The sequence below is a fragment of the Rhopalosiphum padi genome, chromosome 2, assembly GCF_020882245.1.
Source record: "Rhopalosiphum padi isolate XX-2018 chromosome 2, ASM2088224v1, whole genome shotgun sequence".
Taxonomy (NCBI): domain Eukaryota; kingdom Metazoa; phylum Arthropoda; class Insecta; order Hemiptera; family Aphididae; genus Rhopalosiphum; species Rhopalosiphum padi.
In genome coordinates, this window is record NC_083598.1 from 57,230,175 (window position 1) to 57,369,895 (window position 139,721).

Below are 139,721 nucleotides of genomic sequence, written 5' to 3' on the forward strand. Positions count from 1 at the left end.
AAATCTATATCTAGCTGGTCCTCGTCTAAAATTAAACAAGTAAAATTTAAAAATTCTATTGTAGTACATGCTATGAACTATAATTACTAGTTACCTGCTAGACAACCAACTGGTAACAATACAAATATCAGTAAATAGATAACAATGAATTCTTTGGACTGGTGTATTTTCAATAGGATCCAATTCTAATAAATCTCCCTCATGCAAATATTTACGGTCAGGAACATCAACTAAATTCTAGAAGCAAACTCATTATATATACTATTACTAGTATAACTACATGAAAGCTACATCATAAGTAGGTAATACTAACATTGCAATTTTCTACTCTTTCCATAATATTTAACAATTTTTGAACTCTTTTTTCTTCAACTACATTATCTACTTCAGCATTTTTAACACCATTCACTTCTTTGCTAGAATTAGAAATTTGTTCACTAACAATTGAAGAACTAGCCAATGAATTAAGTAATGATGCTTGTTCAGTTAGTAAATGAGACAATTGATACATTTCACCCTCTAAATCTAGAATATAAAAAATATGATTATGATTTAGATACTGATCAAATAAGACAATTTTTTTTTTAGAACTTACTAGCTATTTCTTTAGCAGTATCAATAAATTGAATATAATTATAGAACACATTTTTCTTGAGCATCGTGTTAATTTGCTCACCCAAAGATTGTACATTTGTCTTCTGTTGTAACAATTCTTCAGGACCCATGCACCTCTGAGATAACTCTTTGACATCTAAATTAATACATGAACCATAATGAATATTTTTTGTTGACCGAAAATTTTACATTGTACATACATTTTTCGGGTTGATAATCATTCTCACCGACACTTTTTATTAATGAATCCATATTGATAAATTATTATTTAAAAATTAATGTGAAGTTATTTATTCAAAATACAATAATAAGTGGATACTGAATGAAAATAATTATACAATAGTGACAATAATGTTTTGTTATACTGTAGTCTGTAATTCCATAATCTGATAATATTATAATAATAAACTCTTAAGTCAAAATACTATTTTATAAAGTTTTATTTATAAATTGTACTCAATTTAGCATAAATCATAATCAATCAGATCTACAACATATATGTTAAGAACTTAAAATTGCATTAATATGAATATTAAAAGCATTAAGTAATGTGATGTACATGAAGATTAGAGATAATATCTCTAATCTTCATGGTGATGTATATTGTGTATTTATAAAATGATAAGAGTTAACAATATAACAAATTGATACTACATATCAAGGTCAGAACATTAACATTTTGCGGGGTTACCCCGTACCACACAACTCCGACAATAAAACTTAAATACTTTTATATCATAAATTACTCGCCCTAAATTCGATTTTTATGTATCAAAATACTCAGAAAAATATTCTGCTTTGGAATATGAAATTAAAACTCTGTTGTCATTCAAAAAAGTAAAAAACTTAAAAAAATATATAATTTTTTAATAAAAGCGTTGTTTTTTTAACAACTTGAAACTATAAAAAAAAAAATGTTTTTAAAAACATGAATACTTTTTGAAGTAATAAGTGGTTCATGATAAAAGAATCACTTTGTATTGTATAAAGAAAAGTAGAAATATACTGAAAATGTACGGCGACCCCGAAAGATGTTGCGCCCTAGGCACGTGCCTAGGTTGCCTATACGTAAATCCGCCCATACTAATAACTAATAAATTAATCATTTATCTCCAACAAATGATTGTGTTTACAGACATTTTGTCCTAAGCATAATCTAAAGGTAAGACATTTGAATCAAATATGTTGATTCCCAGTTTTTAAATTTGGAAATCAATTCAATATATAATTTTTTTTTTATTTTATGAAAATGATTAAAAAAATATAATTAGGTAAAATAATTCAAAGTTTAATAACTCATCATTTGGATTTCTATACTTAATTTTTATAGTTGTAAATTTAAAATGTCTAATAATGACTTAAAATCAGTAATTGTATACAGAAAATGATAATTTAAGTACCTAATAGTGGATTATTATTAATTTATATGATTAATATTTTTAGAATTTTAAAAAAACAACTATCATCATTTAATGAATAATGATTAAATCCAATTATCCAAACATAGCTAGTTTTTGAAATTATCATAAAAAAATTTATATGAACTAAAATATTTTTTTTTAAACTTCAGTAAGAATAAATCTTTAGAAATTATTATAACGTACAAATTAAGATTATGAACTTAAAAATAATTATAAATCCATCAATGTTAATCCAAAAAAGTAAAAAAATTAAATGTTATCATCCCCTGTTGACATTCTTGATTTCAGATTGAACTCAAAACAAATAATAACTATTAAAACTGTAATCAAATAGGTATGGAAACTCTTTATTAAAAAAATAACAGATATTTAAAATATATATTCATATAAACATGTGATGACAATTTAAATTTGAATAATAAAAATAATATTATGTATACTTCTAGTTGGTATTTTGGTAATACAGTTATTCATCATTAACTTTGTCTGATACTTCAGGGTTATTTTTATATATGTTATAAGTCAATGCTGTTGCTAATGACAACCAACCCAAGTATGGAATCATAAAATAACTAGCCACCTTGTTTATTTTATAAAATGTTACAATGCAACCAGCTACATTTGTCCACAAAACACAAATTTCAACTAAACTCTGAAATAAAAATAATAATTTGTTAAAATTAATTAAAATTTTATAACATAGTTATTAATTTTAAAATGTTATCAGTATACCCATTTTAACTGATGAAACTCAAAGAATAAAGGTGACCATGCCCAATTCAAAACCATTTGTGATGCATACAATGACAAAGGAATTTTTGCTGCACCTATAATTTAAAAATTGTCAATGATACATCTTAAGCTTTTATATTATCGTAAATCATAAGGTATAATCTTACCAAAAAATCCACCACCACTACGGTATACCATGTATGATGCATATCCCATTCCTAAATACAAAGTAGTCCAAACTGGCGCAAACATATAATTTGGAGGCCTCCAGGATGGTCGATTCAATGTCTATCAACAGAAATATAAATTATACTAAATCATTTTGTGTTAAATAAAATGATCAATAAACTGAAAATATAATTTATGATTACCTCATACCATCCTTTGATGTTTTTGCGAACAAAAATACCTCCAATGAAACCACCTATCATAGGTGTTAATGTGAATGTTATAGGAATCCAGGGTATTGTGATTTTGCACATGATTTAGTAAAGTTAATTTAATAGTATCTTAAGTAATATGGAACTATTATTTAAGTTGATTAAACTTGTAAAAATACAATTTTATTTATCCACTGATTTATCCAATGACACGTCCTCATAATAAAAAAATGAACATGTTGAATTATATTATTAAATTATTAAGATAAACGGCATATTATGTATTTAGAAGCTCTTGAAACCACAGAGAAATATTCACAGGACACAGATAATATTATAATAATAATATTTATAATTATATAATTATAGTATTATACCAGATATGAGATAGCTGTCTTATCATTATCATTATCAAGTGAAAATTCAAAATAGTGCGCACTGATGGTAATTATAGAATAATTTATTTATTCTGTTATAGTTTATACTTTATTCTATATATCTGTGGCACTGGTACTGTCACAGTCGTGACATAAATTATTCTGTAGGTACTGTGCCCGAGTGTGAAATGTATAGTGATAATCTTAGTAAACAAACAATAAACCTTATCCGTTTTTAAACTGCATTCTGACAGAATAAATGAAATTATTTCGTTTATTCTGTGATTCTGAATTATGATCAGTCCATCAAGATTTTCAAGAAGATAATTGTGGAAAATACTAAGTAGGTAATGGCTCTGCTGTACAATAAGAGTCAGGTGTGACTCGTCATTAAGTCATTAAGGTCACTGTAATGAGTAGGTAATGATTAATGGATTTGTTAAATTTGAATTAAATTATACATTTCTGGGACCTGTAAAATAAAACTTAGAAAACTTTATTTGTACATCGTTCCAATAACCCGGTTCGTGTAGTGAAAATAGCTAACTACTACAATATTAAATAGGTATAAATTCCGACAGCCACTAGCTTAGAACGAATGAGATGAGTTGCAATATCGAATATCGTTCAAATTCTTAAATGCTTATAAAAAAAAAAGGTTTTACATTTTTACATTTTTTTAAATTTCTGTATGAATTACTTTTGAGAGACTTAATATTATAATTTCAAACATTAGCAACACTTTTTATTACATAATAATTTAGAATTGTTTACGATTTTCACGAATTTCTTCAATATTACAACTTCAAATAGGTACATATAAAAACAATTGTGTCTATGTACATATTTGTAATATTGTTGTACAGGTATAAGAACGAATAATATTTTTATCCACATTTATAGAAAAAAAATTGAAAATTGATCATATTTATACCGCTATACCTAGCTTAAAAAGAGTTAAAATAGGTATTTTAAAAATGTTATCATGTATTGAAAATGATAATTTCAAATGCTCATAAAAAATTAATATTACTTCCCGAAAGAATTTTATTTTATATAGGTTAAACAATTTATAAAGAACTTAATATAAATTTACAAATTTTAGGTTTAGTAACAAAATACAAAATAATTTGTACATTTTTAAGTAAATTCTTTGTTAAATGTTTACTATAAAAGCTTATAAAGAAATATTATTAATATAGATTTACGATACTTTTTAATTAATATCTACTGTTACTCGTTTTCAAAAATTGAAATTGTATAAAAAATCGAGTATTTCTTTATTTTTTGTTTTTTCTAATTGTTTTGGAAAAATTGAGAATTTTTAATTTTGTCCTCTTTTTAAAGTATAAACTACCAATTTTCTATCCAAAACCAATTTCAATGTTGCAAATGAAAGCATTTTATGGAATACGTCTTATTGTGTACAAATAAACACACACACACACAAAACACATCATTGTAAAATCAATACATTCATTACTCCAATCAGAATCTAAAACTGTCATAAAAAATTGGAAATACACTGTGAATATTATAAAATGTGGAATAAATGTATTTTACTTCTTAGTTTCTTACTTTTCAGTTTTCCCACCACGATTTTAAATCGAAAAGTTATATTATTTATTATTTTCATTTATTATACATAAGACTTGTAAACACTTATTATAATTTACTAGTCTAACCAAAGGGCTAAGGGTATAGGTATGTATATAATTAGTAATCACCCAACGAGGCAACGATCCAACTATAGTGTTTTTCATCCTCCTGACCTCTTCTCATATGATGGCTTATTTCCATCAACGGCGTGTTAAAGGGCTATGGGTACTATACAACGAGAGATCCAGAGATTTTTTTTATTTATGAAAAGCGTGACTTCGCTTTTAATGTTCGCCTTGAATAAAGTAAACTTGTTATAATTCCTTTAATAATAATATCAGAAAAATTGTTTACAAACACGTCTGAAAAAATGATGAAATTGGAATGTATAATATGGGTGCTGGGTGTGTTCGTATATACATTGTATGAACAACTAAAATATAACTAAGGGCTATGGCGAAGACATTTTAGATTATTAATATTTTATTTAGGTTATTTAGTTTAGGAGTGATTTTTTTCAATCACGTAAATTGTATCTAATGTATAAGCAATATGTATGTATAATGGATTTTATTTTCATTTTCATTTAGTGAGATAGATCTCTAAAACTGGAGAGCGGATATTGTTGTTTGGGGTCTTGTTAGATTCACATTGGCTAGGAGAAGTGCAGTGAAGATTTTCAGAACTTTATATTTTATATTTCACTACACTATTAATTCACTACAGAGCTTCAAAAAAAAAATTAAAACACATTTTATTGGGAGTTTTTTTTATGTTTTTCAGCTTTATAGCTTTGTAGTGAGTCGTTATTTAAGATAAAGTTCTGAAAATCTTTACAGCACTTCTCCTAGACTAATTAAATCTAACAAGACCCCAAATAACAAAACCCGTTCTCCAGTTTCGGTAATCTACCACTCTAAATGAAAATTTAGCAAAAAATAACAATTTTTTTAACTGTGAAAAATTAAATTTCTTTTATTGTAAAACACTCATTATTTCAAAAAGTATTCATGTTTTTAAAAACATTTTTTTATATAGTTTCAAATTGTTAAAAAAAACGTTTTTATTAAAAAATTATATTTTTAAATATTTTTTATCCTTATAATTTTTTTAAATTTTTACTTTTTTGAATGACAACAGAGTTTTATTTTCACATTCCAAAGCAGAATAATTTTCTGAGTATTTTGATACATACAAATCGAATTTAGGGCGAGTAGTTTATGAGTTATAAGTATTTAAAATGTATATTCGTGGAGTGGAGTGGTACGGAGTTATCCCGCAAAATGTTGGTTAACTACTCTGCTTGTCTAAACTTTAAATACGTATAACTCGCTCTAAATTCGATTTTTATGTATCAAAATATTCAGAAAATTATTCTGCTTTGGATTATGAAAATTGAAATTAAAACTATGTTGTCATTCAAAAAAGTGAATAACTTAAAAAAATATAAGGATAAAAAATATTAAAAATATAATTTTTTAATAAAAACGTTGTCTTTTTAATAACTTGAAACTATGTAAAAATACGTTTTTTAAAACATGAATACTTTTTGGAATAATGAGTATTTTATGATAAAAAAATCACTCTGTATATTGTATTTCCAAATTAATATAATTTTATATATTTTATTGTTATATTCGACAGACGATAAAACAAATCACTATAGGACAGTTGTTCAAACTTATAATTTTAATTTTCGTATAAAATATTATACAAACAAATTTATAATATAAAAATTATTATGTGTTATATTTCTTGTTTTTTAAGAATATAATATATGAAAATGAAACTACAAAATTTTTATGTTTGCAAGAATGTTTGAGGGGGCTTGGTGGGCTTTTTGGGGGGATAAGCCCCCTCAAGTCCCCCCCCCCCGATTTCCGCCAATGCTATCTACATTATTATTTCCGAGAGAATTTAAGTTTATTAAAAAAAATAAAATTGTAACGTTCTAACAAGGATTTTTATCTACTCGAATATTATTATCGTTATTTTTCGAACGAGTCTTTATGACATACAAATCGAGATTACGAGTGACTAAGGAAAATTAAATGAGACTGATTTCTTATTCAGATTAAATCTCCACGTAGATGACTTAAAATTGTGCAGTTTTACAAACAATTTTTTGTATTGAATAAAAAATAGTTTTTGATTTAAGACTTGTTAAAAAAAAAATTAAACGCATTATTTTGAATTATTAGGAAACTAATGCACTATTTTAGGCCTCTTTTAAATTTTTAGGTCATTACATCTCAGCTCTAGCCATAAACAAACTTATCACTCATGATTACTCACAGACAATAAATAGAAATAAATCATCACCCAAATTAAAAATCCACAATATAAATATTTGGATAAAACAAATATTGTTTCTATTGAATATTACTACGATCATAAAATTTATTTTAGTGAAAAAAGTTCGTTTATTACCATCTGTTAATCAACCAAACGAAAATCATAATCGAAAATTTTAATTTAAAAACTTTTTACGAGTTTTTTTTATGTCAAAACATGCAGTCATAGATAGGGCAACATACAGTGAAGATATAATTTGTCCTCATAATGACGCACAAGTACCTAATAATAATAATAATAATATAATAATATTGATGATTTATCAGAAACACAAAATTTTTTGATTTTTTGATTTTTTAAGTATAATTTCCGAATCTTATGGATATGTTACGCAATACACATTAATTTGGGTTTTAAAATAAGCTAGTATACAAGCTGTAAAATTAATGTTAACACCAGGCGAGGATCCAAAGGGGGACCCAGGTCTCTGGATATACTAATGTAATAGATGAATATAACCGATTGATCGCATTTAACAATACCAAATGTAGGTAGTGAGAATAAACCGAATGAAAAATACAATAATAAATAGAATAAACGTGAGGTTAGGTTAAATTATTGGAACACACAAGCAGATGAGACAAATTGTTATAAAAATTATCCGTAATTCGGAAGTCGGAACTCAGATTTTCGAGTTATCTATAGTTTTTCTTTCGAGTATATAATCGAGGTTTTCACATGCATAGGAATGGCATTTATTTTGACTTATCAGGTTTTCGACTTATCGGAGTTCCACTATAGTCTCATATAATTTGTTTTTATAAATATTTATTATCAAATGCAATTTCCATTATCCTGTTAACTCATTCTTCTTCTTCTTCTTGTGGTTATTAGGTCATTAAGGACCATTATATTTTTCATTATAGCCGACATCCTTCTTTATCTGAAAATTTTTCTTTCCAATCTGAATTTCCACCAAGTAATTCCGCGTCTTGATCAAATCTTTCCATCTTCTTGTTTTAGGTCTTCTCAACGGACTTCATCTCTACAGATTATGTTTCATTACTGCTTTTATTAGTTCGTGTTTGCTTCTCCAAGCATGTACCCGCTCATTGTAGTATTTGCAGCTTTTTTATTAAATACGTCTATTATATATTTGTGCTCTAAAAATTAAGTCTCTAGTTCAGAATTTTCCCTCCATTTCCATAACTTATATATTTAAGTGATATCTATGGTATACTTTTTTAATATTTTTATATAGTTTTATATGAAAAAGGTGTTAGCTATATATAATTAATAACATACATAAAATTTTTAAGACCCACAAATAATATTTTTGAATTATAACAAGCAAACCAAAATCGTTTTTTTTTTAAATTTAAATATCAAATTTCTTACAATTTTAAATTATTTTGATTTTAGTATCAATTACATGATGTCTATACATAATATGATCACAGATACAAGCAACTTTATATTAAGTGTCAAGGTATAAAATTGAACTGTTCAATTTATCATGAATTTTTAACTAAAAATAATTTTAAAATTTTCATGATTTTATGAAAATTTGAACTTCAAATGCTTATAAAAATGAATTGTGTCTATGTATTTTTAATATTTATAGACAGTTGTCATAAAAACGTATGAGGAACTTCGTACCTATCAATTTTTTAATTTATAGTCAATGTGAATATTTTTCATCATAAATGTCTGTAAATAACTCAAAAAGAATTAAAATATTTTGAAAATGATAGAATGTTGCATATACCGATAAAAAATGTTAATATATAAACATTTGGAGAACATTTCTATTATCTAAAGTTATTCAGTTTTAAATTACAAAATACAAAAAAATAAGAAATTTTTTTAAAAATTGCCTTTATGTAAATGTGAATATATTCTCATTTTACTTTATTTTTGAAGGGGTTTAACGGTTATTCTGAAAAATACTGGAAATTTTTAATTTTGACTTCCTATAAAAGTATTAATTAGATCCCTACAAAGATTCTATCAAAAATCAATTTTCAAAGTTAAATGTCGTAGCATTTTTTCTACTAAAATTATTTTTACTTATTGTGTTTTACACATGTGTTATACGCACACTTAAAATAAAAAATATATACATAATACAACTTTATTGTGAAATAAAAACATTCAATGCTTCGCTCAGAATCTAAAAGTAGGTCAAAAAATAATAGTTGATACGCAAACAAACAAAATCCAACCAGAAATTGTTATTCTTATTAAGTCATAATCTTTAATAGGTATAAGTGTAATGTATGAATAATGAATAATCAGTTTACTCAGTTGTACAGTGTACATATTCACAACATATAATATAAAGTGTCACACTTAAAAAGAAAAAGTAATAAGAATTAAGTTTCCTTTACTATTCAAACTTTATATTATGACCACAATGTCTTTAAAAATTAATTCTTTAATAATTCCTATAGTAATTTTCACAATAGTTTCCGTTGTTGGTAAATATTCTTTTTTTAAATAATTGTTTATAATTATTAATTTTTTAACAATTTCAAACACTTTAATTGAGCACTTGAACTTTAACATAAATAATTTAAGTAAGTAGGTGGGTATGATTAGTAAAAATGTAGGAATATTAATATTCTTTAGAAATCTAGAAGGTATTAGTAGGTATGAGTGGTATGACATACTTTTTCCGTTGAGAATTGTTTTTCGTATAGAATTATAGAATACTTGTTATTTATTATTAAATTAAAATTGAACTTGTCCAATCAGACTCAGGAAGAAAATACTCAATAATTTCATTTAAAACTAAAATTCACGTTTATAATCTCTTGATTAAACCTTTATGAATCTATGGTATTTTAACAATGGGATTACAAAAACTCCTATTCTTTAAAATCAAACATATTGAAATATTGTTACTGGATATTAAATTGTATGCATATTTTAATATTTTTATGAATGTTATACACAATTGTGTAGTAATACAGATATGTAGTTACGAGGGCTGGATCGATCTGGCGAGCTATCGAGTAAAACTCAGTTGACCGCTCAAAATATTGGGTCGGTTTTGAGTGTTTAGTCGTATTTTTTTTTTTATATTTGTGATAAATTAGTACAAACATTGGTAGAAAATATTATAATTGATTTGAATTATTTAAACTGTACAGTAGCTGTGGCTGTAATCAAACGTTAGAAATTCTAAAACTAGGTTAGGTTAGCCAATCTGGCGCTGGCTTTCGTAATATTTAAAATGTTCATATAGAATTGAAAATTAAACTATATGATGTATGTTTTTAACTTATTATTAATTTTATTTTACCTATTATAGAAAATAATATTTATTCTAACCTTTAAAATAATAACCTACATTTAGATTATTTTCTAAGTAAAAGTACTTATTATTTTATAATAATTGCTAATTTAGATGCGTTTATTTTTTATATAAAAAAATTTATATTTAAGATGACGCCATATCCGCATGTGTTATCACGGTCTTACTAACGTACATCATAACAAATTTGCGTTCAGCAGAACACATTTTATGATGTTAGCTTTAATATTACAGTAAATTTACCTATTATCAAATTTAAAGGTAAGGACATTATATAGAAAATGACATATGCTTTTATTAATATTATCATTTTAAAATGAGTTATGAACATTTTAATGTTGTAATATTTTACATAGCTATAACTCACTTTAAAAAAATAATATCAATAATGTAAAAAATAATAAAAATCAAAAAAATGACATTTTCTAGATAATATTCAAACCTTTAAATTTGATAAAAGGTAAATTTATTTTAATATTAAAGCTAACATCACAAAATGTGTTCTGCTGAACGCATATTTATTTTGTTATGATGTACGTTGGTAAGAAAGAGACCACACATGCGGATATGGCGTCCTCTTAAAACGTTTTCTGTATTAATTTTTAAATACAGAAAAGTAAATTAAACTTAAAAGTAAAATCTATAATATTCTTTTAATATTTATACATAATATTTATTTTTTAAATAGATAATACAACTGGTCCATTAAAAATCGAAGATTTCACAAGAGGTATAATACATAATTATTTTATTATTTATTAATATTAAATAAGAATTACTATTATACATATAGTATAATTCGTTAGTTTTCTTTAAAAAATGAGAAACTAACGCAGAATATTCGTATTTATTTAAATTTAATGAATTAGGTACCTATATATTTATTTTATGTATTTAACTTCATTCCAGTATATTATATTTAATACAATTTGACAAACATACAAATTAAGGAAAATGGGAATTTGTATGTAAAATCACTTAATGACAAAAACTATTTTGTTTAGTTGGTACAATTTAATAAAAAATAACCATGTATACTTGAAATTTTCAAAAAATATTTATATGATCATTTTCTATGTATAATATAATTTTCAAAGTATATAAATTATTATAGACATTTGATATTTTTGATTTTTTTTATAAATACCAATATACCTTTATAAAGTTTAAATTTTGATAAATTTCGTCAAATTTATGAAAAATTAACAATAATATAAAAAATATTCAATTTTTATTACTTAAGTTAGAAAATTTAATGTTATTTAAAGTTTCTCATATGTAGTTAACTAAAATATAACCAAAATATACGGTAAAAGTATATTGCACCCAAGAACAATACTTTTAAATTACAAAAATATAACTAAAATTGTTTTTTATTGTTCAAATATATAATTTCGTCTAAATTTAAACATAAAATGTCTATATAAAACCGTTTATATATTTTTTAGATGACACAGCTTCCGAAAATTATACTACTGATTTAATTGATGATACATATGATAGTTTAAGTATGATAAAGTATTTAGTATTATTATTTATTTCATTTATTGGTTATTAATTTTTAATAATTTTAAATATTATTTTTTATTTAAACCTCTTATAGGTGAACACTGTATAACAGTGTTTATTTCAGACCTTCAATCCCGGGCGAGTGGGGATAGTATCGTAAATTTTCAAAGGGGTATGCCATAGGAGTAAATAATAAAGAGAAATAAAAACGTATACATTTCCATCCCTGAAATAAACACTGCTGTGAATAATTTTTTATATATATATATAGTATAATCTCTTCAATTTACCACATTTAAATGTTATTGATCTAATATTTATAATACATTTAGTGTATGTTATAGATATTATTACTGTGACATATATTTTTTAAGTAAAATGATTTCTGGTAAACAATTATAATAACTTACATTATACATTTTACTTAGATGATGGAGATGATCTGGAAAACCGTAATTTTTTTTATCATTTATTACTATTTCAAATTGCTATATATTTTTCAAATAAAAATTTACGTACAATTTACGTACGTTTTTAAAAATAATTAATCCTTTTGTACCTAGTTGCCACGTATGAAATGATGTCAAGAAAAAAATCATCTGAAAAGGATACTAGTAAGTTAAATAATTTAAAATTATAAAAGGCTTATTATCAATTTAAAATAAGTTTATTGTTTTATTATAAGCACGATCGAAACATTAATCATTACTTATCTAATATTTTAATGTACTTAAAATAATAATAGTGGGGAATTTAACGATGTTTGTTAATTGTTTGACTAATAAATAAGTGAAGGATGTTTGTTGAATATTATTATAATTAATTAATTTTCAGTATCACGTGAAGATTTAATAAAATTTAAGGAAGTATATAATAAAGGTAATAATAATAATTTTATTTAAATTATTTATAACTTAATGAGGTTTACATAACGATTGAAAATGCAGACATAATTATTATTATTTGTTACGCTACATAGTATGGAACTATGGAATGCTGGGTAAGCTAGGGCTGAGAAAAACTAAATGTGGCTTAATAAAACGATTTGTTTTATCTTCATTATAAATATAAAAAGAAATTAACTTTATAATTTCAATTTCTTAAATGATAATAATTAGGTAATTCTGATTTGTAAATTGAAATCAGAATAAAATCGTTGGTATCTTAGAATTTTTTTTCCCTTTTCGTCTTGTCTTTGAAGCTAAAACTTTGTTATTTTTAAAACAAAAAGTTTAATTAAGTACCTATTTTTATTTTTCGTTATTATCAGTGTCTAATAGTTTCTAAGTGCCAATAATTTATTCAATTCATTGTATATTATTCTGTATTGCTTTGTTAAAGAACTTTGATTTTTGTGGTTAGTTCCTTTAACTGGTGTTAATTATTTGAACTATTGTATTGGTTGTTTAATCAATTTTTTTTTTAGAAATTCTCCAATACTGCAAAACAAATAATATAAATAATAGTAAGTATTTTAAAGATATATATAAAGAGCCGTGCCGTAGGGGGGGGGGGGGTAAGGAGACCAGTGCTCCAGGCGCAAATTTTAAGGGACGCCAAAAAGTTAGGTTAGACATGTCAGTTAATGTAGGAGAGCAAATATTTTTAATTTTGCTCCGGGCGCCAAATCATAACGGCACGACTCTATATATATATATATATATATATATCACATATACCTATTTGTATATTTATAAAATCTCCACAATCATACATTTTCACTTCTTTTTATCTACCATATTATATTACAACTACAACGTATTATTAAAATACTATAATCATATATTTTTATATTTTATAATTAGATGAAGAAGATCCAGTTACGTCAGCTGTTCTATTGTGTATGTTATAATTTGATAAAAATATCTTAATTATTCGGTTATAATTATATTTTAAATGTATTTTTTTTAGAATTAAATAGTAAAAAAAAAAAAAAAAAAAATGAATATAATTTACACTATTTAAAATCTTAAAGTTATCATAAATAGGAAAATATGAGATATTGAGAATCTTATAAACAGTATAAACTATTCTATCAGTATTCTGCAATTTAAAATTGATACAACTCTTTAAATGTTTAGGGCAGAGATAGCAAACTTATGGCATGCATACGTTTTTTTTAGTGACACGCACTGTCCAAAAAAGATAATTCTTAGGAATTTTTTAGGTTTAACAAAAAAAAAAAAATCAAATTAGCTGACAAGCTACAGGGAAAATAAAATCCAATTAAAATACTTCATTTGATACGCAGATACATTAAGGTTCGTTAATCGTTATCCTTGATTTAAGATATTATTGTGTTACATGAAATGATAAATGAATAATATATAAAATGTTATTGAATGTATTTCTGTATTACTTTCATTAAAATGTTATCTAAAAATAATTTTAGGGAATTTTGTTAAACTTTATACTATGTAATAAAATTAAATAATTGTTATAACTTTTATACTCAGATTTCAAGGATATTTTTAACGAATATCATCGATATAGTAAGTAATTATATCATATCCTAAAAAGACTTCACCTACTATTTACAATTAATGTTAATTGATGAATCGATGCTAAATATATCAAAGTTACATGTACATGAAGTTGCCCCCTCCACTTTGTCTGATCGATTTCAAAATACCACCAAATAATTCGTGTATCCCTAATTGCAAATCATCCAGTTTTGAGTAAAATCAAATTAAATATTGGGGGGGGGGACAAATTCATGTAGTCCCCCACTGTGTCAGATCGATTTCAAAATACCACCAAACAATTGTAAATTAATTGCAAATAATCGCAAATCGAGTTTCCCTGATTGCAAATCTTTTTTATATTTTTTATGAATTTTTCAATTGATTTGCAATTAGGGAAATACAATTTGCAATTTTTGGGTGATATTTTGAAATTTATCGGACTAAGTGGAGGGGAGGGATAACTTCATGTACATCAAAGTTACAAGCAATAAAGGATAAATAAAATATTATTTTAAAATATACCAAAAACAGAAATATTCTGTATAATTCTAGATACTTATATAAATCGATAAATCAACACTATTTTTAACTTGAATTATTGTTTTAAATTATTTATCTGTACTAGAATAAATGGAATTTCTTAAGAATTTAATAAATAATTTTTAATTTTTTCAATAATTATTACTGATCAACATTTATAGATAATTCTTTAATATAAATACAATTACAAAAGTAATACATAGGTAATAACTAATATTATCCCATTATGTATTTATTTTGCAATGCTTAAATGATTATCCATTACAATTAAATTGCATGTCGGTTTATTTACTACTAAATCGTTTTTTTGTTATAGATCCAACTTTTATGCTTGGTTCAAATGTGTTTATACATTTCTGTAAGTAGTTTTTAATAAATATCATTATATCTATTAGTATACACCACAAATATCTATAAGACTAGAGTTTAAGTAGATAAAGATACATAGATATCTGTATTTTAAAATTACCATAGACTTTTTAAAGTTACCCGTAAGCGCCTCGTCAGCGCATACCAATTTTTAATACCTGTGGTAAAATTACCCAAACATATAACTTGTTTGCGTAAACAAAAACTTATTAAACATTCTTTTTTGTTAATTTCATTTAAATTAAATTTGTCATGTTATTTATTATTTTTTTTTATTCGTAACCATTGATAGTATATTCTAAAATCAATATTCGTAACCTATAAATCTAATTTATTAGCATGATAATTTGTTTTAAATATTCTAAACGATTCTTTCCAACATTTATCTAAGCAATTTAATTTATTTATAGCTTTTTGCATTGAATATAAATAATATTTTTTTTTATTGAATTTAATTTTAAATCTGATTCTAATTTAATTTAGAGTATCGTTTTGTTAACTATGTTTGTATGTGGCAAGTGAAATTAGCTATTGTTATGTCAATTAAAAGTTTTACGCCAATTGTTGTCTTTGGATCATTATTCATTATTTGATACCTACACTTATACTTACATAACTGGAAGAATTAGACAGAATAAATTTTCCAGAATATTATTTAGTAACTCAGTATACATAACCGTAGATGCAATCAGTAAAGCAAAATAAAATAAAGTAAAATATTTTATTAGGCGGTAAATTACTTGGTCCGAAAAAACACTTAAGCCATGTGCCAATTTCTAATACATAATTTATTTAAATATTCTTTTAAAAGTAGTTTATTTTGTTGTATACGTCAAAATCAACTTTATCCAAGATGGAAATTACAACAAATTAATGAATATTTCGAAAACTTTTTTAGTATAGGCAATATAGAATTATGAAAGGTTCTTTCGAAATTAACACGGAAAACATTAATAAAAAGAAGCAGTGGCGTATTTAGGATTTTGCTGCCCCGGGTACACATTTTTTTAACGCGTTTTTCCTCTCGCCGGTTTTTTTTTTTATAGTGACAATTTTTCTTACCCTAAAAAAATTTACAATACATGTGATATGCTAATATTATCATGTAGTATAAAAATCTATTGAGTGTCCTAGAATTTTGAATATCGTAGGTTTACTCAGTAGTACTCATGATAACAAAATAATCAAAGCCTGCAATTGTAAAATTTATTAATTTATTTTCATATCATACTTATTTTCATAATATGTTTATAAAACAAACATCATTAAATTAATATTATAAAAAAAGTTTTCAGTTAAATTTGCTGCCCCCAAAAAAGGGCTGCCCGGAGAAATTGCCCCCCTTGCCCCCCTAAATTCGCCACTGAAAAGAGGTTTATTTTTCCATTGTAAATATAACTTTTCTACTATATCCCATAACATCAAATTACTTGAAGTTTGCTTTTTACTGAAAAACAATAAACAACAGGAATATTATATAATCTATTTGTTGTGAACATATAATGAATTATATACATTAAATTAAATTCTTAAAAGCGTAAGTTAAACGTTCTATCTTCAAAAATATGTTTTGCGTTTTGAAATAGTCTCTAAGACTTTAATTTATTTTTGCACTTAAATACAATTATATTTTTGACGTAATTTATGAAACAGAATTGCACTCTCTTCTGTTTAAGTTTTCATGTTTTCATGTTTTACATTGTATACGCAAACGAGTTATCCGTTTCAGGTAAAAACATGTGTAATGTACGCAAACGAGTATCAACTTAAAAGTTTAGGTTATTAGGCGATTATGCAGAGTTTAAAAAATATTTTGGTCTATAGATAATAAAATAATATATAGGGTAAGCCAATTTATTTCAACTACGTATGGTATCGTGGCATTTTTTAGGGAAAACAGATAAGAAGTTTTTGCCTTTTTCTAAAAACAGAATGCAACTGATATATTTTAAATTTTACTAATTTTAGTAAAGTTCGTTAAAACTAGATAGGCGGCTTTGTTGAAATTGATAAATTGTCTGACTTTTCTAATCAAAGAGGTCCATGTTTATAGTTTGTCCATTGAAATATGATACTTATGATTATAGTTAATAACTAAAATAAATAAGTCATAGGCCTACAGACAATTTTATAGCTATTCGGTTATTATCAATAATACAATTTTATTATTATATACCATATATAATTTATATAATAAATTATTTTAATTAGTATTTATGTTTTATTGATATTAGAATATTGTAATATATTTTTAGTGTTAATGAGAAAGATTGACAATTATAATGGTATGTATTAGATATAAATAAACTTATGTAGGTACTAGGTATATAGTTGACATTAGCTATTATAATATTTTGATTTTTAAGCAGTGAAGATCTAATTATTAAAAACAACACAATTTATTATTGTTTATCAATGTAATTATTAATCTTATTATTGGTAGATTTATATTGTATTTTCAACTGTTTTATTGTTAATATTTTCGAGTTAGCACTATTTAATTATCAACCTTTCATCAAAATTGTGCTCATTATTTTTTTATATTTTTTTATTTATTTCATTATGAACTACGTATTCATGAGAAATAAATAAAATTGTTTGTATTCAATTTTCAAGCTTTAGCTATAGAAATTCAACATTTTATAAATTGTATAGACTACTAACTATTTTGCAAAATGTCGGAAAATATTTGAACTTAAAATGCTTATAAAAATAATGTGTCTTTATGTATTTTTAATATTTTAAAATAGCTATAATAGCAACTTATCAGGAACTTTAATTAGTAGGTCAATGGGTTTATTGTACCTATTATAATTACATAATATATAATATATATATATTATTATATACATATTTTTAAAAGTGACATACATTATTTTAAGGACTAAAAAATTGAATATTTTAACAGAATTAAAGGAAGAGATCGAAAATTATAAACATTTGATGGAACAAGGTAATCAATAATTTAATTTACAGACGTATAGAAAATATATACAATCAAAGTTGAGTTTAAAATACACGCAGTTCATTGTGTAAACAACCATACTGATCTTATACATATTTTTTTTAGATTTGAGAAATAATTATCAACACTTAACTTCTTTTCCGCTACGTAAGAACTGATGATTTTAAAATTATGTAACTATGATTTTTTATTCAAAGAAATATAAATGAGTACCAATGTAAATAAAAAAGTTATCTAGGTTAAAATATAAAAGCTGATTTATGCTAATTTATGCTAATATATTTTCGTTTACATGTGATTATTTGAATATTAATTTAATATTTTATAAATAGCTGAAAATATTGAAAGTGAATATTTTATTGAGCGTAAGTAAATATAATTTAAACATTAAAAATATTAATTAAATTATTAACTACAAACGCACTTCTTAGTTTTAAAAACTCTGCTACATCTATGTGTTGTACACATTATAATTTCACATAATCATTAAATTCTACAATATTTATAATTACTATATCAAAAACCATTACATTGTTTTTAATAATGTAATAAATTAAAAAAAAATTTTTTAAAGAGTTTATATATTGAATTTGAGTAATACAAATTAGAAATATTGCTAATATTTTGTTATTGTCATATAACTTTATGGATTTTGTATTTTAAAATTTGTTTTTGCTTTTATAATAACAACTAAATATCATAAGTACTTAGTCCAATAATTGATTAATTATAATTAATTAAAGTAAATCATTACAAATTAATTTATCTATTTTCTCCAGTAAAAACTTAATAGTTTAACTTAAAAATCATACCATAACTGTAAAATTAATAACCCTTCATTATTTTTATACTATTATATAACAAATGCTGGAGCAGCCAAAATACTTTTATTTATCGATTCCTATGAGACCACGAAAACGCCGTCATAGAAATTGGTCAAAAAAAAAAAAAAAAATCGGTTAAAAAACCTGTAGAAAAAATATATCCATGTTAAAATATATATTATTATTATTAGGTATATATTATATCCAACTATGTTTTATACTAATTAAATTTCTCCACAAAAAACTAAAATTGTTTTATTTTATTTAGCTGTCCTAAAAATAAATGTTTTTCTCGTTATACATATAGTTATGCTTTTACTATGAATTTGAAAATTGTTTTTTTTATTATCTTTTATTTCAAGCTATTAGAAATATAATTTTTAGTTTTCATTATGCCTGTAAACTTTGGATTTTAAAGGTTTTTATCTGCGGTATTACATGTTATTTACATTCAGGGTTTTTGCTAAAATTAAAACTGTAATTTTAGAGCAAGAAAAATGAAATTAATATTTAATTGTACGAGTTTATTTTAATATTGTTCAAGTATATTATATAAAATAAATAAACAGATATATTATTTCAGAATTACGATTTACTTGTAATTTTAATAATGCAGTTGGTAAGTAAAATTATTTCTTAGAAAATTTCTCATGAATCGTTAAAACAGAATTACATACAAAAATCAAATATTCAAATATTATTTAAACATTAAGTTTTATGAAAACAATTATAATAATTGGAAAATAATAGGTAAATATAATATATAACCATAATGAATACATTTTTAATCATTACAAAAGAATCTAAAATATTCCTAGGTCAAATTATCTCATGTAAAATATTGATGAATTCTATTATGATAATGCATACAAAATTAAATACAATACAACTTATTTTAACAGTCTTCTTAATCATTTAAAAAAAACACAAAATGTTTTTAATTCTGACTTATTCAGAATTATTTATGTCAGGCTCAGACATATTTTCTATATGTATAGACTATAGATAAGACTAATTACATAACAAAGTGTAGTTCACTTTTGTACAAAAATGTTATTATTTTATTTATACTGGTTTTTTAAATTACCATGTTATTTACATAATTACATTCAAATAAAATTAATTATTTTCCTAGACATTTTTGATTCAATCCATTCGCTAAAATTTCCCGTCTTTGAAAATTTTAAATTAATTTTTTTATAAATAATTTTGTCCTCTATTGATAGTAATTATTATAAGTTATATTGACTGCATTGGTCATGGTATATCATATATAATTTAAATAAACACTGTACGTATCTTAAATAAGTACCTCATATGAAGTAACTTATTTATAATTGATAAATAAAAACATTTTCTTTTGATTTATATAGCATTAGTTTTTTATAAAACTGAATATTCTATTAAAGAGTTAATTGAAAAAAGTAAGTAATTTTTATTTTTATTTGTTAAAATTAATATTAAAATATATATTATATTATTAGCTTATTTACAGTAGTGGTTCTATAAAGTGATATTTTATCACCTTGTTCCCAATAAGCATACACACAATATAAATATTAAAATCATTCATCATGTATAAAATGGTTTATTTTGTTGTTTTTCGGTAGATTAAATCAACATATTACACTTTTCTGTGTAGTAGGTTTCAAGTGTCATAGCTAATAACTCATAAGGCACGACACTGTAACTGATGTGTTAAATTTGAATCAATGATAAAAAATTGTATATGATGAAAAACGGTTCTAAGCAGATATGGTCTAATTTGCTATGTCAATTTTGTATTAAATATTCTATTTATTCGTTTTTGAATAAAAATTTTTTTGAGAATATATAGTTATTTAACAACGGAATATGGGGTGGGGGAGGGGAATATAATAAGAAATATTGTAAGTATTTAAACTTTTAATTTGACTTTCCAATACACATTTTTAAAAATTTAAGTTGCAACATTTATTAAGAACCGTGTAGGTATTAAATTTTCAAATATTGGGTATAAATATTAAGAATTTTATGAATTTTTATCTACAAAGCAATTTGCTACATTTTAAGATTTTAATAAAATGTATTAAAATTCTAACATCAAACACTTAAAAAATGGTTTTTGAATTTACGTTAATTAAAAATAATTGCATTGTCTATACAAATAAATCAAAAAAAGTTATTATATTTTGATAATTATACCATGTTTAGAATATGTTAATATAAACATTAAACATAGTAGTTAAAATTAGAAGTATATTTTTAATTAATTAAGTAATAAAACACAATAACTAGCGGAAATACGATTCTTAACAAAAAGAAGTAGGTTACGACTGAATTTAAAAACCTTAAAATTATATACCTTAAGATTTCTTACTACAAAATGTTTAAAAAAAGTTAAAATATTTTGGTATTATAAGTATTAAATAATATAATTTTATGTTACATGTGAACTATTTAATATTCTAAATTTAAACCCTATTTTTCATATTTAAAAGATAAAGCTTTAGATAATCACAAGTTTAGAACCTACAAAATACGTCAGATTTAATAATTAGTATCATACGAAAAGATTAAATATATTTTAAGTATATTTAATCTATGTTAATATATTATACAATATGTATATTAAGTACCTAATATAAAGTACCTACATCCAAATATTTATTTTTTAAATAGCTAAAAAAAATTTAGATGAAATCAAAAATATCAAGGATACCGAAAAACCTAATGGTATGAAACAATTATTGTGATTAATAAGTTTTAAAATAATAGGTATTTTATTGATAGTTAAAAGTTCAACGTGAATTATAAAGCATAGTATATAGTCTTGATAGTCTAGACAAATTTTTAAGAGTACCTATACTCAAATGATAAGAAAATTGTAATATCATCGTAATATTATAATTTTGAATCACTGAATCGTGTAGATAAAAAATAAGATGAATTAAGTAAACTATACAAGTTGGTTATATTCATATTAAAAGATTAAAATTTAAAATTTTAGAAAAGCAGTGAAGTAAAAATGTATCATATCCCAACAAAATATTTACGTATCTTAAATTTTCTCGCAACAAAATATTTAAAACTTATTGTGATTAATTTTTGATTTTTATTTGAATTATATTAATATTTATAATAAGATACCAAATAGAAAACTTTCAAATAATCTTATTTATTTGACTTTAATAGATTATGAGCACACTTAATATATTATTTTATTAATAATCAAGAGTTCAATATGAATTAATACACATATACATTGAAACATTATAATTTTGACTTACTGAGACAATTAGACAAGTAAATGACAAATAAAATAAATTGAGTAAACTATGTAGGTTGATTATATTTATGTTAAAAGCTCAACATTTTACATTTTAAAAAAGCTGTTAAGTAGTACTATATCATATCCCAATAAAATATTTTTCGATTGAGTATTAAGAAAAAGTTCATTTAACCAAATAAGTAGCACACAGAATGCAATTTATCTCTACTAAAAGCTAAAATTCAATATCAATAACTTTAAAAATCTTAATTTACTACCTACCTAATAAATTATAATTGAGTCAAATTGTATGATATTATCTTTTATTATTTTTGTTGTTAGTTATTTTTGCTGTATACATTATTAAATTTTAACAATTTTGGATTTTGTTTTATTTAAATATATTGTCTTAATTTAATTAAATTATTATACAATAATTATATATTATATTAAAAATATGTGCAATAATATTTTAATATTGACTTTAATTATATTTAATTTTTTTTATAGAGAATTATTTTAATCTTACTGATATTAAACGTAAGAACCTAAAACTAATTGCAAACATTTTATTTCTTTAATTTTTTAGATTAAAACGTCTCGAAAATCTTGTTATCTTATTTTCATTATTACAAAATATTTAAGCACCTTAGAATATTTATTATTTGGGGTGATAAAAACCAATATAGTGGGTACCTATCTATATTATAATATTTATATTAAAAGAAGAATCTAGAACTTTTGGTATAGGACATCATAAGTTAATAATAAGGAAATGGACATAAAAGAAAAATTGTATTCAGTATTTTCAACTAGTAATTAGTAATTACAGAGTAAACTTAAAAAAATGTTATTCTAATATTCAGTTTATGAGCTTATTAATTATAAAGTCTTACACAAATAATCTAATAGTAGAAAAAATCTATAATAATAACAATAATATAATTAAATTACATGAGGTTTATAATTAAATATGACTCATAAGTAGGGAACAGATTTTATTGTAATAATTAATAAACAATAATAATAATTTATTTTGTTCCATCAAACAAATAAACAATAATAATTATTTATTTTGTTCCATCAAACAAATAAACATTAAAATGTAATTATATTTAACAAAATTTAAATAAAAGCGAAGAGATGGATCTCTTCAAAAGCTAAATAATGCTAATGGTTATGCAAGAGGAAGATAAAAAACCAAAATATGTACTTATTTTCTTTTGCTTACCTATTTTTTGAAACAATGTGAATGTATATAAGTATTTTTTGAGATTTTTTTAAAATTTCAAGTTGCAATGATTTGGTCGCAACATGTTTTTGTACTGATTGAATTACATAAAAAATGTAGGTTAAAGAGGAAATACTTTATATTATTTATATCATGAACGTCCAATACTTTATTTAGATTTTAACATATCTCTAATTATTTTATATTTTTAGTCCATATTTTTTCAGATACATTACACATTTTTCTTTAACTAAATTTTCTATGTAACTTTCTGTATCTTCAACAATGCATAAGGACATCTGACTGTCTTTGACTGGTTATTTAATATTCTCATTCCAATAAAAATATGTATTTACAATGAAATCTGTTCCCTGCTCATTAACTAATACCAAAAAAAAAATTGAACATTGAACGTACTAAGGTTAAAAATTATGACACTAATATCACTGTATTTGAAAATTAATATTTTTTTTTGTCGTAAACGTTTTCTGAATGAATATGATTTATAACATATATTGCTGTTTTGATTATGAAATATTGAATTTTAATGTATAATGTAATAATGTTCATAAAATAAAATAGATTATTATTATTATTTTTCAGTTACATCAACACATTATGAGGAGTTTATATTGGTATACATAAAAGGTATTTACAAAATACTCATGTACTCTAATTACTAAAAATAAAATATACCTTTTGGACAATTATTTTAGAAAACAAGTGTTAAATAACTTAACAAGTTGTTTATACCATGATAATTTTAGATTCTAAACAAAATTATTAAAAGATTATTTTTTTTAATGCAACTATCGTTTTTTATTTGTGTTGTATATTAATATGGTTATTCTAACAGCTCTTAGAAAGTTCTATATAAGGAATATAAATTATGAATTCACAAAGAGCAATTATTTTCTCTTTGTAATATAATTATTCAATAGGTACCAATAATGAGAATAACCTTAAAAAATTGAACAAAATACTTATTTATAGACATTTGTGTGTAATTAATTTGTTTAGAATTAAATATGTATGATCCCAAAGTATTTCCTAATCTGGAAATTTCATCAAAAGATATTGGTAAGTATAATATATCTACTTATTTATAGTATGTTAAAATTATGTATTAAAAAGATAAGTACTATATTAATATTATATTACCAAGGCAATATAATACAATAATAATGTAACATAATTATTCACTTTAAAAAAAAATATATATTGTTTTGAAAACTATTTATAACAATTTTAGACTAAGTAAGTGGGTACTCAGTACTTAAGCCATTATTAATATAGGTATTGTTGATATTCATTAAGGAATCAATCCTCAAAAATGCAAAGGCTATTTATTTTAAATTTTATTTGAGAAATCAAAGTGCTTACCTAATTCTTTCTTTCTTTTATTCTTTTTTTTATTTATTACAATATAACCCCTTATAGATTATATTATTATTACCTAGTTATTATTATTTTTTTAAATTAATAAGTAGTCACTCTAGAGACAAAGTTCACCCAGAAGCAAAAAATTGTGGTTAATTAACCATTTAACATTTAAATGTTATTTTATACAACATTTTTTCTTCACATACTCGACAATAATAAATAGTGATAAATTTAAAACTTAAAAGGTTGTAGTGTCTTATAATATTATTGGGCACATAATAAAATATAAAATTATGTTTGTTATTTTTCTTGTAATATATTAATTTTATATTCATGCATTCATTTATCAATCTAAAAAGAATCAATTTTTAGCATTATAAATTAAGTTTTGATTTTGTTTTTAAATAGAATAAAGTTAAAAATATTTTGAATTCAGAAGAAATTTCACCCAATATATTATTAAGTTATCACTATAGAAATAAAAATTTCAAATTAAAATTTATATTTTTGAATTTGTTATATATACCTATTTGTAATTATACACATGATAACATATTATTTTAGTCGTATTAATGTATTATGGTCTATGTATACTACTTTACTTTCACTGAACATAATGGACATAAACGTTAGATATCACTAGACAAATATCTAATATCAAAGTACCAACCATTTTATAGGGTCTAGGACATTTCAGCACGGGTGATTCGGTGCGAAGATATATCGGCGCTGGAAATTTCAGCGTGGTGTTTTTTTTAAATTAACTATTACTATTATGAAAAATAATCGTAATAAAATCGTCAATAGTGCAATCCTACCAAATATAGCTGTTATCGTGTAACGTAAAAACCTACTATATATCTATATAGGTAAGATAATAATTATAAAACCATTAGGTATCATAATATATATATTTTAACCATATAATCATGTATTATTAAACATATAAAACTTTATTGTTATATTATTTATTTTGTATTTTTAAAATTTATGTGGGTTAATAACCTACACCTTTATCTTACCTATAAAATCGGTTTTTACGTTACACAGTAACAGCTATATTTGGTAGGATTGCACCATTGACGATTTTATTACGATTATTTTTCATAATAGTAATTGTAAATTTAAAAAAAAAAAACACCGCGCCGAAATTTCCAGCGCCGATACTGAAACTCCCGTGTCGAAATGTCCAATTCCCCATTTTATAGGCTACAAAAAAAAAAAATGTTATATAAAAAATGTGTAGGCTTAGGTACTCAATTAATTAATTTACTTGTAACAAATGATGATTTTTAGTAATTATTGATAGTTTTATAGCTTTATATTTTATTCTTTTATATATTATATAATATAATAATGTTACATTAAATATGAATGATAATTAATTAAATAAATAATTCATTTTTAAGTTTTACTCTAGTAAAATATTAACAAATAAACTTTTGAATTATTTTCATTTTATATCTACAGATTTTGAAGCTGATGGGTAATTAAAATTATATGACAAGGGGTGGGTATTTTATAGCTTTAAATTCGAATCTAATACATCATTATTTTGTTTCATAGCAAAAGGGTTGATGGAAAACTTAGCAAAGTAGCTGTTGTAGAAAATTGTAAGTTAGCTTGGCAACTGTAGGTAATATTATATTAAATTTATAGTAAAGTCTAATATGCAAGCTTAGTAATACCATTGATTAAGTATAGAAATAATAGTCTATTGATAGTCTAATTAAGTCTTATACCTTAAACAATTATATTTGACTCAATTTAAACTTAAAATATATATTAGTTATAAATTACATGTCTCGGTTGTGTTGATTTCCTATTCGTGTATTTAAAAGTTTTATAATTTTATTAATTTTATATTATCTATAATTTTAATAATTTTATATTATGTTATAAACTATTAATGTTGTATGTTTCGTATGATTAAAAAACCGTAGTATTAACAAAAAATGAATAATAGTAATAGAACTAATAGTTCTAAATTTTTATAAATAAAATTCCTCTAAAAAATATTCTACTTCGAAATATGAAATTAAAAATTTGTTATGTTATAAAAGTCAAACTTTAAAAACGATAATGAAAAATATTAGATTTTTAAAAATATGTTTTTCTTTTGAACATTTTTTATTGTAATAGGATCGGCATTCACAAATTGTTCAGGAAAATTCCCAGAGGAGAACGGGAATGACATAATTTCAGAAACATAGATTAAAAAAATAAAATTAAAAAAAAAAAAATAATAATAGGTACTACATTATGAAGTAAAATAGCGTTTTACATTATAATTGTTTTATGTTTTTAAAGACTCACGGTAACATTGTCCATTGGGTGTAATAATGTACAGTTGACAATTACCAATTATAAGCTTTAAAAAAGATTATTCATTGAATGCATTGCGTGTTTTTTTGTAGATTTATTAATTTTATTATAGTATAGAATGTTTAGATTGAAGATCGGTGGTGGTTATAAATTTGATAATTTTTGAACTTGGCTGAGGATGATTTTAGAAAATGTCGTCTATTGATTCATAGTTGTAATTTATTATAATATAGCAACGATATCCTTGTCGAAATAAATATTAGTAAATTAATGCAATTTGAATCGTTCCAATATTTTAAATTTTAACTATTGTCTATTAATTATTGTTGATTTGAGTTGGTCTCTTATAGTTTCTTACACTAAATAATTAATTTTTATGATAGGCATTAATTATTACAAAACCATGACATTCAGGCTTTGTATTATCATAGAATAACTACTATTTCGATCTTTTTTAATTCATTTGACCCATGTAGTTTGAGGCATTGGGAGTCAAGAATTAGACAACAGTAAATCAGTAAACCCTGGTTAACATAAAGATTATTTAAAAGGAGAAAGCCGAGAGAGGCAGTAACTGCTTGTTTCGTCAAACGAACGGTTCACGGTATATTCATGGGTAGTCTTTACAAATATTTATCAATCAATTTGATTTCAATTTATATTACAAGTACCATTACAAACAACAACTAAAAAATATTTATGCATGGATGAGCTACAATACAATACAATACAATACATAAATTAATATATTATAGGTATGTAATATGTACCTATAGTACTTATATATGTATTATGTATATATATATTTAGCAACGGGGAATGGGGAACACCACTATGGTGAGCTCTCGGGGTAATTGTAGGATTCCTGGGCTGAGTTGCTGGCTGATGAATTGTGAACTGAGCTGCTAACTTCCAGATCTGAAATGTGAAACTACGAAATATGTGCTTGGCTGCGTGGGAAATGGCGAGCACTCACGTGTATAGCTTATAAATGAATAAGTCAAACTTTTACTGAATTTCTTTCGTAAATACTAAAACTAATTGAAATTTTTTTTATTAGAGATAACGTGATGATTAATAAATAACGATTGATTACTGTGCATTTTTCAATGTTCTAAGACGTACCCGAGTATTTTTTGGAATACCCAACATGTTATATTTCCGCAAATTGTCAACCTTACATTTTAATGAATTTAAATCTTGTAAAAAATGTTTTCAAAAACACAAGTTGGTTAATTTTACCGATAAATTAATCATTTAGTAAAAATAAAATAAAAATAAGTTAAAGCCATAGAGATATTGTTATTTTGGTTGCCTATAAGTAAAATATTATGATGAAACATTCTATTTGATTTTCAGTTATTTATCAACAATATGTTTCGAAAAGATGTAAGTAATTAATTTGACTTTAAAATATGTATTAGAGTTATAATAATTACTTACTAAGTAAGTATCACTAAATATAACATTCATGTACAGGGTCCGGAAAAACAAACCTCCCGTATTTAGAGATAGTGCTGTGCGAGTTGTGGTGGTGGTACAACAGTGGAGAGAGTATCGATGGATAGTGGTATACGTGCCATTTTTAGTAGATGTAATGGCAAGTAATTATAATTTATAAGCTATATAATGATGCGACTATATTATGGCTATAGATCAATATTCAAACATAGTGTTCAAACAACAAAAAATGTTTTTATTTATTTAAAGTTTTAATTAATTAACAAAAATATCAACTTTTAATACATTTTTTGACCGCATGCTAATTTAACTAAATTTTAAACTAAGTACTTAACTTAATTGTACTGCTATTTTTATTTGTGGATAAGTCAATTAAATGGACAAATTTTCATTAAAAAAAAAAAAAAATAAGATTATTAATTTTTATATATATTTTACGTATATTTTATACGAGTGACAGTATTTTCACATCTATATCGCCTGGTAACATATTAACATAGATAAAATTATCAATAAATTATTTTTAGAATTTGAGTGGAGTGATTAATGTATTGATTTTATTATGACGTGTTTTGTGCGTGTGAGTACAGTATGAGTTAACAATAAACTACTTCGATTTTCAAAATTGGGGGTGGTTTTTGATATAAAGTTAGATTTTAGAAAGGCTAAACTTAAAGATTGCCAGTACTTATTTTTATAATTGGGAAAAAACAAATAAACAATTAAGAAAAAACGGGAATTTTTACGTAAAGTCCAAATTTAAATACTCGACATTTTCATTAATTGTTTATGTTATAGTTTTCTATTTACAATAAAATGTTCAACATTTTTCAAGTATTTTTGATCTATTTATAGTCTTATAGACAATTGAAATTTTATTTTTTCTAATTGTTAAAACAATTTATTGTTTATAAAACTTTATCTTAGCCCTTAGGTTGATCGAGGTTAGACTGTCTTGGCTCGGAATATTTTATCGTATACATATATCAAATATATATATTATTATTGAATTCAAATTTAATACAACCCCACTCGATTGTCTACTATAGAGCAGAATTGCAGAATGGTACTCCCACCATTTTTATTAACATTTAACATAAGTCACATAACTTAAAATACTTAAGAGGACGCTATCCCCACATGTGTTGTCTTTGCCTTATACACGCGTAACATAGTTAAAAACTGTTTTGCGCGGGACAATTTTACTCCCTCGATATTGATATCAAAATTACCAAAATTTTAAATCGCATTGAGAAAAACTTTACCTGTGTCGTAGCGTTTTAATTTTTTTGATAACATGAATGCAATTGAAGTTATCGGTTTGAGAACTTTAGGTTTTTTTCATTTAATTATTAAAAATTATTGGTTACCACTATCAAAAAAATTAAAACGCTACAACAAGGTAAAGTTCTTCTCAATGCGATTTAAAATTTTAGTAATTTTGATATAAATATCGAGGGAGTAAAATTGTCCCGCGCAAAACAGTTTTTAACTATGTTACACGTGTATAAGACAGAGACAACACATGTGGGTATAGCGTCCTCTTAAATACGAAATCATAAAATTAAATACATAAAGGTATACAATGTTATATTTCAGGTAAATATTATCAACTTGAGAAAGTATTTACCCAGTATTGTAAGTTATATTTTTATTATATTTTTATGTAACAGTTCATATTAATAATATAAAATTAATAATACATCGCTGGCTAGCCGGTAAAATCGCTAAATCGCGAGCCGATCTTATCTGAATTCTATTTCTAACTCATTTATTTAACACAATCCTACGACTCTCATTTCTATAAAAAATTGTCAATATAATTTTCACTCCCAAACTTGACAAACCACTTGATTTTCCTTCATCGTGCAGGCTAATAAGTCTGTTGTCAGTTCTAGCAAGATTATTAGGAAGACTAATATTTAAAAGGCTCTTGTCCTACACTCTCACAAATAAGATTCTACTATTCTATTAACCTCTAAATATAATTTTCGTTCGACGCATAGTACAATACATAAAGTATACAAGTTAGTTAACGCAATTTCATTTTTATAAGAAAAAAAATATTTCTGCAGTCGTGTTTTTCTCAACATAAGCCAAGCGTTTGATAGAGTTTGGTATGAAAGGTCTACTTTTTAAATTAAAAAATTCTTCTCTCCTTCATTAATACTTGTTGCTTAAGTCTTATTTAATAGGTCGCCACTTCCAAATCCGGTAAGCCATAATATAAATGGACAACAACCCCAAACTATTTCAGTGAACCTTCAAACTTATCTAAATTTAATGTCAGAATGGTACACAAAATGGCGAATTAAACCAAATCCAAAATGTTAGTACGTACAATTTTCACTTTATGTCACTCCTTCTGTCCAAATGTCTCTTTACATAATGTTCCTATTCTAATGTCTAACATAGTTAGATACTTAGAACTTAACTTGGTTAAGCACCTTACTTGGAACGTCAAGTGTCCCTAATGGGTGATCTCTCATTAAAAAAAATTTTGTTGTTACTTAATAATATCACATATACTTTTTGTGCTGCATATTGTACATACAGATTGTGTGTACCTAATTATTGTAAAATAAAAAATAAAAAATATATTCTTTTTTATTTTATTTTTTGTACTGTAATAAATTTACAATATATTATTTTTATATCATAGTAAACACAAATATATATTAAATATAAAGTACAAATTAACATTAAAACTAAATATTTAATCCATTTTCAGTAATTCTTAAGAAAACGGTGATTCCTGGTATGTTTAACACATAAATTTAATATTATCTTATACAATGATATGTATGAATTGTACATTGTTTGTACTTATCTTATTTAAAATATATAAACTGTAAATCTAATATTAATTCTATGTATAATGTATAAATTATAATAATATGTAATATGTTTTTCATACAAGAAAAAGTTTTAAATTTCATAATCCTTGTTCTTATATGTCCCATTGGCCACCTAATATATTATACTGACGTTTAATCTTGCTAAAACTATAAGGTTATTATTTTACAATCTTAGAAAAATTTTATATGAGCTAAATCTATATTCTATACTATTAATTATTACTGATATATATATATATATAAAGTTAAATAATTTTTATGTACTTGTAGATATTAACACTGATGATAAAGTTACTGTTTTGGAAAATGGAGGTTAGTAAAATAAATTTAATATTTATTATATGAATCGATTATTACTTCTTTTTAGAACTATTTATTTATACATAATATATCTTATCAACTTCTAATCATATATATTCTAATATACTCCATTCACCTTTAGAAGCAACCCGGGGGTGACCAATTTTTGTCTGTGGCACAAATCTAATTGTTAATAATAATCAATTTTATACTCTATAATCTGTTGTTTTTAATATGAAAATTATCAGATAATAGAACATTATTTATTTAAGACCCCGCGTAGAATATTTTAATTTTAAACTAGTTATGTATTAAAAAGACGGTGATTACACATACGGGTACATCATCCTTTTAAAGTATATTTATTAAAAATGTATAAAAATTTAAAAAAAAATTAAAACTATGTAAATAGATTTTGATATTATACCCTTTGTTTACATCCCATTCCACCCTTAAATTTAATTATTAATTAATATTAAAAGGAAAATATTTTTTTGTGAATTATAATGTGTAAAAACTAAAAATCGAATTTTGAATCAGTAGATAGTTATAACTTTATAAGTATTCAAACTTAACTTCAAAGTATAGATGAGCGGAATGGAGCGTTAGAGCCGTTACAGGCGTATTCTGTAATTTGATGGTCAACTACCGTATACACTCATAAATATTTTAATAAATATAAGTTATAACTAATTTATTATTAATAATAACTTAAAATTATGAAAAACAATATTCAACTCTTATAATATAACTACTTTATATATGATATTCAGGTGGTATATTTACGGTGGAGGGTTCTGGGGGTTTTCCCATAGGGATTGATGATTTAGCAAATATGAATAGAGAGCTTAATTCAATTTTATAATTTGACTATATTTATACAAATAAATAATATATAATATAATAACCTCCCCTCCACACAAAAAATAATATTAATAAATTGTTAATACTTCACTGATGACATATTTAAAAATATATAAAAAAAGATGTAAGAAGTATATCATTATTTGTTAAGATTTTAAGAGTTATAAAATATAATTTAAATTATCCATAACAATTATTGGTATCGATATGGTATTCGTATATAACATGATTAATATTCAAAAATGCTTTTCAGAGAGTCAATCTATGGATGTATACACAGCATTTTTAAAATATTTCAAAGAAAGTATGTATTAATTATATTTTTGATCATTTTACTATAATTTATAACATATAATGTTATGTACATACTACATATATGTACGTATTAAATATCATTTTAAAATTTAATTCTAATTATAAATTACTGAATAGAACAATTTTGAAACTAACAAAACAATAATAAAATTAAACATGATATTAAAAACCAAAATGTATAGTTATTTTCATAGAAAAATGTAACTCTGTGACCTGTAAGGCTGTAACCTATTAAAATGAGTTTTGTAAAATTGATAATTCTTTGTATAATAAAAGTGTAATGTGAAATTTAATTGTTATACATACATTTATAATTTAAATCTAAAAAAAAATGGCTCATTATTAGATACTAAATGTATATAATTTAGATGAAAAGATGAGCTGTTGCTGACTTATTTTTTCTGGATAAAGTTGTAAATGGCTCATTTGATACACTTTCCCTCCTCTTATGTATTAACTTCCGAGTTCCCCAGCGTTTTACTCATTTTCTTGACACATATTATTGTGTTGTATCCAAAAATGCTACGAATTAATGCCAAATTGCCCACATTTATCCAATTGATCGCTTAGTGTCTCTACTCTCTAGCTAATACATTTTCTAACCATCACTCTGAATATACAATCATTGCTACTTTTATAACTTTTTTATTATATCTATTATTATTTTATTATTATTATTATTGTTATCTATTGCTGACTGTCCGTTATTAATTTTAATAAATAATTCACGTTTGATATACTATATACTATATCTTATATGTTATATTTTAACGTTGTATTGTACTCTGAATAATTAAAAACATTTGAAAATTGATTTAACAAATAATAAATAAATTATTCTTTGTTTCATTTTATATTTTAGGTTTGGATAACTATTACAATTTAAATATTTTCGTAGATATAAGTAAGTAAAAATCACAATATTAGTTTCTTAACCTTATAAAATAATAAATAATACACATATATACAGTACATAATCCACTTATAAATAATTATTCTTTGGTTACCATAACATGCATTATGACACAATTTAATGGGTTAGATATTGAATTATTTTTTAATATTTATGTAAAGGTTAATTCATTTTATTTTATTAACACTTAATGAATTTTTGTCAATTAAATTAGATATTAAAAATTATATCATAGATTGATATCAATTTTGAATTCTATGAAAAAAAAACAGATATATAAACACAGAATTACACTGCTAACGCTTAAAACTAATAGACTGAACATTTTGTCACACAGTATCCAATAAGAAGCGATGTTTGTGTAACTTAAGTTAGTGACTGTGTGAAAGTTTGTTAGTTGATTGAATCAGAATAAAAATAGCAGAATATGTTTATGTTTTGAAATTTTCAAGATATCATATGTGTGAATCATCATTGAGTTAATTTGTAATCTTTATTAACTTAGTTGATGATCGTTACTCTGGAAATTATCGTGAAAAATAATATACTATCTCTAATATATTGAATACAGACTAAAGTAGTAATTATAATATGGATTTAAGTTAGTCTATTAGACAAGCTTTTAGAAAATCGTATAATATTTTTCTGAATTTAAGTTTCGATTACATAAAACAAAAGTATTAAAGATATACAAATATTTTATTTTAATATTGATAGGTTAATATTTTCCGCAATGAGCCCGACATTTCATTCCTATGCATTTTCTGAGCATTATATAAAAACATAAAAAATTCTCAGGTTTTGTAATTCAACTGTAATATGCTTGTTCCGGCGGGCTCTTGAATCTGACTAGAGTTTAACAATTGTATGCTGTTGCGTTCATTAATATTCCATTGGTAGTAGATGTTAGTCCTTGTAGAACTACGAGTGTACTTACCAGGTTTGCGATTCGTACCCGTATTTATAAGCGTGGCCTAGCCTATCACGTCGGTGACGCAGTGGAAAAACAACCCAACATTGCACGAAAACGTCTAGCGGCGCTGGGGAAAGTCTAGTGTTGCTTTGATACCGCTATAGAGATGTCCATTGGTGTTAAGGACACCCAACGCCGCTTTTTAATAAAATATTAAAATTTTAAAGTACTCATTACTCACTTAAAAATTTAAATTTCGTGATATCAACGCAATAATTGTAAATATACTTATATTTTTAATTTTGATAATAACTCAATTAAATCTACTATTTAAGCTAAAGTTTAAACAAAAGCTTTAAGAAAGAGCAACAAAAACAGAATTAAAACAAAACATTCTTAGTTCCGTCTATGATGGAAAAGTTGAGTTTTTGTTAATTATTTTGCAATTGTGTAGACTGTGGACTCGTCATATCAACGCAAAATAGGATCTGTTGAATGCATATTTATGTTGAACAAGTTAAGCAAACTTAATTAATATTTTACGTATATATAATGACGCATGTCTAGTGTATAAACAGAGAACACTTTTTCACTCATTACCTTGTAAATATTTTTCAATTCTGTTTGCTGGACGTTAAAATTCACTAATGAATCATAAATTCCTATGAATTACAATTTTTTTAATTCATATCGCTCATGCGTAACACAACTTCATTTTTTTTTTAAATAGCAAGCCCTATTTTGAATATATATTAAAACGAATTAATCAATTTTTTCAAACAATTTTGATTTATCAACATGTATTCTAAACCCAAAATTTGCAAAATTAGAGGTATATATTATATTACTTTAAAAAAATGTATTACATTTTTATTTTTATTTTAGCTGACATATTTTTTCGATCTAAACACCATACATTATACATTTATTATTAGAGTAATAAATTATTTAATATCTATGAATTATTATTTTATTTTATTATTGCACATTATGAAATTACTGAAATTAAAGTCAAATGCTCATCATCGATATATACGATATATATGTGTGTAATACACTGGAACCTCAATAACTCGAATCAGTTGGGGGTGAAAATAAAATTCAAGTTATCGAAAATTCGACTTATAGAGGTTCCACTGTATATGCTAATTGCTAGTGTGTCCTCTTATACGAAAACTACTTATGTTATTATTTTTTTTTTTTAAATAGATAAAATAGAAGATGAAAATAAGACTTTATTTTATAAACATAGTAAGTTTATATAGTATCTAATACTTTAATATTATATTAAGTATAATAATTATAATAAAAATATAAACTTTGGATCTAAATAATGTTTAGAATAAAAATAGAATTTATTAAATTTGAATTAAATTATAAATTATTGGATACGAAAATGACTCTGAGTGGAGACTGTATATTTCAAAGGATATTTTATTCTATATTGAAATTAATACTAGACACTTAATATAGTAGACTGAACTAATTATTCCTAGCAAACATCAAAAATATTATCTAATAAATAATTATAATAATATAATTTTGTATATTGTTCGGACACATTGAATCATTATTCTACTGTAAAAATGTAAACAGACCAAAAAACAACAACATGTAAAACCAATGTAACATCCATCACTGTCATAAACTTTGCTCAGAATAATCTAAAAATGTATATTGTATATAAGAGTGTAAGGTGTATAAAATAAGTTCTTTGTAAATATTAAGTTATATATCTAACAAAATATATTACTGATAAACTATAACTTAAGAATTTAATTTAAAAGAGAGAGTTGTCGCGTTCAATTTTATAAGCTCAATTAACAATTTATTTTGTGTATCTAATGGTCTTAATACTTTTAAATTTAATTAGTTTTAATCATGGTGTATTATTTATAACTAATTTACATTTTAAAAAAGGTAATAACTAATCATTTTGTTTAAACTTTTTACATACAAATATAATATTTTCAGTGTTACGGACTATGATAAATACCTACAATTCATATAATGGTAAGATCATAACCAAAATAATTATAAATAAAAAAGTTAAAAAAAGAACGTTTGTAAAACATATTATTATACATACAATATAAACTCACAAAATATTCATTAATTTATTATATAACGATAAAGTATCAACTAAAAATTTAAATTAAAGTATGACTCTGTCAAGTTTTAGTATCAATAATAAAAAATATATTTTTTTTATTTATGAAAAATTATAATCCATTTACAATAAATTTATAATAGTGAAAAAGACACATTAGGAAGACACCTCATAATTTTAAATTATTTAATTTAAATGCTCAGATCACGGAACGTTATTTTGTGAAACTTTATAACATATGATTAGATAAATAATGATTATTTTGATTTATATTTGATTTTAACACGTTTTAGATAGGAAAAGATTAACATCAGTCATTTCAAAAATTCTCTTGGGGGAATAAAGCCCTAAATAAAATTTTATTTTATTTTAAACACTGTAAAAGAAAGAAAAGTACTGTTTTCCTATTTTTGATCCAATACTTAAAGTATTGATTTGCTCCTAGAAACTACCTACAAAGTTTAAAATTAAATCTTTTCTGTTCCAAAATATGCCGAGAGGTATTAAAATAATTTTAAGGTTAATAAAATACTTAACTAGCATTTTATTTTATAGTAATAACTACAACAAGACTTGATGTACCCAAATTTGTTAAACTAAGTAAGATACATTATTTTTAATAATATTTAATTTTGCTGTGTTATTATTATTCTATTTAAAAAAAAAATATAAAAATTACCCATTTACCCATTTACCCATTTTCATTGAAAGTATTATTCTTTCTATATGATTTAATTAATAGCTCACAAATAAGCTTCATGTAAATTTTCTAAAAAACAACTATTTAGGTATCTAATAGAATTTAGGTATTTTTGATTATGGTATCGACATCACCAGCATTTAAATATTTAGCGCTATATAATATGATGCATTTATAATGTTATTTCCATAAAATCTATTCAAATAAGAATATTTAAAACAATTAAAAAATATGTATTCCTGATATTATAAAAATAAATTTAAAATGAAATTTAATCTTATTCTATAAGATTAATTTTACGCTATTATTTATTCTCAAAAGCATATTAATAGGATTAATAATGGTATGTTGGTAACCTCAAACATTTAAATACTTTTCTATTTATTTCCAGTGATAGATTTAGCTGTGACTATACTAGAGTCAAATAAAAACAAAAAAGGTAAGTTTAATATTAAGTAAAATATATTGTTTGCTACTTTGAAATTTGAATACTTATATTTGATTTAAAGGAAATAAAGGAAAGTAAACTTCTATAGCTCTATAAAAAAAATAAGAAACACTCTAAATGAATAATAAATTAGTTTAAAAGTATTTGGTAGCTAATAGATTATACTCGTAAGTTCAATTTACAATGCTTAGACGAACAATTGATTTACGATTAGGCTAACCGACTAAGTATATTAGTCCAGTGTTCTACTTAGTGCTTGGGTAGTTCCTTTAAAAAAGGAACTAGTTCACATTCACGTTCCTCATGTTAAAAAGGAACTAAATCCTTTACCGCTCCTGTCTTAAAGAAAGGAACTAGTTCTTTTTCTGGTTCCTTTTTGATGTGAAGTAAAATAAAATAAAAAAAACATTGGTACATTTTTACTATAATTGTTTTAATTTTTTTTTTTTTTTTCTATTTTTTTTTTCTTTATTTTTAAAAACAATCTGTACAAACATGCACATTTAGTAATTTAGATATAAAACATAATATAATATTTAAAAAAAACAACAACTTTTAAGGAAGTCACCCATTGGTGAAACCTACTAACTTTTATTTGGATTTACGATCACTTAAGAAGATCTCGATTCCAATTACGTTTGAGCCTGCGAGGGGGGTTGCCTGGAATGTGCAATGAAGCCATGTCTTTAATGAGAGGATTAGTACTGGAGTTGAGTTTGGAGTGGAAACGGTGGTAGTGTATTTTGGCATAGTCTGAGACATTAATTACTTTGAGGTCATTGTGTAGTGCAAGGTTTGTCATGTACCATGGAGCACCAGTTATAGTGCGTAGGGCAATATTTTGGAAGGATTGGATGGGGCGAATGTTGGAGGGTTTGGCCGACCCCCATATTTGAATACCATATGACCAGACAGGTCTGATCATTGTATTATACAATAACATTTTGGTTTTAAGATTAAGTTTAGATTTAAGAAGGGGTCGGAAGAGATGAAGTCTACTGTTGGCAAGTTTTCTTTTGTTTTGGAGATGGGGTTTCCAAGTTAAACGTTTATCTAAAATTACACCTAGATACTTTGTCTTGTTCGAGATAGGTTTTAATTTTAAAACTTTAACATAACAAATTGTTATTCAGTAATAGTTTTAACTTTTGTAAACATTATCAATAATATCGTATACAGGTTTATTTGTATACCTCTTTATATTAGATACTAAATTTCAAGAGAAGCTATACATTTTTGTTGATTTAATTACTTTTATTTAAAAATTAATGAACAAAGAAAGGAACGAAAAAAATCGCTCATGTTCCTCTAAAAAGTAAACGAAATTCTAATACGTTCCTAAACATGAAAAAGGAACTACGTTCCCGATAAGTTCTTAAAAATGGAACGAAATCAAAGGAACGGATTCTTTTGAACGCGTTCCTTCCAAGCACTGGTTCTACCATTAGTCCACAGTATCCAACTAAGGCTAATATAATAATTTTATAGGGAATAGATTTTATATAGCATCATTTTAACTTAATGTGATGTGCACAATTAGAAAAAAGTATATAGAACTAGAAAATAAATACCTATATCCCACATTCTCACAATCTAAATGCTAGATATAGGACCTGATTAATAGTCCTTCAAGTTAGGGAGAGAGGGCTAGATTCTTAAAAATGTTTTTTAGCAAATTTTTTTTAACTAGATTATTATATTTTATTGTTTCTATTGGTATTTACAACTGACTTGAATGATAATTCGTTTATATGAAACATTAAATTTTTTTATATTGTAGGCGAAAATAATATTAATATGTTTATAAGCACATATTATATTTACCCAAAAATTCTGGGGGGCTGAAGCCCACCCAACCCCCCCCCCCCACTAGTTACGCCTATGTTGGTACTCGTTCTGTGTGCTATTTATTTATACGTTTAAAATGTCTTCACCTTCAATAATTTGTATATTACCTATCAGCACATTACTCATTGTGCTATATGCAAAAAATAATAAAATTCATCTTTTTAATTTTTATCATTATCTTTTGTTGGTGTATGCACAATGCACATTTATGAATAATATTTTGGACCATTTTATTATAAAATGATTATACCAGTATTGTTTCTCTTTCCAACATTTCATCAAGGCAGGATATTATTTTTTTTTTTAACATTTTACTATATAGTTATTAAATATTGATCAGTTCAAAAAACTTTAAATTTAATTATAGATTTATAAAAGTTGTACATGATTCTCCTTTAGCACTTGTATTGTACTGTATTGTAAATGCAAAACTAATAGGTACCTACATTGGATATATTTCATCATTTTTCATTCACCTAGAATTTAAAATACAGATAGTGAGCAGTGAGCACATAAACCAAATGTACATAATATTTGTGATGAAGAAAAATAATAATAATAATAATAATAATATTTTATTTTTGTTTAAAGACTTTTATTTGCCATCATAATTATTTATAAATAAATAAGAAGAAATTCAGCATATTACGAAAATATATATTATAATAAATTCAATTTATTTTCAGAACCTAATGAAGAAGAAAATCAATCAAAATCTGATGAAAAAAGTAAATTTCATATCATATCCTATTTTAATGTAAAAACCTTTTTCAATAATTTTAATATTTAATTTAATTTCTGAAGAAAATAATATGAAGTTATTAAGTATAAGAAAAATGTATTTAAGTTTATATATTTTATATTTAAAAAAATAATAATAAGGTACACCACATTATTATTTTTATTTATAATACATATTAAATTAGTTGAAACAATAAAATAACTATCTACCGTTGTATGCCCTATTCATTTTTCACTTCATTTAGAATTTAAAAGCTGGAAAGCATAAGGTCATAAATAATCTTTTTGAATACTTTTATTGTGCATATCTTGGCTGTGAATATTTTCTTAGTTCGTAAAATAATGACATAAACATAATATTAATTTAACTTTAAACTTCTTGCAAATGCGGAACATAATTAATATAAATATTATCATATATTTTTTATTTTTTTAATAAATCTAATTAATTTAATTATAAATTATTAGAGACTACCGATATCGTTGTTCAAGAAACAAAGTATCATTATAAAAAACCTGACTGTGGTAAGTTTAAATAAATAATTGAATATATAACCCACTAATAATTATAAACTAAAATATTTTTGCTAGTAATTTAAATGATTAATTGTATAAATATTGTAATAATTTTTTTCTATTAATTGAATATTTTAATAATTAATTTACCAAAAAAAAAAAAAAAATAGTTTTAATACGTCCTTACAAATAGAAAAAATAAATAAATTTAAATTAAAAAAAATAGTGCAATATGTGTGAGATCAGTAAAAAGAGCAAGGAAATCTATAAAGGTTATATTTATAGAAATACATTTCTTTTGCAAGTTAAAATAATAGTATCTTTTAATTTTTAAGTCATTCTTTTACTTTTAATTTACATAATATTATGTAATATCATTGATTATAAATCAATAATAAATAAATAGTATTTATAATCAATGATAATATGTACCTAATATATATACATACCTATTGGCTATCTTATTACTAAATGATATAGTATACTTTTTATTTTTTATTTCAGCCTTACCAAATAAAGTTGATTGGAAAGGTACTAATTATTACTATTGCATTTCGTCATACAAGCATAATATAAATTATATCCTGTATTATACTAATATATATTTCAAATAATTTTTACTATTATTATATTATTTAAATATTAGTAGATCTATAAAAATTCCATATTTTCATCAATAAATCAAACTTAAGTATACATATAAATAGTGTCATAATATTGTATTATTTCTTGATTTTTTTTAAAGATCTTTTAACAAAAACTTAGGTAGAAGACTTATATATACACATGGCTATTTACCATATATGTTCTGATGTTCATCCTCACATCTGTTTAAATTATAAACAAAACACCCTATGACCTATATCATGTATAGTATATATATATAAACTGTTAATAACGACATACTGTAGTACAGTAGACGTTGAATAATATACATTTTTATAATACTGTATTACTGTATGATATTTGTCCTATGTAATACTTGGTAGGAGTTAGTTGTTGATTTATATTATTATATTACGCCTCGTAACAAACACACTATTTTATATTATATCGTTGTATTCATTATTATTATATTTATATATGCGATTTTATTATTATTTTTCTAAGCTTCTGTATATCTGTTGTACTTCAATAATATCGTTTAATATTGCTTTTGATAAAATTCTGATTTTTTGAAATGTTATATATAATTGGAGATCATATTTTAAAATCATTTATTATAATTTGAGAAGTTTCCTGTGGTGGCACAAAGTTATTTTATTAAAATGAAAATTTTTTTTTTTCGCACTATGAATATTTTAGAAAATACTTGAAAGATTTTTGCCATTTAAATGACGGCATAAATTTTTAATTTTATTTTTTGAAGCAAAATATTATTTGAAGCATTTCAATCAATAAAAATCAAATTTTGGACAAGTAGCTACAAGTATTTAAAACAATTAGAACTAAGATGAGCGGAATAATGAACCCGTATTTCGTGGGTTATCTTACACCACTCTTCTCTGCTCATTTAAACTTTAAATACTTATAACTGAGTTATAAGTAGAAACCGAATTTATATGTGCTAAAAATAAAATTAAAATTAAAAATAAGATTATTTTATGCTTTATAATTTCATTAATACAATTTTACATGCATAGATATTCTATTTTTAAGATGGTTAAATTAATCCTAATCTTTAAATAATATTTCAAACAGTATAAGTTATAACTTATAAGCTACTCGTTAAAATTTTGATTTATATATTATTATATCTAATAGTATTCAAAATAATATTCTACTTTGAAATAAGGAATTAATAATGTATGTGGTCATTCTTACCTAGCTTATAATTATAATAAGTTTCTTATATTAAAATAATAAATGGAGCATATTAGGTATCAGGAATGAATAACGTTGACAATTATTTATTTTTAGATGTTTTAAATCACCGTAAGTTTTTAATATTTGTATACATTGTATTAAACATTAGGTACCTAAATACTTAGATATTAAATTAATCAACAAATAAATAATTCTTGGTAGAAATGTAAGCTTGAAAAAATTATTGGTTTTGAAATAATTTTACGTAAATTTAACAAATTTTGTATCATTGTCTAAATCGAGTAACCCCTCAATTTAATTGTTTTCACAAGTGTAATAAATGGAAAATGGTCGCTTTGTACGGTCCATTGTTTAAACCACTTAACGCAGACACTTAATTATAAATAATGTAAATTATTAAAATGTAAAAATTAAATAAAAAGTCAAATTACAAACGTTAAAAAATATAGTATATTAACAAGTCGAAATAATCAGTTTTTTCAATTTTTTTACTACTATATTAGTATTGACAAAAGTTAAAGAAAATTAAAAATGTATACAATATAAATATAAATAAATAATATTGAAAAAATCATTAAAAACTACATGTCATATATAATATAGCCAATATAGGCAGGAAATTTAAAAATTCAAAATTTGTTATTTTCTTTTTATGATTCTAAATTTAATAGTTTAAATTATTATCACCAGCAATGCATTTTTGTTTCTTTTAAATTTTTTAAGGATAGTTTCGCCTCTAACCGATGCTATAACGACTTGTTTATATTTTATATTATATACTTTATGTATACAATAGTACAAAGTGTCCGCGTTCTGTTATCTTAATTTTTACCAGACCATACAAAATGTACACGTTTTGCACTTTTAATGCTCGACCGTACAAAGTGACCTAGAAACAAATATTTTATTATTTTACATCTAAATTACCTATAGGTGATTGCAATAAGAACAATTAAATAGGAAATAATTAAAAATGTTTAATATTACAGTTAGTTAAAAATATTTAAATCTCATATTTAATTGTAATACTCGTATATTATCATAATATAATTTATTATATCATTAATTTAATTCCTCAAATATATTATATTTTTAGTTATTGCCAAATACAGTGAGTCAATTGTATTTATATTTTTATTATTGTAAATTAAAATCTGTTAGCTGTATAAGTTGATAGAGCTGAAGTTCTTTTAAAATTACAGTCTAAATTAAAGTTATTCCACTTAGTTAGTTTTTGGATTAAAAAAAAAAAATACACTATACTATTTATCCTGATCGATCTGGTTATAATATATTAATAATAAATCTAATTATGTATATATATAATATATATTTAATAATATCTATTTATCACATTAGGAATTGTGTAGTATAGTCATTGCAACATATAAATACATTATAAATAATATAATCTATTCGATACTCCTAAAATGTATTTAAACTTTAAAATTAAAATTAACCACTTCTTGATACGATTTATTACGCTATGACAAAGGTACGATATTACTAATATTAAAATACAACTATGTATTTTCAGTAAGAGAAAATAATGAGATTCCGGATTGAATCAATAATTAAAGGTAGGATTTATATTTATTTCTCATCATAAATATTTTTTTATTGCTAAAAAATTATATATTCTGTATCGCAAAAGGGACCGGATCGTATGCCAACGCCATTACTTTTTGCACTTCGACGCTCGACACACTGGCACCGATATCTATTACACCATGGCAGAATATCGCGTGGGTATGGGCAAAAGAACCGATTTTCGCCTGACTGTGATGAGTTCTCTCACTGGATAGAGTATTATACTCGTAGTTCTTATTCCACGCACGGAATAGTCAAATAAATAATTACTGATACACTACGCGATCGGTCGAGAGAGGTTTATACTCTAGAATATAAATACGTGTTAGCAATTATTCTTTAATACCAACCGTAACGATAATAAGTATTATTTTAATGAAATGCATTTCTGAACCATCGGTTGGATAATCGACAATTTTTGCCTCTACTGTAAACTTATTTGTGCCGAGTATATTGAAAGATAGGGTAATGCAACTATTATCACAACAAAAAATATATGAAAAAGAACTTTTTAAAACCCAAATATATTTTTTATAACAACATTTGATGATATTAATTGTTTATTATATGATTTTAGATTGATGATGATGGCGAAGAAGATTACGATTTAAGAAGACAAACATATTTAATAATCAATTATCATTTGTTAGTTTGATAATAAATTCGTATTTAGTAAAATATCAGTATATTTTTAACTTATTAAAATGTCATCACCTGTAAGAAAAAGTTTATAATTTTAGTGTTTACAACTACTCAAAAATAAACATAAAATATAAATGTTTAATAATTTAGGATAATTGATTTTTGTTATAAATTATTTATTCATTATAATTCAATTGCAATAAATAAATAGTATTATATTATATAAATATAATACTTAATTTAATAATTTATTTGTAAATTGGAATATAATCGTGGTGGTATGATTATAATTTTGATAATTTGTTTATGTAAATTACGTATATAATACAATTTACTACATTATCAGTATCAAATAAAAAATGTATAATAATAATTTATAAATATAAAGAAGTAGGCATCATTGTTAAATAAATATAAATATCCGCTGTAATACAGATGGTCTCGATCTTTTTCACTTTTAATAAATTCTATTTTATGATTTAAAATATTAAAAATTTTAATACAATAAATTGAATAGTGTATAAAACGAAAAGAGAATAGTGTTCAGTATGCTCATGTGAAAATATGACATCAACAAATAGTAAAGTTATCCAGCGATAAGAACCTACATCTACTGCTACGTTATCGTCGTTGGTATTGTAATCTAATAAAAACGATTTAATAACACCGTATCGATACGATACGAACAATGCGGAAAATAAGTACCTATAATAACATTATCATCAAACATAAAGATTAACTGACGGGTTTATAGGTATTCGCAGGCAGTGCGAATGAATTCATTTTTAATTTTGTCATTTCGTGTATAGCCAGGAATGGGCAAGATACTCACGAATCAGTATCGAGATACTAGATACTCGATACTTATATTTTAAGTATTTAGATACTCGATACTCAATACTTACATTTTAAAATAAATATTTAGATACTCGATACCCGATACTCGATACATTTGAAAAAATTAACCATAGCTTATATGACGCATAGAATTTTTTTAAAGTTTATTTATACACAATTAGGTAGGTTGTATAGGTATTTATATAATCCATAAATACTGATTATTATAATAGTCAATAATATAGTATAAATGTTTAATTATATAATATGTATAAATATATTGTATAGATGTATAATAATATTCAGTAGTCAAGGTTTAATTTAATTTATATTGCACGTAACGCCTTAAAAATTAATAATTTATTTATTTAATATAACTTCTTATTTCATTTTAAAAATACTAATTTTTCAAAAGTAATATCTGATAATTTATTCCTGGTAGGATTATGAATAAATTCTGCCAGGGAAAACATACGCTCAACTGATGTTTAAAACATAGTCAAACAGTCGTGGTTGGTAGATAGGCGAGTAAAAATAATCCTAAAAAATTAATTTTTCAAAGTATCGCGTTAATGTATCGAGTAGTTTTCAATAAAATTATTTTATACATTGACTAAAAATGTATCGTGATACAAGATACTCGATATCTCATATAATTGTATCGAGATAACAAGATACAAAATACAATTGTATCTAAAATACGTATCTTAGATACTGCCCAACCCTGTGTTTGCTGTGTACAGCAGTTCTGTACTTAATGCAGTGAACTTTTATGAACCTTTACTTTGTTTAGTATAATATTATAGCGTTAAATTGTCTGAGCGCTTAATTGTCGCAACGCAATAAAATACCAAAACAGTGGAGGTTTGTGGATTATGTATTTTTTTTACGAGTATGTAGGATAGTTTTTCAAATTGTATTTTCGCCTAAACTGTAACTAAATTATAATGATCCAAATGAACCATCGTGCCCGAGAAATCTAAATGAAAAAAATAATGATATAAAATATTATACCTACTCATGTCTTTATAATATGGTTTTTAAAAAATTTAAAATTTTTTAAAACGAATTAATTGAATCAAAACTATTCAATGATTGTATGATTAATTTGTGAATTTCACATTCCATTATCCTAGTATAGTTATTTGATCAATAGTTAATTTGTTACCTTTCATATGATTTATGCTGAGATACTTAAATAATCAGTAAACATTTAATGGATGAATAGTGAGCCAATAGTCATTAAACATGATTGGTTCATCAAATTAAAGTGAAACAATTTTGTATTATACAACTGCATAAATATGATTAATATCACATTAAATTTTAATATATATATACAATGATTCAAATTAATTAGGTTTAGTGATTATTGTTCGTGTAACTCGGTATTGAAAATTAGCTAGTGAAAATATTGTAGACTGTTGATAACAGTTAACTTATTAACAAGGCTTTGAATTTAGCTACTATTTATGAAGTGTAGTTTTAATAGATTACGCTGTATACTTATGTATAAATATTTGTATTCATTTAAAATACCAAACATAAAATGTCATGTTATGGTTTCTTTTTCTTACATTTTATATTTATAATTAGAGGCTGGGTGGGAATAATAATAATTTACTATACTACTACTATTTAACTAATAAATTATTAGTTACCTATATAGCATATATTTTATATTAATAATAATATCAAATATAATCTAATTTTTGTATTAATAATCAAACGATATAAAAATAAGGTTAAATTATCGATTTCAATCAACATCTAATATAGGTAGGTATATGCAATCAGTTTAATTTATTTAACAACAAAAAAAAATTTCGCGCTCAGAATTGTTTTTCGTTTACAATGATATAACATCACTAAATTCAAATTTAATACACTCATAGTAGTGACCCACTCGAGTATTCGATGTATGCTACACTTTATCATTGAATTCAAATATTACAAATATTTATAGAATATAGTGATCTACCATCAACTCCATGACAAAGAAAAATGTAGTACTTATAGTATAAATTTATTTATTTTAACAGAATAATGGACCGCAATGAGCATGCTCGTGCAGGGGTCCATGACAACTTGGAACATATAGGTCCTATACCATATTAAATTAATAATAAGTCTGTAATAGTTTTAATTTTCGTTCCAAATTTAAAGACCAATCATGGGGGCTGGATTCATTCATGGGTTTTATAGTTTTATTGAATGGTAATATGTGTCCGGATGGTATCTGCCCCTAGACATCCACTTCACCGACTATGTTGTTAATTTTCACCTGTTTCTCCAACGAACATCTAGTAAGAGACAAAGCACCTATATCCAGTTTCACACTATTCACACCTTTTAACAGCTGTCGATTTGACGCAAGTTCATTTTAGTTGTCTCTTACGACGGTTGTGAGAGTACCATTAAAACTAAGAACTGTCTAATCAGGTTCAGAGATAAATATTATAATAGATAAAACAATTTTTGTAATTAGTCTAATTTAAAACAAATGAAAATATGACCAAAGGATTAGGTAGTGAACTATATATAACTAATAATAATTGTATGTCCGTTTGATATTCAATAAAAATAAAAATATAGGAAATAATTTACTGAACTTAGTTTATAGGTACGGAATACATTAATCAAAGAGGCACAACCTAGATTATAAAATAAGTTAAACATATCAAAATAAATTATTGAAAATGATTTATATTAATCATATAATATCCTATTATATTATAGAAGGTAAGTTAAATATAAATAACTTAATAATTGATAAAATTAAGTTATAATATAGTGTTGAATTAAATAATTTTTAATTAAAAATTGTGAACATTTAGAAATAGTATTTTAGTTAATAATTATGTCATATGAGTATACAATTGAAAACAATTTAAATAAAATTGTTATGTAAATAATAACTCATTATCATTGACACAAATTAATGTTTTAAAAAATGCATTTAACTAGAATATAATAAATTAGTAAAATAACAATTTTTTTTTCTTATAAAAATTTTTAGTTTTCTATACAATAGCCAATAGGTCAAGTGGAGTTTACTTTTTAGTGAATATATATATATAAATGAAAATCACTTTATCAGATTGCATCTTACAATTAGATTACAGATAGTGAAAATTCATTATATTATAAACTATAAACTGCAATAAATGTATATTAAAATATTCAGCGTAATACCATCATACCAATTTCAGGTTTCAACATTAAGCAGCTGTAAAGAAGGTCGATGCTACAGAAAAACTTCTTAGATAATACTTATTTTTAAAATACGAGTAATAACAATTAACATAAATCACAATAATATAAATATATTACATCATAAAATATTTATATTATTATGATTTATGTTAATTGTTATTACTCGTATTTTAAAAATAAGTATTATCTAAGAAGTTTTTCTGTAGCATTAGTAATAAAACAAATACATTAACGAAATGCGAAGCAAAAATAAAATTCAGTTTACTCAGTTGTTCGTAACATAGTCAAATCTTATTGATTATGGTATAGCTATAGCTGAGTGGAACTGATACAATAACGAATGTTAAGTTCTTTTTATTATTCGAACTTTATCCATAAACTAATATTGGTACCTGTTAACAATTTTAACTATGTCTTTAAAAATGAATTATTTATTAATTTCCATGGTAATTTTAACAATTTTTGTCACATTGATTCCTGCTGTAGAAATTGGTAAGTATGTAATGATTTTTATTAATTTAACTTAATAATATAAAATTAAAAATTAAGGTAATAAAACGAGTATAATATATAGAAGTATTTTTCTGAAGTTATTAATCAATTTATTTGAACATAATATGTCATAGGTACAGATAAAATATCGACAAATTCAAATGATGAAAGTAAGTTATCTCAATATAGAAAATATAAAAGCGTATTTAATTATTTCGTATTACTATATTTCATGATTAGAAACAGTCAAATATTTTAAATTATATTTGTCTAGTAGTATAGTATTTTAAGTCATTATTAGTTGGTATTATTACACAAAAATAATAATCCTGGTAGATAGGTAGCTAATAATAATAATGTCATTAACTATTAACTTAATAATATAAAATTAAAGATTAAGGTAATAAAACGAGTATAATATATAGAAGTGTTTTTCTGAAGTTATTAATCAATTTATTTGAACATAATATGTCATAGGTACAGATAAAATATCGACAAATTCAAATGATGAAAGTAAGTTATCTCAATATAGAAAATATAAAAGCGTATTTAATTATTTCGTATTACTATATTTCATGATTAGAAACAGTCAAATATTTTAAATTATATTTGTCTAGTAGTATAGTATTTTAAGTCATTATTAGTTGGTATTATTACACAAAAATAATAATCCTGGTAGATAGGTAGCTAATAATAATAATGTCATTAACTATTAACTTAATAATATAAAATTAAAGATTAAGGTAATAAAACGAGTATAATATATAGAAGTGTTTTTCTGAAGTTATTAATCAATTTATTTGAACATAATATGTCATAGGTACAGATAAAATATCGACAAATTCAAATGATGAAAGTAAGTTATCTCAATATAGAAAATATAAAAGCGTATTTAATTATTTCGTATTACTATATTTCATGATTAGAAACAGTCAAATATTTTAAATTATATTTGTCTAGTAGTATAGTATTTTAAGTCATTATTAGTTGGTATTATTACACAAAAATAATAATCCTGGTAGATAGGTAGCTAATAATAATAATGTCATTAACTATTAACTTAATAATATAAAATTAAAGATTAAGGTAATAAAACGAGTATAATATATAGAAGTGTTTTTCTGAAGTTATTAATCAATTTATTTGAACATAATATGTCATAGGTACAGATAAAATATCGACAAATTCAAATGATGAAAGTAAGTTATCTCAATATAGAAAATATAAAAGCGTATTTAATTATTTCGTATTACTATATTTCATGATTAGAAACAGTCAAATATTTTAAATTATATTTGTCTAGTAGTATAGTATTTTAAGTCATTATTAGTTGGTATTATTACACAAAAATAATAATCCTGGTAGATAGGTAGCTAATAATAATAATGTCATTAACTATTAACTTAATAATATAAAATTAAAGATTAAGGTAATAAAACGAGTATAATATATAGAAGTGTTTTTCTGAAGTTATTAATCAATTTATTTGAACATAATATGTCATAGGTACAGATAAAATATCGACAAATTCAAATGATGAAAGTAAGTTATCTCAATATAGAAAATATAAAAGCGTATTTAATTATTTCGTATTACTATATTTCATGATTAGAAACAGTCAAATATTTTAAATTATAAATGCTTAAATGTGTGTGAGAAGTATTTATTCATTTTTTTTTTTTGTATTTAGATCGTGATACATCGCATATGGTTGATTTTGATTATGATGATGAGCTTGAGTATAATTATATGAAAAATACTGATCAAAGTAAGTTATCTAGATGTAAATTTTACAAAAATATATATACTTATAAATTATAATTCTGCTTTACTATAATAATTTTATGTTCAGAATTAGTGAATTTTTTTTAAATTTTTACTGTATATCTGTATTCAAAACAGAATGATTATTCTTTAACACTTTGAGGTCATTTAAAATTGATTGTTTTTACAATGATGCACGCTTTTATTCATAGTTTTGAGTTAATCATGAGTCATAGACTCATAGATATTAAAAATGTTTCGCTTTTTAAATTTTTTTTCCAATCTTTCTGTACCAAGTTAATGTACAGTATTGGTATTCAGACATTAATCTACATTTGGTACCCACACTTTTGGGCGTAGAAAATCTTTTAGAATTCAATTATTCTGGTTTAAAAAAAAAAAAAACTATCGACAGAATTATTTCAATTCATAAACTGGCATGTACATAAAATTTAAAAAAATACTTTGCAAAAAAAAAATGGTATAATAATCGAAATACAAATCTATTTATAAATATAATATTAGTATGCTTAAAATTAGGTGAAAATACAGATTTTTAATAAACCCTGTAACTATTGACATCTTATTCGTGATAGGTAGTGTTAATATTTCTATAAATACTCTTATGATTTAACAATCTAAATTTGAATGGTGATGTATTAATTTTATTAATAAAATATTATTTATAATGTATGATAAATATATTGGCTGCTATAACCTATAAATGTATCGTATTGTTTGATATCTGAGTTGAATACAAATATAAATCATCGTATAAATAATAAATTACGTTTAAATAAAAACACATCATTGGTTATTGACTTTTTGTACAAACATAAATTATGTTTGTATGCTTTTAAATGAATTTATTTATGATAAAAGACATTTTTTTTAAGTAAGTAACAAAAAAATCAAAATCTTTATAAAATATCGGGTCCCAAATAGTTAAGTGTCTAGCATGTTCTAGAGCAGCGTTTCTATACCGGGGGGTCGAGATTGCCTTGACTGGGGGTCGCGTAACTCTAAAATGACAAAACACTGATTTAAAAAATGAACCTTTTTTATTAAAAATTTGGCTTTCCCAACGATATGATACAAATTTATTCTTAATATAGATAGGAGATAATATAGATAGATATAACCTAACCTAGGGAGGGAAGTCGCAAAGTGATTGCCATATTTTATATCTTTTCTGTGGGCCGCGGGACTAAAAAGGTTGAGAAACGCTATCAAGAGTACTTACTAGGCCATATATTCTAGGTTTTTTAAGTAGGTAAAATTTAAAAAGTTCACTTAAAAGTTAAATTGCATGTTATTTATTTAGTATCACAACAAGCATCTTTATATTTACATACTCCTACTAAAAAACATACTGAGTAAATAAGAGAAAACAAATATATTGGTATTTTTAAGTTTTAGATAAATATGAAATTAAGCAATAACAGAAATCACTAGTATTGATTTTAAAATTTACGAACAACAATTAAACAGAAACACTGTTTAAAGTTTCATCAACAACTAATATTTGCATTGTTATAAATGTTATAATGTTATGAAAAATTTAATGATATACGGGGAATTTCGAAAAATATGAACTGACTTTGAATCTGTATACATTTTTATTGGTAATAATATTAATTATATTTTAAGAAAGATAAATTATTATTATTTTACATTTGGAGGAGCTTTGAATAATAAGCTAAGCCTCAAGCAACTCCCCTCTCCTAACCACCCGAAGGTTTTTATTACAACGATCAATGATCTTGAACAATATATTACAAAAGTGTATATAAATATTAAATGATTAAGTAATAAATAATTTAATATTTGATAGATATAATATACAAAATATGTTTGGGTAATCACTCCCAGCGAAGAGGCCCAAGTCTTAGTCTTACAATTCGTAAGAATTTATATGGTCTCCAGTATTAGAGACGCCTTATGTCTTGAGAATTATCGTGTAGCTGAATTTCTGCTGGATTGGTGTGTTGATCAAATCTTATCTGGTATTTGTGGACAAATTTAATGATCTGGATAATATGGTTTTGTTGTACCAGTATACCCCATTATTTACAAGCCAATTAATTCAGTTTCAGACAAGATAAAAAAACTTAATAGGTGTCCTCACCTCAAGGACAAACGTAAAAAGTTAGACAGTAGACTTAACCTACTAAGACTCCCTCTCACATCCCATATTTTTATTCAAAATAAATTTTTTATTTATAAAAATCGCTTCCATTTTAAATGAACCTACGGCATCATACTCTGAGGCCCAGCTAAACAATCAAATATCCAAACGATTCAATCATTTCAATCTATTTGTCTGCGTATATCATCGCAAAAGCACCATGTTACGTAACAAACAAACTACTCCACAACTAACTCCAAATAAAAACCATCTAAGGTACAACAAATATTTTCTACAAACGGTTACATGGGAAACTCCTTAGCATTACGAATCTCAACTACCTCATCTATTAAATGACCTCAAAGGCACTCTCAGAAAACCCCATAAGATGTCTCACGTGAAATTGGTACAGAGATCTACTTAGCTAATAAGACATACTGTGTACATAATCCATGTAAAATCATTGTAAAAGGTGACTCGATTGCCAATCCTTCCTGTCATTCACAGTCAATTTATTTTTTATTCATCATATTTACTTATTGTATATTATATACAAATATATATTTTAAATTTTCAATGAACGTCACTCGTTAAAAAAAGAATGTAAACGAATATACGAGTTCTTAGTTCTCATTACCTTTATAGATATATGTGAATAGACAGTAATAATTAGACTGAATTAATTAAGTATGTACTTCAAAAGACAAAATAATATAAATACGAACCAATTTAAATAATGGCGAAAGGTAATAGATTAGGATTATATACGTAGTAGCTGCTGACGCCTATTATTGAATTGGCTATTAAAACATTTAAAACAATAAAACTAATTGATAAATTGATTTTCAGTCAAATACGAAGATTTAGAAAATTTTAGACAAAAATACAATAAAGGTAATTATTATTATTGTAAATAAAAAAAATGCATAAGTAGGTACTTAGATACAACATTTCAATAAAAATTAAAAAATATTACTGGTAAATATCGTAACTTCCGTTACACGTGATTCATATGTGCCATGTAATGCTGGGAAAGGCGAAAAAAATTAAATAATGACTTAATAAAAATAATCCGTTTTGTCTACATTGAAAATACGAGTATACAAGCCTTATAATCAAACAACTTAATATTTATATTTAAAAACTTTATAAAATAATAATAGCGATAATTAAGAATAAATATATCACAAGCTCACAATAGTGATATTTATTTTTATAAATTCAAAATATAGTGTCTAAATCCAATTACAAAAAAGGTTTTGTATAAATTATTGTATTGACGGTTAAATAATCTTATTTTTAGAAATCATCCAATTTTGTGAAAAAAAACATATAGTTAATAGTAAGTTTTTAAGTACTATTTCAATATAATTATTCATTAAACAAATAATATAATTAATATAATTTTTATAAAATGTAGAAAAATTTAAAACATAATAATTATAAAAAAATAATATATAATATTGCTTAACAATTACCATATCATTTATAGAAAAAATTTAGTCATTCCATTATATTCCCAATACATATTTTATTTATAATAAAGACAGTATAACTATAATACTCTATTAATAGTATAAATTGGTTTTATCAAAGACAGAATATGGACAATTGATTTAATCACTGTTAACACGTCTTATTAGCTTAAAGTCGCATTTATACACTGAAAGTAAAACGCATATAATATGATATACTCGTATACATATTTATTTATACCCTCTTCATAGCTCAACTTAAAGGCTTAAATAAATATTATTTGAATCCATATTGAATACAACTTAATAATTAAATACAATTGTATTTTATTATAAATAAAACACAAATCATTTAGATAACTTTAATCTAAGAAATCACTAAAAAAATTATTTTAATTTGCTTACTAATTTTTACTTTAAATGTATCTTTAATTCAATGAATTATACATTTTTTAGAAGTTTAATTAGTTGTGAAACGTATAATTTTTACATGGATATACCTAAGTTTTATTTATTATTTATCTGTCATAATAAAATTATACTATTTTTATATTTTTAATTAGCTAATGAAGAGGACATTATGTCAGCTAGTCTACTATGTATGTGAAGTAAAAACATCTTTATTATACTGTTAAAAGTATATTTTAAATTAATTTTAAGTATATTAAATTCAATTAAATAACTGTTATATACATTTTATATTCAGATTTCAAGGAGATTTTTGATGACTATCTTTCATACGGTAAGGAATTATATATTACAAAAAGACTCAATTTACTATTAATAACTAAAAAGTATGGTATTTCAAAAGTTAAAATAATAAGTATCATAATATTATCTTAAAATATAAAAATAACTGATATATGCTAGTTAATTTTAGATTTTTTAATATACATTATACACCGTAATATTCAACATTAATAACGTCAATAGATAGTGGTCAATCTATAGCGTGACAATTGATCACGCGACAATAATTGATAGCACGGACTAAGATATATCTTAAATCATGTCAGTGATTGATAGTGTACGACAATTGATAGTGTCATGAGGTTTTAAATCCGATTTTTCACAAATAGACGATAACAAATTGTTCAATAATTAAAATAATAATTATAGGTTTTCACAATTAATAAACTAAGTCAATAATTATAATAATATTAATAATAGATTTTCAGAAATAAACTTTTACAAACATGTCAATAATTAAAATAATAGTACCTAATAAAAAAATCAAACTTGCAGTTGAAGATTATGCGTAACCCCCCGTGAATAATCTTCTTTACTTCTATTATTATAATCACTACATATATTTTTAAGTCTTTTTTCTCAATCATCATAATTTTTTTTTGATTGTGGTTGATTTCTCGCGATTAATTGTTCAAATGTCAACAGGTTGACACGTTCTTCTTTTTATAGTGCAGTAATACATTTCCATATTTATGGATGAATCGATGAATTTAACATTGACGATTGACAATTGACTATTTGTAGAAAATCAAAATTATGTTTGATTTTTTTCATTAGATAGGTACCTAATATACTTTTAATTATTGACAACTTTGTTAAAGTTTATTTGTGAAAAATCAGAATTATGTTTAATTTATTTTATTAGATAGGTACTATTATTTTAATTACTGAAAAATTAAACTAAATCGATATTTACTCTTAAATTACATTAGTAGATAAATCCTTAATAAAAATACAGTGCTCATGCACGTATACAGGGGGATTTGGGGTTCACCCCCAGTCACCACCAGAAATTTTATTTTGTTTACGTGCCTGACACTTATATGCACATGTGTCACACATATTATTCTATTTTACTTAGCTCTGTTTAAATTGTATAATTATTTAACTATAACTATTGAGTTTTTTCTTGTTATAGCCTCGTTTTTACAAAGTAAACCAGATAAGTATATACACACATGTAAGTGTTTTTTTTTTTTTTTTGATAAATAATATTAGTATATGATCAGGACAATATACTTAAACTAAAATGTAGATACATAATATAAAGACTTAGATGTACCATATATTATTGTGCATACTGTATTAGTGGACGGAGGGAGATACATGTATCTCTATATTTTCGATGCCAATAAGATAAATTGTACTTAGTTATAGTTTCTAATACGTTATATTTAACTATCATAATCCTTATACATATGAACGTACATATAATCGTGTTTAAAGAAATTCGAATTATAGAGATTCGTGAAAAAAAAATTCGAATTGTAGAGTGTGCCTCACCGACAGACATTTCGAATTATCGAGGGGACCGGAATACATGTATTTTTTTCTAATTATAGAGGTTTTCTCAGGGGACTTAGCGTTTAGTTCGATTTATGGAGTTTTTCGAATTATCGAGGTTCGAATTATCGAGTGACTACTGTAATAATAATATTTTATAGGTTATTATATTATTATTATGAATGAATTTGCAGAAAAATAAACCATCTCAATACCTTAAAATATATTATTAAATTACCTATTAGATTAATATTATTAATCTATAAAATGGTACCATTATATCATCCAGATATATTATACAATATTTTAACAAAATATTGAACTGATCCCAGTGTTCACTTTTATAAGTTGTGTATTCTTCATATATATCCGAAAGGTCTGCAAAGTGTATCGTATAAATTGCAATAAATTACCCGCCCTCTTGGTATTTTCAAATTAAATTATTTTTTTTTAATTGATGATAACCAACTTAAATTAATTTTTAGTAATATTAAGGAAAGATATTCAGATGAATAATGGTAAGTTATATATATATATATATATATAAATATTTAGTATTTAGATAACGCTTTTAAATCAATTTATAGTTTCTTTTATATTTAATACATACACATATGTATAAATTAATACATTTATATGTCTATGATTTAATATCATAATATTTTGTTTCTTATTTTATAAAAACCTAATTATAATTTTTATTTTTTATTTATTCAGTTATTAGTGTTTATAACATTGTCCATCGATTTATCTTTATCTAATTGTTAAAATATTGAATTAGTATATAATGATTATTAATATTGAGAATAATTAAATGGTTAATGATAATAATTATCACACTTACAATTATTGTCTTCCATAACTAAAGCGATATGTAAATATAAATATATATATAGGTACGATATGAGTGCTGACAACTTATCTCAATGTTTAAGCTTGGCTAAATCAGTGTTGTTTAATATTTCAAATTTTAAATTAAAAGAAAATTATCAATTTTGATATACGAGTCTAAAAATATCTTTAAAATGTTTATAAACCTCTCAATTTTGAAGAATTATAAAATCTGGTTTGTTTGCTTTTTTATATTTAATTCTTCGTTGATCTTATAAAGAATGGAAATTAAAAATTTAAAAAGAACGTCTTGATCAATATAAATTATCCAATAGGTATATAATTTTCCTCTCGAATTAAAATAATTGAATACTAATACGTTAAAATTCCGTAAAAAATAATATATATGGGATAAAAAAATAAAAATATATATTAGGTATAGAATAATATAAAATTGTTAATAACAATTTCGAGTAATAATTATAAAGTTCATAAACATATTCTACTAGATAAAAATAACTCAATAAAATATAAATTTAAATCATCTTTGTTCGATATTCAATTATCCATTATTTTATTTATCACATTATTATTAAACATTTTTTTAAATAGTTTCAAGTTGTTAAAAAAATCAACGTTTTTATTAAAAAATTATATTTTTAAATATTTTTTTAAGTTTTTACTTTTTTGAATGACAACATAGAGTTTTAATTTCATATTCCAAAGCAAAATAATTTTTTGAGTAAAAAGATAAAAATCGAATTTAGGGCGAGTAGTTTATGAGTTATACGTATTTAAAGTTTAGACAAGCGGGCCAGTGGACAAACATTTTGCGGGGTAACTCCGTAACACTACTAACACTCCACTCCGCACACCTAAACTTTAAATACTTATAAGTTATAACTCATAAATTACTCGCTCTAAATTCATTTTTATGTATCAAAATACCCAGAAAATTATTCTGCTATGGAATATGAAATTAAAACTATGTTGTCATTCTAAAAAGTAAAAAAACTTAAAAAAAAATTAAGGATAAAAAATATTTAAAAATATAATTTTTTTTTAAAAAACGTTGATTTTTTAACAACTTGAAACAATGTAAAAAAATATTTTTAAAAACATGAATACTTTTTGAAATAATGAGTGGTTCATGATAAAATAATCACTCTGTATACCAATGGTTTACAAAATTGATACGAATTATTATACGAATTTAAAAACAAATTACTATAAATTTACAGAATTACAAAAAGATCTAAAATCAGAATTACCAATTTTTAAAGAGATATATAAAAAAGGTAATCAATCATTATTAATTTACAAATGTGTAAAATATACACTCAAAGTTGATTAAAATACATACACTTTATTGTGTAAACAATCAAATTCATTTTGCACATTTCTTTCAGAAATTCCAAATTTCTTTTATCTCTTAACATATTTCCCTCTGCGTAAGTACTTTCTAAAACTCGTTATCATTAATTTGTTAAAATTTAAGTAATAAATAGATGATCAAATAATTAAATTGTACATAACTTATTTTGGTATTAGATGATAATTTAATTTAAAAAGTTTAAAAATGCATAAGGTTAAAAATACAAAACCTAACCAACACAAAAATAATTTAATTTAAACGTTAATAATAATTTAATTTATAGCTAAGGATATTGAGGACGAATATTATCTCGATTGTAAGTTGATTTAATTTAAACTTTTAATATATTATTAAAATTAAAAATTTCGAACGCACTTCTCTAGGATTTAAATAAAAGTATAAGCTATATTTTGTATCTTCATATTACTTCAAGATTCAAATAATTATTAAAGTTGATAACTTTTGATTGCTTTACCAAAAATTGATTGATTTTCTTAAAATATTAATAATTTTTATGAACTTAGGAAAAACATCATTTTAGAGCGATGCAATTTAACTGTGTTCACTCGTTTATATTGTTATCAGATAATCTAATAGAAGAAATGACAACTGTTTAATTGTAGTATTTTCAAAGACGAATTTTACTACGTAAAAATAAACATGTCACTATTCTTACCAAAGAAGTTACATGTATTTTAATATTTTGAAATATCCCAGGCTTCCCAAAATCGTTTTTCTTTAATAAATATTTAATTTTCGCAATTTATAATATATGTGTTATTAATTACCGGAGTAACGATAAATGTTGAGAAACCCTGGCTGGTTAATTAAAAAATACTTACAACTAATTAGGAAATTAATTAATTAATTTGTTTTCTGATAATTATTAATTCAGGGAATTCATTAAATAGAATAAACAAAAAGTGAAAATTTCCAAAAATAAAAAAGTTTGGCTGTTAGTGGTGAATTATTTAAAAGTGCTTGGCAAGGAAAAAGTTAAGAGGACGCTATACCCGCATATATTGTCTCTGTCTTATACACGCGTAACATAGTTAAAATACTATTTTGCACGGGACAACTTTACTCCCCGATATATATATCATAATCACCAAAATTTTAAATTGCATTGAGAAGAATTTTACCTGTGTTGTAGCGTTTTAATTTTTTTGATAGTGGTAACCAATAATTTTTAATAATTAAATGAAAAAAACCTAAAGTTCTCAAATCGATAACTTTAATTGCATTCATGTTATTAAAAAAATTAAAACGCTACGACACAGGTAAAGTTCTTCCCAGTGGGATTTATAAGTTTGGTTGTTTTGATTAAAATATCGAGGGAGTAAAATTGTCCCGCGCAAAACAGTTTTTAACTATGTTACGCGTGTATAAGACACAGACAACACATGCGGGTATAGCGTCCTCTTAAGCTTATGTCATCGGTTATAATATTATCGTCACCTATTATATAATGTTATTTGTGTATTATCAGGTCATGTCACTAATATGTATGTAGGTAGATACCTCTGTATTGTTAAAACGCACGATGCGCAAACGACCAACCAAATTTCTTACTTGAGGTACTAATACAACGTTTACGTTTGTTTATAGAGACAGTATGTCGTACATCGACCAACTGTTTTATCTCTTAATTACTTTACTTAGAACATAGGTTCTTAAACTTTTGTGGAAAACCCTTTGAAGTAGGTATTAAATCATAGAAAATCAACAAATTTATTTTTGGGTTATTTAAAAAAAAAACTCACAACCTCGAGTAATCGTCTACGGACTATCGAGGTGTTCACAGACCACCAGTTAAAAACATATAACCTAAATATATTCGATATTTCTTTGATAATGGTAATGGATCGAAAATCTCAATTTGCACTAAACTCTTAATATACAAATCTCTATTCAGATATATTTGAATATAATACTTAATCTTAAGCTGCACAAAACCATTCAAAAATCGTTTTTACAATCATCCTAGTCTATCATCCTCTATAGTCTATATAATAACTTCTGCACTGTGATAAATATGCACTGAATTTCACACAAACTTTTTCCTAGCATAACAATTGTTATCTTTTTTAAAAAAAGAGACGAGTCTGCTTTGCTTTTTTTTCCAAGTAAGCACATAAGTTAAGCGTTCAGTAAATTAGGAAACTCTTTAAAATTAATGTACTTATGCCTATTTTAATATCTACATTGAGCAATAACAAATAGCACAGTTGTAAATTTATGATATATAATATTTAATAACATAATTTATCATTTTATTATCGTTTATCATTCCCAATTAGTTTAATGATCGTGTTCAACTTTTGAACACTCTGTGTATAACATTAATAAGACAACTTAATTAACTATAGTATAATATTTCAGACTTTCAAATACTTTATACTTTTTGGATTGAAACTCGTGAGTAAAATTATTTCCTAATCAATTCCTTACGAATAGTAAAAACATTATACAAAATAAACTTGTAAAATTTTAACAATAAAATGCTATTTAAACATACAATTGTATAAGAAAAATAATAAGAAATTGGAAATGATAATGCAAATTTTATTTAGCAATAATAAATACATATTTTATTATTATCGCTACTAAAACCTAAAATGATTATAAATACATAACATTATGTCCCTCAATTAAAATATATCCCCCAAAGTATTAATTGATGATTATTGAAAAAGAAATAATTAAAATACAATATATATAGATAAGTCAGTGTATTAAAATATTAAATCATTTGAAATATTGCAATTAGTACAATTCTAACTTATTTAGAATTAAAAATAGCTGGAAAACATCTTTTTTGACATAAAAATACAGTTTACTTACAATATTATAGTCTATAGGTATATATTTGAAGTAAATTTATTTTAAATTGTTTTCATATTTGTTTGCAAAATTTTTGTATAGTATATTTCCAAATTAAAAACATTTTTTCTTGTTATTTTATCTTTTCTTTGCATTAATAAATTATGAATAGTATAATACTATCCATTAATTTGTATGGAAAAAATTTTCAGATAATGCTGCACCAGCTTCAGTAAAAGAATTTGCCGCTTACAGTAAATTATTTTTTTTTTTACAAAATATTAATACAATAGCATATTTTTACATTAATGTTACTTATAAATACTTGTGGTTTTCTTAATGTGATAAATTTATCATATCACCTTTAAACACAAGAACAATTTATGTCTTATACCTTTATTATAAAATAAAATCATTCATCATACATATATGAAAGGTAGATACTAATTTAAATTAATATTGCTTTTTTACTTAGAGGATGTCAGCGTAGTATTTGTTATCTCTCTCTATCTCCGTACAACATATCAAAATTTACGTTCATAATAATGACTAAAACCATATTAATTTCTTAAATTAGAGTGAAATGATCTCTTATAAAGTTTAAAATTAAGAACATTATCTAGATTCTAGGCCTCTAGGGCATCTCATAATCGTTTTATTATATTTTAGTTTTAAAGCAAGTTATGAGTATTTTAAAACTATAAATTGTTTAAACTTGCTTTAAAATTAAAATACAATAAAACGATTATGAGATGCCCTAGAGGCCTAGAATCTAGATAATGTTCTTAATTTTAAATTTTATAAGAGATCATTTCACTCTAATTTAAGAAATTAATATGGTTTTAGTCATTATTATGAACGTAAATTTTGATATGTTTTACGGAGATTAGAGAGAGATAACAAATACTACGCTGACATCCTCTAAGTAAAAAAGCAATATTAATTTAAATTAGTATCTACCTTTCATATATGTACTTGATGTGTAGACAATTTAATACATTTACGTAATGTTAGATTATTTTTATCAAGACATTATTTCTGCATCAGTATCACGAAATCAGATAATTCATTAAAATATGATATTCAATTTATTTCCATCACTAACCTCTTAAACACATTTGACTTACTTTTTGAAATCATAATTATATTATGTAATTTAAAAGCATCTTTTTGTTTTATATTATCAAAAAAAACTTATCTGTAGCTGCAACGACTTTTAGATATATCAGAAAAAATATTTAAAAATATTATTATCATATGAATAATTGCTAATTATCAGTTATTGATGGATCGCAGGTCTTAAAAATTATATTTTCCACATAACATAGTTGGTTATTTACCACACTTGGAATTAATCCTAAATGTTTAAAAAAAGTATTAACAAACAAAAATTGTCACACCGTGCACCGACTACTGATCCATCACTAAAGCTTAGTAAATTATTTAAAATGTTAAAATTGTACGCATCTTATATTTTCCAACAAAAAAAATGTCTAAAATATTTAATACTTTGAAAATAATAAGTGTTACTTATTAAATCCTGATTGTTAAATTTACTGCCTAAAGAATTACTATAGTGTTATGTGCTACATATAATTATTGTTCCCTAACTTAGTTTTAAATGTATGTAATGTTTGTGTTGTATTGCAACAGTAGCAACATACATATACCTATTCAAACTTAGTATATTAATATATTATATAATATGCATAGGTATATAAAATAATTGCATAATACGAAAAGTAGTATATTATACTATTATAATATAATATATCAAATATTTTGTGTGCTCAAGATATTTTAATAAGTAACTGTTAGTATATTATTATGTAATATGTACGCCTTAATATTTATTTTCAATACAGCTGTAAATGAAAAAATTAAAGAAGATGCAAAAAAAGGTATGATCTATATTTATTGTTATTTATTTTAGATTATAAATTATATTAATTTATAATAATATAATTAACTATACTATATTTATTAAGTTTTTCTTAAAAATATGAATTGTTCGAATAATCTTATCTTATATAAAGTAATTATTAATTTATTAGGTACATAATCATGTATTTAACTTAATATTTCATTGATGATCAGTAGTTCAATGTCAACTATAAATCATAAAGTAATATTGTATATTCTGTCGCATGGAAGAAAAGTAATAACACGGTCATTAGCTATATAGTAGCGGTAGCGTATGCAGTATGCATGGCAATCATTGTGAAGCGTGTAGGTACCAACACAAAAGAAAAGACGATAAGTTAATTACTTTTGTTCTGCCTGATCTTAAAAACAACAGAAAAAATACACAACAACAATAATTGTCAATTTTATTTGTGATGACCTACAGTATTACAATATATTATAATAATATAAGTAATTATTATTTGAGTGCGATGTTTAGTCATTTTCTGTGGAGATACTTCGGTAATAATCGGGACGCGTATCATCTATTTTGTCTCAGTCGTCCTGTAATTTTAGTTCAGTATACATGAGTTAATCGGTAACTTTCTTTCATCGGCAATAGTATAGTTTGAATGACAAGTTAGTACAGAGGCGATTGATGAAAATGAAAAATAAGATAAATTAGTTAATTATGCAAGTTGATTATGTTCCTGATAAAACCAACAAGTTTAAATTTTAGAAATGCAGTTAAGTGTTCATATTTCATGGATTCAATTATTTATTAATATTTATTTATTTGATTCATATTGTATCATAAAAAAATTATGACCATTTAATTTAAATGCATTGAATACATTTAGTTTATTAAGAATACAGTTTAATATACACGAAACTATAATTTTATTATTGACTCTAATTACATTTTAATTTTTTACAGATACATCACCAATTAATTTTTGTAAACACAGTAAGACTTGCATTAATTGTATTATATTAATAAACTATTATAGGGATCATCAATTTTGTTGTTTTGTAATTATAAAAATATATATAAAAAAACGAGACTAATAATTATTATTAGGATTGTAAAAAAAATTATATTATAGACTTAGAGTAAATGTAAAATGATGAAATAAGTATTTTTGGAAATCAAATAAACGTTAGAAAGATTTGCGTTATTTGCATTCAGTATTCCTCTTGCCAACTACAGATTTTTAATGTTTTATTTCATCATACAATTTGAGTTCATGTATAAGGTTATATAAAAATATAATTTTGCATTGTAATACATTTTTAGTCTTGGCTATATGAATAAAAATCTAAGAAAATATTTTAATACGAAAAAATATGAAATGTTTCATAACTATGATATTAACTACAAACCATTATAAAAAAAGATCGTATATATTTTTATTTTTAATTTGCTATAAAAACAACAAACATGACATATTGAATTAGATTTTCAAGTTTCTACAGCAAGTTATTAATGTTTAAATTACAACAATAAAACTAAACATTATTGATCAAAATCATTATTTTATACGGTAAAATCATATTTCGTCGAAATTTAAACATAAAATATCTGTGGAATTATGTTTAATTTTTTTCATAATTCTTGCTAAAAAAATTTTTATTGAACTTTGTATTACATTTAAAAGTCAATTCACATTTATAAAATAAAAAAATTGAACATTTAAAATGTCTATAAATAATAGTTAAAAAATCCTTATTTTCCATTTTTTTTTCTCATTAACTAATAAAATGACATGGAATGTTTCGCTTTTACTACCCAAAATATAAACTAGTATCAATTTTAGACTCAACAGAAAAAAATACTCCTGTGTGCAAAAAAGATTCTCGGAGATGTTATAGTATTGCATTATTTTGTATCATGTGATTGTATTTGTATCATCCTATGGGTATCGCGGAGATTTTGTAGGCACCGTTAATATCCCTACCTGTGAAGTTACTGAATGAGATGTCACCAAACAATGTTCTAAGTTTCATCACATTGTAACTTCCATGTAAAATCAAATAGTGAAACATGAGACTCTCAATTTCAGCGCTCTAACTTTGCTTAGATTGCACAAAGTGATGTCCGGAAACAATTAACAATAATTCAAAGATTACCTATCATTATTAAACCCGCAATCCTGGTTGGATTCGATACCTTCACTAATCACTCCTAACCTACAGGAACACACTTACAAGTTATTTCATGTGAACTAATTACTAATATATACTATATTTAGACGGGCTGGTCTCTTTTTCCCCAAATATTATAAAATTACTTTATCGTACACAGTCAGTAATTGTTGGCATGTTAAACATTTCACGTTTTAAATTTATTATATCAACTATTCCATTCTGCTGATATGTTATGAGTTTTCACCTCGTTGAGAAAAACGTATTTTAATATTGGAAGTTTCAAAGTTAACCATTACAATTATATTATAGTGTCGTAGATGCTTAATTTATTAATTAATATTTGTCTATTTAAAACGTATTGAAAATTAATTATAATTTGAACCTGTTTCAACAAAGAAATAAAAATCTTAATGTGAAATGTTTTGTTATATAATATAGTGTTCGTAGGATAAAATGTAATGATATAATTATTTTGCAGTAAAAGACATAGACTATTCACACTTTGTAGTGAATTATATTAAAGGTAAAAAATAATATTTTATATAATAGTTAATAAGTCATGATGATTTCAAATTATGAATATAATCAGTAATAATTTATATTTTTCATAATGTAACTTACAACTTATGATATAGTAAAAATCATCTTTATTAAGACCCAGTAAATACGTTGAACAAACGTAATCCATTTCAAAATTAAAATACATCACACCAAATTCAGTAGAAATTGTTTTGTCTGGTCTTTTAGTCTAAATATCACATTTTGGTCGACTGGAGCTCTTTAGAAATGTATTTGTTTGACACTTTGAATTATTTTTACATTTCAAGAAACTATTCGAAAATATCAAAAGTCATAAGTACTTTGTTTACCAGCTTAAGGAAATTGAAAAAAATTTCATGAAAAGTATGATAAATGTAAAAATAAACGTTGTTATTACTAAGTCAATCTTTTTATTCTTCTTCAGTATATACAATGATCCAGAATGGTTTTTTATAGTCAATATTCTTTGCTTAAATATCTGATATAATTTTATAATGTACCTATTATTTAAACAGAATATAACCGTTATTATTTTGAAACAATTTAATAAAATCTGTTATGCTTATTTTTATACTTAAAAAAAACAGAATAAAAATTAAAATAATAATTTAGTTACTTTTTTATATACTAAAATGTTTCAGAGTTAAATGCATTTAATCCAAATGTATTTCCTGAGACGGAAATTTCATTAGATAAAATTAGTAAGTATAATATAGGAAAACCAAGTATCAATAAAAAAGTATTATAATATGTATATTACCATGACTAAAATAATATATTATAATTCATTATTAATCTCTATTAAAAAAAATGCGTTGTATTGGAAACTATGCCTTAAACAATATTTAACAAAAAATTCTATACTGAGCGTCCTTAATTAGTTAAAAAACGCATGTTTGTACTATTGATGGACATTGAAAAACCAATCGCCACGAACTCAACCACGATTTATTTATGTTTAAATAAATAAATAAAAATAAAAAGTATTCACAATTTCTTTTTATTGCAATACTATTTCTAATAGGTTATTTTCTTGTTATTAAAATATATAGTTACCACGGATATCGTTAATCCACAATAAAAATATGCCTTGCCAATTAATATGTGCTATTTTATTTTATTGATGTGTAGTAGTAATTTTAAAGCTGGTCACGTTTTTGCAATTATCGATGTACAACAAACATTTTCATATTTTTTTGCAATGTATTGATGATATAATATTAACTCGGTACTTATTATACTATGTATAGTTAATATGTTCTATTTTTTTTTAAATTATTTTTTTTATTGATATGTTATATTATGTAGTAGGAAATTTAAAAGTTTGTCGTGTTTGTATAATTGTTATCGACATACAATACAAATTTTCATATTTCTTGTAATGACGTATTAATGATATACTAACCAGGTATTTATTATTAACATATTTTTTTTAATCAATTAGATCGTACAGCAGAAAGTCCAAAAAGATTAGCAGTTGTTGATGATTGTAAGTTGCCATCTAATATTTTATTTTTTTAAGTTATCTATGTAACTTTAGTTTTTGGTAATACTACAAAAATTACATTGAGCAAATTTCGTCTTAATTTAATCAAATAAGTACTTACGTATATCTAATTAATAAAAATGTCTCAACTGTGGGACTCCTATTTATATATTTTAACCTTTTTTAATATTCTATTAATCTATTAATCTATTATGTTAAAAAAAACTAATGAAAACATAATTGAACAATATGCTTAATTAAAATTTAATATGAAACAAACAAACAAAAAAAATGTTTAAATAGTGAATAATTTCTTCAAAATTAGATCTTTAAACAATACAGAAATCCTTTATGAGAAACTATTCTGCTTCAAAAATAAAATGAAAAACTCATGTTAACATAATAATAAAAACTTTCAAAACTATAATGATAAATACGTACATTGAAAAAATATTTTTTTTTCCAAAAATTTCAAACTTTAAAATCATTAAACTATATAAAATACTTTTAAAAACATGTTAGGTTATGTTAATTTAATTATAAAATGTATTTATTTTGAATATAAGGCACAGAAGTCTTTAAATTTTGAGTGTTTAAGTGTTGTAAAGAAATAAATATTTTATCATATTTTCAGATATCACAAATCATGTCACGCTTTTTGAAAAGAAATGTAAGTAGTTAACTTTATACTCTAACATAATTATTGTCACAATAAAATTAAATACCTATTTATAACTAAGTTTAATTTTCATCTGATTTATTGGTTTATATAAATTTATTTATCATAACTTGTGTAATTATTTTTTCGAATTATTAATTTTATTAAATTTTTCTATGTTACGGTAAAAGTACGGATATTGGTGAAACCTAAAATAAGACGAATTCGGACATATACTTCGATAAAATCCTGGATACACAAAACATTTTTGTCGTCAAACTTCGAATTTTTTAAGTCGGTCTTTTACAAACAAGATTTGGTAAATCTTAGGAAAACAAATCAGTGTTAGTGAAAGTCCGAAATGTTTTACCTATTATGTAATATTTTTTCCCTTGATTTATAATAGTATATTAATTACATTAACTTAAAAATTATAACTATTATTATTTAAGGGGCCGCTACACCAGCATTTGTTTACTCTGTCTATCTCACACACATAATATAGGAATAAAGATACACCGTATTTCCACGATTACGGCGACTCTCTGTTTCAGTTTAGGGCAAAAGCACCTATTATATATGTTATAAAGAAGAGTATTTCCTATGCATTGACCGGATAGATTTTTAATATTTATACATTTTTTATAAATATAAGTATGTTTTAATTTAAAATAATTTCGATTATTTTTAACCATTAATAATTTATTCAAAATTGTCAATATTAAAAATCTATCCGGTCAATGCACAGGAAATACTCTTCTTTATAAAATATATTATAGGTGTTTTTACGCTAAACTGAACCAGAGAGTCGTAACAAAGATATATCCATTATTATAGGACTTTTGAAACGCTATTTTAATTCTTCTCACTGTAAAAAAAAAAAAAATCTAAAATTAATTCTATCAATAGTTATTATTTTCTTGAGGAAAATCATTGAAATTTAAAAATATAATGAATTTCCTGTAATATTGTACACATGTGAAAATCAAATTTAAAGCAATTAGTGGATAACCATAAACTGTGATATTTCAAAAACAAAATACGCCAACATGAATATATATATATATATATTTTTTACTAGTTTCACATTAATCAATTTGGATTTTAAATAATAAATCATAAAATCAAATACACATAAATAAACGATGTTATTTTTTTAGGGAGAATTGAATCAGACAATTTTTTGACTATAGTTGTTCGCTGTTGTAAGTTTTATTTATATTATATAGCTACTAATTTTTAAGTAATTTTAAAATGTTTTATTTTTTATTTTAATACTTATAATTATTGAAGAATCTTGTATATTTATGAATTAATGAATGTATACTATTAGTTATTATTAAACAAATATCCAAGTCCCATCATTTCTTTACAAGAGTCTAGAAATACTTACTCTAAACCTTCATATCAACACTACGGAAAGAAAATTGCATTTGAATACTAGGTTTCCGTGATAAAGAATAGCATGCTTCTATAAAAAAAAATTTAAAAAAAAAACGTATTTCTGACAACATAATGTAATTTTTATGTGGCAGGGAAAAGAGTTTCTTATGAATTTCAAAAATAATTATGACATAATATAGGTATCAGGAAATGGGGTGGTCGTATTCGTAAAATAAAAAAATAATCAAATTAATTTTAACCATAGAAGTTTGCTGGTGACATAGTTATGGTAAACATAAATATAGTAAAAATTCGAGCTTCATATTATTATAAAAAATTAAAGTGAGTTTGCTATTAACTTTTTTTTTATTTTAGATAGAAAAACTTATGAGGAATCTTGTATTAAATTTTTAAATGTTAGAAATAAAAGTATATTATTTTTGAATTTCTAATTAGAAAATAATATGAAATTGTTAAAATTTTACGCATTTTTCAAAACTCTAAAATTTAAATGCTTAGAAAAAATATTGTTATCTATTATGTGTACTTATGATATCTCTTAGTTGGTAGGTAATTGAACAACTTATAAGGAACCTTGTATTAAATTTTGAAGTATTTTGACAATTCTATCGCTGTAACTTTTATAAAAGAAAAATATTAAACATAAAATACATATTTTGAAAACTATGAAATGTATCTGTTTAAAATGTTGAAATTAATAACTTATAGCTATATTCTTAAAAAAAATACTAAATAAATAATTAATATCTCCATCAAAATTATAATAATAATAAATTTATTTGTTTTTGTTTTGCAACGAATGTACTATCTGTTATTTTTTGACATTATAGTAAAACAAATTAGTGCTTAAGAACAAATAACTATTAAAACTTAATATATTTCTAAATTATTTTCAGTAATCCATGATAAAATTAAAAGCCATGGTGTGTATAATACATAAATATTATTTTTAAATTATGTTTTTATATAAAATACTTAAAAAAATGAATACTATTTTATGTAGGTCTACCTATAAATCTGATATGTACAATAAGCAATTGAAGCATATTATGAGTAAATTATAATATGTAATGTATTTTGAAATACACGAAAAAATCGGCTACTTAAATCTAAAATTACATAAACGTTAATCAAAAATTAATGTTTTCCTTCCACGACGGGTTAAATTTAAATGAACGAATATAAGAGGATTCTTACAATTGATGATCGGATGTAAAAAGTTTGTACAAAATTTTGACTATTTCTTTGACAAACAAAAATAATTGATAACGGAGCGGCAATTACACGTATGCATTTGAGCATTTTTCTCCAGAAAATCTACTCAGAATCTTAAAATATAAATCGCAATTTATTCTTATAGTTAAGTATTTGATTTCGTATTTTATTATTTTTTATACTCTAACTGCAGTTATTAAAATATTGAGACTAATAAGAAATATTTTAAAATTATTTTTACCATTATTATTTTTATTAAACAATAATAAACCAAATTGGAAAGTACTTGTACTTTGTAACTGAGTATCAATCAGAATAGCTATTCGGAAATATTGCATATTTGTGTACATGAATCGTGTTTTTAGGTACTCTACTATCCTATAAAAAAAAAAATATAAAACGTTTTTATATATCTGTACTATTATCATCTACCTAACTGGTTTTAAGGTTGAATCGGGGACGTCTCTCTGCGCCTTATTGGTTTTCCATTAAATGTACAGCCGATGCATACAAGACAAAAAATACCTAACCTATGATAACCATAATGTGTTAACGCGTAGTTCATACAATACAATATATATACAATCTATATTTTTTAGATATACTACTATGAATCGATTATATTTATTATAGATGTATTTAGGTGGCTAGATGGAATTTTAATGACATATGTATACATGACAATATTGCTATTTCTAACTTCCAACTTTTTTTTTTTTAATTAATTAAAATATTAAGATTCTTTAAGCCACTAATCAAATTTACCTCTTTTTCTTCTTTTATATAACAATAATTCTGAAAATATTCATCAATTTATTGTAATAAATAGTGGCTTAAAAATTAAAAGAAATTAATCTGCTTAAATACCTACTTAATTTAATATCATCACACATATTAAAAAACTCAAATTACCTACGGCACTAGATTAAAGATGTTTTATTTTGTTCAGACTAAGAAGATTATTATAATATTTACTTTAAAATATCTAGTAATATTATGAGCTAAAAGTACAATATTAATTAGTATTACTGATTTACTCAGTATACTATGAAAATAAAGATTAAGTTAAGTAATTGATAATGTACTTACAGATATCGGCCCTGATGATACAGTGTTTATTTCGGAAAATGGAGGTAAATAAATTTAATATTTACAATTTTTATTAATCAGTCGTTATTACATTTTTTTGTACTATTCTTTTATGTACAATATAATATAGTTTTTACTCTTCGTTTGTACCCACTTAAAATATTTAACACAATAGTATAAATTACATTTACTATGCATGACATTTTATCTAAGTCTTAGAATTACATTGTTTTAACAAAGAAGGAATAAATTGACTTTAATAATAAAATTACGATATTCAATAACTCATAGTCCATTGGGTAGGTAATAATAATATAGAGAGAGACTGATTATTTTACTAGTAAATATACATCTTCTAGAAAGTACGTCGTATTAACGTTTATATTTTGGTATATTACTTTAAGTTCCATTACAAAACGACATATTATTGAAAAATAAATAATAATAATAATTATATTTAAAAAATATACAAATTTTAAAAATTTTCTAAAATGGGTTGTACAATAAAAAAGTTTGGGAACCTCTGGTGTAGATACCTGTTAGATAACAATTAATCTAAACAAACAAAATATCAAACAAAAAATAAATAAATAAAAGATGAAGTGTCATCAATGTGGCTTCTTCATTCAAATTATTCATGTTTTTTTTTTTTACATTGCTCATACACTTATTGTGCCTACTGGTACAGATTGTGTATAATTTATAACAAATAAAAAAATAAAAACGTTAATATTTTTAGAGATTATGTGTATTAAATTTATCACTCTAAATATAGGCAAAAGACATGTATTATGAAATACAAAACATTATATAAAGTATAATTATTTACTTACCGAAATTTATAATTAAACGTTTTTCAGTAAAACAATCAATGGACGTAGTTCAGGCGTTTTTAAAGTATTTCAAAGAAAGTATGTAATCAGTGTTTTACTAACATGATAAATATTTAAAATAAAAAGTAATATAATATTATTGTGATGAAAGGTGAGATAGAGGCTTAGGATATTCCCCTTACTCTTTAGTATCCCCACTGACCTGTGGACTAATAGCATATAATATAATGTATATAATACTGAAAATATAATATTCATTATTGTGTCTACATAAATCAATTTTTAAGCAAGACGCAACATTTTCGATTTATTTTATTATATAAAACTATATAATATAATGTTGGAACACTTCAAAATAATTTTAAAGTTAATTTGAGTTAAAATTATTTAATAAACAAAATTAACATATTTTAATTTATAAAATAATATATACTTATTTTTTAATTTGTAATTTTTGTAAAACAATAACAACGTACAATGTAAATTGTTATTAATATAAATACATGTATGGTCCAAATACCTGGTTTACTATTCTATATTTGTATAAGAATAATAGAGAATGTCTGAGGTACCTCGTAACCTATACGGTATAGGCGGTTTAACTATAGGTATCATATATAATATTATATTATGATTAATGGCGTCGTACATACTTAATAATAATAATTTATTTAATTTATTTAAAGAACAATAAATGTATGATTCAATGGTGTATTTTAGGTTTGGATAGTTATTTTAAAACTATTACTTCAATTGATATAGGTAAGTAACATATCTTGTTATTATTTTCAACGTTGCATATTTTTAAAAAATAATCAATATATTATAATAACTTCTTATAACTAAATTTGGTTTGTGCATGTTATCGTCAAAGTAAACAATAAATAATTTTTCAAATGCTTAAGCAATACATAAATTGTCACGTAGGTACCAAGCATATTATATTTATTTGTTGTATTTCAACGAATATTACCCTGTTTACACTTTTGTTAATATATATTTAAAATAAATTATTTTCAACATAAAATCATACTAAAATACTACTTTAATATTTTACAATAATACAAATTGTAAATTTGCATTAAAAGTTTATATACGATGAGGATAAAAGTCATTTTGCTCCTCAATAATATATTATTGTTAATCGAAGTTTGTATTCTACATCCATTATTATGATATTATAAACATTTCACGAACACATTGAATTATTATTATTTTATTAGGTACATAATATCAACTTTTGTAAATTTTAACACAATAAATAATAATTTTAAAAAAATACATGAAAACAAGTTAAGGTGAATTGAGTAAACTAATAAAAGTAAAAAATTAAATTAATTAATTTATGAGAATGTATAATATTAGAATATAAAAATGCTCATAACTCGCTTAAAATTAAAATATCATAACAATTTATTATATTGCACAGTATGGACGTAGCGAGGGTAAGGCAGGGGAGTAAAGTGCCTCCCCTTGCACTTCAAACTAAATAATATTTCTTATATCACACGTTGTAATGCAACAGAAAATTCTAAGTAGATTTTGCAGACTCTAGACGATTGTCATTGTAATAATTTAAAAATAATATTATAAATAAATATGTACTTAAAAAAAAAATTGAGATTTAATGATTTGAAGTTGGTTACGCCACTGCCCCCCCTCTGATTAAAATCCTAGCTACGCTCATGTTACACAGTAATAAGATAATACAGTTTCTTATTTCTTTTACCTATTATGATAATTTAATTCAATTTAGTATTAAAAGTAACAGCACAAAGTTGGTTCTGCTGAGCACAAATTTAGCGTTGTATGAATTTATATGGCAGAGATAACATGCACATCCCAAGAAAAGTCCTCTTTATACGAAAACGACTTAATATTAGATGTTTGTTTGATAAATAGAAAAGATCACCGATGAAAATAAAAAGAATTTATTTTATACAAAAAGTAAGTCTTAATATTGTTAATATTGTAAAATAATGTCTAGTATAAAAAAAATATTATCAAAGCTCATTCGCCTTATTTTTATTATTTTATAATGTAAATAGTTAATGTACATTTAAAAAAAATCAATTTGATTTCGTTAATAATTTATTTTTTTTATTTGAGCTTTCTTTATAAAAATAATATTTTTCAGTGTTAAGGACTATGTCAAACATCTACAACTCATACATAGGTAAATTGATAATCACTATTAAATAAGACTGTGTAATAGTAAAAAATAAATGCAAAAAATTTCTTTTAAAAATATGTCAACGCCTTCTAGGAATATTGGCTATTGTGTGATCTGATTGTAAAACACCTATTAACAAAATTTTGTAAAAAATAATATATATTATATTTCATATAGATATATGAAATTTTGTTAAATTCTAATCATTCTGAAGTAAAGAAAAATTTAATTATATTTTAAGTTTTTTCACGTGATATATAAATTTTTATTTAAAACATATTTTGCACATTCAAAGAATATGAGTTACTGAATGATTTAATTGAATAACACTTAAATACTAAATTGTAGAGGATCTTTTTATACGGTTTCATATTATGTAATCTGATTAGTGATTTTTGATATCTTTATAACTTCTTAAAATATAGATAGCATAATGAATAATGTCCTGTTTATGCTTTTAAAAGAAAATCCCGAAAAATAACAACTGAATAGTGCTGATTTATTTGTATAACGGCAGTGCAGTATTCAAAAGGTTCATTGTACCCCATAACATAAGAATAATTATATTTATGAAATGTTATTTTCTTAGTTTATAATTAAATATTTAGTAATAACTATTAATGTCAAAACTTTTGCAAAACCAAAAAAAATGCTAATTGAATTTATATATTTTGATTTTTGATTTTCCTAGATACATTTTTCGCACCACTTAAAACTAATATTAAGATAATTTTATGTTTTTATAAAATACCTAACTGAACAACATTTTACTTTGTAGTGGATATTACAGCAGGAATAAATGTACGCAGTTTGGTTGAACTAAGTAAGATAATATGTTATATGATAATTATTAACTTTTATTCTTGTCGTCCTGTTAATATGTATTATAAATTAGTAAATTACAAATTATTAATAAATAATATATAATTTCAATATAAACTACATGTACCTAAATGATCCGATTAAAGATGGTTAATGTATCACACCAATGTAGACCTTTATATTTCTCACATTTTTTATCAATTTTATAATTTTAGTACCTGTGTTATTATTTGTGTATTAGTGTAAATATCGAACCTTGCAAATAATTTTATTTATCATTATAAATTGTACTCTTTTATCAAAGCCTGTATATTCTTAAAATGTATATTATAAATAACATATAACATATATTTTATCAAAACTTATCCTTACCTCCGTTACGTGTAATAAAACAATCAGAGAAATAACAATATATAAATAATTATAAGAAAATTTTGAAATCTAAACTATGTCTATTCATTTTCAGTGATCAATGAAGTAGAAGCCATATTGGAGTCAAACAAAACCAAAAAGAGTAAATTTATTATAGATTATTGATAAGAAGAATTGAGTGATAATGATGTTGTATCTATGTTTTAATTTTTAATTTTTAATTTATTTTACTCTAAAAATAATCGGTAGATAATTATTGCTTATTGATTTATTAAAGATGAAAGATAAACCACTATAATTGGTACATAACATTTTTGGGTTAAAGGGTTAATACTATGTTGATGTTAAATAATTTTTGCGGCGCGCAAAAATTGAGTGCCAAAATTATTTAACCACATGAGTTAAATACGAGATTTAAGATTTCTCGTTTAAATTGGAAATGAATTATTTATTACTCATATATGCATAAATAAATAATTTATTATAGAACTTAAAATCATTAAGAATTCAAAATACAGATAGGTATTAAATACACATGATCTTATATCACTATAGTACAGGGGTCACCAATTAATATTATTAAATTTTTAAGGGCCACATTAGGTATCTGAACATTTTTCGCGAACCATAAAATTTCTAAGTACATGTAATAACACATATAATTTTTTCACAGTGTATGCTATTTATTCTTTGTTTGCGGGCCGGATAAAATGTGTTCGCGGGCTGCCATTTAGTTACCCGTGTTATAGAAGATCCTGCACGGCATTTTCCATAATAAATTAAATGCTCGTGGATTTTTCTTAAATTCCTTTAATAAACTACACATATTTTTAACATAGCTATTAAAATCTCTCAAAATAAAATATAGATCTATAATTATATTCAATAATACCTAATCGTTATTATTATTTTTCTGTAACTAACGGCAGATTTAAAAAATATTCATTTTTTATGATCCAACAAATGCCTGCGTGAGCATATTTTTAAATTGCAAAATTTAAAATATAACCTTCAAAGTGTATTTCTTCAGGTTTGTATGATTACCTATATTATCTGTACCAAATTTCAGAACTATGACTATAATAGACTTGGCTGTGGAGTATGGATGATAATTTGTACACACAAACATTATTAATTTATAAAAATTAAAAATTACACAATATAATATATTTGCTAAAATAATGCAGAAAATAATGAAAATTTATTTTACTTTTTATATTAACTTACTTGACTTTATTACTTAAAAAAAATAAGAAATACAAAATCTAAACAATTTTATTTAAAAAAAAAATGTTTATTTAATTTCAGTTGTTGTTATACCACTGAAAGAACTAACAAAAGGTAAGTTTCATTATACATTTGTATTTACATTATTGAATAATTACAGCTTTAAAGTACAATTTAAACTTTATTATAGAATTAAAAAAATAAAGCCTCATTCTCGTTGAGTGATTATTTCACCCAAAATGTTTTTAATGTTTAATAAATACTAAGTATTTAAAATTAAAAAAATATTAAAACTTATTTTTGTAAAATTATTTATTTAATTATATAAAAAATTGATTCGTAATTTAAATGTTTATTGATTTTTAGATGAATTTGTTGAAAATTATATTACTGGATATGAGTCAATCAAATCTAGTAAGTTTAAATATTTTAATAGTTTAATATAGATCATGTGAGTTGTAATTTTATAAGCTATTTATTAAAACCTAGGTTATTGCAGTATATACTTAGTGTGCATTGAATATTATATATAAAATTGTCAGTAAATATCCGATACGATTTAAAATATAATATTATGAATTTGTAATCTTTAGAATTTTCTATTCCTTTTTGATATTTTAATGAAAAATGAAAAATTGTTTTGACTCTTATCAACACTATTTAACGATTGAGAGTTTGAACTTTTAATTCATATTCCGTGGTTATAACTTACACCACCAACAAAATGTAAAAATAACGATCTTTTTATTATTATTCATTCATTAAAATTTTATATTTAACTATTATCAATTTTCTCTTAGTATTTACTTATAATCAACCAATTATTGGGGTTTTCTGTCACATCAAAAATGTATTTGAAAAATAATACAATTAATAAATTAATAAAAAGAAATAATGATTGAATTTTAGATTTAAAACACCATAAAAAAGTCGATAAAATTCAACTTTTACTACCGTTACACATATTCATGCCTAGTTTGTTTTGAATTTTTTCTATTCTAATTTTATAATTTATTAAAATTGAATAAGATATAATATTTTATTATGACAAATAATTATTTTATTATTACTTAACAATTACAAAAAAAAAAATTTTTCCAACATTTATAAGACCAGTATATTAGATTTAGACACCTACCTATTAAATTTATATAAAAGTCTTATTAACAGAACAAAAATTTGACATGTATTTGATGTATTTACTGTATGAAAATATAACACCTAAATATTATTATATTACTAAATAAATTAGATATCTCTTGTGATCTCTAAATTCACCATAATGTACTGTAAACATGAAATATATGGTTTTATATTTTACTTTCAGGTATGCCAGAGAGTACTGATTGGAGAAGTATATTTTATTTTATTTTATCTATATAATACTAGCCTTTTTTAATATAATTGATCGGGAAAACGTTATTTTGCGCGTTTTTTCTTTTTTTTTGTGGCGCCTAAGTCCTAACCAAAACATACATCAATAGGAGCAACAACCGAACCAAATAGCTAATACAGCATGAATGTTACTGCTCCTTTTAACTGTGAAATTTCAACTACTTTTTTTTTTAAAATTATTATGTCTCTAATAATTGAGATTTTTTAACAATTTTTTAATGAGTAATATTAGTTTTACATAAAAATATAGATAAAATATATTCAGTTTATCACTCATTAATATTACTCTTAATTTTTATACTTATATGCATAAATAATATTTACAAATTAAAATGTTATTACTTATAAATTAATATAAATTACTATCATTTTCAAATGTTTAATACTTCATATCTTCTAAGTATATTAGGATAATTAAGATACTTGTTAAATCACTGGCCACATATATATTTACAGAATATTGATATTTATTAAACATAACTAATTTATTATAATTGTTTAACTTTATAGAAATTTTACATTCTCGTAAGTTTATGGAATTTATATAAATAATATTAAGCAGTAAAATATATTATTATTTATTATCATTACAATTATATTACACAAAAAGTCATTTATATTATTGTACTATACATCGATCTCAAATTTGTTAGATATAGATTTAATGTTGTAAACATAAATAAATCATCATGTAAATATCCCTAATCCCTAGTTGTTGAAGCAAAAACTTCGTTTTAACAAAAAATATATATAAAAAAAAAACAGTAAATTTATTACATTAAAAGTTTTTAATAAATAACTATCGAGTAACTATAATTTGTAATAATTATAGCGTGAAAAATTTCAAATAAAGAAAATAAGATTATGCAAATTGCATTTAGTTCAGCAATATATTTAATAACATATTTATTTTTAATATATAACATTATATAATATTTACCAATTATCAATATTGTTTTATTTTTAGTTATAAGTAAATGTGAGTCAATTTTATTTATATCGCAATTAATTTTTTTTTTTATCTAAATATTATGTATGAATACGAAATGAATAATTAATTTTGTTGAGTATTTAATATGATACTAATTAATTAATAACGTAACAATACCTATATAGTAGAACTATCACAAAAATATAGGGCATTTAGAACAATTTTTTAACCGTGTAACAGAATTTATGCTGAATTTCAAGTATGTTAGGTCATTATATAATATATTATATAATATGTATGGACTCCTCAACGATTGGGATTGGAAGATTTCTTATTATTATTGAATGTTGGTTTTCCGGTGGTAGCTTGTGAGAGATGATACTCAATTTTTAAATTAACGAAATTTTTGGTATTGCACTATAGTAATCCATCGAGGACAGATTTAATTTTAGAGCATTATTAGTTTAGGCGATCGAAAATTCGTTAGTAATTATTACTTGTGATTGAGAGTTTAGTTCGCTACATACTTTTTTTAGCAAATCATAGAGGATAACTTTCAGGTCTTAGAGGATCCGTCCTTTATTCCAGGGAGCATGCGGTTTGCTTAATATTATTTGGTATAATCTATGACACAGATATTGATGTCAGACATTTGGTAATGTCACACAGGTGACCTTTCACGATGGCTACTGATAACCAACTGATTATATCAAGATATCACAGAATAAATGCATTTCATAAAATATAGTATACCTAACTGTATAAGGTTAATACTATTATTAAATAATCCTGTCAATTAAAATAATTACAATTTAGAAAAAATATTTATAAATGATAATCTGATACATAATATGAACGAAAACAATTTACTATATTAAAGACCCAAAACTGTATTACAATTGATGTTCGATCTAGCTAAGTAATTTATTTATTCAAATTACTGAATATAGTTAGTATGTGCTAAATTTAGTTTAATTAATTCATAAATTTCACTTATTTACATTAACTAAAATATTATACGAGTACACTATAAATCTAAATTATTAGAAGACACTTGTTACTTAGTTACTGATTACTTCTTTACTGATGAAAATAATATAATATTGAGAAATAAAATTCTATAATTCACGTATTAGTGTATATAAAATTAAATAATTGATTTAATGGTACAGATAACGTTGAATCTAATGTACAATAGAAATATTAGATTTTAATTTCCTATATATTTTTAGTGGACGGTTATGAAGTAAAAAAGATTCGTAAAGTGGAATATGTCACGCCAAATGAACCGGTAAGATTTATATTTACTTTCTCATCATGTAAATGAAGAAATATAGGTCCATTATAAAGTTAAAATGTTTGATATTAATATTTTTTTATTTTCTATACTTAATTTTTTGTACATATTTTTTCCAATATTTTACTTTATGGAGTTATAAAAACTATAACAAATATTAGTTATTAATTATGATTTCTTTATTTAATTTTTTTTTTTAAATTTGACCAATTCTATTTTTATATTTTTTTTTTATTTTTGTCTTCTGTGTCTTCTGTTTTTTTTGTACTTTGAAGTATTCCATAATATATTTCAATTTTAATTGATTTTGTGTTTATCATGAGATTGCATTTCACCTTTTTCAAAATTCTGTGTAGGAATTAATTGGAAGTTAGCTGATAATAACAAAACTTTGAGTCTTTGCCCCATTCTCTAACCTCCTGTTTAATATTATAAATTCATGTATGTATATTGTATATGCATATGAAATAAAACAAATAAGTATCCCTAAAATATAGTGGTTACAAATTTAAAATACTATACGATTTTTTTATCACATTGACTCAATATAATTATATTAGAACTATATATTACTTCTATAATTATAACTTTACTCTACTGAACACAAAATTATTGAATAATGAATACACCCTGGCTTGACAAAATAGATTATAATGTATGTTATAACAATCGATTGGTAGATATTATTGAATTATTTATATCTTGTCGTTTATCACGATAAATGTGAAAGTGTGTGTAACATTCGTACCAAAATATAATAAAAATAATATATAGTACCTAGTGTAGTACACTATAGGTACGTAGGTACGTCTATAAATACACATCAATGTCTATCAGTAGCGTATATAGAAATTAATTTGAAGGGAGGCTGGTTGAATTTATTATAGTTCATTACTTATATTATGATTTTAGATAAATGAAAGCCCAGCGGAAAATACGATTTAAGAAGATATACCTCAACATATTTAATAATTAAAATTTAATTTAATTTTTATAGTATTTTAGTTTACTCATTAACATGTATCTTAGAAATTATTAACATTTCACTACCTGTAAGATAAAATTATATGATTTAATATTTAATCCTAAAACAAAAAAAAAATGTATAATAATTGTTATTATTATTATTATTATTATCATTATTATTATTGAATTGCAATAAATAAATAATATTATATATTATATTATATTTTATTTATACATTAGAAATTTAATCGTGACGGAAATGGTGCAGCAACATTCTTCTATACTCCACAGAGCATTGATCACCAATATTAGTGTAGGTACTCATCCTTCATCCATATACCAGGGTAGAAATTGACAACAAATAATGGTGCCGCGCTGTGAGATATATTCTTACTCGGAAGTCGGTGTATAAGTACTTTTTTAAATTGAGAATTTTCTTTTACTCAACATTTATTTATTTTTATGATTATCTATAGCTGATAATATGTTTCAACGAAAACAACTCATCAACACCTCCAGACATCGTCATAAAAAAGGAAATATATTTAAATAATAAACTATATTCATGACTTTTCATTTCAAGATGCTATCGCCTTACCAACATATTGGAGCCTACGCCGTCCTCCTGAGCTTGCAGATCAAGTCTTCATATTGTCGTCTAATGTTCATATTATTATGTATAAGAAATCACATGTTTTGATTTATTATTATCACTATAACTAATTGCCCGAGTGCTTATTGTTATTGTATTTTTTTGTGTATGTTATACGTTTTGCGCACTACGCCCGTAAGATAGATAATATATTATTATCTATTAAGTGTTACACTATGGGTGACCCTTTTTCCGTCCATAACATTATGCGATTCGTTGTCGCTAATCGCGATATTAAAAATAGGAGTGGAACGACTCTTGAGATGGCGCACATATAAATATACATACTAGAAGTACAAGTAGCCCATATTTTTAGTTGAAAATCAGAATCATCAGTTTATTTGTTTTTATTTTATTTTTAATGGATTAGAAATTACCATTACTGATCGTGTGGATGATGAATATGATAACTATATTTATGTAAAAATACGTATCGGATGCAATCGAGATATTTATTTAATTTTAAGAATCACTGAATATTTCTATCCTTGGACTATAGCTAACATATCAATAATTGGTAACTTAAACCGATTATGCACAGGACATAGACGATCCGGAGAGATACTCCATTAATGGAAAATGAGAGATCGCCCTGACAGTGATTGTGGCCACTCATCACAGTCCATTTCTCACATAATAAGTGACTGACCACTCCATGCCTTTAAGCTTTAACCAACAATAACTGAAGAACTCCTCGAAGCTATCGATAACGCAATCAATTAGAATCTAATTAATCGCGTAATTATTAAACAAGTAGACTGTAGACACCTTAAATTATGACAACATGGAATACACTTAACATTTATTTAAACCTTAAGGTTTAATATTGTTTTGTGAATAATATAACTGTATTTAATCTGTAAAAGTTTACTTATCACACATTAAATCGTATCGTATGTAAACAAAAATTGAAACCTATTATGAATTAAAAATAAAAATATAAAATTACAAAATTAGAGATAGAATTAATATAAAAAAAGATTAGATACAATTAGCATATTGTGCAATTGCACAAGTATCGTGTGTGTTGGCAGTTCATGTTTTGCCAGAATATTTCTGAGATTTGCCTGATTTTGAGAAAAACACCATTTTTTTTTTATATAACCCTCTCTGTGAAGAAATTCTGCACACGGGATTGCTAATTGCTATTTACAATAATACTATAATTATTGTAGTACCTGTGTGCCGGAGTGCATATAAAGTAGCAGCTTTACCGGGTAGGTTAGATCCGTACTACCGAAAAATCGTTTCTCTTGGTTTCTGTGTTATTAAAAAGATTTTGGAGCGCAGCGCCGTCGGTTAGTGTGCATCTACCCTGTATTTTTGTAGGTATTTTCTATTCATTTATTTTTATGGTAAATTGTGTTAATCGTAATTTTGTTAATTTTGTATCAATGATAATTTATATGTATTTATATATAATTTATCATAATTCACATGAATTTCAGTCGGAAACCGAAACTAAAATCAGGTCAATTATTGCTTTATATAATAATCGAAAAATATTGAACACTAAAGAAAAAGAGCGTTTGGTGTTTTGAATTCACCATAAATGCATACAATAAGTATGAAACAAATCAAACTGATATTATTCAATTTTTATCACAAGTTACCAACTTCGATATCAAGGAAAAAAATTGTAATTTAATACTTATTTTAATTATTTGACTATCTTTGTATTATTTTATTTTTACTTCAACTATAGAGTATATATATATTTAATATGTATATGTATAAAAACCAAATTAAAATATTATTTATGACAGAATTGAAATACATTTTTTTATAAAATGTATTTTTAATAATTTGTTTTATTTAATATTATTACTATAATTATTTTTCCTCATAACTGGCAACGTCGCAAAATTTTTATGCGAAACGTGTTAAATTTGGGTTAAGTAAAAAAAATCTTTTGTATTATGAAAATGTGCGATATTGGGTAGGTAAAAAAGTATATTATGCGGAATCCGATTTTGTTTAGTTAATATCTAATTTAAGAAATTAACACCTTTTGAATTAAACAAGCAGCTGTTTAAAGAATGTATGCATTTTGATCTATTATATTTACACACTTATTTATGTAAATTGTAGCTGTTTTCAACGTTTTAATAAATATTCTCTTAAAGTTTTTTTCTATAGTGAAAAATATGTAGCAGAAAAATAATAATAATAATTTTAATCATTTTTGTTATAGTTAGGAGTGCTAAATGTATGATGTTATATATATGAACAATGAACAATCAATTTACTCAATTGTATTTGCGTAATATGGTCAAACATTATTTGCTGTGGCAGAATGGAATTGAAAAAAGAATTAACGTTAAGTCCTTTATTATTCGAACTTAATACAACAGCTAGTATTGTTATCAACAACTTTAACTATGACTTTAAAAATTGTTTTTTTATTAATTTCCATAGTAGTTTTAACAGTTTCCGTCGTAATTACTCCTGTTAAAGAAACTGGTAAATATGTAATCTTTTTTATTGAATAAATGAGAGTTTGTGACATATTAGATTATTAGAACCTTAAGATAAATAATTTGAGTAGGTGGTATAATACAATGAAGCTTAAATATTATTTAATTTATATATATATATATACCTAAGTGTATTTATTACTTAAAATGAATTACATAAACTCATAAAATTTGTTCTTTTTCCTTTATAACTTTTACATGCAGATAAATAATTAAAAATCTTGATAAGTGTAAAATATTCTTTTAATGTACTATATTTAAATTGTATAGATCGAATACTTCCCACGTATATTAATTTAAATATCTATATATGTATATATAAAAATGGACCCAAAAATGTATAACAATTCATGAATTGAGAACGGCTGGGCCTAATTGGTTCAAATTTTTTTTAAATTGTTCGCAATTGCTAGAAGATTTTTAAGAAAAAAAATTTTGAAAGAACCCTTTTTTAAATTTTTTTTTAAAAATTTTTTTGATGATTGGTTTTTTGAGTTCCGGAATGTTTTTTCAAATTTAAAAAGCTACAGCAAGCTTTAGCTTATAAAATTGTCCATATAATATAATTAATCATTAAAACGGGGCCCCCGGCCAACACCAAAAAAATGGATCAACATGGAGAAAACGATTTTAACGTGCGTTTACTACATGATGGGCTTAACAACCTTATTACGCTCCCATAATTCCAACAGTACTGGTGGCCGAATGGATTAAGGTGTCATTTAAAGAGTGGTGAACCCGCCCAAGGTATCAAAACTTTTTTGCAGTTTTTTTTTTTTAGAGGAGTATTTTCTTTTTGGCAAAACAACGTTTGCCGGGTCAGCTAATATATTATAATTGTTATTTACAATTATACGTATAGTATTATTACATAAAAATTATAATTCTAGTAGATAGGTAGCTAATTATTAATAATAATGTCATCAACTATTAACTTAATAATATAAAACTAAAGATTAAGGTAATAAATTAAGGTTTTAAATTATATATGTCTAATAGTGTAGTATTTTAATTTATTATTAGTAGATATTATTACTATTACATAAAAGTGTTGAGTAAAATGATAATTCTGGTAGGTAGTTAATCATAATAATTGTATTAACCATTTACTTAATAATATACAATTAAAGATATATAGGTAATAAATGAGTATATATAGTAGTGTTTCTTTAGAATTTATTTATATATTATTTTGTACTTAGATGATGATTACACACCGGTTGAGCGTATTCCAGATGATAGAAGTAAGTTTTCTAAATGTAAATTACGGATAAAAAATATATAGTAATCCACTTCACTAAATTTTATGCTAAAAATCAGTCAAATATTTTAAATTTTTGCGGTTTGTCTGTATTTAAAACACAAAGGGATTCTTCTTTAAGATTTTGACCTCGTTTATTATTAATTATATTTACAGCAATGCGTGTTTTTTCCTAGTTTTGATATATTTATACATTTGAAATGTTTCAAATTTTAATTTATTTTTTTTGTTTCACCTAGTCATAGCATATAATTGGTATTTAGTCACAAATCTAGATTGATATTGACTTTTAGGCAAAGCGAAATTGTTTTATTGTGGTTGCTAATGCCTATAGGTTAGGTTAAGACGGCATGTATTTGAATATTTAAAGGCCCAAGTCGAAGTGTCCCATCATCGAATCTATTTGTCTGGGACCTGAGTTAATTTCAAATTTATAGAATTGAATCTACAAATTATAAATCAAATGTAAATCAAAACATGTTATGATTGGTTATTGACTTTTTTGTACAAACATAGATTGTATTTGCGTGCTTTTAAATGGTTTTACCTATATGATACGAGAAATTTTCTTCTAATCATCAATTAAAAAAAATCTTTATAAAATACATGGTCCCAAGTAGTGTAGTATTTTACATGTTCTAGTGCTAGAGCACTCGTCATTAAGTCGTTAAGACTTAAAAGGTTAACATTTAATTTTTAACTGTGTGTTATTTATTTAATATCACAACAAGTACCTTTAAATCCACATATTGCTACTAAAAAACAGATTAAATAAATAAAAAAAAAAACAAAGATATTGGTATAATTTTAAAACGTACGAATAACAACTGAACAAAAGCACTGTTTTAAGTTTTATCAAAATCTAATATTTTCATTGTTATAATATCATAAAAAAATTAATTACTACAGTGTTTGCAAAAAAAAAAATGTACTGATTTTAAATTTGTATACGTTTTTATTAGTATACATGTGAATTAAATTTTAAAGAAATGCAGTTCAACCATTACCTTTTTTCGGTGCATCCGAATTACGTGCTTAAAATAAACGTAAATTGGAATGTTGCATAAATTGCATGCTGCCTCTTAGAGAGGTCTGTCCGAATTGCATGCCTTGTACCTATTACCATCTACAAGTTTATCTTTATTTATCATGCACTTAGGTGCACAACTTAAACATTATATTTGATTTTTCTATTATTTTTTTAAAAAACGTATGCATAGAAACTGATAAGTTTCTAGATTGAAATACATTTTTTTTTTAATTTTACCAAATCACAGGAAAAGATGGCACTGTGAATATTAAATAAAACGATTTTAGTTTAAGGTAATCAAATGAATGTATTTTACAGTTTTGCATGGAATTTCAAATAAATAATAATATTATTAAATTTGGTGAACTTTTTTTGGCAATATACAATATAGTACAAGTATATATATAATAATAAAATAATAAAAATTATAATGATAAAATATGTCAATATGAAAAAAAGGGGGAATAGTTTAAAATTATTTAATTAACTAAATTACACTGAAAAATTACAAATAATTATAATAATAAATCAAAAAATCAAAAAAACAATAATAATAATATACGAAAAATCAAAATTAAAGTTTAAGTTTTACATATATGTACATCGTGAATCAAAACTTGTGAGTACACGGCATGCAATTTGGACATACCCTTCTAAGAGGTGGCATGCAATTCGAATGCAGCCCTTTTTATACCTAAATGCATAGTCGCATTAATCTATACTCAAAAAATACTTCACGCGTCAATAAAATGGATAAGAATAAATATATTGTCTTAATTGTGGACAATTAAGATGAATAACAGTCAATAATGTTCAACATTGTCATACGTCAGTTATATTAAAGAATAATATTACACAGTATTTAATTATTTTGAAATATATAAAAGTATACGGTTTCTTAGAAGTTTTGAATGCCTTTATAGATGTATGTGAATAGGTGGAAATAATTAGATAAATTAATTTAGTATGCACTTCAACAGACAAATAATATAAATACGAACAAATTTAAATAATGGCAAAAGGTAATAGGTTAGTAATACTCTACACGAACTCCAAATAAAACCATCTAAGGTACAACAAATGTTTTCTATAGACTATAAGTGGTTACATGGGATACTCCTTACCATTACAAATCTCAACTACCTCATCCATCAAATGACCTCAAAGGCACTCTCAGAAAACCCCATAAGATGTCTCACACGCAATTGGTACAGTATTAGAGACGCCTTATATCTTGAGAATTATCGTGTAGCTGAATTTCTGCTGGATTGGTGTGTTGATCAAATCTTATCTGGTATTTGTGGACAAATTTAATGATCTGGATAATATGGTTTTGTTGTACCAGTATACCCCATTATTTACAAGCCAATTAATTCAGTTTCAGACAAGATAAAAAAACTTAATAGGTGTCCTCACCTCAAGGACAAACGTAAAAAGTTAGACAGTAGACTTAACCTACTAAGACTCCCTCTCACATCCCATATTTTTATTCAAAACAAATTTTTTATTTATAAAAATCGCTTCCATTTTAAATGAACCTACGGCATCATACTCTGAGGTCCAGCTAAACAATCAAATATCCAAACGATTCAATCATTTCAATCTATTTGTCTGCGTATATCATCGCAAAAGCACCATGTTACGCAACAAACAAACTACTCCACAACTAACTCCAAATAAAAACCATCTAAGGTACAACAAATATTTTCTACAAACGGTTACATGGGAAACTCCTTAGCATTACGAATCTCAACTACCTCATCTATTAAATGACCTCAAAGGCACTCTCAGAAAACCCCATAAGATGTCTCACGTGAAATTGGTACAGAGATCTACTTAGCTAATAAGACATACTGTGTACATAATCCATGTAAAATCATTGTAAAAGGTGACTCGATTGCCAATCCTTCCTGTCATTCACAGTCAAGTTATTTTTTATTCACCATATTTACTTATTGTATATTATATACAAATATATATTTTAAATTTTTAATGAACGCCACTCGTTAAAAAAAGAATGTAAACGAATATACGAGTTCTTAGTTCTTATTACCTTTATAGATATATGTGAATAGACAGTAATAATTAGACTGAATTAATTAAGTATGTACTTCAAAAGACAAAATAATATAAATACGAACCAATTTAAATAATGGCGAAAAGTAATAGATTATTGTTATACACGTAGTGGTTGCTGACGCCTATTATTGAATTGACCATTAAAATTAATTTATGTATTTATTTTCAGTAAAATATGAAGATTTAAAAAGTTTTAGACATATATATGAAAAAGGTAATTATTATTTATTTATAAAAAATGCACAACTACCTACTTACATTTCGATAAAAGCTATTATTACTGGTTAATAACTTACGTTACACATGCTACATAGGTTGTAACAGAATGTAAAGCTATGTTTTTTTTTAGTTTATCAATCTATAGATACAATATATTAACATACTTTTATTCTATACAATAATTTATTTTATATTGGTTTATACCATCAATTATCGGTGTTCAAGTAAAACATGTATTTAGGAGACAGCGGAAGAAAGTGTATACAAATACTGCAATATTAATGAAAAGTATTAATTTACATGACTACGTAAGTGTATTTGAAAAACCTGTGTAGATGTTCAGTATTTCCTCCTCCGATGGTATTGATGGTGACACTACTGACACTCTATACACTTTTGGTTGATTTAAGTTATACTAATAGTTTGCTGATCGAATCAAATCATTATACACGTTCACCCAATTTAACTGCAATAAGGATACCATCAAGCACTGCGACTAGGGCATATCACTCACGACTTAGTCAGTGCCAGTACTACAAAGCAAGCAGTTTTGTCTCTGTAAGGCGTTGATGACAGGTATTATTCAATAGGGACACATGGTCACAAGTAAAGAGATAATGGGCTGTAAGCCATAAGCGCAAAATATAACCCAAACGCAAAAAAAAATTACCTTTTTAATAATCCATTAGCGCAAATCAATTTGATAAAAAAAAGTGTATTTAATTAAAATCGTAGTTATTATTAATATTAAATTAAGTATTTACAGTGATATTAAAATTAGTTAAAAAAATTAAAAAATCAGTAAAAAATTAAAAATAGAATTTTGAGTATTATTTTAAATTAGTTAAACAAGTATCACAAATAACTATATTAAACTAATATAATAATGATTAGGCACCTTAAAATTAAATTTTAAGACGTTGCTGCAATCTGCCGTGGAACGGGTAAGGCCACGCGTACATGGAAAGCGTCAAGCGTCGCGCGTTAGGTCAGTAAAATATTGTATCAGGTTATACAATTGATTTTTGCGCTTTTATCCCACTACCTGAAAGGTACAAAAGCACAAAATCATTTTATATTTATATTATTCATATATTTTCGAGACAAACACTGAAAGCGTTCACCGCTGATGATTGATACATTGATACATTAAAACCACTATCATACTAAATAATTCGCAGTTTTTTTCGAAACTAGAAAAAATATTAAAAATCAGGAGACAAATGAAATTAAAATTTTGATAGATGAAACGTAAATATTTTCAGAAAAATAAACTCTACAAAATGGCTATCTTCAACTTTTTTTAAAAAATAACTAAATAAAAAATATATTTTTTTAACTTTTTTACCAAAACATTAAAATAAATTAAAACATGAAATATTTGTAGTTCTTTTCCCTATGAATCTAATTAAAAATCAGATTTATGGTATCTCCTTTATTTCAGGAGATATCGCAATGGGTAAATCCTCACAGGACACCCTGTATAAGCCTAACAATCGAAAAACTTTATATTTATATTTCAAAACTAAATATATTATAACAGTAATAACTATTTTTAGAAATTCAAAATATAGTGTCTAAATTTAATAACAAAAAAGATTTTTTTTTTAATTATTTTTCTAATGACAGAGATGTATTATTGCACTTAAATAATTGAAAAATTACAAGTGTATGAATTATTGTATTGATAATTTAATAATTTTTTTTAGAAATCCTCCAATACTGTGAAAAAAATAATTTAATTAATGGTAAGTTTTTAAAATATCTAAGTACTATTTCAATATAAATGTTTATTAAACAGATCACATAATTTCGATAAAATATATAAACAGTTAAAACATAATTTATAAAAAAAATAATGTATTATAATATTATTTATCAAATTATCATATAATTTATAGAAACAATTTAATCATTCCATTACACTTTCAATACATATTTATACATAAAGGCAGTACAAGAATATGATAACAACTATAATACTCTATTCATAGTATAAATTAGTTATACTATAGACAGAATATTGTTATTCATCTATTCACTGTTAACACTTATTAGCTCAAAGCTGCGTCTACACGCTGAAAGTAAAACGCAAATATACATTACATATTTATTTATACTCTCTTAATAGCTCAACTTAAAGGCTTTTATAAATAATATTTGAATCCATATTGAGTGCAACTTAGTCATTAAATAAATTTGTACTTTATGATCAATACAATATAAATCATTTAGATAACTTGAATGAATCTAAAAAATCACTAAATAAATATTTTAATTTGCTTACTTTAACAATAAAACTTGTATTACCAATAATTATGGTTATTTACGAAATAATACATACGAACCATATAAATAATTAATGTGTTAATGGTAAGTTTATAGTAGTTTAATATTATTTTCTTTAAATGTATTATGATTCAATGAATTATATATTTTATAAAAGTTTAATAAGTTGTAAAACGTATAATTGTTTACACAGAAGTACGTTTTAATCTCTACTTATTTACCACGATAAAAGTATACAATTTTTTGTATTTTTGAATTAGCTAATGAAGAGGACATTATGTCAGCTAGTCTATTATGTATGTGATGTAAAAAAATCTTTATTATTCTGTTAAAATAATATTTTTAATTCATTTTTAGTATCTTCGATTTAATTAAATAACTGTTATATAAATTTTATATTTTGCAGATTTTAATAAACTTGATGAGGATTTTAAAGTGTATGGTAAGGAATTATATCTCCTAAGGAGACTTACTTAATAATTAGGTAAATTATTTACAACTAAAAAGTATGATATTTCATATGTTAAAATAATAAATATCATAATATTATTTTAAAATATAAAAATAACTGAAATATGCTAGCTAATTTTAGGAACATTAATATTTCATATACACTGTAATATTCAACCTGAATTATTCTTTTAAGTTAATTATCTTTACTAGAAGTAATGTAATTTATTCATTTTTTAATGTAATAATTATAGGGTTTAGAAGTTATAGGAGCTTAAAAAGGTAAAATAGGCACACGAAAACATTATAAAATGTGTATGAAAAAATGTGAAGTATGCAAAAAATTATTCAAAGGTCATTATTCAAAAACATATAAGGTCGTAATTACTTATCGACTATTGTTATAACTTATTAATATACACAAAAAAAAAACTCTATTATTGAAAACTACAATATGGCACGTAACCGATTAGCATTTGAGATATGTTATTGAACTGAAAAATAGTTTTAAAAAAAATGTATTTTCATTATTTTTGAAGTTCTTTTAAAAAAAAATTAAATATCTACTATATGCGTATGAAAATCAAGAAATATATACTTTTTTCTTTAAAATCGAAAAAACATGCACTTTTAATTTTCAAATTTTAATCTCAAAATTGTATAGCTTGGATTTCTAACTTGGTCTGCTATAAATCTAGAGCATATTATATAGAACAATATACAATTTTTATATGCTATAACTTCTAAACGCTAGTAATAATTATTTTAATAATTTCTTAAAATTCGAAATTTACTCTTCAATTACATTAGTAGATAAATCCTTAATAAAAATATAGTTACATGTAAATGTGTCACACATATTATTCTATTTTACTTAGCTCTGTTAAAATTGTTGTTAATTAAAATTAAAATTGTAGAATTATTTAACTATAACTAATAAGTTTTTTCTTGTTATAGGCTCGTATTTACAAAATGACGCAAATTTATCTATAAAACTATGTAAGTGTTTTTTTTTTTTTTTTTTTGATAAATAATATTAGAATATGGTCAGACTCATAAATAAACTAAAGTATAGATACATAAGAATAAGATGTACTATATATTATTTTTCTAATATTAGGTTCTAATAATAATAATATTTTATAGGTTATTATATTATTATTATGAACGAATTTTCAGAAAAATAAACAATCCAATACCTTAAAATATATTATTAAATTACCTATTATATTAATATTATTAATCTATAAAATGGTACCATTATATCATCCAGATATATTATACAATACTTTAATAAAATATTGATCTGATCCCAGTGTTCACTTCAAATTAAATTTTTTTTTTTAGTAGATGATAACTAATTTGAATTAATTTTTAGTATTAGCAAGGAAAGATACTCAGATGAATAATGGTATGTTATATGTGGCATTTATATAACGTTTTTAAATCAATTTATAGTTTCTTTTATATATTTTAATATCATAATATTTTGTTTCTTATTTTACAAAAATCTAAGTATAATTGTTATTTTTATTTATTCAGTGTTTTTACCATTGTCCATGAAATTATCTTTAGCTAATTTTTAAAATATTGAATTAGTATATAATGATTATTGTTATTGATAATAATTATCACACATAAATATGTAAATATTAATATATATAGATTATAGGTACGATATGAGTGCTGACAACTTATCTCGATTTATTTAGCTTGTCTAAAGCTAAATCAGTTTTGCTTAATATTACAAATTTTAAATTAAAGGAAAATTATCAATTTCGATATACGATTCTAAAAATATGTTTAAAATGTTTATAAACCTTTCAATTTTGAAGAAATATAAAATCTGTTTTTTTGCTTTTAAAAATTAAACGAATTTAAAAACAAATTACCATACATTTACAGAGTTACAAACAGAATTTCCAATTTTTAAAAATTTATTGCATGAAGGTAATCGTTCATTTGATTTACTAGTGTGTAAAATGTACACTAAGTTGATTAAAATACATACAATGTATTGTATAACGGTTACTTTTCTGTCTTTTCTTTCAGAATTCAAATCGTTTTTTAAAGTTATAACTTATTTCCCCTTACGTAAGTATACTTACTAAAAGTTTAATTATCATTATTTTTTTTATAATTTGAGTCATAAATAAACATTCAAAAAATTTTATTTTATATAATTTATTTTGATATTAGATTTTAATTTGATTTAGACAGTTTAAAAATTCATTGAGATGAAAATAATTTTCAATAGTGTAGAAAAATATCAAGTTTGATTAAGTAATTAGTAATTTTATTTAAAGTATTTATCCCCACAGCGAATTAAAAGCATAGATTTAAGGATCATGAATCTATAGTAAGGAATTGTTGCGTTCTTCAATAGATTTTACTACTTATTAACATCGAATTTTATAGATTTTTTAGATTATATGAAAAATGATGAAATAAAATAAAATTTATTTTCTATAAATTTTAATGAATATTATTAAGCTCGGATAAGTTAAAATGCGTGAAAATGACATTTGATGTATTCAATTTACAAAGTTAAATACTTAAATCAAAATAACACGATTTTAGTCATTTTTCTGTAATTCAAATAAAACTATTTGTAGGGAATTGAAACTTTTTGAAATTGACTATATTATTATTTACTACGCACAGTGAAATTTTCAAAGTAAAATTTATTATTAAATTTAAATTTAACACAACAATTACAGTGACCTCTATTCAATGATTTACTCTCGACAGCATCTATATTATATATACAGCTGAATAATTTTCTCGTTTTTTTTTTTTTTTTAATGATAATAAAACAATTAAATAGCTTATTTAAAATACCTGAATATGTAAATATAACATACATTTAGAAAATATAAAATCTAACCAACGAAAAAATCATTTAATTTAAATGTTAATATTTAATTTATAGCTCAGAATATTGAAGAAGAATATTATTTAAAACGTAAGTGTGAAGTTTTAAATATTTTTCACGTTTTATTATATAAGAGATAAGAGATTATCGTTTATATCAGTCACAATTAGTCTAATCACTGTTTCCAAATCTATTGAACACTGTAGATGCCTATATAATTTTAATAAGACAACTTAATGAATTGGTATAATATTCTAGAATTCCTAATGTCCTATGCTTCGACAAATGTATTTGGTAAGTAAAATTCTTTCTTGGATAATTCCTTGTGAATTGTAAAAACATTATACTAAATATATAAGTGAAATTTTAACAATACAACGTTATTTAAACAAAAATTGTATGAGAAAAATCATTATAAATTAGACAATAATGTAAATTATACATCACAATAATAATTATATATCTTTTTTACTGAATTGCCATATAATATTTACTATGATTTCTAAATTAAATACACTTTTTTCTATTCTTTTCATTAAAAAATTATTAACTGTTTATTCATTAATTTGTATAGAACAATATTTCGGTAGATCTAAAATCACTGTAGAACTCTTCATGGATAAAGGTAAATTTTTTTTTTATTTTATAATTATTAATACAGCAATACATATTGATAGGTATATACAATAAATGCATTGTACGAAAAGTAGTATATTATACTATTATATGTATAGTATATTATCCAATATTTTGTGTGCTCAGGATATCTTAATAAGTAACTGTTAGTATATTATTTATTTTAAAAATAGTTAAAGCTGAAAAATCAAATAATAAAAAAGGTATGATCTATATTTATTGTTATTTATTTTAAATTATAAATTATATTAATTTATCTTTATATATATAATAATTCTACCTTACGTGTGTAGATATGTCGGTAACGTAAGTTGATATGTCGGAAATATCATCTATACACCAAATCAGAAAACCAAAAATAGTTTTTATAAAAACACCAAAATTTACACAGTTTAAATGGGCTACTCCTGCTTTGAAATTAATTAGCTCGCGTTGGATTAATACTTATTATTTATTTAATTTGTATAAAATTATGAGGCTCTCACGACCGTAGGGAATATTTTTTACTATGTTCGCTACACTGCTGTATAGCTTTACTTCTCTATTTTATAACAAGACCATAATGATTTAGTACGTTTAAAACTGTGGTTACAAGAATTTTTCTCGTGAAACATGTCAATAGAGTCTGCGCCACCTTTGTTCACTTCTCGGCCGCTCCTTCGCCTCCTCGTCAGTAGAAAATTGTTTACACCCATGTGCTTCTTCAGGGAAGTAAACAAATGGTAATCTGAAGGCGTTAGGTCTAGGAATATGGAGGGTGGTTCAAAAAATCCCATCCAAATGAGTCCAAAAATTGCTTCGTTGGCTACATGGGGTCTGGCGATGTCGTGCAGCAGGCAGACTCCTCTTGTTAACATACCCCTCCTTTTATTTTGAATAGCTGTCCTCAATTTTTTAGGGTTTCACAATACCTTGCTGCGTTGATGGTCTCCCCTGAGGTAAATATTCAATCAATATGATGCCTTTGTGGTCCCAAAAAAGTGATGCCATGATTTTTTTGACTGAAATGGTTTTTTTGAACTTTTTGGTTGACGGTGTGACGCTAGTGTTCGGACCGTCTCTTGATTTCAGGTGTATAGTGTGCAACAAAGTTTCATCTCCCGTAACAATAGACTTGAAAAAACTATCACCCTCCAGTTTAAAGCGTTCCGAAGAAATAATGAATGACGGCACGGATTTCGCACTTGGCGGCAGACTCAATCGACATGTTTTACGAGAAAAATTCTTGTGACCACAGTTTTCAATGTACTGAACTTGTTATGGTCTTGTTATAAAGGAGAGAAATAAAACTATACAGCAGTGTAGCGAACATATTTAAAATATATTCTCTGCGGTCGTGAGAGCCTCAGTACACTTACTTTTTTAACATGCCTCGTATATGAAATTATGATTTTAATATTGTCTCTAATTACATTTAATTTTTTTACAGATTCAGAAATTTTCTCATATACATATCGTAAGACTTACATTAATTTTATTATATTAATAAACTATTAGGGATCAAGATTTTATTGTTTTGTAATCATTATAAAAATATATATAAAACTACGAGACTAATAGTTTGCAGTTGTTTCTGCGAATTTTTTAGTTTGAATGGTATTTTTTGATGGGTTTGTGGGGGTAGAAGATTCGTTTGAGTAACTAGAGGTGGGAAGAATTTGAGATAATATTGTTGTAGGTTTGTTATTTTGGGTGGTTCTCTTGCTTGCCGCTAAAAGTTTGTCATTGATAGATAATTTATTACGATTTTCCGGTTCTTTCGGTGGTGTATTGGCTGGATAATTATTCATTGTGAATAATTACCTTTTTGTTTGCGGTTTATTTTATAACAGGTAAACCTGGTAAACGTTGATTAAGTTTATATAATATGTAGTTGTATTATCTGTCTGGTTTTGTGTTGTGTAGGATCACTTATATCTGTAGATATAAATAATAAATATGGACGGGATAACGCTACACACGTGTTATACGGTTGGCGTATTTCCCGACCCTAGTACGTTTCAGCACACACAGGAGTCAAACACAGACTGTTAATAGGTATTATAGTTAGGTTACCTGTTCCAATGAAGAAATAAAGAATCTTAATGTGAAATGTTTTGTTATACAAAATAGTGTCCGTAAAATAAAATGTAATGATATAATTATTTTTCAGTAAAAGAAATAGAATATTCATTATTTGTAGTGAATTATATTAAAGGTAAAAAATAATATTTTATATAATACCTAGTTAATAAGTCATGATGATTTCAAATTATGAATATAATCAGTAATAATTTATATTTTTCATTATGTAACTTACAACTTATGATATAGTAAAAATCATCTTTATTAAGACCCAGTAAATACGTCGAACAAACGTAATCCATTTCAAAATTAAAATACATCACACTAAATTCAGTAGAAATTGTTTTGTCTGGTCTTTTAGTCTAAATATCACATTTTCGTCGACTGGAGCTCTTTAGAAATGTATTTGTTTGACACTTTGAATTATTTTTACATTTCAAGAAACTATTCGAAAATATCAAAAGTCATAAGCTCTTTGTTTACCAGCTTAAGGAAATTGAAAAAAATTCCATGAAAAGTGTGATAAATGTAAAAATATACGTTATTATTACTAAGTCAATCTATTTATTCTCATTCAGTATATACAATGATCCAGAATGGATTTTTTATAGTCAATATTCTTTGCTTAAATATCTGATATAATTGTATAATGCACCTATTATTTAAATAGAATATAACCGTTATTATTTTGAAACAATTTAATAAAATCTGTTATGCTTATTTTTATACTTAAAATAACATAATAAAAATTAAAATAATAATTTAGTTACTTTTTTTATATACTAAATTTTTTTCAGAGTTAAATGCATTTAATTCAAATGTATTTCCCGAGACGGAAATTTCATTAGATAAAATTAGTAAGTATAATATATGAAAACCAAGTATTAATAAAAAAAAAGTATTATAATATGTATATTACCATGACTACAATATTATATTATAATTCACTATTTAGTATAAAATTCTATACTGAGTGTCCTTAGTTAGTTAAAAAACGCATATTTATACTATTGATTGTCATTGAAAACCAATCTCCACGAACTCAACCACAATTTATTTATTTTTAAATAAATAATATAAAAAGTATTCATAATTTCTTTTCTTGCAATACAATGTCTCACTGGTTATTATTAAAATGTTTAGTTATCGATGATAAAAATAATTCACTGTTAATAAGTGCTATTTTATTTTATTGATGTTCATATGGTTATAATTATAAAACTGTGTTGGTGTGTTGCGGTTCGCATTTATACAATTATCGATATACAATAAACATTTTTATATTTTTTGCAATGTATTGGTGCTATATTAACTTGGTATTTATTATTATAATTTACTTAAACATCAAATATATATTCAAACTTTTGTTTAATCAATTAGAATTAAACGAAGAAACTGATGAAAGAAAAACCGTTGTTTATAAATGTAAGTAACTCTTTCTCCATTTTTCCAAAAATGTTATATTTTAATAACTTAAAATTATATAAGATACTTTTAGAAACATGTTGGACTATGTTAATGTTATTGTCAAATGTATTTATTTTTTTAAATAAATCATAAATCCTTCTAGAAAAATAAGGCACAGAATGTCTTTAAATTTCGGGTAGCTAAGCTAAGTGATGTTTTGAAATGTATATTTTATGGTATTTTCAGATATTAAAAATCAAATGTTACATAGTTTTGGAGGAAAATGTAAGTAATTTACTTTACTCATAAAAAATAATAATTATTACAGTAATATATACAGTGCCAATTTGGAACTACCTACTTTCAACGTCTAAGTTATTGGTGTACATTATAAATGTATAACCATATTATACCTAAAACTTATATTTTGTATAATTATATTCTAGAATTATTAATTTAATTTAATTGAAATATGAGATGCGTATTATATAAATTACATATAAATATTAATATTCTGCGTTAGAATTAATGTAAACGTAAAAATAACCCATTAACCAATAATTATATTTATTGATACTTAATTGTCAATATGGCTAGTATACCTACTTAATATTAGCATCTGGTTGTGATGTATGTCATATAATCATTATAAATATCAATAGATATGATTATGATGGCGCTGTTAATACAGCTCCTAATTATATTCTAGGTGCGAACTACCATTAAGTACTTATGTCTGATTAATAGCTATACCTAACAATTAAGTATAAATAAATACGATTATTGGTTGATGTGTTTTATCATATTTTTGTGTTTGCAATTGTTAGCATGAATTCTACCTATATATTTGTCAAAATAATTTTATCCATTGAAATAACAGTTTTTTACTATAATGGATTAAGATCGAAGTAAAAACAATGTATATCACGCTTAATTCTAACGCAGAATATTAGTTGTACATGCGTTGTAAGCTATATTATTATTTTATTCCTATATACTCGTATATTAATGTATTATGGTATTTGAAAATACTATTATTTTAACGGGCGGTGATAATAATATATGAAATAATAATAATAATAATATGTGATAGCTAATAATATGCGATAACAGTACATGATAGAGGGCGCTGAGGTCTTCAGCGGTGGTTATAAAATGTAGAGCAATAATTACACAGACATACAAATTTATATGTCTACGAATAATTATTACTTTATATGGTAAACAAGGGAATAAGCAGCAGTGTTGACGGTAGACGAGACATCGGAATATCAGGATATCAGGATATCAGGTTTTTGAATCAGCTATATTTTATACTACGTATAAATATATTTATTTTTTACTAGCTTCAAACAAATCATATAATTTAGATAAAAAATCATAAAATAAAATATACATAAGTTTATGATGTTATATTTCAGGGAATTTTGAAGAATACAAGTTACCTGGTATATTTATTCGCTACTGTAAGTTTTGCATTTAGATATGTAATTAACTACTCTAATTTGTAAGCATTACGAAATATTTTACTTTTTTTGTTTTGGTACAGAACTATAAATGCCGAAGAATCTTTATATTTATAAAATGACGAATATATACTGTTAGTTATTATTGAACAAACATTTAGGCCTCCTAATATTTCTCTATATATATAAAGGAAAGTGTACTTTACCAATAATCAACGCAGAGCCGAACCTATTTGAATTATCGACTTGAAATTTCGAGGATAGATTTTTATAATTATTTCATCGGGCACTAAGAAAGGATTTATCAAAATTTTGATTTTAAAGGGTTGAAATCGGTAAAAATAATTTTTTACTTGTAATTTGTATATCTATATTAATCGTCTGTCTTGGTCTGCGGCCGTCCGGTTTAAGTTGGGCTGTAGACATTTTTTATACTTAAACCCGGCAACGACGGGTAATTCAGCTATTATATTATATGTAATTTTATTTATAACTTTTTGGCTGTATATTACTATCTACTTACCTATATAATAATATTATTAATATCTTTACCAATATTTTTTATTTAATAGGACTTTTTATTAATTATTTATATTTTATATGATTTATTGATTTTGTTTAATTAATTGTTGAGTGTAAACAATAATAAACATAATAAAGAGGTAATATAATTGAGCTATTCGGTGTCTTGCGCCCCAGAACAATTCATATCTACACGCCGATAAAATACACACACGAAAAAATGTCCGGTTGCAATCACGAAACCATAAAGTAAGATCCTCGGGCCGCTGCGCCGTCTGTACCGTATTCCCGTTATCGGCCGACTGTTATTGTTCTTATTGTATTATGAATATAATATATAGATATACAAATTACACTTACAAATTTATTTTTACCGATTTCAACCCTTTAAAATCAAAATTTTGAAAAATCCTTTCTTTGTGCTCGGTAAAATTATAATATTAATCTATCCTCAAAATTTAAATTCGATAACTTAAATAGGTTCGGCTCTACGTTGATTGTTATAAAGTACACTTTTCTTTATATATAAAGATTTTTAGTGAAAAATAAGCCTTGAGCCTCTAGCTGTACATTATACGTAGGTATATCACATTTTATGTATAAAGATTACCCGGAACACGTTGGAAAATTATTTAAAATATTATATTTATTCAATTTAATTCTTTGAATAATTTTTTTTAAAAATGTCATCGATTGAAGACATTTTTGTCAATGGAATGTTAACACCTCAAATAGTTGTACCAATTATCGGTGATGGTGCCTGCCTTTTCCGTTCAATATCATTTCATTTGTTTAACACTCAAGAAAGATGTCAGGAGATCCGAAATATAATTGTTTCGTATGTGTCTGATAATTGGAATAACTTTATTACTATGTCTTACAATTCAAATGGTGACAAATTTTCCACTGCTGAGGCTTATGTTCGTGAAATGGTCATTCCTACTGTCTACGGTGATTATTGCGAATTGGTTGCAGCTGGAAATATTTTCCCATTTTCATTTCAAATTTATTATATTAATAATCTTTACGCTAAATTTGGTGTAGATACATTCCCAGTAAAAAGATTGCGTCTAACTGGAAATATTAATAGTGGTCATTTTGATGTTTATTTATCTATTCCTAATATTTATAATGTTGTAGTAAATTTAATTACTACTTCAGAGGGCGATTTATCTATTTTTAATAATGTTAGTGTCACAGAAAATAGTAAGAAAAATAAAAATAAAATTAATAAAAAAATTAAGAAGCATCGCCGTGCTAGATATACAGATAAAACTCGAATCAACTAAGTTAAGAAAGCTATAACAAAGTACAAAGAAATCAAACACCAAGAAACTTTAGGGTTTCCTACTAAAATTAATTTACGCAAATGGAAAATTAAGAAATTATCTGGTCTAGCATATTATCCCACAATTGATTATAAAAATAACATTGGCACTATGAACCAAAAATGTAATTTTTGTAACGCTCTCAAGTGGAAAGGCGAAACTCCTGGTATGTGCTGTAATATAGGTAATACACAACTCGATCCCTTACAGCCGCCCCCAGAACCATTACGCAGTTTACTTGAGGGAGACCATCCTGATCATGATCACTTCAATAATCGTACTAGGAAATATAATAGTTGTTTTCAAATGACTTCGTTTGGTGCTAAACAGATTGTTGAAGAAGGTTTTATGCCAACATTTAAAGTGCAAGGCCAAGTCTACCATTTGTACGGCAGTTTGATTCCAAATACTCAGGAAAACCCACAATTTTTACAAATATATTTTGTTGGCGAAGATGAAAAGAAGTTCAACTTAGATGCTCTCTTTATCTAGAAGTTAAACAAGCATTAGTCAAACAGCTATAAAATATGCTGCATACTGAAAATAAGTATATTCGAGAGTTAAAAACCAAAATAGATAATGCAAGTCAAAATAATACTAATTTTCAGGTGGTTATTTACGCTGATAGAAATATAATAAAATTATATGCGTATTAAAATTATTATTATTTTTTATTATATACCTATTAAAATTAATCGTCTGTCTTGGTCTGCGGCCGTCCGGTTAAAGTTGGGCTGTAGACATTTTTTATACTTAAACTTATGCTAGTCAAAGCTATATACATATTAAGATACAAATCGTTTTTATATTGATATCAATAATTACTTGGCAATTCGGTGGGTGTCTGGTTTTCTTGTGTAATTTAAATAAATGCTTATACCTTCATCCAGTACAGTTAAATATTTAAGCCTCACCCTAGACAAAAATTAACTTAGAATCCATATATTAGATCCAAAAAGATAAATTTTTAACTCTCGTTCTCGTAAGCTCAAAACTTTGTTTTAAAAAAATTAATGCACAAGTTAAAATAATTAACTGACAATTTATAAGTCATTCTAATTTATTAAAACCAATTTTGACTTACGATATTCAACTGTAGGACGCGGCAAATAAATCAAATCTAAACAAAATCCAAACTTACCTGTATATCACTCTACATAAATTTACTAATTCTCCACCATCCATTTAAAACCAAATACTTCATAATGATTTACATATTAAAACGATCTAAGAAAAATCTGTATTATTCTACAAGCGATTCTACTCATGCAGTGGCGCCATTTCAGTGTTTGATAGGAGAGGGCAAAGGTTTTTATCGGCCCAAAATAAAAAAAAACCACTCGCTAACAATTATATTTTTATCTCAATATAAACAGCCTTCTTACCATAGGTGGACATCGGTGGGGTTCTTAGGGGGGTTTATCCCCCCCCCCCCAAAAAATCGAAGGTAATATGTTATACTCGTATAAGAAAGGGGTGGCGAGGACGGAAGCCCCTGCAGTTCACTTTACATTGGATTATTATAGCCTCCCCCTAAAAATTCAATCAAATGTCCACCTATGCTTCTTACATAATTTTATACATACTAGGGTAGTAACTAGTAGTTACTATCACGATTATCTATACTCCAGGCATAAATAACATATTACCTGAGAGATAACAATGAATAATTAATACATAATATATAATATATGGAGGGAATAGGGATACCCAATATTACTTATTAGTATTGAATATAATATATTGTATACTCAATATTATTAGCTACTATATGATGACTTATTTTGAGGGGAATTTTACCTCAATGTATGTCCTATTTGCGCCAAATATGAGTATAAAGGTATTTATAAAAAATAAAACAAAACATACCAAAACTAGCACATACCCGGCCCGACAGCGGCCCCCTAATGACAAGGGTGAATGCCCACCCTACCATCCCTCCCCCAAATGACGCCACTGTACTCATGTCTAGCAAAAACCATAATAACCCAATAATCAATAAGTTAAATACCTTAACGCCACCCGATAATCTTCGTTGTCGACTAAAAAGGAAGTGGTGCAGAGATCATTTGCAGTAATTCGCTTTATTTTCATTTCTCCTTATCTCCTCTCTCTCATCATAAATAATTCTCAAGCAAAGAGTCACTGGTACTAGTGGTAACTTCTTATTCACGTAATATATATATTAACCTAACCTTATATTTCATCTTTTCACATATATTTATAATACTACAGATGCTACAGTACCTATATATAAAAAATAAAAAAAAAATTGGAAAATTGAATCACGTGTGAATTTCTAAATTAAGTTTACATAATAACGGAAATATTGTGGTTTTATTCGGCAGCTTAATTCGAATTTCATTTTGAAGGGGAAAGATTGTTTTGTAATTTTCAAAAAAAAGGTATGAATGATCAAGAAAATGGTCTCGTTATATTCAAACAATTAAAAATTGAGTAAATTAATTTTAATTATTGAAGTATACTGGTGACATATGTTAATGGCCATTTCAATATGGGTGTTCTGATAAATATTCAATGCAGTAAAAAATTTGATTTTTTTTTATAAAAATTAAAGTGAGTTCCCTATAAACTTTTTTTGTATTATAGGTAGAACAATTTACCTATGAGGAATTTTGTATTAAATTTTGAAATTTTGGAAATAAGAAGAAATAACAATTAGAAAATTGCTGAAATGTTATGCATTTCTTAAAATTTTAAATTAAAATGTTTAAAAAATTATTGTTACTGTGTACATTTAATATTTTTTAATTGATAATTAAACAACTTATAAGGAACCTATTGTGTTGAATTATGAAGTATTTTGATAATTACATATTTGATGTATCTTTTTTATAAGAAAAATATTAAGTATAAAATACATTTTTATGAAAACTATGACATTTATATGTTTGAATTAATAATTAATAGTTATATTCTTAAGAGCAAATACTAAATAAATAGTTAATATCTTCATCAAAATTACAATAATAATAAATGTATATTTTTTTGGGCCATGTATATTGGATGTACTATCTGTTATTTTTGTATCATTATGGTAAAAAAATAAAATTAGTATCTTAAGAACAAATAACTATTAAAACTAAATATCTTTCTAATCTATTTTCAGTAATCCATGATAAAATTAAAAGCTATGGTGTGTATAATTCATAAATATATATTTTTAATTATATTTCCATAAAAATGTTTTTTTTTTTTTTAATTAACACTTTTTTATGTAAATTGTATCTATAAATCTGATATGTACAATAAGTAATTAAAGCAAATTAAGATTACATTATAGTATATGATATATTTTGATGTACATGAAAAAAGCAGCTACCCAATGGTTGAGATATTATAAATTTATGTAATTTTTTCACCATGAATGGTTAAATTTCAATGAGCAAATATTAGATAATTCTAACATACTTCTAACGATTTAATATCGAATGCAGAATTATTAGTTAAGAAATTTGATTATGTTTTCGACAGCCTGAATATTTTTATCATCACTTTAAAAAAAAAATTAAAATTAAACTTTACATTTAATTTGACATAGAAAATTTCTATGGTTCCGTTATGTATTACATTAGGATACCGTACATCTAAATTGATTTGAGGAGTTCCTAATTCAATAAATTGTATTGTCTTGTTTGATTTGCTTTTATTTATTTTAACTTTTTTATATAACATATAAAATGTTTCCACTTTTATATAACAACAATTCTGATTATAATAAAGAAATAATGACCTAAAAATGAAAATAAATCGGTTTGCTTAAATAGTTGAATGTCGTCAGACATATTAAGAAACCGAAATAACCTACGCCGCTGGATTAAAGATGTTTTATTTTGTTTAGACTAAGTACATAATTATTCTAATTGCTTTCAAAATATCTTGTAATATGAACTAATAATTACTGATTTAATCGGCATACTATAAAAATAAAGATAAAGTTAAGTAATTGATATTATGCTTACAGATATTAGCCCTGATGATAAAGTTTTAATTTCAAATAATGGAGGTAAATAAACTGAATACTAACAATTTTTATTAATCAGTCGTTATTACATTATTAAATTTACTTGACATTTTTGATAACATATTGTCCATATATTTAATTATAATATTATAATATGAAGATTAACACTTACCAAAATTTATAATTAAATGTTTTTCAGTCAAACAATCTATGGACGTAGTTACGGCGTTTCTAAAATATTTCAAAGAAAGTATGTAATCAGTTTTTATTATTGTGATAAATAGGTACTGAAAATGAAAGTATAATACTGGATACTAATTTTATACCAATAAGATTGATTAATAATAAGTAAATGTTAAAATTATGCATGCAATTTCATATTTGTGTAACTCTTCTAGTTATGCTACTATTTGATCATCGATAATAATAGATATGAGGTTACAACTAGGGCTTTAAAATTGATACCGATATTGGACACCGATTTAGAATACCGGTTAAAATCGTTAAAAGCACGATCGAAAAAAAAATATCGGTACCTATCCGAAACCGAAATAAATAATAACAATAATAAAATGACTTATAAACTATTGATTTTACTTAGTCTAATAAACATCGAGATGTAAAAATATAAATACAATAAGATCTGGGGATTTAGGTGGCGATGAAGGGTGAGATCAAGGCTAAGGATATTCCCCTTACTGCTTAGTGCCCCCCTGACCTGTGGACTACAAGCATATATACCTAATAAAATGTATAATACTTAAAATATAATACTAATTATTGTGCCTATTTTAAATCAATTTTTAAGCAAGACACAACATTTTAAATTTCTTTTATTATATATAGGTAATTATACATAATGTTCAAAATAATTTTCGAGTTAATTTGAGTTAAAATTGTTCAATAAACCAATTTTTTAACTAACATTTAAAAAAATATGTAACATATTTTTTGAATAGTAATTTTTAGTACAACATCGTACTATGAAAACTTTTATTATTATGAATATATGTACGTTCCATATACCTGATTTACTATTCTACATTTATATAAATATAATATTATATAATTATGTCTGAGGTACCTCGTACCTATGTTGTATAGCTAGGTATATCTATAATATTATGTTATTTCAATATTTCTTATGACTTATGATTAACATTATCGCACACACTTAATAATTATTTTAAATTTAAAGAATAATATAATATTCATTATTCAATGATGTATTTTAGGTTTGGATAATTATTTTAAAATGACTACTAGTATTGATATAGGTAAGTAGCATAATATCTTGTTATTATTTTCAACGTTATCTGCTTTTAAAAAATAATCAATTAATCAATAATACGTATATCAATCCGCTAATTAATTAATATCTTATGGTGATTATACCAATGGTGTCATATCATATAATAATTTATGTGGTTTAACCTAATCTAAAGAAAACAATATTTACGTAATTTGTGCCACACTTGAAAATTAATTTTTGGTAAACTTTTAAATAACTAAACTTTTTTTTTTTTTTGTAAATAAACATATAAAAGTCAGCCATATTATAATTTTAATTAAATATATAAAACTATAAGTATACTGAAATTCTAACAATTGAAGTTTAAAGTGTGCCGTAGATTACATAGGTATTCCACTTCGATTTCTGTCGTAGCGCTAGTTTACTATTGTCGCATTCTGGCTATTGTCACCATAAACCATAAAACATAAAATAAGTGGCAGTCAAACAGCTGATCGATTTTTTAAAGTAAAAAATTAAAGTAGTTGAAAAAAAAATATAACTGACGGAAAGTCACACTACAGATGTTGAGTTAATAGTTTAATCTACTCTAATATTAAAGCTAAAAAACTTACCGTACGAATTTGTTAACAAATGTCAGAAAAATGTATTGTCTCTTTGTAATATGAAAACATTACTTAATTATATATATAATATAAAATTATTTGATAATTAGAAAAGATCACCGACGAAAATAACAAGAATATATATTATACAAGAAGTAAGTCTTAATACGTATTGTATAATAATATCTAGCATAAAAAATATTATCAAAGCTCATCCACCTTATTTTTATTATTTTATAATGTAAATAGTTAATATACATTTAAAAAAAATCAATTTGATTTCGATCATATTTATTTTTTTTATTTGAGCTTTCTGTATAAAAATAATATTTTTCAGTGTTAAAGACTATGTCAAACATCTATAACGCATACTTTGGTAAATTGATAATCACTATTAGATAAAACTGTGCAATAGTAAAAAAAATGAATGCGAAAAATGTCTCTTAAAAACATGTCAATGCCTTCTAGGAATATTGGCTATTGTGTGGTCTTATTGTAAAACACATATTAACAAAGTTTAAGAAAATATAATATTTTAGATGTATGAAATTTCATTATATTCTAATCATTACAAAGTAAAGAAAAATTTAATTATATTTTAAGTTTTTTCACATGACATAATATATAATGATATTTATGAAATGTTATTGTCTTAGTTATAGTTTTATAATCAAAATAACTATAATGTCAAAACTTTCCCAAAAAACAAAAAAAAAATGCTAATTGAATTTATATATTTTTATTTTTTATTTTCCTAGATACATTCTTCGCACCATTTAAAACTAATATTAAAATAATTTTATGTTTTTATAAAATACCTAACTAAACTACATTTCACTTTGTAGTGGATATTACAGCAGGAATAAATGTACGCAGTTTTGTTGAACTAAGTAAGATAATATGTTGTACGATAATTATTTTCAACTTTAATAAATTACAAATAATTATTAAATATTATAATAAATTAATATTTTATAATTTAGATAAAAGCTACATGTAAAATAATCCAGTTATAGGTGGTTAATGTATCATGCCGATGTAGATCTTTATATTTCTCACATTTTTTATCAATCGTATAATTACTACCTATGTTATTATTTGTGTATTAGTGTAAACATTTAACCTTGCAAAAAATTATATTTATTATTATAAATTATACACTTTTATCAAAGCCTGTATATTCTTAAAATGTATATTATAAATAACATATAACATATATTTTATCAAAACTTATCCTTACCTCCGTTACGTGTAATAAAACAATCAGAGAAATAACAATATATAAATAATTATAAGAAAATTTTGAAATCTAAACTATGTCTATTCATTTTCAGTGATCAATGAAGTAGAAGCCATATTGGAGTCAAACAAAACCAAAAAGAGTAAATTTATTATAGATTATTGATAAGAAGAATTGAGTGATAATGATGTTGTATCTATGTTTTAATTTTTAATTTTTAATTTATTTTACTCTAAAAATAATCGGTAGATAATTATTGCTTATTGATTTATTAAAGATGAAAGATAAACCACTATAATTGGTACATAACATTTTTGGGTTAAAGGGTTAATACTATGTTGATGTTAAATAATTTTTGCGGCGCGCAAAAATTGAGTGCCAAAATTATTTAACCACATGAGTTAAATACGAGATTTAAGATTTCTCGTTTAAATTGGAAATGAATTATTTATTACTCATATATGCATAAATAAATAATTTATTATAGAACTTAAAATCATTAAGAATTCAAAATACAGATAGGTATTAAATACACATGATCTTATATCACTATAGTACAGGGGTCACCAATTAATATTATTAAATTTTTAAGGGCCACATTAGGTATCTGAACATTTTTCGCGAACCATAAAATTTCTAAGTACATGTAATAACACATATAATTTTTTCACAGTGTATGCTATTTATTCTTTGTTTGCGGGCCGGATAAAATGTGTTCGCGGGCTGCCACTTAGTTAACCGTGTTATAGAAGATCCTGCACGGCATTTTCCATAATAAATTAAATGCTCGTGGATTTTTCTTAAATTCCTTTAATAAACTACACATATTTTTAATATAGCTATTAAAATCTCTCAAAATAAAATATAGATCTATAATTATATTCAATAATACCTAATCGTTATTATTATTTTTCTGTAACTAACGGCAGATTTAAAAAATATTCATTTTTTATGATCCAACAAATGCCTGCGTGAGCATATTTTTAAATTGCAAAATTTAATATATAACCTTCATAGTGTATTTCTTCAGGTTTGTATGATTACCTATATTATCTGTACCAAATTTCAGAACTATGACTATAATAGACTTGGCTGTGGAGTATGGATGATAACTTGTACACACAAACATTATTAATTTATAAAAATAAAAATTAAACAATATAATATATTTGCTAAAATAATGCAGAAAATAATGAAAATTTATTTTACTTTTTATATTAACTTACTTGACTTTATTACTTAAAAAAAATAAGAAATACAAAATCTAAACAATTTTATTTAAAAAAAAAATTTTTATTTAATTTCAGTTGTTGTTATACCACTGAAAGAACTAACAAAAGGTAAGTTTCATTATACATTTGTATTTACATTATTGAATAATTACAGCTTTAAAGTACAATTTAAACTTTATTATAGAATTAAAAAAATAAAGCCTCATTCTCGTTGAGTGATTATTTCACCCAAAATGTTTTTAATGTTTAATAAACACTAAAATTAAAAAGTATTGAAAATTATTTTTGTACTAAAAATTATTTATTTAATTATATAAAAAATTGATTCGTAATTTAAATGTTTATTGATTTTTAGATGAATTTGTTGAAAATTATATGACCAAGATCAAGTCTAGTAAGTTTAAATATTTTAATATTTTAATATAGATCATGTGAGTTGTAATTTTATAAGCTATTTATTAAAACCTAGGTTATCGGATACGATTTAAAATATATATTAAGAATTTGTAATCTTTAGAATTTTCTATTTCTTTTTGATATATTAATGAAAAATGAAAAATTGTTTTAACTCTTATCAACACGATTTAACGATTGAAAGTTTGAACTTTTAATTTATATTCTGTGGTTATAACTTACACAACCAACAAAATGTAAAAATAATGATCTTTCTATTATTATTCATTCTATAAATTTTAATATTTAACTATTATTAATTTTTTCTTGGTATTTACTTATAGTCAACCAATTATTAGAGTATTCGGCCACATCGAAAATATATTTGAAAAATAAAACAATTAAAAAATTGATAAAAATAAATAATAATTAATTTTAGATTTAAGACGCCCATAATAAAGTCAATATATCAGTCAACATTTACTACCGTTATACATATTCATGCCTAGTTTGTTTTGAATTTTTTCTATTCTAATTTTATAATTTATTAAAATTGAATAAGATATAATATTTTATTATGACAAATAATTATTTTATTATTACTAAACAATTACAAAAAAAAAAATTGTCCAACATTAATAAGACCAGTATATTAGATTTAGACACCTACCTATTAAATTTATATAAAAGACTTATTAACAGAATAAAAATTTGACATGTATTTGATGTATTTACTGTATGAAAATATAACACCTAAATATTATATTACTAAATGTATCTATTGTGATCTCTAAATTCGCTATAATATATTGTAAACATGAAATATATGGTTTTATATTTTACTTTCAGGAATGCCAGAGAATATTGATTGGAAAAGTATTAATTAATTAATTTTATTTGTATAATTTTAGCCTATTATATTTTAATTGATCGAGAAAACGTTATATTGCGCTTTTTTTTTCTTTTTTTTTGCGGCACCTATGTCCTAACCAAAACATACATCAATAGGAGCAACAACTGAATCTAATAGCTATTACACGAATGTTACTGCCCCTTTTAACTGTGAAATTTCAACTACTTTTTTTAAAATTATTATGTCTCTAATAATTGAGATTTTTTAATATATTTTTTATGAGTAATATTAGTTTTATATAAAAAATATAGATAAAATATATTCAGTTTATCACTCATTATTATAACTCTTAATTTTTATACTTATAGGCATAGATAATGTTTACATATTAAAATGTTATTACTTATAAATTAATATAAATTACTATCATTTTCAAATGTTTATTACTTCATATCTTCTAAGTATATTAGAATGATAAAGATACTTGTTTAATCACCGGCCATCTATATATTTACAGAATATTGATGTTTATTAAACATAACTAATTTATTATAAATGTTTAATTTTATAGAAGTTTTATATTATGGTAAGTTTGGGGAATTTATATAAATAATATTAAATAGTAAAATATATTATTATTTATTACTTATTAGTTATTAGTAATAAATTATTACCATTCCAATTATATCACACAAAAATTCGTTTATATTATTAAACTATGCATCGATTCAAGTTTGTTAGATATAAATTTAATGATGTAAACATACAAATATTTCATCAGATTAAAAGTACAGAGTGGGGCAAATCAAACGGGGCAGTTGTGAAAGGTTTGTACTTCCCGTGTGGTGGATATAGTGCGATTATAATGGTCCCATTTCGTCGGGCAGGTCATACCATTATCAGTCATTAGATGGTTTACTCTAGTGAACAATGGGGCTTTGCCGTCTGTAAGTTTTTTTGAAAATAGTTGTCTCTGAGGGGTTATGAGAGGTAGTCCGCGCGCTCATCAGATTTGAGAATTTGTGATTTCGCTTGTGGGGTGCTACCTGAAGAAAAAGGTTTTTATACATCGGCCTAACACATTGGAAGACCTCAAATAGCGAATTTGGAAGGAAACTATACCATTCAAAATGTGTCAAAATGCGGTCGAAAACTTCAAAAATCACCTTCATCGCCTAACCTGTTGGCGGCCATCATCTTTCTGATGTCATTTTTAAAACTAGATACATGAAACGGCATAATGTACTGAAGAAAATTAAATAAATATAATTTCTGAAAGTTGCGTAGTTTTTTTTTAATAGGTAGCCTTTCAAAACTACACTGTCTGTTTCACCCCACTTTGTATTTAATAAATAACTGTCTAGTGTAGCTATAATTATTATTTGTAATAATTATAACATTAACATGAACAATTTAACATAAAGAAAATAAAGTTATATATGTAATACCATATTTATTTTTAATATATTAGAGATTTATAACATTTTATATTATTTACCTATCATCATTATTGTTTTATTTTTAGTTATAAATCAAAGTAAGTGTGAGCCGATTCTATTTGTATTGCTATTACTTTTTTTTTCTAGATGTTATGTATGAATACGAAACAAATAATTAATTTTGTTGACTAATTAATTAATTAAAAATGTAACAATAACTATATAGTAGATCCATCACAAAAATATAGGACATTTAGAACAATTTTTTAACCGTGTAATAAAATGTATGTTAAATTCCAAATATGTTAGGTCATTATATAATATACTAGTAATATATATAATAATAAATAATAATGGACTCCTCAACAATTGGAATTGGAAGATTTTTAATTATTATTGAAAGTTGTTTTCCGGTAGTAGCTTGTAAGATATGATACTCAATTTTTAATTTGACGAAATTTTTAGTATTACATTATAGTAGTAAATCGAGGACAGATATAATTTTAGAGCATTGTTGGTTTACGTGATCGAAAACTCGTTAGTTATTATTGTTACTAGTAAATTATAAAAATTAAAAGATATACTATATACATAAATAGATGATAGTTTTTGATTTACCTTGGATGGTTACTGTTCTCCTTCATCGCCTCAAGTAGCTAAGGTTAGCGCAAGGTGATCGTTGTCGTGTACGTATACATTTTATTAAGGTGTATAAAAGTTTTTGTTTGCTTCAACTGTAATTGAGAAAGCTAGTTCGCTACGTACTATTTTTAGCAAACTATTAGAGATGACTTTCGGGTCTCAGAAGATCCGTCCCCTATTCCAGGGAGCATGTGATTTGCTTAATATTATTTGGTATAATTTATGACATAGATATTGATGTCAGACATTAGGTAATATCACACAGGTGACCCTTCACGACGGCTACTGATAACCAATTGATTATATTAATATCACAGAATAAATGTATTTCATAAAATATAGTATAAGGTCTATGGTTAATTATTAAATAATTCTGCCATTTAAAATAATTACAATTTGGAAAAAATATTTATAAATGATTATCTGATACATAATATGAACGAAAACAATTTACTATATTAAAGACCCAAAACCGTATTTCAATTGATGTTCGATTTAGCTAAGTAGTTATCTATTCAAATTACTGATTAGTTAGTATGTGCTAAATTGAATTTAATTAATTCATAAATTTCACTTATTTACTTAATGGATTAACTAAAATATTATACACTATAAATCTAAACTATTGGAAGACACTTATTACTATTAGTTACTGATTACTTCTTTACTGATGAAAATAATGTAATATTGAGAATTAAAATTCTATAATTCACGTATTGTTGTATATAAAATTAAATAGGTAATTAATTTAATGGTACTGATAACATTGAATCTAATGTACAATAGAAATAATAGATTTTAATTTCCTATATATTTTTAGTGTACGGTTATGAAAATAAAACTTAAAAGGCATGGTAAAGTGGAATATATCTTGCAAAATAAAAAGTTAAGATTTATATTTACTATCTCATCATGTAATGAAGAAATATAGGTCCATAATAAAGTTAAAATGTTTGATATTAATATTTTTTATTTTCTATACTTAATTTTTTGTACACATTTTTTCCAATATTTTACTTTATGGAGTTATAAAAACTATAACAAATATTAGTTATTAATTATGATTTCTTTATTTAATTTTTTTTTTTTTTGAAATTTGACCAATTCAAATTTATATGATACATATTAAATTAGATAATATCGTGAGATTGCATTTCATCTTTTTCAAAATTCTGTGTAGGAATCAATTGGAATGTAGCTGATAAAATATTTTTCTAAAAACATAACTGTGAGTCTTTGCCCCATCCTCCTGTTTAATTTATATAATGATGTGTGTATTGTACTTTTGTATATACAATAAAACAAATAGGTATACCTAAAATATAGTTAAATACAATGAAAAAAAATGTACCTATTAACAATTAAAAACACTTTTGATATACTGGCATAATATCCAGTGCTTGATTTGGAAAAAAACTGCAGACTTCAGTGGATGTTGCGTTGTGAGCGTTCTATACAAAATTCAATATCACATTACTGTGCGGAGCAAAGCCTCCCACATCACCTTCAGCCACCCATAATCCCCAAAAATCATTACATTTATTATATAAAAATATTTTAAAATAAAGAAACACTTATTTATTTATTACACATCATCCAATGACATTATAATTTAAATTACAATTTATTAAGATATGTAACATGTTATTATAATAACTCATCAATACACATACAAAAAACTTATCATGTATTATTACCTATATATATATACACCAATACACCCATTTACATGAATACAGACATACAGTATTGTGCGACACAAACGTCGTCGAGAAACGATTTTATGGTATACAGCACAACCCGTGCTTGAAGATAATAAGTAAGACGTAAAAGTTTAGCAACCGAGAACAACAAAAATAATATAAATATATAATGCACATCGACAAATGGGCTTCGAATCAAACGTATATTATATACGTGTACATTAAAGCAATAACAATAGAATAAATATCACGTACATCGATCGGCGTCCGCGATCCTGTGTGCGAAAATAAAAAGAATGTAGAAAAACGTCCGGGGGACTGTTGTCGGTAGTCGTACGGCGAAAAAATCGTATATACGCACGGCTTTCAAAAGGCAAACTACGCGAATACGAAAAAAAACGGGTTGAAAAATCTCTGGAAAAGTCTTAAAATCCCGTGAAAAGTTTATACATAATAAATAATTGTTTAATATTTTAACTTTTAATTTTTTGTCCGAGAGTGGGGATTTTTCCGTTCGGTGTGATGGGGGAGATGTACGGATAAGGTTTTAGATTCTTCTTTTCCTTTTTATTATTATCATATTTATTATTCTTATTCCTAATCTTATTATTATTATTATTAATATTACTATTTTTACCGGTCTTGTGTAATCGCTAATGAACCGAGTATAAAAGGCCCGGTGTAACGACCAGCATTGACATTTACTGTCTGTCCTCCGCCGTAGCAAGACCCATCCCGGGCAGACTTGCGCGATTAGGGAAAGCATTTGGTATCTATATTTTTTGATCATTAACATATTATGTTGCCTGCACATTACATTGCTTGTACTCGTATTATTAGATAATGATTTTATTTATATCTATATTCATACCTATTCGCAGCTCTAACATTTCCTTAGCTCAAGCTCTGGTATGCCAAACAACATTCGACCGTGGCCTATAATATAAATCTGACACCGTTCGGGCAGTGCGTCAGTGGTTAGTTCGTTACGTTTGCGCGAACACTGATCGTCACATTTGTATTAAATATTTGCATATTTTATTTTTTCTGTTTCCTTGTTATGTGATAAACAGTCATTCGTAGGAATTCGTTATTCGTAAGTGTTCAAGTATGTTTCCCAAACAGAACGTATATTCGTAAAACCCTGTTTCCTTGTGCTTTATTGTCATTGTCGACAAATTATGCGTAGAGTTACGGCGGATTACGTTCCGCAGAAATGACAAGTCGCGCGTACGTCTTATCTAGCAAGCATATGGCACAGTTCCAGTGACTCGTCAGAGTTCCGCGTTACCGGTGTATCGCACTCGTTTGAGCTGCCCGTCTCGTGTGCCGCTGTAATGATCTGACAATGCGTGCGATTCGATTCTGATCCGATTATTCGGTGGCTGTGACGTCGTTGAATGACATACAAATCTGTTCGAAACATTGTACACATTACGAAAACGTTAATTTTTTGTTTTGGTAGTGTTTGTAAAATTGTAACGTATAAAATTGTCTATTGTACGAGATCTTTTTTAGTAATACATATATCCAGGTTCATTTAGTTAAGTTTATTGTTTATAAACACCTAGTTATGAATATTTTTTTTTTTTTATAGATTTCCTAAAAAAAATGAGCAATTAACTCAACTGTGGCCAATCGATGTTAAAAGCGTAATAGTGTAAAATTTGTTGAAAAAACATTCATAGATTTGACATATTGACATCTTCTTTTTTTTATATATTATTTTAATAAAAGTGAAAAATAGTTACGTTCACAATATCTAGGATCGCCGCCTAACCATTGATTATATTAATTACCCATTATTATTAACCAATTTTTTTTCATAGTCAATACAAATATTATGGCTATAATAGGTTATAGGTTATAGGTATATTTTGCATCAGAAAAAATTGATGATTTACCAATTCACTACATCAAATGTTGCGTTTCCAGCGTTCCGTTTCAAATAAATAGAAGGGGTGCGCTAAAAAAAAAAATAAAAAAAAGGCGGACTCCGTCCCCCACGTCCACCCCCAATTCAAGCACTGATAATATCAATACCGAGATTATCTACTCTTAATAGATAACTGTGATTAATACTAAATTCTAATTGTTAAGTAAACAAAAATAAAATAATAACTGCAGTCACAAATATTTTTATAACTTAATATATTGGTACCGATTATTATTTATTATAGTTCATTACTTATATTATGATTTTAGATAAATGAAAGCCCAGCGGAAAATACGATTTAAGAAGATATACCTCAACATATTTAATAATTAAAATTTAATTTAATTTTTATAGTATTTTAGTTTACTCATTAACATGTATCTTAGAAATTATTAACATTTCATTTCACTACCTGTAAGATAAAATTAAATGATTTAATATTTAATCCTAAAACAAAATAAAAATGTATAATAATTGTTATTATTATTATTATTATTATTATTATTACTATCATTATTATTATTGGATTGGAATAAATAAATAATATTATATTTTATTTATAAAATTAGAAATATAATCGTGACGAAAATGGTGCAGCAACATTCTTCTATGCTCACAAAATATATATGCATAAGCGTGTGCACGGGGCGACCAAAATCTTTTTAGAGGCATAGTAAAATTTCAAATTTGTGTATATTATATTCGTGGAGATCATGAAAATTGTATTTGTCGTAATACTGTAATAGTGAAATAAAATAAAAATATAATTTCGATTTTAAGTTACAGCTCTCTAAGTACATACGCAAAAATAATTATTTTATTAGGTATCAAAAAAATATATATGATATAATACGTATACCTATATATTTTTTTATATTTAATATATAATAATCTCGTGTCACAATGGAAATTGTTTGTTACCAAACTCATCCGATACGGCTGAACCGATTTTCATGAAATTTTGTGTGTATATCCAGTAGGTTTGAGAGAGTGATGTAAACTATTTTTCATATCCCTAGGTTTAAAGGGTGGTTCTCCACAAATATTTTTTAATACTTCACGGGTAAATTGTATACCTATATTTAGGCGGCGGTCCGCGGATTTCGATCTACCTGTAACCTGACCTTTTTGTCCGTTAGATATGATTGTTCCGAGAAGCTTATCGATAAAAATAATCTCGGGCATTGCGCGTACACCAACATAATAGCTATATTGTACACCAAATATTCGTATAATAGCATTTGCCTGTTTCGCATCAGCGTCGACCGACGTCTGACAGTGCCGGTGTCGGTGCCTACTATATATATTATATAGTATATACTCTCACAATCACAAAGTGGTATATTTTTTTTTTTTTTAATTTAAAGGTTTACAGGCTTCAACTGCTAAGGTTATTACTTATTAGCCAACATTTTTTTTCAAACTTAATATAAAGAAATAAAAAAAAAAAGGTAATATTTTTACAAAGAATAATCGATTGACAAAATATGTATTTACAGTTAATATAAGGTGTGTTAACAATATAGCTTGACTAAATTAGAGTTTGTTGATGAGGTTGTATTTGGTTATGAATTTGAAGATGTTTGAGGTTTGTCCTTCGTCAAGGATTTCTTTGATGTTGTCCGGTAGGTTGAGGGACGTGTATGTTAGTTCGTAGATGGGGCATTCTTCGAGTATGTGTTTTAAAACAGTTTGGGCTCAAAATATTTTTATACATAAAATAAAATCTTTCTACATCCACTGTAGTTATTGGGGCGTATTTAATACATCTAAATTACTAAATCTTAAGAACTCGATTAAGTATTTAGTGATATCAATAAATATAGCTGATAATAAAACCCATTCAAAATAATTTTAAACATAACATCGATAATGCACCATCTTTGCAAGCTCTTATCGATTTGTACCGATAATACGTATGCCGTGTATAAAACAATAACGGATAAATTGAAAACTAAATACAAAAACGGCATTTATAAGTAAAAAAGTCAGAATAGGCAAAAAAAATATATCCATTGTCTTAGACTCTTAGATATTAAATAAAACACATTTATATATAAAAATTATTTTTCTATTATTATTAAGTATTAAAAAAAGGCCTTCAAATCCTAACCCTAGTTATGTATATTAATAATATAATATGAACAATGAACAATCAGTTTACTCAGTTGTATTTACTTAATATGGTCAACAATTATTGGTTGTGGCAGAATGTTATTGAAAAATGAATAGACGTTAAGTTCTTTATTATTCAAACTTAATACAACAGCTAGTAGTGTTATCAACGAGTTTAACTATGACTTTAAAAATGATTTTTTTATTAATTTCCATAGTAGTTTTAACAGTTTTTGTCACAATTTCCCCTGTTTTAGGAATTGGTAAATATGTAATGTTTTTTATTTATTTATATTTAATTAATGAGAGTTTGTGACATATTAGATTAATATTAATCATTTGAGTACGTCATAAATAATCTGTAAAAATGAAGCTTTAAATATTATTTAATTTATATATTTATTTATATTATATAAGTGTAAATTGTTCTATAGCATTTATAAGTTGCATATTAAACTCATAAAATGTGTTCTTTTTCCTTTAAAATGTTTACATGCAGATAAATAATTAAAACTCTTGATAAATGTAAAATATTCTTTTAATGTACTTAATTTAAATTTAATAGATTGTCTACTGTCTAAGTATATTAATTTCAATATATATATTATAATTATTACTTAGATAGTAATATCGTATAGTATTATTACATACAAATGTTGAGTAAAATAATAATAATTCTGGTAGGTAGCTTATTATAATAGGTAATTTTATTTACTATTAATTTAAAAATATAAAACTAAAGATATAGGTAATAAACGAGTATATATAGCTAGGGTGATTATTTTATTATTATACACTCATTACTACTTTTTTAAATTTTTTTTTTTCAAAATATTTTGTATCATGCTTTTCTTAAACTGTATGAAATTTTTATTTTTTTCACCCTTTTATTTATAATAGTGAAACCACTATCAATTTTTGATTTTCAAATAGTAACGTATATTTAAAATGTCATAATACAGTAAGGCTATTTTTTTTATGATTTTTAACGTTAAAATAATTATTTTTCATTTAACAGTTAAAGCTGCTCAAAGTTAGGTGGTTTGAGGTTTTTAGTTGTTCATCCTACAGGTTATTATGGCTGTGATGCGTTGGTACAATTACAGGTACAAAATTCATCACTGCGTCGTCGTCGATAACGAGTTAATTACATATGAAAATATGTACCTCCTATTATATATTACCCGTGTGACTACTGATCTTGAGAAACAAGAAGTATTATAAAAATTAATAACCTCCCAATATTGAAAAGCTATCTCCCTAAAAAATTAACGAAAAATAATAATTTGAACGATAAAATTCATAAAAAAATAGCTCTATTATTTTAATACATTTTAAATGTAGGTTCAAGGTTGCTATTTGAAAATCAAAAGTTGATAGTGGTTTCTCTATTAAATAAAAGGGTGAAAAAATAAAAAAATTATACAGTTGGAGAAAAGCATGATACAAAATATTTTGAAAAAAAAAATGAAGCAAATAATAATGAAATAATGAGTATATAATGATAAAAGAATCATCCTGTATAGTAGTGTTTTTTTAAAAGTTATTGATATATTATTTTGTACTTAGATGATGATTTAGATAACGTCCTGATTAATCATTTTCCAAATGATAGAAGTAAGTTATCTAAATGTAAATTACGGATAAAAAAAAATTTATCAATCCGCTTCACTAAATTGTATGCTAAAAATGAATCAAATATTTTAAATTTTTGCTATATGTCTGTATTTAAAACATAAAGGGATTCTTCTTTAAAATCTTGATATCGTTTATTATTGATTGTATTTACAGCAATGCGTATTTTTCATGCTGGTTTTGATTTATTTATACATTTTTTACATGTTTCACTTTTTAATTTTTTTTATCGTTTTTTTTTTTATTTAATCATAGGTAACGCATAATTGGTGTTTTGTACATGAATTGCGCCCCGTAAAAGAGATGTACACGAATTGCGTCCCAAAAAATCCCGGACACAATTCGTGTATTTTAATCAGGGGTTCTTAACTAATAATATAAATAAATAACAATAAATTATAAATATAATTACAAGTCAATCAAAAAATTTTTAAGTCATCATTTTCATTAATTTTTAAATATTATACTGTATACGTTTTCACGGTAAATTTCAACGTTGAATATTATTAGCCAAACATTTATGAAAACATAACTTGTACTCTTCAATTATTTTCAAATACTTTTTTTCCAATTATAATATTTTACACTTACATTCTAAACAAATAAAAACTAAACAGTTATCATTTCGCGAGTAGGTATATGAAAAAGTAAAAACTGAGTAAGAACGAAGACTGAACTGCAGTTTTTCAATTGACTTTAACTGGCAGTTAGTAGAATTTAACTGCCGGTTAATACTTTGTCCCAGTTAAACTGTTTTTGGAACTCCAGTTAAGCTAACCATCAGGTTTAACCGATAGTTAAACTAACCACATCAGATGGTTAATCTAAAAAATGTATGAATGCCATGTACACATAAATATATTACAACGCTTTACCGATATAGTATATGAAGAAGATAGAAATAGAGATTATGTTTTATTGTTTATGATGACAATAACTTGCTTATTATTGCTTATCGATTAGAAATTGGTAACAAAATCCATCCATTATTGTAATTTATTTTATCATCGAAAAAGCTCAGGCTACCTTATATTTAATATAACCTGGAGAACCCCTGAAAACGAAATAAAAATGCTGCTACTTAACCAATATAGTGGGACGCAATTCGTGGATGCCTTTTTTACGAGACATAACTAAGGTGCACCGGTAGTTGCCAATCCCTAGGGCCTAGGTTATGTTAAGGCGGCAAGTATTTGAAAGTTTAAAATTCCTAGTCGAAATGTTCCATCCTTTATCGTATTGTCTAGAACCTGAGTTAAATACAAATTTAAAGAATTTAAAGAATTGCATCTATAAATTATAAATTACATGTAAATTAAAACACGTTATTTGGTTATTGACTTTTTTGCACAAAAATAAATTATACTCGCGTGCTTTTAAATAATTTTACCTATGAATTATGATACAAGATATTTTCTTCTAATTATCAATAAAATAATAATCTTTATAAAATACATAGTCCTAAGTAGTATAAAATTGTACATGTTCTAGAGCCAGAATACCTATTCGTCATTAAGTCGTTAAAACTTAAAAGGTTAAAATTTAATTATTGATTGCATGTTATTTATTTATAAGCACCTTTAAATTCATATATTGCTACTAAAAAACAGAATAAGTAAATAAAAACAAAGATATTTGTATAATTTTAATTTTAGGTCAATATAAAACTTAAGTCTTAACCATATAATAGAAATCGCTAGTTTAAATTTTAAAATTTACGAATAACGACTGAATAGAAACACTGTTTTAAGTTTCATCAAAATCTAATTTTTTTATTATTATATTATCATAAAAAGTTCAATCACTGCTGAGTGTTTAGCAAAAAAATGAATTGATTTTAAATTTTTATAACATTTTATTAGTATAATTAATATGACTTAAATTTTAGAGAAACTAAAACTTGTCTACGCAATTAAGCTAATTAATTAAAAAATTATTATTATTTTAATTTTTGAGGAGCTTTGAATAATAAGCAAAGCCTCAAGCCCTCTCACCACCACAGTTCATCACAAATTCCACCATCTTCAATGAATTTTATCGAGATAGTATTAGAATTCGTGGCAAATTTGATCTAGCTCTAGCAGTGGCGTATATAAAAATTAATTTCAGAGGGGGAGGGGTAAAAAAAATGTCCATTCTTAAATTCCAATTAATTATACAATCAAAATCAATGCCCGTTCCAACCATACATTTCAGAGGGGGTGAACCCCTAATCCCCCTATATACGTCACTGAGCTCTAGTAAATCCGTTGTGGCAATAGTAAGTAGTAACTACTGTTGTTGTGTTGTCGCGTACCGCACGAGTATGAATCACGACTAACAAGCAGTGGCGTGTAGTAACAAGTACGATAGATATTATTACTAAGTTCAATTATCCACAATAATTTTTATTAGTGAAATAAATAATTAGTGATTCTCGATTTGTCGAATCTTAAAAATCATAAATATGCTCTTAAAATGTACAAAATCCTAAAATATGTACTGAAAATGCAAAAATATGCAAAATAAAATTTCTTATACAGAATCGTTAGGTTATGAAAAAAATTTCGGTATAAACTAGCTATTTTTTGGACCAATCAATAAAAATATGCAAAGGCATACAAGTGTTGGCCTTAATATTTATTATGCATGTATAGTGACTGTAGACGTATATTATTGAATTGAACATTAAAATTAATTGATGTATTTATTTTCAGTAAAATATGAAGATTTACAAAGTTTTAGAACAAAATACAATAAAGGTAATTATTATTATTGTAAATAAAATTCCATAGCTACTTACATTTCAATAAAAACCAACAATTATTACTGGTAATTGTTCTTTTTAAAAGTTTTTTTTTATTAAGTTTTTCTAACTTATTGTTAACACAAAATAGACTTTTTAATTTTTGGAAAACAGCTAACAATATAGAATAAATGGAGTTAAAAATAAATTCAAGATGATAATGTTAAAGCGTTTAAACCGGGAAAAATATATAAATAGAATATATAAAAAAAAATTTACATTTTTATATTTACATTTGAGAATATAATAGAAGGTTTCGCGGGCATCCACGCTTGAGGCGGCAAAAAGAAGGTGGGTCGCTTAGGTAATACAATTTCGTACTGCTGGCAGAACTAATGTAGTTGAAAAAGTTGATAGTTGATTTTTTTATGTACCATGATATTATGGGAGTTAGAAGTCGTTGTAAAGTGCAGAATAACGAACAAACCATAGGACATTTGATATTGTCCTCAGAATTTTCGATTTGAAAACTTGTATTTTGTACAAGTGGGTTTTACCGCAATTTCCCCATACAGGGACTGCATATAAAAATAGTGGTCGAAGAATTTGCTTATATACATCTCCAGCCTAATGAGGTACCTTAGATAATATAGTAGGTATTCTAAGCCTCGTGTATCCTGTTGTACTGCTGTAATCAGAAAGTGATATGTAGATTATATGTTAGTTTTCTATCCAAAATTACACCGAGGTATTTGATGGTGACCAGGGAATACTATTATTATAAAGTTTTAAATTACCAAAAGTTTTAGGGCGACGGTTAGTGAAGAGGACCGCTGTGCTTTATTGAGGGTTTAATTTTATTTTCCATTTTTCTACCCACTTTTGGATTTTGTTCAGGTATGCTTAAACATTTTTTGTTATTGTTTCGACAACGTCTTTAAACCTTGAATAGCACTATCATCAGCATAACGTTCTATTTTCGTGTTTTTCGTTTTAGGAACATCCGAAACTTATAGTTTTTCTAAGAATATTTTTTAGTATAGTATTTGTGATCAAGTTATGTCTAGTAATCGTAACTTCTGTAGCACATGATAAATAGGTGCCATGGAATTCCTGGAAAGTCGAAGAAAAATTAAATAATGATTTAATAAAAATAATCCGTTTACTATAACAACTTAATATTTATATTTCAAAACTTTATAATATAATAATAGTAATAATAAATAATATATAATATGTCACAACAATGATATATATTTTTACAAATTTAAAATATAGTGTCTAAATCTAATTTACAAAATGCATTTTTTATCTACTGTTGTTCAAATGACATATAGGATGTGTTATTGCACTTAAATAATCCATAAATGACAAGTCTATAAATTATTGTATTGAGGGTTAAAAAATAATTTATTTTTTTTAGAAATTCTCCAATTTTGTGGAAAAAATCATTTAATTAATGGTAAGTCTTTAAAATATCTAAGTTCTATTTCAATATAAATATTTATTAAACAAATAATATAATTAATATAATTTTGATAAAATTTATAAAAAGTTAAAATATAATATTATAATATTACTTATCAATTATCATATAATTTATAGAAACAATTTAGTCATTCCATTATACTCCCAATACATATTTTATATAATATAAAGGCAGTACACGAATATGATACAGTTAAACTATAATAATTTATTCATAGTATAAACTAGTTATATTATTGACAGATTATGGATAGTTGATCTATACTTATAATCACTGTTAATAACACGTACTAGCTTAAAGCTATGTCTACTTGCCGAAAGTAAAACGCATATATGCATTACATATTTATTTATACCCTTTTCATAACTTAACTTAAAGACTTATAAAAATAATATTTGAATACATATTGAATACAACTTAGTAATTAAATACAGTTGTATTTTATTATCAATACAACATAAATTATTTAGATAACTTGAATAAATCTAAGAAATCAATAAAAAAAAAAATTTAATTTTCTTACTTCAACCCTAATACTTCTATTATCTACCAATAACTGTAGTTATTTAATACAATAATAATTATCCAACATATGAATCATGTAATTAATTAAAGTGATTGCGGTAAGTTTATTCTAATTTATAGCAGTTTAATATATATTTTTTTAAATTTATCTTTAATTCAAAGAATTATACATTTTTTAAAGTTTAATTAGTTGTGAAACTTATCATTTTTACATATAAGTATACGTTTTAATCACTACTTATCCGCCATAATAAAATTATACAAATTTTTATATTTTTAAATAGCTAATGAAGAGGACATTATGTCAGCTAGTCTATTATGTATGTGAAGTAAAAAATCTTTATTATATTGTTTAAAGTATTTTTCAAATTAATTTTAAGTTTATTAAATTCAGTTAAATAACTATTATATACATTTTATATTCAGATTTCAAGGAACTTTTTGAGAACTTTTTTTTATTTGGTAAGGAATTATATCTCCTAAAAAACTTAATTTACTATTAACAACTAAAAAATATGATATTTTAAAGGTTAAAATAAAATAACAAGTATCATAATATTATTTTAAAACATAAAAATAACTGAAATATATGCTAGCTTGTTCTAGATACATTAATATGTACCGTAATATTCAACCTGAATTATTCTTTCAAGTTATCTTTGCTTGAATTAATGTAATTTATTTAGTATTTAATAAAACCAGTAATTTATTAATTTATTAAAAATCGATATTTACTCTTCAATTACATTAGTAGATAAATCTAAATAAAATTACAGTTATGTACACGTGTCACAAATATTATTCTTGTTATTTACTTAGCCCTGTTTAAATTGTTGTTAATTAACATTAAAATATTTTAATTATTTAACTTACTATACTAAGGTTTTTCTTCTTAAAGCCTATCATTTAGAAAATGATGCAAATATATGTATTAATATATGTAAGTATTTTCTTTTTTCTTTTTTGATAAATAATATTAGTATATGATCTGGTCCATATACTTAAATCAAAAGAACTAAAAATTTAGACACATAAGATGTACTATATATTATTATAATACGTACTTTATTGGTGGTCAGAGAAAGATACATGTTTCCCTATATTTTCTATGCCAATAAGATAAATTGTACTTAGCTAAAGTTTCTAATAATAATAATATTTTATAATTATGAATGAATTTGCAGAGAAATAAACAATTTTAATACCTTACATATTATATAACTACTATATTATAAATTATATGTCTAGCAAACTAAGAAAAAATATATACATAGTAAAACAATTACGTGAGATATTACCAATAAAGGAAATTAGAAATATGTGTTTACATTATTTGAATCTATAATTACATATGGCATAATAGGACGAGAAGGGGCATATGATAATGTTCTAGTGCAGCTTTAAAAATGCCAAAATTCAATTATTAGAATTGCGAGTAAAAAATATTGAAGATATCCAACAAAAAAAACTGTATGATGATCTTAACGTTCTTAATATAAACAATTTATACATAAAAATTATTACTATAAACTTAAAAAAAACATAAGCAATTATCTTCTATTAACTATGATAATACACTCAGTTAGTAACTTTTCTTTACACTGCCAAAAAAAACCGGATCTCGTAAAGTATACAATTTCTTGGGAACTCAAATATATATATGTGTAATATTTTATTAAGGATACTGTACACTCAATAACCCTGGGCTTTCTACACGAGTTTCTCTCAGTGAGGCCTAGTAATCTTTTTGATTTCAAAAATAAATATAAGTATTATTAATCTATAAAATGGTACTATTATATTATACAATAATTTAACAAAATTAGGAACTAATCACAGTGGTTGCTTTTATAAATTGTGTATTCTTCACATCTACCCGTAAGCTCTGCAAAGTCTATCGTATAAATTGCAATAAAATAAACGTCCTCTTGATACTTTCAAATTAAATTATTTTTTTGAGTAGATGATAAGCAATTTGAATTAATTTTTAGTATTATCAAGGAAAGATGCTCAATTGATTAAAGGTATGTTATATATAAATGTAGCATTTAGATAACGCTTTTAAATCAATTTATATGGTTATACTAGTTTCTTTCATATTTAATATTATAATATTTTGTTTCTTATTTTACGAAAAACTAATTTTACCATTGTCCATCGAATTATCTTCATCTAATTGTTGAAATGTTAAATAAGTATATTATAATAATTAGTTATTGAGAATAATTAAATTATTAATGATAATTGTCTTCTAAAACTATATGATAATAAATATACCGACAAGTTATCTTGATTTATTTAGCTTGGGCTAAAGCTAAATCAGTGTTGTTAAATATTTCAAATTTTATAGTAAAGGAAAATTATAAATTTCGTATAGGTTTCTAAAAAGATGTTTAAAATGTTTATAAACCTCTCAATTTTGAAGAAATATAAGAGATTGTTCGTTTAATTTTTTTATTCTTCGTTAAACTTATAGAGAATGATGGAAATTAATAAATTTAAAAAGGACTTGATAAATATAAATTATCCAATAGGTATATAATTTTCCACTCGAATTCAAATAATTGAATATTAATATGTTTAAATTCTGTAAAAAATAAAATATATGGGATAAAAATATGTATTAGTTATAGAATAATATAAAATCGTTAACAACACTTTCAAGCAATTTAAAGTTCATAAACATATTCTACTAGATAAAAATAACTTAATAAACTACAAATATACATAATCTTTGTTTTATATTAAAGTATCCATTATTTTATTTATATATACATACACAATAGTAAAAAATTCAAAAACTTATAACAGAAAATCAAATAGTAATATTTATTAAAAAAAAGATCCATCATAAAATAAGTCAAGTCTTCTACATTTATAAAGTTCTGAAATTTAATGTAAAAACTGTTGGTCACATGAACTATATAATAAATAATTTTTTATTAATATTTAAACAAATTATCTTATATGAGGTGACTCCGTTTTCTAACCTAAACAACTGATATTGTTTCACACGAATTATCTGAATTTTGAATTGCAATGTATAATAATATACACCGAGAGTTTTAAAAATGTATACAAATTATAATACGAATTTAAACACAAATTACTATACATTTACAGAATTACAAACAGAATTACCAAAATTCAAAAATGGATACCAACAAGGTATAATTAATTATTTAATTTACAAATTTGTAAAGTGTACACTCAAAATTGATTAAATGTAGACAATGTATTGTGTAACGGTTACATTTCGCACATTTCTTTCAGAACTTGAAATTTTTTTTGAATCCATAACATTTTTTCCCCTGCGTAAGTACTTACTAAAACTCTCATTATCATTGATTTGTTATAATTTGAGTAATAAATAGACGTTCAAGTAATTAAATTTTATATAGTTTATTTTGATTTAGATTTTAATTTAATATAGAAAGTTTAAAAATGCTTAAGGTTTAAAATATTTTGTAAATCTGTGTACATAAAATATCAGGTTTGATTAACTAGTTATGTTTTTAATTTAATGTAATTAGACCTCGAAAGTAAATAAAAAATATAAATTTGATGATCAATGACTCGGGCTTTATAAGTTATTATTGTAATGTTTAATAGTTTTTACTACGTAACATCGAATTCTATACATTTCTTAGATTAAATGATTAATAGGGAAATAAAATAGGATTATTTTCTATAAATTTTGATGAATTTGATTATGCTTGGTTAAAAAGCTTAAAAATACGATTTAAATAATTTTCCTGTAATTCAAATAATACTATTCATAGGAAATTGAAACTTTTTGAAATTACACATATTATTATTTACTACGCACAATGAAATTTTCAAAGTATAATTTATTATTAAATTCAAATTTAATTTATTTATTACAGTGACCTATTAATTATTAAACGACGGTTTACAATCGATGACTTATATACAGCAGAATGATTTTCTTATTTTTATTTCAATGATAATGAAACAATTAAATAGCTTTTATTTTAAAATGCCTGAATATGTAAATATAACAATAACATAGTAATTACATTTATAAAATATAAAATTTAAACAATGTAAAAATAATTTAATTTAAACGTTAATTAATAATTTATTATTATACAGCTATGAGAATCAAGGACGAGTATTGTTTAGAGAGTAAGTTAATTTAATTTAAACTCTTAATATATTGTTAAAATTGTTAATTCCGAACGCACTTCTATAAAATTTGAATAAATGTTTAATCTATATTTTGTATCTTCATATTACTTCATGATTCAAATAATTATCAAAGTCGATAACTTTTAATTAATCTACCATAAATTGAATAATTTGCTTATATATTTTAACAATTTTTATGAACTTAATAATAAAAAAATGATTTTAGAGCATATCAATTGAACTTAAAGTAATTTAATTGGAGAATTTTTGAGAATGTTTCTTACCAATAATTTTTTTTGAATTAAAATAAAATAAAATATACAAAATAACATCCTCCTATGTATAAAAACAATTCTGACTTGATTATTTTATTTTTGATGTGGCACAAACATTAGATCGAATTCGGTAGGGAACGTCATTACTTCTATAACTGTTACTAAATAGTTTTACGTGGTCAAAAGTGCAGTTAGTTTTGATGGATCAAAGTATGTGTAAGGAACCCTAGTCAGGGGCTCATAATTTAATTTCATTAACAGTCCAAAATGTCTTCCAAAAACGCAAGGTAAACAGGAGTATTCATCAGACCCATTCAGCGGACGGTCGGTAACTAGGCCATATTTTTTCTACCTGAACCGTACACAATATATGTTTGAGCAAAAACAAATAACACAGAATATATAAATTTATAATGTATAATATTTAATAACATAATTTATCATATTATATTATCGTTTATCGTTTATTATTCCCAATAGTTTCCAAACTTATTGAACACTCTGTAATCTATATCTTACTTTAATAAGACAAATTAATTAACTGGGAATAATATTCTAGGATTTCTATTGTCTTATGTTTTGGAAAATGATACACGTGGTGAGTAAAATTCTTTCTTAGATAATTCCTTGCTAATTATAAAAACATTGTACTAAATATACACGTGAAATTCTAACAAACAATACAATGTTATTGTAACATACAATTTTTTGAGGAAAATTATAAAAAATTGGAAAATAATGCAAATTATAAATCACAATAATAATTACATATTTTATCATTACAAAAATCTAAAATATTCATAACTACATAATATTATATCATTCCTTAGTTAAAGTATATCCCCCAAAATATTATATTAATAAAGTCTATTAATAATAATTACTCATTATTGAAATATATTAACAATACGATTTATATAGACCAGTGTAATTATTATCATTCAAAATATTGAAATTTTAGAATATTAATTTATTTTAATCTAAAAATAACGTTAAAAATTGTTCTTGATATAAAAATACAGTTCAATAAATATTAAATAGTTTAACTTCATATTTAAAGAAAACTTATTTTTACTATTTTTCATACTGTTTTGCTAAATTTCCATATAATGTACCTACTTCCAAATTAAGTACACTTTTTTTAATATTAATAAATTATTAACTATGTATCCATTTATTTGTATAGAAAAACGTTCCGGTAATTCTAATTCTAAAATCACTGTGAAACAGTTTATTGATAATGGTAAATTATATATTTTTATTTTACAAAAATATTAATTCAACAACATGTTAAGACATTAATTTTATTTATATACACTTGTGGTGTTTCTTGGTTCGACATATTTATCACTTCACCTTTAAATACACACGCACAAACCAATTAAAGTCTATAAATAAGAATTAAATTTATACTTTATTATTAAATAATATAAATTCAAAGTTCAAATGGAGTTTCTAATAATTTTAACAACTTAATTCGTAATTAAATATTGAATTCGTTATGATACTTATACAATATAGTACCATAATACAATGTTATCTGATAATGATAAATGATATTGTTTAAAACCCACCTACTTACTAATGTTTAAAAATTGCTAGTACAATTGCAACAATACTCCAGCCAATACATCATAAATTTGTAAAAAAAGATATATATCGACATGTAAGAGTGATCCATTATTTAAGAAAAAATATATTCTACGAAACGGATATTATTGTTAATAGAAAGTTTACCAACAACTATTTGAATTTCGAATTCATGTGGGAGTCGAACAGACAAGAAAGTAAAATATAATATAACAATCTTTTAAGTAAAAACAGTATTAATTTAAATTAGTATTTACTTGTCATATTATATGACTCATATACGTACTTGATTTATAGACAATTAAATAAATGTACACAATACTAGATTATTTTTTATCAAGAAATTGTTTCTGCATCAATATTATTACGGAATCAGCTAATAATATTCATTAAAATATGAAATTTAACTTTTTTTTATCACTTACCCCTTAGACACGTTTGATATACTTTTTGAAATCATAACTATATTATGTAATATAAAAACATTTTTTTTATTATTAAAAAAAACTCATCTATAGCTGCAACAACTTTTAGATATCAAATTATCTATTTTTTTTTATTTTTTATTTAGAAAATAAAATAAAAACTAAATTTACAATAAATTTAGATTAATTTGCCCCAATAAGCATAGCTTGTGGTTGGGCAAACGAGTTACTTGTTTACAAACATAAAATAAATATATATAAAAAAAAAACAATTACCCGTGGATTACACGTTAAATGCATAGTAAAAAAAGTAGTATAATATACTATTATATAGTATATTACCCAATATTTTGTGTGCTCAGGATATCTTAATAAGTAACTGTTAGTTATATTATTTATTTTAAAAATAGCTTTAGCTGAAAAATCAAATAACAAAACAAATACAGGTATGATCTATATTTATTGTTATTTATTTTAGACTATAAATTATAATAATTAACTATACTATATTTATCAAAGTTTTCTTAAGAATATGGAACGTTCGAATTATCTTATGTAAATTATGCATTTAATTTATTAGGTTCATAATCAATTGTTTAACTTAATATTTCATTGGTAATCAGGAGTTATCAAAATCAACTTTAAATTATAAAGTAATTTTTTATACTCATCTGTCCCACAAAAGAAAGTAACTTGTCCTAAGGGACCATCACACTAACATTTATTTTCTGTTTATTTCCCACATAATATAGGAACAAAGATATTCTGTTTTTCAAAATATAAATATTAAAAATCTATCTGGGCAATGCTCAGGAAATATTCTTCTTTATAAAATATATAATAGCAGATGCTTTTGCCCTAAGCAGAACCAGAGAGTCGTAATTGAAGAAATACGGAATAACTTTGTTCCTATATATTATGTGGAAGATGGACAGAGAAATTAAATTTTGGTGTAACCGTAGATAGTCACTATAAAAATAAAATAAAAATACGGGACACTTTTGTTATATAACTAAATATAATAACATAAAAAAAATAAATCTATGCTGTGTAATAGTTTTGAAATACAAATAAAATATAAATATGTACACAAAAGTACAAAAAAAATTTATTTGGATGATGATGGCTAGTAAATTTCTTCTTCTGTTATGTTTGTGTACTTTTGTGCTGAACTGATGCATCGAGTAACTTTGTTTCTTTTAATAAAATATTATAAAACCTATTACAAGAATAGTTTTTAAAATGTGTTTTCACTATAATAATTTATTGATTTGATAGTTTTAACAAAAAAAACGATTTTTTTAGTTTTTCCACAACACAAACGCTCCGTATGTTTAGCATTTTTAAAACAAATGAATAATTATTATTGAATTGAACAGTTCATTTTAAATTAAACCATACAAATTATATACGTAATGGCCTACAATACTACACTATAGTAGATAATTATTATTTCAGTACGATGTTTGTCTTTTTCTTTCGAGAACATCGAGCAATGATAGGGGACGTTTATCATCACGTATCATCTAATCTTTTTTTGTGGTCCTGTCTTGCAGAGGTTATAGTACAGTCTACATACGTAAACTTATATGATGGTTTTCTTTCATTGGCCAGAGTAAAGTGTGAATGACTAAGTTAGTACAGAGACATATAAATAAAAAATAAGATAAATTAGTTAATTATATAAGTTGATTATGACGAATGACGATTATGTCCATGTTAAAGCCAACAAATTAAAATTTTAAAAATGCAGTTAAGTTAAAATATTGCATAGATTCGATATTATTTATCGATTGATTATATTTTATTAATACTTATTTATTTAATTTTTATAGTATTATTAAAAAAATTAAACCTACAATCAATTGTTTTTTCTCACAATTTTAAACATTTTATTTAAATACATGGTATACCTATGTCTTATATATTATTTAGTTTACTAAAAATAAAATTTAATATACATGAAATTATTATTTTCATTTTGTCTTTAATTACATTTTAATTTTTTACAGATTCAGACATTTTTTCATATTTTGATGATAATAATAGTAAGATTTACATTAATTTTATTATATTGATAAACTATTAGGGATCAACAATTTTATTGTTTTGTAATCATTATAAAAATATATATAAAATTACAAGACTAATAATTAGTATTCAGGATAGGATACAATAATCATAATAATTAATATTATAGAATGAGAATAAATGTTAAACGATGAAATTAGTATTTTGGAAATCAAAATTCGTTAGGGAGATTTGCGTGAAAGAAAATTTGTATTCAGTATTCCTAACTACAGATTTTTAATGTTTTATTTCATCACATTCATATAATTTGAGTTCAAATTCTTAAAATGTTATATATAAATACAATCTTAAACTTATATTAAAACATTATTATTCTTAAAAAAAAGATAGCCAGTGAATTGAGTGAATAACTGCTCTACTGTAGAACTGTAGGTGTTGAGTATATTACCTATATATCTTACCATTGTGTAAATCACTATTGTGGATTTGTTAAATTCGAATTCAATGATAAATCATCGTATAATCGAAAATGGTTCTGATATTCTTATATACTTTTAGATATTTAAAATTCAATTAGAATTATTTTTGAAAGCAATGTAATACATTTTTAGTCTTAGTTATACAAATTAAAAACGAAAAAAAATATTAAACCACGAAAAAATATAAAATGTTTCATAGCTATTAAGCTATGATAGTATGATATTAACTAAAGGCTACAAACGATTATAAAAACATCGTGCCCGTGTATTTTTATTTTGTAAATTGTTAAAAGAACAACATACATGGCATATTGTATAAGATTTTCAATTTTCTAGTTATAAGTAATACTTTTTGAAATACAAGAATAAAAACTAATATTATTTGATAAAAACATTATTATATAATATCATATTTCGTCGAAATCTAACTTAAAATATCTGTGAAATTATGTTTAAATTTTTTTCCTAATTATTATTCTTGTTAGGATAATTTTTACTTAACTTTATATTACATTTTAAAATTTTAGGTAGAGTTGAATTTATTTTACGGATTTTAACTTACCAAATAATTTGCAAATTTTAACGGTTTTCGCGAATTTTTATCAAATTTCTATTTTTAAATGTTCATAAAAAGTTATTTTGGATATAAGTACTTACATTTTATTTTTTTCCAATTTCAGTTATAAAACTTACTTATTTAACTTGTGTGGGACAATTGGGGACAATGACAATTGGATGTCGTATATTTGGGTGCAAAAACATTTATTTATTATTTCAAATTATAATAATACTATTATGCATGAACATTAAATCTACACAATTTTTAATAATTTAATTTATAATCAATATTTTTTTTTTAATGAACACAAGTATTGTTTATTAACATCAAGTAGATTCAATATTGCAACAAAAATGATATTATTATAAGTGGATGATTGAAGTAGTTTTACTTTTCCAAAATTGGTGACAAATAAAAAAAACACATAATTCTAAGATATACGAGATAAATTTAATAGGTATTATTAGTTAGGAGTTTATGACTAATAGAGAGTATTTTAATATCGGAAATTTCAAAGTTAACCATTAAAATTATATTATAGTGTCGTGGACGCTTAATTTATTAATTAATATTAGTCTATTTAAAATGCCTTCAAAATTAATTATAATTTGTACCTGTTTCAATGAAGAAATAATAATCTTAATGTTAAATTCTTATTATATACCTAATATAGTGTTCGTATAGAATAAAATAAAATGATATAATTATTTTTCAGTAACAGAGGAAGAATATTCACAGTTTGTAGTGCATTATATTAAAGGTATAAAATAACATTTTATATTTAATAGTTAATAAGTCATGAATCATGATGATTTCAATTTATGAATATAACTAGCAATAATTTATATTTTTATTGTGTCACTTACAACTTTTGATATAGTAAAAATCACCTTTATTAAGACGGGACTAGATCGGTGGTTCGACAGCTGTTGAGTCGATAATAATTGAGCTGACGACCAACGAGCCGACGTTGGGTATTATTATTACGTAAAGATATTTTATTATGTAGGTACCTATATATCCACAATTTCTAAATAATAATATCGATATTTATCAAAGCAGTTATTTAAGATAAATGTTATCAAACTAGTAATATACATTTGGTTATATTATAATTAGTGATGTTTGTGGCTTTGTGCTATCGTCGTATTTTATTTTATAATAATAGGGTGTTTTTTGTTGAACAACAAACTTTTTATAAATAGCTATGTTATGTCAAAAATAAGAAACAGTTAAATAATATTATTAATGATAAATTTAATAGGACCTCCATAGATTTTATAAAAAGTATAGCTTATAATATTATAAAGCTATAAATATGTATTTTTTTTTTTAATTATTAATATGAATATTTTTTAGACGATTATATTCATAATAAATTATAATTTAATAATACATTTTTTATTTTTAAATATATAAATTAAAATTTTAGATACCATGCCGGCCTGATATCATGTCGGTCTACTAGTTTTCGGCTCAACGTTGTGATCCCATTAAAACCTAGTAAACATGTTAAACAAACGTAATCCATTTCAAAATTAAAATATATCAAACCAAATTCAGTAGGAATTGTTTTATCTGGTCTTTTGATCTAAATATCACATTTTCGTCGACTGGAGCCCTTTAGAAATTTATTTGGTTGACACTTTGAATTGTATTTACACTTAAAGAAACTATTCAAAAATATCAAAAGTCATAAGTACTTTGTTTACCAACTTAAGGAAATTGAAAAAAATTTCATGAAAAGTGTGATAAATGTAAAAATAAATGTTATTATTACTAAGTCAATCTTTTTATTCTCCTTCAGTATATACAATGATCCAGAATGGATTTTTTATAGTCAATATTCTTTGCTTAAATATCTGATATAATTTTAATATACCTATTATTTAAACAGAATATTCCCATTATTATTTTGAAACAATTTAATAAAATCTGTTATGCTTATTTTTATACTTAAAAAAACAGAATAAAAATTAAAATAATAATTTAGTTACTTTTTTATATACTAAAATGTTTCAGAGTTAAATGCATCTAATTCAAATGTATTTCCTGAGACGGAAATTTCATTGGATAAAATTAGTAAGTATAATATATGAAAACCAAGTATTAATAAAAAAGTATTATAATATGTATATTACCATTTACCATAACTACAATATTATATTATAATTCATTGTTAATCTCTATTAAAAAAAAAATGCGTTGTATTGGAAATTATGCCTTAGAAAATAATATTTAGCATAAAATTCTATACTGAGCGTCCTTAGTTAAAAAACGCATGTATATACTATTGATGGTCATTGAAAAACCAATCTCAACGAACTCAACCACAATTTATTTATTTTTAAATAAATAGAAAAAGTATTCATAATTTCTTTTCATT

The 139,721-nt window shown here is 24.1% G+C and overlaps 4 protein-coding genes and 4 long non-coding RNA genes across 9 annotated transcripts in view; 6 read left to right on the plus strand and 2 right to left on the minus strand.

The window, feature by feature from the left end:
- The window catches only part of LOC132922229 (exocyst complex component 8), a 6,096-nt gene extending 4,940 nt beyond the window's left edge, over positions 1-1,156 (minus strand). Inside the window, exons 1-5 of one of the 2 annotated variants that reach the window (XM_060985634.1) lie at positions 816-1,155; positions 596-751; positions 314-525; positions 95-237; positions 1-25 (exon numbers count right to left, since the gene is read on the minus strand). The exon at positions 1-25 is cut by the window's left edge and continues 120 nt beyond it. In XM_060985634.1, coding sequence (XP_060841617.1) covers positions 1-25; positions 95-237; positions 314-525; positions 596-751; positions 816-867 — 588 coding nt within the window. In that variant the 5' untranslated portion in view covers positions 868-1,155. Of the gene's footprint in view, positions 26-94; positions 238-313; positions 526-595; positions 752-815 lie in introns of both variants that reach the window. The other variant, XM_060985635.1, reaches the window with a different exon arrangement.
- Positions 1,157-2,362: 1,206 nt separating this feature from the next.
- LOC132920479 (translocator protein) lies at positions 2,363-3,496 on the minus strand. The gene is made up of 4 exons (XM_060982892.1): positions 3,140-3,496; positions 2,936-3,056; positions 2,769-2,863; positions 2,363-2,688 (listed from the first exon to the last, which is right to left on the minus strand). The coding sequence occupies exons 1-4, from the start codon at positions 3,248-3,250 to the stop codon at positions 2,503-2,505; spliced, it is 513 nt and encodes a 170-aa protein (XP_060838875.1). The 5' UTR covers positions 3,251-3,496; the 3' UTR covers positions 2,363-2,502.
- Positions 3,497-12,712: 9,216 nt separating this feature from the next.
- On the plus strand, positions 12,713-13,712 carry LOC132920104 (uncharacterized). The gene is made up of 3 exons (XR_009660695.1): positions 12,713-12,861; positions 13,082-13,126; positions 13,674-13,712. It is a non-coding gene; the product is annotated as an uncharacterized LOC132920104 (long non-coding RNA).
- Positions 13,713-15,572: 1,860 nt separating this feature from the next.
- LOC132919965 (uncharacterized) lies at positions 15,573-18,740 on the plus strand. The gene is made up of 4 exons (XR_009660681.1): positions 15,573-15,610; positions 17,877-17,906; positions 18,530-18,574; positions 18,692-18,740. It is a non-coding gene; the product is annotated as an uncharacterized LOC132919965 (long non-coding RNA).
- Positions 18,741-23,177: 4,437 nt separating this feature from the next.
- On the plus strand, positions 23,178-45,714 carry LOC132921966 (uncharacterized). Its single transcript, XM_060985238.1, has 22 exons — positions 23,178-23,200; positions 24,495-24,539; positions 24,912-24,971; positions 26,745-26,760; positions 26,841-26,887; positions 28,959-28,988; positions 30,660-30,698; positions 31,792-31,818; positions 32,189-32,230; positions 33,336-33,386; positions 34,260-34,301; positions 36,433-36,474; positions 37,198-37,236; positions 37,889-37,933; positions 38,425-38,472; positions 41,016-41,057; positions 41,539-41,595; positions 42,091-42,117; positions 43,507-43,521; positions 44,510-44,524; positions 44,951-44,993; positions 45,581-45,714. The coding sequence occupies exons 3-21, from the start codon at positions 24,920-24,922 to the stop codon at positions 44,977-44,979; spliced, it is 705 nt and encodes a 234-aa protein (XP_060841221.1). The 5' UTR covers positions 23,178-23,200; positions 24,495-24,539; positions 24,912-24,919; the 3' UTR covers positions 44,980-44,993; positions 45,581-45,714.
- A 4,239-nt stretch (positions 45,715-49,953) lies between these two features.
- Positions 49,954-83,387, plus strand: LOC132921639 (uncharacterized). Its single transcript, XM_060984774.1, has 25 exons — positions 49,954-50,190; positions 51,354-51,389; positions 51,697-51,732; positions 51,881-51,958; positions 63,052-63,093; positions 64,705-64,740; positions 65,682-65,711; positions 67,371-67,415; positions 68,074-68,133; positions 68,877-68,921; positions 69,553-69,588; positions 70,737-70,781; positions 71,877-71,903; positions 73,287-73,328; positions 74,145-74,195; positions 74,838-74,879; positions 76,020-76,064; positions 76,255-76,293; positions 77,069-77,113; positions 77,579-77,626; positions 78,793-78,825; positions 79,078-79,125; positions 80,039-80,065; positions 82,270-82,328; positions 83,247-83,387. The coding sequence occupies exons 1-25, from the start codon at positions 50,109-50,111 to the stop codon at positions 83,277-83,279; spliced, it is 1,110 nt and encodes a 369-aa protein (XP_060840757.1). The 5' UTR covers positions 49,954-50,108; the 3' UTR covers positions 83,280-83,387.
- LOC132919359 (uncharacterized) lies at positions 55,386-57,893 on the plus strand. Its single transcript, XR_009660624.1, has 4 exons — positions 55,386-55,424; positions 56,121-56,156; positions 56,264-56,299; positions 57,446-57,893. It is a non-coding gene; the product is annotated as an uncharacterized LOC132919359 (long non-coding RNA).
- A 27,798-nt stretch (positions 83,388-111,185) lies between the features above and the next one.
- On the plus strand, positions 111,186-112,764 carry LOC132920276 (uncharacterized). The gene is made up of 3 exons (XR_009660717.1): positions 111,186-111,279; positions 112,445-112,477; positions 112,725-112,764. It is a non-coding gene; the product is annotated as an uncharacterized LOC132920276 (long non-coding RNA).
- Positions 112,765-139,721: the final 26,957 nt, after the last annotated feature.

What these genes read in the sequence shown, in the direction of transcription:
- LOC132920479 (XM_060982892.1), bottom strand. Translation starts at nt 3,250, where the DNA reads ATGTGCAAAATCACAATACCCTGGATTCCTATAACATTCACATTAACA. An exon ending in ACATCAAAGGATGGTATGAG is followed by an intron (nt 3,057 to 3,139) that starts GTAATCATAAAT and finishes TTCTGTTGATAG; the next exon opens with ACATTGAATCGACCATCCTG. An exon ending in AGTTTCATCAGTTAAAATGG is followed by an intron (nt 2,689 to 2,768) that starts GTATACTGATAA and finishes TTTTTATTTCAG; the next exon opens with AGTTTAGTTGAAATTTGTGT.
- LOC132921966 (XM_060985238.1), top strand. Translation starts at nt 24,920, where the DNA reads ATGTATGATCCCAAAGTATTTCCTAATCTGGAAATTTCATCAAAAGAT. An exon ending in TACCTACAATTCATATAATG is followed by an intron (nt 37,237 to 37,888) that starts GTAAGATCATAA and finishes TTTATTTTATAG; the next exon opens with TAATAACTACAACAAGACTT. An exon ending in GTCAAATAAAAACAAAAAAG is followed by an intron (nt 38,473 to 41,015) that starts GTAAGTTTAATA and finishes ATTTATTTTCAG; the next exon opens with AACCTAATGAAGAAGAAAAT.
- LOC132921639 (XM_060984774.1), top strand. Translation starts at nt 50,109, where the DNA reads ATGTCTTTAAAAATGAATTATTTATTAATTTCCATGGTAATTTTAACA. An exon ending in CATCTACAACTCATACATAG is followed by an intron (nt 76,294 to 77,068) that starts GTAAATTGATAA and finishes TTTACTTTGTAG; the next exon opens with TGGATATTACAGCAGGAATA. An exon ending in ACTGAAAGAACTAACAAAAG is followed by an intron (nt 78,826 to 79,077) that starts GTAAGTTTCATT and finishes ATTGATTTTTAG; the next exon opens with ATGAATTTGTTGAAAATTAT.